This window comes from Neofelis nebulosa, chromosome 5, assembly GCF_028018385.1.
Source record: "Neofelis nebulosa isolate mNeoNeb1 chromosome 5, mNeoNeb1.pri, whole genome shotgun sequence".
Classification (NCBI taxonomy): domain Eukaryota; kingdom Metazoa; phylum Chordata; class Mammalia; order Carnivora; family Felidae; genus Neofelis; species Neofelis nebulosa.
Window position 1 is genome coordinate 155,661,965 of NC_080786.1, and position 122,172 is coordinate 155,784,136.

The 122,172-nt window shown below is 56.2% G+C and overlaps 1 protein-coding gene and 3 long non-coding RNA genes across 4 annotated transcripts; 3 read left to right on the forward strand and 1 right to left on the reverse strand.

The window, feature by feature from the left end:
- Positions 1-15,029: 15,029 nt before the first annotated feature.
- Positions 15,030-16,314, reverse strand: LOC131512892 (uncharacterized). The gene is made up of 2 exons (XR_009262366.1): positions 16,085-16,314; positions 15,030-15,626 (listed from the first exon to the last, which is right to left on the reverse strand). It is a non-coding gene; the product is annotated as an uncharacterized LOC131512892 (long non-coding RNA).
- A 3,719-nt stretch (positions 16,315-20,033) lies between these two features.
- LOC131512894 (uncharacterized) lies at positions 20,034-22,899 on the forward strand. Its single transcript, XR_009262367.1, has 3 exons — positions 20,034-20,201; positions 20,830-20,971; positions 21,643-22,899. It is a non-coding gene; the product is annotated as an uncharacterized LOC131512894 (long non-coding RNA).
- A 66-nt stretch (positions 22,900-22,965) lies between these two features.
- Positions 22,966-90,819, forward strand: UMODL1 (uromodulin like 1). The gene is made up of 23 exons (XM_058732086.1): positions 22,966-25,227; positions 25,304-25,505; positions 25,774-25,942; positions 29,406-29,648; positions 36,639-36,800; positions 37,653-37,774; positions 39,839-40,025; positions 52,344-52,598; positions 54,337-54,449; positions 55,941-56,160; positions 60,134-60,271; positions 60,787-61,359; positions 61,886-62,143; positions 63,780-63,892; positions 66,543-66,756; positions 68,629-68,766; positions 69,845-70,182; positions 76,749-76,894; positions 77,654-77,890; positions 78,070-78,229; positions 80,659-80,743; positions 86,343-86,545; positions 89,951-90,819. The coding sequence occupies exons 3-22, from the start codon at positions 25,867-25,869 to the stop codon at positions 86,522-86,524; spliced, it is 3,960 nt and encodes a 1,319-aa protein (XP_058588069.1). The 5' UTR covers positions 22,966-25,227; positions 25,304-25,505; positions 25,774-25,866; the 3' UTR covers positions 86,525-86,545; positions 89,951-90,819.
- On the forward strand, positions 32,887-33,649 carry LOC131512895 (uncharacterized). The gene is made up of 2 exons (XR_009262368.1): positions 32,887-33,018; positions 33,345-33,649. It is a non-coding gene; the product is annotated as an uncharacterized LOC131512895 (long non-coding RNA).
- Positions 90,820-122,172: the final 31,353 nt, after the last annotated feature.

Sequence of the window (122,172 nt, forward strand, 5' to 3'; positions counted from 1 at the left end):
GCAAGCGCCCTTCAACACGTGAGCGGGAGACACAGTGTGGTCTCTCGTACTGTGGAATATCATTCAGCCGGAAAAGGAACGAACAGCGACACCTGCAGCGACGCAGATGAGCCTTGAAAACATTCTGTTAAGTAAAAGAAGTCGCAAAAGGCCCCCCATACCGTAAGATCCCGGCTAGACGAAACGTCCAGAATGGGCAGACCCACAGGGACAGAAGGTAGATTAGTGGTGGCCCAGGGCTGGGGGGCGGAGGGGGGGGGGGTCATGGGGGAGACAGGGAGACAGGGGAGTGGATGGCGGCGGAAGGCTGTCTCTGGGCGTGACGAAAATGTTCTGGAAACGACCGTGATGAGGGTTGCACAACTCTGCAGATGTGCTGGAAAGGATTGAACTTTACACTTCAAATGAGATCCCAGGCATGGGAATGGCTCAGGTGGATTGCCCAAGGCTGACTTGGGAGCCCTCCTGCTTCCTGGACCTGCCCCCTCTTTGTGCCGCTGTTGTATTTCAGAACACGTCACTCCCTACTGGTTAGATTCTCGTGCTGCCCTGCGGTCCTGGGACAGTCCGTTGTGATGCCCTTTGGCAACAGCTCTCTCTGGCAGAACTGGGTGGAAAACGAGGCCCCGGATGATGGCGGGGGGGGGGGGGGGGGGGAGGGGCAGGTCAAAGTTTGCATGGAGCTACGGCCGGGTCCTTGCAACTGAATAAACCAGCAACAGGAGTGTAGACAGGCACAACATCTCAGCATCGAGGCTACTCAGGAGCGCGGATCCACATGCCAGCGGGTTTATCCCGAACTGACGTGCAGCTTGGCCGATCGCGTCAACTCTTGGCATGAATCTCATTCTTTACGTTTGGAGCCACATGTTCTGGACCTCAGAGCATGCAAACGGGTGTCATGGCTCTAAATGCTGGGAGGTTCTAGCCCCTTCCTCACACGGGATATTACTCCCGTCACCATGATGTCTGGAGAGATGATGGCCCAGTGGGTTGAGATACCCTTCCAGAATGTTTTCTAGGTTGGAAAACAGAGGCTATGTGTTGGCTAAACCACGAGCCATCTGTCAGTTCTATACAGCTCCCGCCTGCTGTCCCCTTCCATGACTTTGGTATCAGGCTTCCCTGTCCTTGGGGCTGTGCTCTGGCTGTGATGACGGAGGCCCCTTGGATTTTCCTGCCAAGCCCGCTCTCAGGTCCCCAGTATTGGAGCTGAGGGACACTCCCCCTGCTTTCTCTGTTCCGCTCTCCCCAAAGAGGCCCACATCCTATTCCCTGGAGCCGGTGAATATGTTCCCTTACATGGCAAAAAGGACTTTGCGTTATGTGATTCAGTTGAGGGTCTCCAGAGGAGAAGACTGTCCTGGATTATCCAGATGGGCCCTAAATGTGATCACGGGGGTCCTTGCAAGGAAAGAGGGAGGGAGGAGGGTGAGGGAAGGAGAAGAGGTGCTGTGCTGCGGGCCTTGAAGATGAAGGGGCCGCGGGCCAAGGACACCAGGTGCCTCTAACTGCCGGAGAAGACAAAGAAACAGGTTGCGCCCCGAGAGCTTCTGGAAGGAATGCGGCCCCACCCACACTCTGATTTTAGACTTCTGACCTCCAGAGCTCTGCGGTACTCGATTGGTGCTGTTTTAATCCACGAAGTTTGTGGTAAGTGTTGTAGAATCAACAGGAAACGGATGCCTGGTTTTACTACTGGCCAAGCAGGACGCGGGCAAGGCTGAACTGAAGGAGAGCCGTAGCAAATCCTAAGTTACCGGTTCTGGTGGACGCCGGCCTCCCCAGGAGGCACCTGCCCCGGTCTGTTTTCCCCGGCTCGTTCTCTGCCCCTGTGTTCCAGCTTATCCAGGAGTCCCCAGTGCTCACCGAGGGGCCGGCCTTGCCAAACCCTGCCCAGTTTGGAGCTTGGGCCCGGTGACCTTGACCTGACCGCGTGAAGCCTGAGCTGGGGGTGGCCTCACCGCTTCCTCTGACGGGATTCCCACACGTGCAGCGACCCGACCCGACCGCGACCCCCAAGCCCTGTCCTGAGACCCTGGGTTTCCCGCACGCCTTCCCAGGGCGCCGTGGCTCCGGCCCCCCGGCGGCCCACCTGGCCCTCTGGACTTCCTCCTCTGTTGCTTTCGGGCTGTGCCGTGACCTGTGGCTCTGGGTCCCTTCCTCCACATGCCTCAGTCTGTTTGGAGTTGGCTCATCAGCTGCATAAGGAGGCCTGCCGTCTCCTCAGCCAAGGCTCCGCTCTGTCATCGGTCCTAAACTGATGTCTGGGCAGAGCCACCCTCCCTGGTCTGTGGGTGACAGGGCAAGAGCCGAACTCCCCGTCCAGCTGCCTGGAAGCCCCTCCAGCCAGCCCCGCAGGCTCCTGTCCCTTCTCGCTCGGAGCCCACACGTCTAAGAGCGTGTCTCACCCCTACCGGTGGCTCTGAGTTCTCAGCTCCCGGGAGCACCCAGGTCCCACGAGAGCTGGACGAGGTCCCCCCAGCTCTGGGGAGGGGGGGGTGGCAGACCGACCTCAAATCCAACGCGTTCTTGTACCTTTCCCCAGATACTGTGTTGCCTACCGCTCGGTACCAGGAGCTGGGGAGTCTGGGTATCTTGGCCTTCAGGGAGTTGGCGGTCTCATGGAGAAGACAGATGATCACCAAATGCGCAATTATACAGATCTCTGATTCTGCCGTGACCGGGGGTCTGATGAAAGAGTCAGGTTGTTTCAATGAGACGCCCAGTGCTGTCAGAGCCAGAGGAAGCGTCTGGGAGCGAGTGGCGTTTAGGCTGAGAGTTGCGAGGGGAGTGGCGGCAAAAGGCTGTGTGTGCGTGACGGTGGATCCCAAGTGTGTTTGAAGGAGTGGCGTTCACTCACGCCTTCGTTTATTCACTTGGGAAATGCTTACAGAACTCCCAGGCATCAGGCCCGCCACGTGCCGCGTGGACACGCTGGCGGTGGTGGCTCGTGTCCAGAGTGGAGGCACGGTATTGTGCGGGCCAGCGTGGCAGCGGGAACAGAGGCCCATCAGAAGAAGATTTGGGAGGCCACATTCCCAGGACTGGAGGCTGATGGAAAGTGCGGGATGAGGGCCTGGGGAGGGTCATGGTGCCCCCTGTTTTGTGGGGCATGAACCACCCGTGGATTGTGGGGTCCTCAAAGGAGAGCAGAGGGCACAGGGAGGAGGCGAGTTGTAGGGGGCAGAGAAATGCGGTTCCTCCTTGGATGGTGCACACCTGTCCGTGCACGTGGCCCCAGAGGTGGGACGAGGGTTTGTGGGGTGCGGCAGGGGGAAGGCGAGCCTTTCTGGAGAACCCTGGTGGGGTCGTCGGGCAGCAGCAAAGTTCTTTAAACCCACACACAAATGCAGGGGACAGAAGCACGCATGCTCCTCCCTTGGCAGCTGTGGGTGCCCAGCCACATCCTGGGGCCCCTCCCCCCGAGGTGCCTGCCTGCCGGTGGTGGTGTGGGGGGTGGGGAACTCATGAACATACCAGCAGGGTCCTGCTTATGTCTGTGTGCTGACAAGGACGTTCTCTGGTCTCAGGTGTGAGCCTGTCCTGCCCATGGGATGGGCTGAGGACGGTGAGTTGGAGTGACCCCCAACCAGTGGGGACCGTGGTCGGTGGAGAAATGCCTCAGGCCCCTCTTGCCTGCTTGGGACAACTCTGCGGTGTGTCCTCTTTGGTCTCTCAGTGGGGCCCGGGAGGACGGACCTGCCATAAAAATCCCTGTCTTCCCTCCTCCCCTGTGCTTCCAGGGATCATGACCCAAATCACCTGTTTGCATGCAGATCCTTGCCTGAGGGTCTGTTGTGAGGAAAGCCAACCTCAGGCATTCGTGAAAGTTCCCCTTGCACACGAGGGTCAGTTATGTCCACTGGGGAAATTGATAAGGGTGTGTTATGTCCATTTCACTGAAAAATTAATAAGGGCATGTGATTTTTTAGAATGGGAAATGTTATCCCGGCAGTAATGCTGTGCGATGCATTTCATTCTGATATAAGGAGCCCAATTTATTCACTGTGGTCGTTGGATGATAACAACGCGTCTGGAGTTAGGTTTTGCGGACACTTAGAAACTTGTTCCTGAATGAATTTGCCCTCTGAAGTTGGTGCAAAGCTCCATATGCCCATCCGACGCTGATGGAGCTTGGGGGGAGGAGGGGGTCAGCCCAGCCCGGATCTGTTTGAGGTGGGGTGACCTTCCCACACGTTCGACCATCGCGTGGAGAGGCCGTCGGCTCGGCTGAGCCTGCACCCAGAGGCAGCTCTCGTCTGGGGCGTGACCCTTCCCTCTGTTACGCCCCCCGCTGGTCCCTCCCGCAGGGTGAGATCTGAAGCGGGTTCCAACACGTAGGGAGCAGCTGCTGTGGGGAAAGCAGGTGCCTCCAAAGGCCCTCTACCCTGGAGCCCGAGGCTGGCAATCCACACGTGTTGGGCCCAAAACATTTTTAATCCGCAGCGGGGGTGAAGTAAGAAGGCAGGTGCTTTTGCCGCGGCCCCGCTCAGAGCCAAGGGCGGGCAGAGCTCTAGTCTTAGCCTTCCTGTTGACACTCCAGGTCGTGATGTAATTGCAGCCCGATGCAGAATCCACCGTAGGTAGCTGGACAGAACATCGTTGATTGCATTTTGCCTGAAGTGGCCATTGACTGGTGGCTGGTCTGGTAGGCAGCACGTGGGCGCCTGCTGGCCGCCCAGCTGCTCACCTTCCCTGGCGACGGGACAGCAGCTCACCCCTTCCCTTGTGGGGTCCCAGGTGGGTGGGAGGGCGGCGGGAGAGTCAGGGGACAGCAGGTCGTACAAGGTGACAGAGAATCCCAGATCATCCGTTTGTCCTTTTGTTAAGGGCTGATGGCCCCACCCCCCAATGAATATTATTTATTAATAAACAATAAAATTATTTCTGTATTTTAAGAGAGTGTGCTGCCGTTGCAGAGCCTGACGTGGGGCTCGAACCACAAGCCATGAGGTCACGACCTGAGCCGAAATCAAGAGTCGGACGCTTAACCGACTGAGCCACCCAAGTGCCTCCGCTGAGGTGCTCTTAACCTGTGTGGTCCCCCGAGTCTGAAGAACAGGGTAGAAACCAGCTTGTGCTGGAGACTGTGTGCTGTGTGGTCTCTGCAGGACACGAGCCATTGAGGGAGCGGCCTCAGAGGTGCTCTGATTTCCTGGCAACCGGCTTGGCTGCCACCAGGGTATCTCGTGACAACGTTATTAGTATTTCCGACAACATTGAGAACGAAAGTAATAACGAGAAGCACTCACGTTTTACAAGGTCTCCTAACATCCGTGGTTCATGTGATGCCGGGAATGACTGGCTGGGTATCTTTGTCCTCAGTTTGCCCACGATGCAGCTGAGGTCCGTGGACGTGAAGGTAGACGAGGAGGCTGGGCTCTGCCTCAAGTCCTGGTTTGGAGCCCACTTTGGCGACAGTGGCTCTTCTCCCTCGCACTGTGCATGCAGGGAACAGTAGGCATGGGAGCTGGCCCGGGGCTCTACCCCCCCCAGTCCTCGGCTGGTCCCCGAGAACCCAGCATCAGGTGGCCGACGTGCAGCCTTGGGGTCCCTCCGCCATTTCATCAAAAGCTCACACAAACCCCCAGCAGGGGACTTGTAGCCCGCCTTGTGCGCCTCATCCCATTTGCCTTCCCAGGCAGCCCGCCTCACCTCAGGGGTCTTCTGGGCATCTTCTTCCAGCCTTGGCTGCCCCCCTGGGTGCCCCTGTGCTGTGGCTTCGACCCCCGGAATAGGTTTCTTTGGGAGCTGGCGTTCCCCAGCATTGGAGGTGTTCATAAGGAAGCTCGATCTCCCAGATTCTGCCATCACACAGATTCTGTGCACCTGCTATGGTCGGAATGTTGGTGTGTCCAACCCCCACCCCCATTCGTATGTTGAAATCTTAATGCCTGATGTGGTGGTGTGGGGCGCGGGGGCCTCTGGGAGATGATTAGGTCACAAGACCAGAGCCCCCAGAGCACCCTTGGGCCCTCTGCCACCTGAGGACCCCTCGAGAAGCGGCCACTATGAGCCAGGAAGCGGGCTCTCCCCAGACACCGAATCTGCCGGCGCCTTGATCTTGGACTCCCGGCCTCCAGAACCGTGAGAAATGCATGTCTGTTGTTTACAGCTCTCTGGTCTGCAGTGTTTTGTTAGAGCAGCTCGAACTAGACCTGTTTATATCTTCGGCCTGGGGCCCCGCTTGGTGGGAGGGACAAAGAAATTGACCTCGAGAGTTGATAAACCGTGGCAAAAAATGGGGCTATTTCCCCCTCTTGAACTTTGAGGGCCTCTTCTTGGTTACAAGGCCTGGGATTTATGCAGATACACACAGGGCCAGCCTCTCTCTGCCCTCGTCTGCCTGAGCCACCTTCCCGGCTCAGCCCCAGCCCTCTTCCTCTGTTCTGCTCTGTTCCCATCTCTGTCTCATCGACGGGGGACCACCGGGGACGCCAGGGGGCTGGGGTCTGAGCCACGGGACCTTCTCCTGTCTACCTCGGGCCATTTCCAGGTTTCACTGGGCCCTCTGAGGTCTTGGTCCTGCCTGTTTTGGGGTGTGTGTGGGTGCAGGGGGACCCTCAGGGGCTGGCCGGGCAGGGGCCGCGGGAGGGCGCTACGGACGGAGTAAAAGAAACGCCCAGGAAGCAGAACTTCCGTCTTAACTCCTCAGGCTTCCAGGCCGCGGGACTGGCCAGCCGGACACACACCCACCACCTGAAGTTCCCGTAGCTTCTCGAGAAGCAGAGGACCCTAAATGATGCATCTGCAGGCACAGGGCGACGTCGTGGAATTTCCCACCTTAGGACTTTTGAGACTATGCAGCCTAAGTATCCGTGCTTTGACCACCCTCCCCTCTCCAACCCCGGTGTCCACCTTGGGAAATTCCTCTTTCCTGCACATCTGCTTCAGAACAGTGAAGTCCCCGTGGTCCCCGAGGCCCGCTGACGGGTGCTGGCATCTGTCGGGAAGCAGCGTGAGCCCCGGGGCCTGGCAGGAGCACAGCCCTGGAGAGGTGGCAGGGCTGGGAACGCAAAGCCAGCTTCGCTGGAGTTGAAAATGGAATCCACATGCAGCCCGCTCTTCTCGGTAGTGGGGACTCGTGGCAGAGAGCAGGGCACAGGTACAATGATCTGTTTTGAATGCAGCCTTTACGCCCAGTGGCGCCACATTCCAGACGGTATCTGACCCGGGCGAGGATGGCCCTGTCTGTCCTCCGGAACATGTCCAAGGGGACACAGAAGACGGAGGCGTGGTGGGGGTGAGGGGGGGCGGGGAGGTTGCCAGTTCAGCTCGTGACATGGAGACAGGACAACGCAAGCCGACTTGTAGGCGGACGCGGACAGTTCCCTGCAACTGTGACTCTTCCTCTCTCTCTGTGTCACCAAGTGCAAAGGAAAAGCCACCGGCCATTTCGGCAGATTCTGGGCAAAGGCCGGGGGTAGGGGTGGGGGTGGGGGGTGGAAATCATCGTCATGAACGTTTGTTTTTCAAACAATAAGGCAGGATTTGGGGATTGGCGGCTGACCATCCCGTGTTTATTTGAAGCGTGGTGGAATCTTGAATGCAGCATTTATTCAAAACCTGTCTTGGCGGAAAAAAAAAAAAATATTTGGTTTACCGGGGGCCGTGCTGGGGGAGGGAGAATTCCAGGAAACCAAAACTGGGTTTCGACATCTCTAGTCCAAACAGTTGGGGAACCACTGGTTTCGGCGTCTGTCGGGGACTGCGTGACCTCACTGTGTTGGATGCGGTGTGACCACACAGCCGGATGCTTTGTTCCTTGGGGGAGGAATCCTTGCTATTTCTTTACCCAGAGGGAAGACAGCCATTGCACATCTTAGAATTTAGAAGGTAGGGAAAGCAATTATCGAGATGTAATACCAGACTTTAGGGAATTTATGGTGGCCGACTGGAATTTATTTGAAGACTCTGAATTCATCAGCATTGTCCTCTCTTTTCTGACCAGAGTGCCCTGTCTTGGAGACAGAGACGCCTCGCTGCCTGGCTCCAAAGCCCCCACGACGAAAGCCAGCCGTGAGGTCACCGGCTGGCTGCTCCCAGGGGCAGATTTATGGCCCACGCGGGGACCGCTTAATTCAGATCTGTCACCCGGCTGCATGAGCACACTCACTGATCTCACGCTGATGTTTTCAGCGCACAGGGTGCTGGGTGAGGTCCAGGGAAATGGAGCCGTGAACGCCGTGGCCAGATAGCGGCCGCTCTAGGCTGGGGGTTCAGGAAAATGACCTCACTTGTTTTCTTTCCTCCACGGTGACATTGGGGGGCATCGGCTGCTCTGGCAACTTGCTTGAGGGCGCCCAACACACCTGTTAGCTACTTCTCGGATGCCCGATGTCCAAAGGGAGGCGGAGGGATTTTGCGGAGGAATTTCCTTTTGCAAGGAATTCAGACTTGCAATTGACCGTCTCCTTGCTCCCAGGCTGACGTCCTTGGTTAGCACTTCCATGGCCTCGCGTCCCCAGAGCAGGCGTGCCGTAAACCCCTCGCTTCTCAAACACTCTGTGCACAGGAGACACCTGGAGAAGCCTTGGAAAAACTGCAACAGTTCCAGGAGTCCGGGCGACCGACGAGCTCCCTGCGATGCCATGGCTGCTGGTCCGGGGACCTCACTCTGAGCTGCCAGGCCCTAAACCCCTTGGACTCCAGGAGACTTCTAGAACTGGCTCCTGATACCGTTTCCTCGTGCTGGGAGACACTTCTCTGTGCTCTGACAGGTCAGCATATAGACATAACCGTCCTGGCCCAGATGATCGTGGCGACGTAGGCAGGCCAGGTCTGAGGACCCAGAGGGGACCCCGTAGGACCAGCCAAGAGGGTCCTTCGCTATGTGTAGGACAGAAATCAAATACGACCTGGGAGGGAATGAGAGCAGACTCCAGAAAGGAAGAGGAGAGAGAGTCTCTGCTTTGTTTGGGGTCTGGGGTTTTTACTGAGGATGTGGCCTGGTGTGTGTCCTCTTAGGCATCCAGGGACTGGTTAGAACAGGGACAGGAGTCCAGGTGTCCTTCATAAGTCACCTATTCCTCGGGGCCAGGGGTCTTGGCATAGAGATGTCTAACGCCCGTGGTCTGGAACGGGCGTATGATGGCTTCATCCAGTCCTCCTCGCCCGCCCTTCCTTACATGTCTCTTGCGTTAGAAGACTCTAAAGGAGTCATTAACTCCTCATCCCTCACGAGGAGGATGTACATGATTTGCCTTCTGAGGCATGTGTGAAATGGGGCTGCAGGTCCCAGAAGGATAGAAGGAGGAAAGATTGTTATGGAGTCCTCAGTTTCCCTATCTCAGTAGAACCCCGGATGGAGGGCAGGGTCCTATTTGGAAGGAGGGAAGGAAAGATCGACTGACCCGTCAGCTAGGAAGGCAGGATAGGGGACTGTGACATCCGGAGGCAGGAAGCCACAGAGGGGAAACTGAGACTCAGAAGGCAGAGTGAGGAGCTCTGTGCACAGAAGGTGGAGAACAGCAGGTTCCACCCAGGAAGGGGAGGAGAGGGGTGCTTGGGGAGCTGCGTGGGGAGGACCAGGCCGAGAAGACCTTGCTTCCTTGGGGACCCCCAGGGGGTCCCAATCTGTCACCACTGTACCCAGGGGCTGGCGGCCCACGGCAGATTCTCAGCCAAGGCGTCTTGAACAGATGCAGGGAAGCCGGAGCAGGAATATGACACGAGCAGACCCGATCAGCGTGTGAAGCTCGGACCAGCTGGGCGGCGAGCGGGTGCCCGTCGTTAGAGGGGGACTCTGTGACTGGTTCTCCTCATGCCGGAGTTCTGCTCCCAAGCAGGGTGATCGTAGGACACCTGGTGGAGAGAAGGCGTGTGGCGATTGGGCTCAGTGTCTGGGTCTCTGGGTGAGCAATCGTGGTAGGGGGCTTGGTGCAGACGCTGGGGGCTATCGGCTGTGGAGCCCAGGGAACGTACCCCAGCTTTGGGGGGTTGGACGGTACTGGGCTTCGAACCAGGCGGCTGGCCCCTCCTGGGTGTGCGAGTCCAGATATGTGGTCGGAGCTGCTGCTGGGATGGCCCGGGGCACCTGTAGCCTCCCCTGGGGCCTTCATAAACTGGGGCACCATCGTGAGGATGGAGAAAGCTTGTATTGTGGGGTCTAATTCCAGCCTTCGGGAAAAGTGCACAGAATGGCACAGAGAAATTCCCGCACCCTTAGAGTGAGTCAACAGTTGTTAGAACTTTGTCCTATTTGCTTGACATCTTTTCTCTCTGGCATAATCTCTCTATACATAATCTCTACGTATATTTTTTCATATATGTTTCATCTTTGTATGTATCTTAGAGATATGGAATAACCTTTGGCTCTTTACATGTCTGTTCATATATATATAGTGTAATCTATATACTATATACAGTATATCTATGCGTATCCAGTATGTCTTTTCTTAGATGTTATATAATCTGTCTCTATATATTTCTCTCTATATTATACATATACAGTATAATCTCTATGCATATATCCATATATATATATATATATATATATATATATAGAGAGAGAGAGAGAGAGAGAGAGAGAGAAAGAGAGAGAATAATATATGTGTTTATCTTTCCACATGCATAATATGACCTCTGTGCTATGGTCTGAATGTTTCTGTCCTCCCCAGACTCCTATGTTGAAACCTGATGTCCCGTGTGATGGCGTCTGGAGGTGGGGCTGTTGGGAGGTGAGTAGGTCAGAAGGGTGAAGCCCCCCTGAGTGGGATTAGTGCCCAAATGAAAGGGATCTCACAGAGCTCTGTCGCCCCCTGTGGGGACACAGTAAGAGGGTGTCCCTGCTGCCTGTGGACCAGGAAGCAGGTTCTCACCAGACGGCCAACCTGCCAGCACCTTAATCTGGTCTCCCAGCCTCCAAAACAGTGGGAGATACATTTGTATTTTTTTTTTTAATGTTTATTTATTTGGAGAGGAAGAGAGAGAATCCCAAGCAGGCTCCGGGCTGTCAGTTCAGAGCCCGAAGTGGGGCCCGAGCCCATGACCATGAGATCGTGATCTGAGCCAAAATCTGGAGTTGGACGCTCAACGGACTGAGCCACCCAGGGACCCCTACATTTCTATTGTTTGAAGCCAGTCTGTGGTACTCTGTTATGTCAGCCTGAATGGACCAAGACACTCTGTCTCTATATATGTATATATCTGTCTCTGTCTCTGTATATCTCTATGTGTGTATATATGTATATATATATATATATATATATATATACATATATACACACACATATGTGTATGTCTCTGTATATCTCTATATATGTATGTATATGTATATATCTGTCCCCGTCTCTGTATATCTCTCTCTCTGTGTGTATATGTATACATATGTCTCTGTCTCTGTATATCTCTCTATATATGTATATGTATATATATGTCTCTGTCTCTGTATATCTCCATATATGTGTGTATATGTATATCTCTGTCTCTGTATATCTCTTTGTGTGTATATGTATATACATATATACATATGTATATATGTCTCTGTATATCTCTATGTGTATATATGTATATGTATGTCTCTATATGTCTCTATATATGTATATTTATGTCTCTGTCTCTGTATATCTCTCTATATGTATGTGTCTGTATATATATATATATATATATATATATATATCTGTATATCTCTCTCTATATGTATATATATGTGTCTCTATCTCTGTGTATCTCTATATATATGTTATATATGTCTCTGTCTGCATATCTCTCTATATGTACGTATATGTACATATGTCTCTGTCTCTGTATATCTCTATGTATGTATATGTATATATATATATATATATGTCTCTATCTCTGTGTATCTCTCTCTATATGTTTATGTTATATATGTCTCTGTATATCTCTCTATATGTATGTATATGTACATATGTCTCTGTCTCTGTATATCACTGTATATGTGTGTATATGTATATGTATGTTTCTGTCTCTATATACATCTTCACATATATATGTAATATGTCTGTCTAGTATCTGTTTTTATTCCCTTACATCACCATCGTATATTCATGAAAACTGGGAGACTTTACTGCAACCTAGTCTCTAATCCTCTGTCCATATTCAAATTTAACGCCCCTTTTTAAAGCTAAATGTGGTTAATATTTAGCATGACTCCCTGACACAGTTGAGTTACCACTTCAACCATCGATGAACTTGCTCAAATAAAAATGGTGGTGGGTCGTCACATGACCAGGAGGACATGAAGGGGCCAGGTTCTCTGTGGCCCTTCCCCCCGTGCATCAGTGCAGCTGGATGTTTGGTCCCTGGTCACTGCCCTCGGGAGTATCCTTCTCGGGACAAATACGGGAGGCTCTTTGCATGTGTCTCCCCCATTGAAAAGATCTGGAAGGTTTGAAAAGCTTGGAAGTAATTACTTGTCCAGAGATTACTTCCTTTGGGGAACAGAAGGACGCTTTTGGGGGGAAGATGTAGCCACTGTAAAAATAAAATACAGTAAAAATAAATGTAAAAATACAGTCCTGCAAGTGAGCAGAACTTTCTTGTAGTTTATAAAAGAATGCCCTTTATGGTTACCGTGTTTTCCAGTCCAGGATCCTTTCCAGGAACGTGGCATTCACTTGTCATGACCGCAATGATATAGAGGGGGCATTCTTTTAACTTTCTTCGGTGGAGCATAAAACTAGAACCAGCCGCTGGCATGAACATCTACAGACTTGGAGTCCCCGGCTCCTTTCCCTCAGTCAGCAAACCAAACCCCAAACCACCTGACCTGGGCCAACGGCACATGGCTGGCTGGGAGCAGGGCTGCGAGGGGCTGTTTCCAGGTCTGCAGTGACCAAGCGCTGCCACCCCTGACCGCAGCCTGCCCGGAGTCTGGTATTCCATAGCGCCCGGTTCTCTGCTCCTGAATCTGGTTTCAGACTCTGCTCGTGTGGTAAAAGGCAGAGTTCTGGCCATGCTCTTTGACTGTGAGTTTAATTATAAAATTTGCCCTAGCTGTGAAGGGAGGAAAGCCTCCCAGCTAAATTAAAGTCAGGTTTCGACTGGGTCAGCCTGTCTACCCACAACTGAATAGTAATTCTTTGTCCAGAGTGATTCTGGTCACCCCAACCTCAGAGCCCTTTGTGGGGCTTCATCTCTGCAGACCAGTGCCCGTGAGCCGATGATGGCCCGGCTACACTCTGGGCCCTGAGCCAGGGCGGGATTTAGACCAGAGCCTCCTGCTTGACCTCAGGCTAAGAGCTCCCGTGTTGTGGTCCTCCGGCTCAGGATCACGCGCAAGATGGAGACGTGTTTTTAGCCTGCCTTTTATCTGAGAAAAAAAAAATTTTTTTTAGGGGCGCCCGGGTGACTCCGTCGGTTGAACATCCGACTTCGGCTCAGGTCATCATCTCACGGTCTGTGAGTTCGAGCCCCGCATCGGGCTCTGTGCTGACGGCTCGGAGCCTGGAGCCAGCTTCGGATTCTGTGTCTCCCTCTCTCTCTCTGCCCCTCCCCCGCTCGCGCTCTGTCTCTCTCTCTCTCTCTCAAAAATAAATAAACATTAAAAAAATTGAAAAAGAAACCCTTTTAAAATGCTTATTACACTTTTTACCTCCCAGTAAAATGCCCCAGGTGCTTTGTAGGTAACCAGGAGACACTAGCAAATTAAGTAAGCCTGGCTTGGGTCACCCACTCGATTTTTCGACGGGCGGCCTTACAGGTGGTCCCACCTTCCTAAGTGTGCTTTGAGAGTGGTAATGAAAACAAACATTCCCGCAAGACAAGAAGGACAAGAAGGCGAAGCTCAGCGTGTGGAAGAAGTCAGCTGAGGTGACCCGGCTGGTGAGGGGACCGGAGCCAGGCTGTTTCGGAGGCCGCCTCGGAGGTCGCCATCCCAGAGGTCACCACCTCGGAGGCCAGCGTGGTAGGACGTGGGGAAAACCTCTAGCTGGCATCCCTAGTTCTAATTTTTGACTTTCTCTCACATAAATCTGTGCTTCTTCCCCGTGACAGACTTTCAGACTCCTGGCATCAGCCACCACGCCTGCTTCCGTCCTCCCTGGGGGAGCCCTTCCCAAACGCGGGCTCCAGGCCTGCCCTGCCCACCCCTCCCGAGCACGTCCACATCCCACCGGCTTTTACCCGTTTGTATCGCTGTCAGCTAATGAGTGGTGGGTCCGCAGGGAGGATCCGAACTCTAGCTGGTGCCAGCCAGAGTGCAGTGGGCATCCAGGGTGGAGGGGGGACCGTGTGGCAGGCAGCAGAAGGTGGCCAGGGCTGCTGGTGTCGGGGGTGGGGGTGGGGGAGCGAGTGGTGAGGGGCAGTGGGGGTTGTGCGTCCGGGCAGGCAGGAGCACGCTGGGGAGTTTGGGATCAGGGGAGAGGACCCCCAAGAAAGGTCGAGTGAAACCCTAGTTCCTGCCTCACAGCCCTGCCTGGGCATCCCGGCACCACCCTGGGTGGCCCACAGGCACAGGTGAAACCACCCAGAATACCACCGGACAGGAAGTCCCATCACTCGGACTTCCTTCCTTCCTTCCTTCCTTCCTTCCTTCCTTCCTTCCTTCCTTCCTTCCTTCCTTCCTTCATGTTTATTTATTTTTGAGAGAGAGAGAGAGGCAGAGAGAAGAGGACAGAGGATCCAAAGCAGGCTCAGTGCTGACAACAGAGAGCTCCATGGGGGGCTCGAACCCATGAACCACGAGATCATGACCTGAGCTGAAGTCACATGCTTAACCGACTGAGCCCCCCAGGTGCGCTCCCGTCACTCGGGAATTTCTGTGTGTGGGGAACCGAGGGTCGAGAGGCCAGATGCAGCCCTGCAAAGGCCTTGCCCCTCCTCGCCTCTCCCTTGTCTCTAGGGTTCCGCGGGGGGGGGGGGGGGGGGGGCGGGGAGGGGCAGGTGGTGGGAGGTCTCCTTCCGGTTCCGCCCGCCGACCTTCTCCGCCAAGCTCCACATGAGGCTATGACAGGTCTGCAGCCTCCAGGCCAGAGCTGGGCCCACTGAGGCCCTTCCTCCCTCCTTCCCTTCCTTCTTCCCCTCCATCCGTGCAAGAGACGGCATTTCCAAGAGGATCAATCGAAGGATCCAAAGGCCATTTTATTGCTACTCTATAAACACTGAGAGAAGGAGGATTTCAAATTATTGTGCATCTCTGGGTCTCAGCTCTGGAAGGAAGGGCGGGAGGCTGTGGCCAAATCCCTCGGTTGCCGGGTGGACCGGCAGGCCCCGTGTGGTGGTGTCGCTGTGGCATGGCGGGGCCTCGCCTGGGATGGCCCTGCCCCCCAGGCCGCACCGCCCTTCTCTGACCGAGGCGTGCAGCGCGAGGCCAGAGGGACAGGCGCCACCTTGCCCCAGCCTCTGCCCCATGGTCAGCGTGCATCCTTCTCAGTTCGGAAACCTTGGGGGCAAATCACCGAAACGATCTGTACTGGTTGTTTCTCACACCCGGAGGCACGATCTTTCCGGAACCAACAGATCTCGGCAGGAGACGGATTCCCAGTGTTGTGGTTGGCCCGCAGGCGTGCACTTAACCAAGTGTCTACGCGAAGACGTCTCCAGACCCAGCGTATGCAGACCCGGGCAAGGATCCCGCCTGAGCCCCGCGCGATCCTTTCCTTTCCATTTGTCGCAGCGTCCTGTGGCTGCTGCAGGAAATCACCATAAGATCTGTCGGCCTGAAACAACAGAAATGTATGGTCTCGTGGTTCCAGAGGCCAGAAGTCTGAAACCCAGGATCGGGCAGGGCTGTCTCTCTCTGAGGTCCTGGGGTGTGTGTGTGTGTGTGTGTGTGTGTGTGTCTCCTGCCCCTGCCCCTTCCTGCTGCTGGTGTCGGGGGCTGGCACTGGTGGTCTTTGGCTCGTAGACACATCTGTTCAATCTCTGTGTGTCGGGGGGGCTGTGGCATTGGATTCAGGGCTCGTCCTGATCCACGAGGGTCTCATTCTGGAGCCTTAACCTTAATCACATCTGCAAAGACCCTCTTTCCAGAAAGTCACATTCTGCGCTTCTGAGCGGACCTGAATTTGGTGGGGGCGGGGGGATACTAGTCAACCCTCTGCATCTGCTATCCTGGGTTATCCCTTCCTTGTCAGGGCAGCCCCGACCTGTGCAAACCCTCTGCCGAGACGCTTACACGAGGCCCACGCTGTGTGTAGCGTTTCTCCGCGACTCATGCCTCAGAGGTGCTGGAAACACAGTGCTATCTTTTTCCTTCTGGGCTGGAAAAATGTCGGCCACGGCCCGCCCCCACCCCGGCCAAGGGAGGCATTCCAAGCCGGTCTTTCCGTTTGGACTTTCTCATCGGTCTATCTTTTATTTATACAAGCCCCAAACCACGGAACGCTGCTTGGTAAACACTCAGTTATTTGCTCTGCCAATGCTGGGCTTGCAACCCCAGGCCCTCCCTCCCCCCCGAAAAGCCTCAGCAAAGTCACGGAGCGCCAGTGGACTTGCTTCGTGCATGTTTGAGGTTTGCCGAGAGACCGTTTCTCCCAACCCCGCTTCCAAAAACCCCGTAGCCTTCGGAAAATAGAAGAGGGCTTGGTCATCAGGAAGGAAGTACCCGGTTTTAAGAACCCGTCACCAAACCTTCAGGGTGACTGTGGCCACCTTACTCTCCTGCCCATTGGAAGGCATCCCCCTGCCTCGGGCCTGAGTCTCCAGTGGAAGGTTCCACACTGTTATGATGTTGTTGCTGTTGGTTTAAATGCCCGCCCGCAGCTTTCCAGCGGATAGTCTTGCTTGCCAGAAAGAACCGCCTTGCGGGGCCGGCCCTGAGTCAGGTTCTCCCCAGGATGGCCCGTCCGCTCGCTTGGAAAACCAGAGCGGCCAGGATGATGAAGTCTGGGGTGCAGACTTCACCCTGTCCTGGGGTGCGGCACTCCGTCTGTCCTCGGTCAGTGATCGTACAGTGGTAGAAAGACACGCAAGGTAGCATGGAGGGAGCGGCCGCCCCTGGAAGAACCTGAGATACCTAACAATATTAGATTTCAGTAGATTTCTAAGACCGGTGCACCTCTGAGCATCAGTCTCTCTCACCTGGGAGTGACTTCCCCTTACTCTTGGATTCCCTCGCCAGGAAGCAGGTGCGGAAAACTGCCGAGAAAGGAACTTTCCACTCTGTGATCTCCCAGGATGAGGCGAGGGCGAAGGGGCCTGAGCCCTAACCACCAGAGCAAAGCATTTTCCTGATGGCCCGCATGCCAGAGCGGTTGTGTTTGTCCTGGGAAGCATAGGCTGTCTGTGTATCTAGCGTAAGTTGCTCCTGGAACATAGGGTAGGGAAGGCCACCTCCCTTTTGGTGACCCCCCCTAATGTGCCTGACGGCTGACCCAAGGCCATTCAGCCGACAAGCGTTTATTGAGTACCTACTGTATGCTAGACAAGGGTCTGGGTACCAGGAAGAGGCAGTCCTGGCCACGATCCCTCCCATGGTGGTCCCCACCGTCTATCAGGGTAGATATCTTTAAAGAATACTCACGCGGGGCGCCTGGGTGGCTCTGTCGGTTAAGCATCCGACTTCGGCTCAGGTCATGATCTCGCGGTTTCAGGGGTTCGAGCTCCGCGTTGGGCTCTGTGCTGACAGCTCAGAGCCTGGAGCCAGCTTTGGATTCTGTGTCTCCCTCTCGCTCTGCCCCTCCCCACTCACACTCTGTCTCTCTTTCTCAAAAATAAATATTTATTAAAAAGTTAAAAAAAAAAAGAACCCCCCCCCCATATAAAGTATAAAGGGGCCAACAACCCTGGGGGAGGAGGGATGGGGCCGGGATGGGGGCAGGAAAGCGCAGACAAACTCAGTATTTGAGCTGGGGCCAGTTGGACCAGTATTTTATTTGTCTCCTCGTTGGCCCACCCCTGACCCGATGGCCCCGCTGTCCTCGCTGTCCTCACAAGCGTTAGCCCCCCAGGCCCGGCCCCATTGTGAATCCTGACCTTGGCCTCCCACCTCAGGCCGGCTTGGACCCCAGACCCGGGGCCTGGCGCTCGGCTCTATGCCTGTTACTGTTCAGGTTGTGACGATCTGCTCGGGGCTCCCCCACCCCCACCCCACGACAGCCCTGGCCGTTTCCCTTCTAGGGGCAGCAGTGTCTGGGCCCAGGGCCAGCCCTGCCACTCCAGGCGGACCTCCCTGAGGCCGGCCACCTGAGCCCCGGCCCTGGTTCCCTGTCTGTGTCGTCCGGGCGCTCACGACTCACCCTGTCCTGGCGGCCGCACTGTCACCGGTTGCCTCCACCCTGACCAGCTGCTGCCCGGCCCCCTGGCCCTGCCCGGGATGAGCGTTCCCTGCCTGTACCCCTCGTGGGGACTGGCCAGCTCCCCTCTGGGTCCAGCACGGCTAGGCCCTTGCTGCCTGCCGGTCTGTCCCCAGGTGACCTGGGGGAAGGGGTCCATTTGGCCCGTGGGTCCCCCCCCCCCCCACAGACAGTGACTGGAGCTGACATTGTACAGCCCTTTCCATGTCCAAGGTCACCTCACGGTCACTCGCGTACTTAGCCTTCTTAAGGAGGGAGGGGGGACGCCGGCCTCGGTGACGCAGCGATGAGGGGTGGCCTGCTGTCTGTTTGCAGACGAGGACGCAGCCCAAGGGCCTCCCAAAGCTGCCAGCACGTGAGTGCAGGGTTAGGGTCGGATCTGGATCGGGAGCTGGGCCCCCCTTGCCATGTACCCCGCTGCCCGGGGCTAAAGCCGCCCGCTGCTGAGCCATGACCTCAGACGCAGAGGCTGGAGGTGCGCGGGATTGTGGCCCTGGTGGGGCGCAGGGGTGGGGGTGGTGGGAGCCCCACCTCCTCTGGCGGGTTCAACCAGAGCCGGCCTTTTTTTCACGACAGCGCTCCAGATAAGGCATTCCAGGGCTTAACAGGCCTCGTTATCTGACCCAAATACCTCCTGAAATTAAAGACTATCTCTTCTGACCCGGCCCTGAGGGACACGGAGGCCCCGTCTCATGCCCCTGAGGGGTCAGCACCTTGCGCACAGGTGCAGGGGGTGATGCCTACTCCAGGAGAGGCGTGGGCCTCCGATGCCACGCTACCCCGGGTGACGGCTGGAAGGACGGGGACTCCGGGAGGCCCCGCCCCCTCTGAGCCTCAGGGACCATCCCCCCCCCCCCGACAGGTTCCTTACAGGAATCGAGGTCCTGGCCCACAGCCTTCGCGGGCCGTGTCCGCTCCCCGCAGGTCTCGGCGTTCATCCGTGGCGACATACCTACCGTGGCAAATGACTGCTTGGGAACCTGTTCAATGTCCACCTTGGGCATCACACTTTCTGCTGGATCACTCCCGCCAGGAAAGCACCACAAACCAGGGCAAATGTGTTCTTTCCCAGCCTGGAGGCCGGAAGCCCCGAACCCAGGTGTCGCAGGGCCGCGATCGCTTCTGTGGGGCTAGGCTCTTCTCACTGCCATCCCCGCCTCTGTTGTCACACGGCCTTTCCCTCTACAAGGACACAGTCCAGTTGGACTTAGGTCCACCCTAAGCCAGCATAACCTCGTCTTAGCTCAGTTGCATCTGCAAAGGCCCCATTTCACAGCTACCCGGGTAGGCTTGACCATTGCTTCCTGGGGGACGTGGCGTAACCCACAACAGACTGGGAGGCTTTCTGGGTCTGGGTCCTGAGCTCCCGGGGTGTCCCAGAAGGGCGTGGGGACGGCTGGGGCGTGAATGCGCGAACAGGTGAGGAGCTGACTCTGCAAACAGGTTGTCGGTGAAAAGACCCACCATCCAGGACATCCAGTGATGCGTGCTGCCGATTTGCCTCTCGTGTCCTCTCCTCTCTTGTAGCTTTGATTGTTCTCAACCGCGAACTCTCTGTATCGACAGCACCCCCCCCCCCCCCCCGCCATTCTCACTTCCTGTTTCCGGCCTCTGGCTGAGCAGTGTCAGAAGCTGAAGCCGGCAGGGCTGGACGTGTCCGAGAGAGAAGGCATGCGTCTGCCCACGTAAGGAACAGTGACCTCGCCCCGGCCCCACACGTGTCCCCAGCAGCTTCCGGTGTCCCCTGGGGCTGCTGGGGAACCAGGCCCCGAGCTGCTCACGGGGACCGGGGAGTGAGATGGACCCAGTGGGCTGGGACCAGGCTGGGGCCTGAATGCCCCGATGCTGGCCCTTCCGGCACTTTCCCCCCAGGCCCTGCTCCCAAGCTGTGCTGAACCCAGGGCCCTCCAGGCAGGATGAAGGCCTCGGGACAAAAACAGCACTCTCTGAAACCACTCACAGTAGATGGTACAAGAACGAGATGTTGGGAGAGATTTTGTAAGTGAAAGTGGCGGGGTTTGCAGAGAAGCCTTGTGGGGCAGGCCCAGTGGCCCGTGACCCCGTGGGGAGCCGCCCAGATGTGGCTGAGATAACAGATTCCTGCCAGAGGAGGGGAAAGGCGCCTTTCTGGTGGGGTGAAGGCGTTACAGACCCAGTAGATCAAAGGGAGGGATTTTTCCTGCTGTGGTCGGCAGGGAAGGAATGCGAGCTGGGCAGTCAACCACACCGGGAAACACCTAGCATGGATCACCTTTGGAGATGTTTCCCGAAGGTTTCCCTGCAGCCCTGCAAAGGGCAGAAACCCCTGAGCCTGGAAGGGGTGGAAACCTGGCCATGTTATTTTAGACTGACGGACACACTTCCTGCAGCGATGATGTGATTACCCACCCACGGATCCCACGCATGCCGTCTCTTCCCGTTCGCCCCCAAAATCTCTGCCGGAACTGGGGGGCCCATGGGGGCGGGGCAGTGGGGGAGGGGGGCGTGATGAAAGACGTGGGCAGGGGCGGTTTCTCCTGGAGGCTCAGAGGGAGGGTCCTTCCTCGCTTCGTCCAGTCTCCAAGCGCTGCCACCAGCCTTGGCTTGCAGACCCCTCCCTTCGACCTCTGCCTCTGTCCGTCCACAGCCTCCCCCTCTGTGCGTCTCCCGTTGGCCCCCCTGCTCTTATGAGGACACCCGGTCATCAGATTTAGGACCCACCCTGGATCCAGGAGGACCTCATCCCAGGACCCTTCTGTTAATCGCGTCTGCAAAGACTCCGCCTCCAAGTAGGTTTACATTCACAGGCACCGGGGGTTAGAACGTGGACATATCTTTTTATGCCCCCTCACCGAGGGCACCCCACTTTTATTTCCTTATTGGCAAACCGTCCAGGGTCTGGACTGGGTCACCGGCTGTCCACCTTGCTGCCCCTTGAAATTCCCCCAGATGCCTTAAAGAAAGGGGTCCTCTCCCTCCCCCAGAGATGCTGGGCCCCTTTCCTGGGTTGGGAGGTGGGGGCTGGAATTTCTTAAAGAGCTTCACAGCAGTCGACACACTCATCTGGTTTTCACGGGGACTCCGCGGTGTTCGTAGCGAAAGTCCCACATCCTGAGAGATGCCTCGGTCCCAGGCAGGCCGGGCACCTGGGTGACACTGTCCTTAGGGCGGGCAGGGGTGAAAGCCACAGACTTGACCCGCCCCCTGGTGGGGGCCCTCTGCTTCTGAGAATCCTCCCCTCCGCCCCCAGGGGTGGCTTTGCCCCAAGTAGGAGGGGCGTGCACACAAGGCCTCTCAGAGCCGTAATTAAAGCCGAAATCTTTCCAGAAGCAGGCTGGTGGGCCGCAGTGTGGACCACAGGCCACAGGACACCTGCTCCCCGGGCCGCCCGCCCTCTATCCGGCATCCCCGAGTTTCTGGGCAGCTCGTTCTTATTCTGCACTCGTCTTCCTTCTTTCAGACCCTTCCTCATGGAACATCTTTAGAGCACAGCCCAGGGCAGTGACCAGCCACAGCCTCACAATCAAGCTGGGCACCGCAGTGAGGTCAATCGTGGCCAAAGCCACAGTTTCCGGATCCCACTCCCCCAGCACTGACCCCAAACCCCCAAGAGCACTCTGGAGGGTCGTCACAAGGGCAGTGAAGGCTGGCACTTCTCACGGAGGGGGTCGCTCTGCTGGGATGCCCTCTGCAGAAGCAGCGCCCTCACCTACCTCCCCTGTGTGTCTCCGTGGCACCTGAGCTCCATGGGGCAGCCTTATTCCCTGGGCCACGGGGATCTTCCCGCCGTAAGGAGAGCATGGCTTCATTCAGGCTTGGACAGAAAGTGTGCATCCTGATCAACAGGACTGGGGTTCTGAGCAGCAGCATCTACGGGATCTGCAACGCTAAACACAAAAGGAAAACGTAAGGCAAGGATAAAAAATGCGTGTGTGTTTGCGTGTAGATGCCCGTGGGACGAGGAAGAACACGGCCACAGCGAAAACAAGGGAGGCCCTGAGAACTCTTCAGAAGGCTTTGGGGGCTGTCACGCGGTGGGTGGTGTCATTTTGTTGTTGGTTCTCCAGAGGGGTGGGTCCCAGGGAGGCCAGCTTCCCTGCCCTGTCCAGAGCGATTTTCTGGCCGAGCCGCCCCCGCCAGAGGGTCCTCGGGTGTTTGCAAGGATGTCGTTGGGGTCCTCAAGCTCTCACCTGAGCCCCCCCCCGCCAAGAAGTTATCTGCGTTTTCAAAAGGCCCCTCCTGGGGACACCACGCCCCCAGGAAACACCATTCTGGGTAACACAGCCTGGGTTGGATCCGAACCTCTGAACCCGACCTTCTTACAGCCTCAGCCTCACTGGGCTCCTCTCCAGCCCTTGACCCTGGAGGTAGCCCCGCCCAGCTCCCCTTAGAGCCGAAGGCGCCTCCCCCCACCCCCAGCGCGGTCCCAGCCAATTGGCAGGGAACAGAGCAGACCCCACGCCGCCCCTGCCCAGAGCCCCCAGTTCCCACAGGGACCTGACCCTGCAGCCGGGACCCCGGGGGGAGGTCCCACGGCAAGCCCCCACGCCTGCAGGACACCCTGCCACCTGTGTGTCCCCCCGCACTATCGTCCCCCCAGCCCGAGGCCGGGTGAGGCAGGGAGGCACGTTCCACCAGATAGATGGTCGTTGTCAAGGCTGCGTGTTGAGCAGGATTCCGGAAAGGGGGCTGTGAGCAATGTCACCCCTCGTGTCACCCCTGCCCTAGACCGCTGTGGCGAGCCCCTCTCCCCGGGGCCGCTCACACCATCCCTTGGGACGAGATTGCCGCGTCCTAGGACAGCGCTGGGGGCACATACGTTTTGGCCCGCAGGGTAACGACAGTGGTGATTTTGTGGTGGGGTCTGTCGTTCACAGGACGAGGGACCTCAGAGCCTGAGATGAGAAGGTGCCGGTGAGGTCCGTTCACCCTCTTCCTGCAGCTGGAGAGGGCAGGCGGGGGGGGGGGGGGGGGGGGGCCAGCTTGGGCGCCGCTCACGTCCTTGGAGACACGTTCCAGGGACAGGAAGCACATCGGCATCCCGTGGGTGTGTGTGCCTGTGTATGAGCGAGCAGGCGTGTGTGTCGGCACGTGTGCATGCACACACAAGCGCGAAAGCGTGCAGGCAGGGGGCACGTCTGCACCCGCTCACGTTAGAGTGTGGGTGTGCAAGCACCTGGGAGTGTGTGCGTGCGCACAGGCAACAGGGTGAGCGTGCAAGCACCTGCACTGTACGTGCACGCGCGAGTGCGAGCGAGTGTGCCTGGGTGTGCGCGCGCGTGAGCTCACGTGAGTGTCAACGTGCCTGTCTACACGCATGGATGCGTGCGCGTGTGCGCGTGTGCGTGTGAACGAGCGTCACAGTGCACTAGCAATCCCCCTGAGATCCCTAGTTCTTGGGCCCCGTGTTGGGCAAGATGCCGGGGTTTCCTCGCAGGGGCCTGGGGGCGGGGGCTCTTTGCCCGATGGACACGTGACCAGACCCTTCTTGAAGTCATGGGCGTGGCGTCCTGGAGAGACTCCCCTCTCCCCGCCACGTTGCGGTGCGTGGTTATTTTGTCCTCAGAGCGTTTACATGGAAAAGAAGAACGTGGAAAAACCCTGCGGCCGTCATGCAGAAAAACATGCGTAAATAGTAGCTGGAAGGAAATACCTCACTGCGGTTGGAGTGAAAAGGCCGCACATGGTTTTCTGTTTGTGCTTGTAACAAAAGGAGGGTGAGGGAGGACCCAGCTCGAAACAGACGGTCACTTTTGAGAGTTTCTTAGAATCACGTGAGTTTTGATACCAAGGGAAAGCACGTTGTGACAACGCTTCGTGGACAATTCCAAATCAGCACGAAGTGCTCAGCCGGAGAGATGTCTTGACCTCGCTCGGCTCTCTTGGGGCCTCCGGCTGGGCGTTCTCCCGGTTGGAACCTTGGCCAGACAGGGAGTGATGTGCGAAGAACTCGGGCTTCAGGACTGAATCTTCCAGTCGCTGGCTGTGTGGCCTCTCTGACCCTCAGTTTCCGTATCTGTGCAATGGGAGCAAGGGATCCACCCCATAGAGTAGCAGTTCTGAACGTGCGAGAAAATAGCACACAGGACCACTTTCCAGTTTTAGAATGTAAAGGTGTGACCGCACCTTCCTATTTTATAGACGCTCTCGTCCGTGACAGCGGTCACGGCTCCCAGAAATAGACGAATATCGCAAAACAGATTCATCTCACATGTTTAAACGTTCAGGCTTTTTCATTTATCGCTGGTGCTGATTAAATCCCGTCTTTTCTCGACTATTGCGTTATAGCTCCAAGATGTACTCTTTTCGTATTGAAACTTTTTTTTTTTTTTTTTTTTAATCCCAGCGGTTTCTGAGTCAATCCCGACTACCGGCTTTCTGCAGAGGGCACTGCCTTCCAAGACGCTCGCGCTGAGCCCCTCCGCTGCCCGATTGTTTCCACCTCCTCGTTGTTGTTGTTGTCCTGGAATCTGTCCTGTAATCACTAACCGCGCAAACGCGGCCGTCCGTCATCCTAGCGGTTAACCTACTGAGGATAGGAGGTGTAGCAACGGTGCTGTGGGAGTTAGGCTGGAAGGTCCCTTTCTGGAAGGCCTGGGTTGTGGTGAGAGCGCCAGGGGAATAACACCTCTGAACCCTCCGGCCAAGACGGATCTTGGTTACCTTCCCTGAGAGTCTTCCCAGCGGAACTAGTGAGGTCTTGACCTGGCGCTAACGGGCTCCAGCTTCGGTGCCAACCAAGCAGCGAAAGACAGCCTGACGGGCGACGAGGATGGCTTCACCCACGAGAAAGTACCTCGTGTGAAACTTACATGCCAAACGCACACACCGGGCGTGGCGGCCACCGAGATAAAACCTACGTCGGCTGAAGCCCCATCACCCGCTCCGTTTTTCACTCCTCTGGCTCTGTCTGCCTCGCGCCCCTGTTCACGGGAGCGAACAGAATTGTGTCCTCGTGGAGATGGCTTTGTGGGGACTGTTCCGACTTTACGCCGTGAGCGGCTGTACCGCCATCTTTGTGGCGAGCCCGCCGGTGTCCATGTTGGTGCGTCTGGGTGCTCGGTGATGAGTTACGTTCCTGCTCTCCCGTGGTGGCCCACTTTGACGCTTTTCCCTTTTAGATGCTGACCGGGAACGGACGTCTCTGAGACTGCCGCTTCGCGGCCCTCAGATCACTGCCCGGGAAGAGGTCTCTGGGTTCCGGCCTATGAACATTTTTATGGCTTTGATCCGTATTGTCCAGCGGTGTGAAGGACGCTTTGCTGAATCTGATGTACCACTTTGATTTGGTGCTGTTTTCTCCTGCCAGTTTGCGACGATACGGTAAGAGAATACCTTGTGCTTGATGGAGGGAGTCAGATCTGGGTCTGAAATGTGTTTTCTGCGTAACAACGAGATGGGACCTAGCGATGCCGCCTGGCGGTTGGGTACTCACCTTTCCCGAAAGATGCAATCTGTCTGCTGCGAGAATGGGCTGTGCCACGCGGGCCCCCCGAGGGACACGGCCGCGCTGGTGGCGGGTGTTAACAAGCAGGCATAAGGGACCGTTCCCCCGGAGCACGCTCTCTGAAGCCATCGCCACCGCCAGCAGGAACAGAAGGGCCCTTTCTCCAGGCCCCAGTGGCCCAGACCCCTTTGTGTAGCCGCCCAGGAGAGGCCTAGAGCCGCACTGCCTCCGACGACCATGCTCGGGACCCTCGGGCTGGCCCTGCTGGCTCTGGTCAGCACGGTGGGCCTGAGCCAGGCCAGCGGCTTTACAGGTAAGGGCTCTGGGCTCAGCATGGGGGATGCTGGAGGAGCAGAGGGGGGGTGGCGGCTCCCGGGGAGGGGGTCTCGTGAGGGGGGGCCCCACAAAGACGCATCTGCTTCGAGAGGTGGTGTCGTTTCCATTTTGCCAAACTTTCTGGTGGCCACAAAAGAGGCAGTGTGTGTGCCCCTGAGTCAGCTGGGCGTCGATGGTGTTTAAACGCAGATTCCAAGTCGGCGGGTCTGGGGTGGGGCCCGGAACTGTGCATTTCTGCTGCGGGTCCGCAGGCCACACTGACGGGTGTGTCCTTAGAGGCTCGGAATCGAAGTCTCCCGAGCCTCGGAGGGTTGGAGTCCCCTACTCGCGGGTAAGGAGAGGGAGACCCAGAGTGGTCAGGCACTCGCCGGAGGCCACCCAGCTGGCAGTGAGCTGAATTGCCACGGGCCCTGGCTCGAACCTTCTTCCCCTGCCAGGCAGGCTCCGGCTTGTGAAGTGGGCTCTTACTGCCAGGTCCCCCCACTTGGGCTCCACCAGCCCGAGTTTCCTCGGTCCACGAGGGTGCAAAGGGGCCAACGGGACAGCAAGGAGCCCAGCGAGGGCACCTGCCCCAAGCGTTTGCCGGGCACACGTTCCTGCTTGAGGCAGGTCAGGTTTTTGAAGCCCGGGATTTTGGAGCCGTGAGATCGCAAACCTCTGAAATCATTTGCTTTTGAAATCTGTCTTACTCAGCTGGGAATTCACACAGGCTCCACAGTCAACTGCGGCTTAGCACTGGTTTAAAGTTTGTTCCGCCACGAGCAGAATTTGGGGTGGTGATTTCTTTCCCTTGACTATCCCTGCGGACTGGGTAACGTGTGAAGGCTGCAGCTCAGTCGCGGTAAGAGCGGGAGGCTCGAGAAGCTGGAAATGACCGGAGGGACTTCACGAGCCCCTCCCTCACGGTGCCTGTGGGGACCCGGGGCGGGGGGCAGAGGCTCAGTGTCACATCAGGGCTGCTCAGCCACCTGCTGTCATGTGCCACATGCTGCTGTTACAGGCGAAGTTCCATTTACTTCCTTCCGGGGGGCACGGATAGTATTTGACCATGGGATGGGGTCACTGGGAGGGCGTGAAACGAGCTCAGAATCACACAACTGGTGTTCGGGGAAGCGGGTGCGAATTCGGATCTTCTGACCCCAGGATGACACTCACTCCGGCGTGATAAGGTTTCCCACCTCTGAGACTAAAACCCGGGACTCCCGACTCCCATGCTGGTGGCTCCTGGAAGGATTTACAGAACAGGGAGGAATTGTTCTAAGGTTTCTCCTCTGGGCTCTGCCAAGGAACCAGGATCCAGAGGACCTGGTGTCCCCTGGGAAAAGCAAAAAACAAAACAAAACAAATAGATCCCAAATGCACTTTCGGGGGAGACGTGTGTATGTGTGTGTGTGTGTGCGCACTTTTGCGTGCAGGAAGGCTCTGCTGATGCTCAGCTGGGACCTTGTCATGACTGGATGGAGACAGCGGCTCTCTAGAGGCTGGGGAAATGTAACCTTCATTAGTGGTTGGCATCTCCTCTTTGGTTTCAGATGCAAAACAAAATCTAGAGCCACCTTGCCAAATTCTTAGTGCGGGAAGCCTCGGGCTCTGTCTTGCTCGGCACCATCACTCGGTGAGTGGCCTCTCCAGTCCCTCATCCAAGTGACATCCAAGCTCTGGGCCATCACCTGGCCTGGGAAGCTGGTTTCTGCTGCCCAACCCCAGGTACGAGGGCCTCCCCATTCCTCTCCAAAGCGCGCTGTAACCGATCCCCTTGGGGACAAGCGGCAGCAGGTGATGTCCTTTCCCAGAGGCCCTGCCACCCGCAGTGTCGACTGGGAGACAGCCCCTTGGCTCACGTGGCTTCGGAGTGGGCTCGCCCTGGGTGCTGGGATTCAGCACCGCGTTCTGCCCGGAGTAAGGCTGCAGGCTCCCTCATCAGCCTGAGCCGGACGGCTGGCTCGGCCCCATTTCTCCCCGGGGGTCACCAGCCCCCGAAGTCTTGCTTTCTGCATGCTCGTGGGATGCTGTGAGGCCAAGGAGGGAGTCTTTTGGGTGCTGTCCTAGTTTTGGTGATGCAGGTTATTTCTGCTGCCATCTCGCAGCTGCTCCCAGAAACCCAGCTTCCCACGGAGGGGTAGACGCTATAATATTGAGCGCCTCCCCTGCGGCTGCACAGTTGCACAAAGCTTAGAGCTCAGAGGTTAAGTAAGTATCTGATTCCTTCCTCCTACACGGAGGGCTCCTGAGGGCAGAGCCCCAGGCTCGCTGCTAAGCGTTAGCTCCCTGGGGTTGCCCCGACACAGCACCACAGTGGAGTCTCAAACAGTAGCGATTTAGTCCCTCCCTGCTCTGGAGGCCAGGAGTCCGAGATCAAGGCGTGCGCAGGGCTGGGTTCTCCGGAGGAATCCGCTCCGTTCTCTTCGCCGCTTCCGGGGGTTTTCTGGAGACCCTGGCACCCTTGCTCGGTCGAGGTAGCGCCTCACGTGGCGCCCTCCCGTTTGCGTGTCTGTCTCTGTGTCCAAATTCCCCCTTTTGTGAGGACACCAGTCATCATGGATTGGGGCCACCCTACTGCAGCATAATCTCCTCTTAACTAAATATATCTGCCAAAACCTATTTCCAGAACTTCAACACATGAATTTCGGAAGGGTGGGTGGGGACACAATTCAGCCCGTAACAATTCCTGCTACCACAGAGGCTCCGTGGGCACACGGGCGCCCCACGACCCAGGCTGGTGAAGGTAGGGGGTGCCTCGGGGTCTTGAGGACCCCACGATCGTGCAGACGGAGGGACAGGGGCCACGGGCGTCTGTGCGCAGCAAGGGGGCTCCAGGCCAGAGACACAGCGGCAGGTGGATGTCGTCCTCCAGGGGGCGCGGTGCTCTCATCGCCCATCTGCGCTAATTTGCCACCTGTGAACTTCTCACGTGTGCTCGAAGCATCGTTTATTTACCCTTCCGCCCCATGCCAACTGTCGCTGCCATCTGGGCCTGGCGAGGGGCAGCCCTTCATGCATATTTACTGGGGGGAACGGGCGTGAGCGCGTTCCACGTGCGGCATACCCGGGGCTCGTGGAGATTCAGGGGCGATTCAGGACGCTCCAGCCCGCTGAACCAGGGGGCGTGGCGCATGAGCCCCAGAAGCCGGAGCCCCCCACTCCATGTCTTCGGCGTGCGGTCCGCCCCTGGGCTGCAGGAAGCATGGATCGGACCCGGTGGCATCTCCGGGCTCTGCAGAGGGGACTGCTGGGCGTGTAGGTCCCCCTTACGCCTCGTTCCTCCCGCTTCACGTGATTGCCTGGTGGGCAGGCCCGGGGGCTCTGCCGGTGCCCGAGGTCCTGATTCCCTCGCTCTTGCAGAAGTGGAGGACTTATCCAGAACCCCTCCTAGCGAGTTGATTCCCGAATTTTCTCTGTTGTCTCCCTCCATCCCTGCCCTCCTCCCCTCCCCCCCGCAGAAAACGGCCTTTCCTTGCTGAGTTTCCAGCTGTGCAACTACACCGTGACCCGAAACGTCCAGAAAGTGGAGGCCGTCCACACGTCGCACGTGACCTACACTCCCTGTGGCGGGTGGATCCCGTGGAGGAGGTGCCCCAAGACGGTGTACAGAACTCAGTACCTGGCCGTGGACGTCCCCCAGCCCAGGAACGTGACCGACTGCTGTCGGGGTTATGAGCAGCTGGGCCTCTACTGCGTCCCGCGTGAGTCCAGGGCGCCGGCGGGTGGGGGGAGGAGGGAGGGGTGGCTCCCTTGTCCTCTCCCCAGGACTCCTGATGACACTCAGGACGGTCGCTGTGCACACCGTTAGCCCTGAACCTACTAGGCCCTTCTGGAACAATGGTCCCCAAGCTGAACCTACTAGGTCCTTCTGGAACAATGGTCCCCAAGCTGAACCTACTAGGTCCTTCTGGAACAATGGTCCCCAAGCTGAACCTACTAGGTCCTTCTGGAACAATGGTCCCCAAGCTGGGGCGTGCATCAGGATTGTCTGGATGGCTCGTCCACCCCACAGATTTTGGAACCCGTGGGTCGGAGTGGAGTACAAGTTCCCAGGTGGTACCGATGCTCCCTGGGGACCCCGCTTTGAGAACTTCTGTTTGGGCGCAGTGGCTCTCAGGCCTGCTGCACATCAAAGGCCCCTGGGCAGCTTTAGAAACGCTGATGGCTGGGTCCAGTCCTCAGAGATTTTTATAGAGTTGGTCTGGGGCATCGCTGGGGCATTGGAATTTTTTTTTTTTTAAAGCTCTCGATCAATTTGAACACGTAGCTGAGTTTGAGAACCAGCACTGCAAATCTCCTCTATATTGACAGCCGATCTTTTCCTTTTAACTTTTTTCAATGTTTATTTATTTTTAAGAGGGAAAGAGAGAGACAGAGTGTGAGTGGGTGAGGGGCAGAGAGAGAGGGAGACATAGAATCGGAAGCAGGCTCCAGGCTTGGAACCATCAGCATGGAGCCTGATGTGGGGCTCGAACCCATGAACTGTGAGATCATGACCTGAGCCGAAGTCGGATGCTTAACCGGCTGAGCCCCCCCCCCCAGGCGTCCCCCGCTTTTTAAAAATTTTTTAATGTTTATTTATTTTTGAGAGAGAGAGAGAGAGCAATCTTTTCTTTTTAAAAGTTGCAGTGGAATGCTTTCTTTAACTGAAATCCTAATCCGAGCCTCCATGTGTGAAAGAGACAGAAAGGTCCCCTCGGCCCCTCTCACCCCCTGGGGCCCCCAAGTCCTCCTCCTTCCTCAGGGCTGTTGGGAAGAAGCTTGGGGCCGTTACCAGGGCGCGCTGTGTGGCTGTGTCCCGCCACTGTCTGAGCCCTCCTGACACGGAGGGAACGTTCCAGAAGACCTCTTCCAGGGGAAAGGATGCAGGTGTGTGTGCATGGGTGGGTGGCGGTGGCTGTTACATTTGAGTCAGTACCAGATCTAAATGAGTTTCTGAGCCTCATAAGGTCTCCCTGGCCCCACCCAGTCAGGGAGGGGAGGTAGGAAGGATGTGGCTCCAGTGAGTTCCGAGGGGCCACCCCAAGGCATGAGGTCTGCCGCCTCCAGCGGGCACCCAGCGGCAGTCTAGGGGGTCTGGGAGGGGCACCCCACGTGACCCACCCCCAGGGCCCATGGCCAGGATGGCAGCGGGCTGGGGCCTGGACGCTGCACCCAGGGGCACCGGCCCCCTCCCCACCCAGGGGCTGTAGGACGTAGTTGGGGCAGCCCTTCCAGAAGGCTGCGTGGGCTTGGCTCCCTGAGTCATGCCGAGCACGCCATTCTCAGGTCGCCCGAAGCAACCCCACGGGCATGGCTGATGCTTGCCCACCATCACCCCGCTGCCACCACCAATAAAAACCAGGTGGGGATGTATGACCCCAGGGCCCCCAGCCTGGTGCCACCTGGCTGTTCCCACTGGCGCCCTAAAGAGTCCCCTGGTGTCCTGCCCAGGTGCTGGATCTGGGGAGTCCCTTCCCGTGCAGACACTGGCCCGTTTTCCGCTTTCACTGTCTTCCGGGGCCACGTGCACGAAGGGAGCCCCGTGGGGAGCACCTCTCTTCCTGGGGGTGGTGGGGGACCCAGTGTGGGTACCTTGGCACGGAGGCTCAGGACCCGGTTAGGTAGCAGGTGGGTGCAGCCCTGCTCTGACCATTTTCACCAGGGAAGGCCACACTCTTCCCACCTGCTCGCTGTTGTAAGATCACTCGACTAGTGAGGTCACCTGTCCGGGGGCCGGAGGAGCCCCCCCCAGCCCCCGTCCTGCTGACTGGTGTTTTCTGTGCGGCTGCTCGCAGAGGGAGGGCTGGCGTCCCCTCCCCGCCACCTGCTGTCCATCTGTCTTGCCTTCGACAAGCCGGCCCCCAGGAAATGCCTCTCGTGGGACATCAACCCCACTTTTGGAGTCTCGGCGCCTTTAACTGGGAACTCACCAGGTGTGGAGAGGGCCAGAACATTCTAGTTAGAGAGTCCCACGGGCAGGGCTCTCTGGGAAGCTGCAGGTAATGGCGGGGCTGTGGCGGGGGACACACGGGGAGCGGGACGAGGAGGCTTCCCTGCCGGGTTGACCAGCAAACCCTGGGGCGGCAGGTGACAGATTACTCCAGACCCCTGAAGCAGAGAAAGGAAACGGCGAGGGGGCCAAGCGCTCTAGGGGTGACGCCCCGAGCAAAGCTCTTCTCCGGTTTTTGCTGAGAATCTTACCAGTACGTTTCAAGGGGTGCAGGGGAAAGGGACGCGCAGTTTCCAAAGCAGGTACAAAGCATACTCCTAAGTGATCCAGGGCAACAGTGCGATCAGGGTAGTGATGTGCAGGCAGCGAGGGGAACGTGACGGGGGCGGTGTATACGTCATAGGAAGGGGGCTGTTTTGCTTTCGATTAAGCATTTACAGGGTGAGAAAACATGTTGCCCCACAGGCTGCTTCCAGCCTTGACCTTTCAAAGGAGACCCGTTTTCCTGGTCTGCTTTGCTGCTTCTCAGCCAGCCAGCCGTCTCCCGGGCTACAAACTTTCCCGCCTTAAATCTTAGCCGGCCAGGCTCTATAGGCCTCCACAGTTCCCCTGAGGACTAGAGGCCCCTCAGAGGTGACTGAGTGCGGTTGGGGTCCCCCTGGGCCTTCGAGGCATCATTCCAGCAGCAGTGTAGAGAGGAGGCCGTCAGGAGCCTGCAAGGAAGGAGAAGGGGAAGGGGGCCTTCCGTGAGTGTGTCCTTTGTGACAGGCCGGCCGGACAGATTCCTGGTCACCAATGGCCAGGAGCATTGCCTTTATGCAGAAGGAGTCACAGACGGGGGAGGCAGGTGACTTGACCGAGGTGGCATGGACTTGGGCTTTGGGCCCCCCACCCCCCCGTTAGATTGGAGGAAGGGGCCGTGGTGGTGGTGGTGGGGGTCAACATGGCAGGTGCAGGTGGGGGGGGGGGCGGACGCTGAGCTCGGGCCTCTTCCCCAGGAAGGCCCCTGTGTGGTGCCAGGGCCTGGTGCCACCCCGCAGCTGGCTGTGCGAGCACCGTGACCTTCTCCACGCTTGCTCGGCTCCTTGGATCAAAGTTGGTCCAGAGGTGCCTGGTGACAGGCTGGTTCTTCAGAACAAGTCTCTCTAAGTGACCCGGGAGCCCCGCTGGTTATTTGCACAGAACAAGGCAGGGCCAGTGCCTGTGTTAGCCGGGGGCAGGGGGGAGGGCAGCCTGGGAACTTGGGGAGGACACGCGGGCAGAAGGTTCTTCCCTCCGAGTGCGGGCTGACTTGTATCTTCGCAAAGGGCTGGGAGTCCTACCCCCAGGCCGTGGCGAAACCTCAGACCTGCCTGCTTCTGTCCCCTCCCACCCAGCACCCAACCATCTAGAAAGGGAAGGCAGGTAGAGTACACGGGCGATGTTCCCTTCAGTCTACACGGCTTTTCCCGTTATTTCTTTTAAGTCCAGCACCGGGGAGGCAACGATAGGTCCCGCGTGATTTTACTTCCATGCAATTGTTAACACAATTACAACAGTGAATACACGAGCCGCGCAGGAAATCTGGAAACAGAAAAGAACAAAGAGAAATTAGCATTAGCCCACTGCCCACAAATGACCACCGTCAATATTCTCTTGGAGTCTTCATTCGGGGCAGACATTCTAGAAAAGCATGGTCACCCTGGCCGAGACTTTTTGTGCTGTGCTCTTACCGCTTAGCAATGTATCTGGAACATCTGTCCTGTCAATAAATATTATGCCGCAGCATGACTTAATGGCCACATGGCATTGCCTCATATGGACGGATGTATCAGCACTTACTAAGCAAGCCCCTGCCACTCCACGTCTCGTTGTTTCCAGCTCTTTATTATAAAGAACGCCGTGATGAGTATCATAAGCTGCAAACAGTGCTGTGGACCGATGCGTGACTCACTCATGATGAATCCTGGGAGCGTCTCCGCCGATGCTCGCCAACTGCAGAGACGGCCCCGGTTCCCGCAGGCTCACGGGAAAGCCCAGGACCCCAGGGGGCCGGGAGCCTCCCCAGGCTGACGACCAGGACCCCTTTGGGGAAGGAGGTCTCCGAGGAAGGAGGCCGGGCGGGACGATTATTCCAGAGCCGATCAGATCCCGAGCCCTGGGGAGAGCTTCAGTGCCGCTGCCCAGACGGAAAGCTCCGGGCTGGCTCGTTGAACTGTAACTAACCCCGGGTTGCCAGGCACTGGACAGTCCTGTTTCATTGTTTGTGTTGAGTTAGTGGAAGGAGAAGCAGATTTTTGACTTTCCCCCAAGTTGGAATTGTTGAGTGTTCTCTTGGGCTCTCAGCAAGCCGTCCAGCTCTGAGGACGGGGGGTGGGGTGGGGGGCAGCGGCAGCCCATTTAAGATGGACTTCAACTTGAAATCACTTCTGTTGAGATCAGGCAGCCATTTTGGGGAGCCGGTTTTTCTTGGTGGCCCCTATTTTCTTTCCATGTAAATAAACCTCTTAGTTTAGGATAGCTGCAGATTTACAGAGAGGGTGGCAAGACAGTAGACAGATCCCGCACAGCCGCCCCAGCTCCCCTGATGGTAGCGTCTTTCGTTACCATGGTGCATTTGTCCCAACGCAGGAACCAACACTGAGCATCGCTGTTAATTCAACGTCACGCTGTTTTTGGATTTTGCTTTTTTAAAAAAAAATTTTTTAATGTTTATTTTTGAGAGAGGGAGAGACAGACAGAGCACAAGCGGGGGAGGGGCAGAGAGAGAGAGGGAGACACAGAGTCTGAAGCAGGTTCCAGACACAGAACCCGACGCGGGGCTCGAACCCACAAACCGTGAGATCGTAACCTGAGCCGAAGTCGGATGCTTAACTGAGCCACCCAGGCACCCCGGATTTTCCTTTATTTAAATTATTTTTATATTTTTTTTACATTATTTTTGAGAGACAGAGAGACAGAGCACAGCAGAAGAGGAACAGAGAGCGAGGGAGACACAGAATCCGAAGCAGGCTCCGGGCTCCGAGCTGTCAGCACAGAGCCGGACGCGGGGCTCGAACTCTCGAGCTGTGAGATCATGACCTGAGCGAAGTCGGATGCCCAACCGACTGAGCCACCCAGGCGCCCCGGATTTTATTTTTTAACCTGATGTCATTTTTCTGTCCCGGGAGCTCATCTTACATTTAATCTCCTGTCTCCTTAGCCTTGAGAGCGTTAGTTTTTACGATGGGACAGAAAACAATGGACTTGAGGTCCTTGAACAGTGGTGCTACAGGGATGCTGTTATTCCCAGCCCAGCGAGGACCTCAGGCTGCGCCACAGGCCCACCCTCCATGCCCCCAAAGCCAGACCCGGTGTGGCAGTGTCTCCAGGACTTTAGACATCAGAACAGCCACCCGGAGCCTGGGAAGTGGCGAGGGAGCCAGGGACAGCGTGGAAAGGAAAAATGGTGTTGAGAGCGAACTTCGAGCCCTTGCTCAGCAGCGTGGGTCCGGCAGCAGGCGGCGGCCTGGCTCCGTGAGAAGAGCAAACACAGACTCTCCTCTGGGCAGTTTTGGCTTTCTCTTCCCCTCCTTGGCTGGCACAGCCGCCCCGGGTGATGGGCTCCCACGCAAGGAGGGGCCGCCACCTCCCTTCTGTCCGTGGAGCATCCTGCGGAGACCGCCGGGGAGTCCCGAGGGCTGTCCCTGGGACTGCAGCCCCTCCGGCTTCCCTTCCACGTGGGACCCCACGCGTCTCCCAGGGGCTAACCTTCCCCTTTGCAGAGCCTGGTTACCCGCTGGCCTTCTCTGCTCTCCCTGGAGCCCAGAGGGCCCAGAGCTGCACTTCCAAAGGCCCGGCGGGGTGCAGGGCCTTAGATGAATCCGGGCAGAGCCGGGGGGGCCTGTGTGACAGCAAGGTGGCTGGAGCCCTCATCCCCGGGGTGGGAGACAGGAAGGCTGTGATCACACGGGCCTCTCCTCGGACACCTGCACCGGGGTTGCACCTTCTTGTGCCCCTCCCTGCCACCCCCAGCCTCCTTGGTCCCCAGCTGCACCTCTGGTGTGTGGCCCCGTGAGCTGTGGCGGGTCCTGCCACAGGAGTGTCCCCAGCACAGCGCCTCCCTTGAGGGCAGCGCCCTGGCTCCACTGGGGTCAGGTTCTCCTCCCTGCTCTTGAGTTTTCTATCATCCTGAGCACCAGCACCTTGACTCCTGGTCAGTCCCCTCGAGCCCACAGATTCTCCAGGAGTTTCACCACGTCTCAGTCTTCAAAGGCCCAACATGTCTCCTCTACTCCTGGGCCGAGTTTCCACAGGTCTATGTGCGTACTGGCCTCCGCCCCCTGGAATCCCAGTGTCCTGAAGGTGGGGACTTGGCCTCCGGCCCACTGCTGGATCCTGGGCACCTAGCCCATGCCCGGCACATAGTAGTTGCTAAGTAAATGTTGAGTGAGTGAGTGAGTGAGTGAGTGAGTGCGTGAGCCACTGGGACACAGAGCAGCAAGGGGGCCTCTAGAGGGGCGGTGCAGCCCCTGCACTTGGCCTAGAAAGGAGACCCCCAGGGTGCCAGTGGACACTGTCCTCCTTCCGGGAAAGATGGTTAGACTATGTTAAAGTCAGAGCGAGCGGCCCTCGGTGGTGGCTCTGCAGGATGTGGTGAGGCGATGCCCAGCCCAGGACATGGCCCTCGAGTGGGTCACGCTGTGTGTCTCCGGGAACCGCAGGTCGAATCCGGTGCCCGGGGTGCCCGGACGCCGTGCCCGCTGCCAACATCACTGATGGCTGATCACTTTCCCTCCAGCCCTGAATCGGTCCAGGGAGTTTGCCTCGAGACCCGGGGTCTGCCCCGCGGTGGGGCCAGAAGCACCCGCCTCGCCGTGCACGCTGGACACAGACTGCCCCGGGCTTCAGAAGTGCTGCGTCTCCCCCCGGGGCCACCACTGTGTGGCTCCCGCTCCCCGAGGTAGGGTCGAAGCTCTGGTCTGGGTGAGGTTGGAGCGGTGTGGGTTTCTAGCAGCCGCAGCTCCGGTTTTACGGGGAGCCCGCAGCCCTGTGCATGGGCCACGTTCTGCTCCCGGGCAGTGTCTTTGTCCAAATCCGGCCGCTGAAGTCTCAGGTGGGGAGAGCTCACAGGCGCCCCGGGGAGGGAGGATATTCCTGCAAGAGCAGTGACCCCGATCTCCCGAGTGTGCCCGAGGCAGCCCAGGGGCTCGGGACGGTACTCGCCGGCAGCTGGGCTGCGTCACAGTGCAGAGGCGTAAGGCTGGTGGCAGGTGGCTCCCACAGCACCCCAGGGACCCAGGACGCTGTCGGAGCATTGGTTTCGCGGGTGTGTGGCCCGGCCCTCAGCACGCACCTGTCGGATCTGGAAAGCTCTGCTCTCCACCGTAGGCTGCCCCCAGGGGAACGGGCTGGTCAAGGCTCAGAACTAGGGAAACATATATAAGTAACGCGTACGTGTCATACGTAACGTATGTCATAGTATCAGTAAAATATGTATTATCTTCGTGTGGTTATGTGGTAACAGGTATACATAGTATAAAATAGTATCAGTGTGTGTGGATTATGCTGTTACACTGCATACATGAGCGTAAATATCACACATACTATATACCGCATACCTAGCGCACGTTGTGTGTAATAATAACCTCCATGGTATACGTAGGATTACGTATATTACAACGTAAGAGAAGTGAGCTCAGCAGGTGGGGAAAGCGTCCCACACTGTCCCTGGCAGCAGATTTCTTTCTCTGGGGCTCCGTTGGCCCCGGCCTGCCCCCAGGCCTGCGGCTCACCGGCGTGTGCCCTCACGCAGCTCCAGAGAGGGACCCGGTGACCTTCTGGTACGATGTGACCGTCCTGGTGAAAATGGCCTTCAAGGAGCTGGAGGAGGTGGACCCCAGGCTGCTGAATCACATGCGGCTTCTGTACTCCATGGTAGGTGGGGGCACAGAGAGCCTGGTCGGGGCTCCTTTCCAGGGCAGGCGGCCCGGGCTGACACAGGTGGAGACACTGGATGGGAACCGAGGGTCGCGGAAGGTCCCGCCGGTGACCCTGGAATGGCTGGCTCAGGACCGAATGTGAATTCTTAAGTTTTGTTTTTAAGTTTTGTTTTTTTTTTTAATGTTCATTTATTTTTGAGAGAGACAAAGGCACAGTGTGAGCGGGGGAGGGGCAGAGAGAGAGGGAGACCCAGAATCCCAAGCAGGCTCCAGGCTCTGAGCTGCCAGCACAGGGCCCGACGCGGGGCTCGAACCCACGAGCCGCGAGATCGTGAGCTGAGCCGAAGTCGGATGCTCAACTGACTGAGTCCCCCAGGCGTTCCCCAGTGTGAATTCTTAACTAAAAAAGAGCGGCTTGCAAGACGTATGCATCGTGTGCAATAAAATGGGCACGGGGCGGTGTTCCGAGGGGGGCCCGTTGAAAGGCACCCCCTCATGGTGCGGGCCGTGGCTGCTACGGAGACGTCCACCTGGGGGCCTAGGCTGCACCCCTCCTGCGACTGGGAGTCACGGGGTCAGTGTCAGAGTTGAGTCCCTCTTCGATGTTGAGACCAGCTGGCGGTGGGGGGGGCCCGAGACAGACGGCACCCACACTCCCCTTGCTCCGGGCCGTCCGGTAAAGCAGCGAGGCAGGTATTCCAAGCCATCGCCTTCACCTGGAAGCCTCCTTGCCTGTCCCAACCGGAAGTGATTTTTGTCTCTTGGTGGCCTGTGGACGGGCTGGGCTGGCCAGTCGGCCGTTCGAAACGTGGCTCAGAAGCCAGACTTCCCGGCGAATCCCGACACGGTACTCGTTGCTGTGTGACCTTGGGCAAGTTACCTGACCTCTCTGTGCCTCAGATGCTTCCATTAAATAGGGATCATTATAATCCTACCTGAGACAGGGGGTTTGAGGTTTAAAAAGCACACGTGAGGAGCTTACGGTGGTGCTGATGACGTAGGTTGTGAGCTGTGGTTTTTGGCATTTGGAGTAATGTTGTCCTGAGTCACCCCTTTTCTCTTATGAGTGGGTGCTGCCCCTCCAGGCATACTGTGACCACCTGCGGGGGGACCTGCCTCCCGCGGGCTCCCGGCTGCGGCCAGCACGGGGCTCCCTGATGCAGGGACTCCCGCGAGGCTTGAGCCGGCACCCTGTTCCACCTCCCACGTCACAAGCTGTGTCCCTGCCCCCGTGAGGGGTGTTTCTGGTCTGCCGGGGACCCGGGCTCTAGCGCCCCCCAAACCGCCTCTTGGGTCAACGCTATCTTGGGGTCTGGAGACACGAGGACGGGGAAAGATGAGTTTGTATGAATTGAGGAAAGAGGTCATGACATCTCAAAAACAAAGCAGAAAGTGAGACCCAGACGTGCACGACAGGAGACCGGGGGTTCCCTCCCTCTGGTTCTGTGCCTGATTCGGGGCACGGGTGGGGCTGGGGGGCCTGGGGCTGATGTTTCCCGTGGGGTGGCTGTGACACAGGTGGGGCCCACACAGCACACGCGTCCCCCTGCTCATTCTGGAGGCCAGGAGGCCGGCACGGAGGTGCGGGCAGGGCTGGCTCCTGCCGAGCACCGTGAGGGAAGGGTCCGTCCCAGGCCCCTCCCTCCCAGGCCTGCAGAGTCCATCTCTGTGTCCAGGACACTGGTCGAACTGGACAAAGGGCCACCCCAATGACCTCGTCATCAGTAATGACATCGGCAATGACCCTATTTCCAGATACGGTCACGTTCCGAGGTTTGGGGGTTAGGACTTCAACACCGGGGTTTTTGAACGGGACACGATTCGAGCCATGACGACCGTGTCATAAAAGTATTTAGGGTCTGGTTTGCAGGACGTCTGCTGGGGTGATGACAGATGTAGAAATGTTGCAAAGGGTCTTTTCTGCAGAGTAGCGTGGTGTGTGTGTGTGTGTGTGTGTGTGTGTGTGTACATTTGGTCTGCACCCCTCCTGGCCTCAGTCTCCCCGTCTGTCCAATGGGGTGCCCGTCCACTGAGTGACGCTCTGACTCTGGCTCCACAGGTCACCAGTGCCTTGCAGCCGCTGCACCCCTCCGTCCACCACCTGCAGTCGGCCAGTGGGGACCCCTCGACCACGGTGTCGCAGCTGCTGCTGGGCCTGCCGTGGCCGGTGCCCGTGGCCAACGTCTCCGCGACGCTAGACAGCATCGTGCAGCGCGTCTATGAAGTGATCGACATCCGGGTGCGAGGTGCTGCCTTTCCTCTCCTTGGTGGCCGTGGGGGGGGGCGGGGCTGCAGGGATGACAGTCCAGCAGGTGGGGGGTGGTCCGACCTGAGTTCAGCTCATCCTGGCCCAAACCGGGTTTAAACTCCGAGCTCCAAAGTGCGGGTTCCAGGAGGGTTTCGCCCTCGCTCTGCCCTTCCCCCCCCCTTCCTCCGTGTCTCCCCCACACCGCCCTGGGTCCTAACACCCCAGTGCCGGTCAGCAAATCCCAGAACAGATGAACCCCAACCTGTTCCGTCAGCTCTCGGCTCCCTCACTGTCCCTCTTGCCTTGGGAGGCCCGTCCAGGACAACTGTGCAAAACCGAACTTGGTGAAGCACACAGAGGTGGCCTTGTGTCTGGAAGAAACTGTCTGTATTTCTTCTTGTGTGTGGGAGGGGTCTGTGTCAGGGGTCGGCAAACATTTTCTGGAAAGGGCCACACAGTAAATGTTTTGGGCTGCGGGCCACGTGGCTTCCGTCTCAATGGATCAGCTCTGCCCTCGTGGCCTGAAAGCAGCCGTGGATGGCATGTGAGCGGAAGGCTGAGCCCCGTGGAATGTTCTTGCCCTCGGGAGGCAGCTGCCCCTGCTGCTCCCCAGCTGCGGGGCGATGGCTGCTCTTGCCATTGCCGCTTCTGTGACACCGAGGGTCACCCTAAGGGGGGAGCGCCAGGGTCTGGAGGCCGCCGAAAACTCCGGCAATCGCATTTTACTCCCTTCGATATCCGCAGATGTTCTTGAAGACTGAGCCGAGCCGTGCCAATAGGAGAAGAGCCTGTGTTGTCCGCTCCGACAGGGCCCTCGGTCACAGACCACGGAAGGCACCTGTAGTGTGCACACAGGGTTTGCGACTCCAGGCCGCGAGATAAGGCACAGAGCAAGGAACTCGGGGCCGTCCCGTAGGGGGTCAGAGAGAGTCCACTAGAGGACAGTGTGGGGAGAGACTAACGAAGGGGGGCTTGGTCTAGGCTGGACATTCTCCGTACATCTCGTCTAGAGGGAGGCGGATGCCAACACCGAGAGAAGCCGTGATTGGTCAAGAGCGAATAGTCACTCATTTGGCCAAGGGAGTGGGGTGGTGTTCCGCAGGTGACTCGGTGGTCCGTGTTTTCCATCTGGCTTGGGTGGAATGTGAAGCAGCCTCGCTCTGTCCCCCTTTGTCCTGGCTGCTCCGGGATTGAGTGGGTATCTTCGTCTGAGCTGCTGTTCCATGAGACTGGCCGACGGGAGAGTGGCAGGTGCCTTCTGAATGCCGGAAGCAGTGGCTCCTGTCTGGTCCAGAAAACTGCTCGTGTACGAAGTTTGTCCTTGGGCAGGAGGCTGGGACCCCATCACTCATGACCCTTCAGACGACACAGCCCCAAAGCACTTCTCTCAGGCAGCAGCAACCACCTGGGCACATCCATCCATTCATCCATCCATCCATCCATCCATCCATTTATCCATCCTCCAACCATCTATCTATCCTCCATCCATCCACCATCCACCATCCATCCATCATCCACCCCATCCACAATCCATCCATCCATCCATTCATCCATCCATCCATCCATCCATCCACCATCTATCCTCCAACCATCCATTTATCCATTCACCCATCCACCAATCCATCCATCCATCCATCCATCCATCCATCCATCCATTCATCTTCCAACCATCCATTCATCCATTCATCCATCCATCCACCATCTATCCTCCAACCATCCATCCATCCACCTATCCTTCCACCATCCATCCACCATCCATCTATTCATCCATCCATCTCTTCATTCAACCATCCATCCATCCATTCATCCATCCATCCATCCATCCATTCATCCATCCTCCAACCATCCATCCATTCATCCATCCATCCATCCATCCATCCACCATCCATCCACAATCCATTCATCTGTCCATTCATCCATCCATGTATCTGCCATCCATCCTCCAACCGTCCATCCATCCATTCATCCATCCCATCCATCCACCATCTATCCACCATCCATCCATCTATTCATCCATCCATCCATCCATCCACCCATTCACCCACCCATCCACCATCCACCATCTATCCATTCATCCATCCATCTATTCATCCATCCATTCCCATGTGCAACACACTCTAATGAGTGTTTGCTATTTGCCAGGTACTCTTCTAATGGACCCTTCAGTGCCCAAGAGCCCTTGATGCCTTGGCTCCCATTTCAGTAGGGAAGACAACACAGGTGTGGACAAATACCAAAGGTGGGGAAGTGGTTCAGCTACTGAGACTAAGGAGAGTGGCAGGTGAGATGAGGCCTGCAGGAGGTGGGGGGGGGGGTCAGTCTCAGGTGCTGTGGCCAGGGAAGGCCCCTGGACAGGGTGACCTTTAGGCAGAGACCAGAGTGCAGTCAGGGGTAAGCTGGCAAGGAGGATGTGTGACTGAATGACAAACCCCAAAGATGTCTGCATCCTGACTCAGGGCCTGTGATCCTGTCCCTTACCCAGCAGAAGAGACTTTGCAGATGGGATTAGCTAAGGGTCTTGAGGTTCGGGGGGCGATCTTGGATTATTTGTAAGGGCAGAGTCGCCACAGGGTCCTTATAGGAGGGGGACAGAGCCAGGGAGAGGAGATGTTCGAGGGAGACTCTCCTGGATTCTCCAGAGAAACACAACCCTGCCCACCCCCGCATCTTAGACTTCTGACCTCGGAACCTAAGAGTGGATTTCTCTTGTAAGCACCACGTTTGTGCTCATTCATTATAGCAGCTCCAGGAAACTCAGACCCAGGGTGAGGCCAGGCCCCAGCAGAGGCGCATGCACGGTGGAGTCCAGGAACATGGAAGTGGTGGGGATGGGGCGCAGTGGAGGGGTTGGGGACAAGGGGGCAGGACCTTGTGCCGGTGTGGTAAGGCCACGCAGATTCTTCAGTCTTTATTCTGGAAACTTGTAGACAGGTATGAGCACAGAGAGGAGTATGATGAAAATGTGCTGTTCCCCTGGGACCCTTTCTGCTCCGTCTCTGTCCCCATCGGCCGCTCACCCCCACCCCATTATCCGGAACCCTCTCCACCATATCACTTCATATGTCACGGCTCCAGGATGTATCTCTAGGAGATGAGAGTAAGAGATGTTTTTTAATTTTTTTAAATGTCTTATTTATTTTTGAGAGAGACAGAGTGCACGCAGGGGAGGAACAGAGAGAGAGGGAGACACAGAATCCGAAGCAGGCTCCGAGCTGTCAGCACAGAGCCCAACACGGGGCTCGAACCCACCAACTGTGAGATCATGACCTGAGCCAAAGTCTGACTTTCAACCGACGGAGCCACCCCGGTGCCCCAAGACTGAGAGATTTTAAAAAACACCCAAATACCATCTCATATCATCCTTTAAAAAACCAAAACAAGGGGCGCCTGGGCGGCTCAGTCAGTTAAGCGTCCGACTCTTGATTTCAACTCAGGACATGATCTAACAGTGTGTGGGTTCAAGCCCCGCATCAGGCTCTGTGCTGATGGTGCAGAGCCTGCTTGGGATTCTCTCTCTCCCTTCCCCTCTCTCTGCCTCTCTCCTGCTTGTGCTCGCTCTCTCTCTCCCTCAAAAATAAACATTAAAAAAACAAAAACAAAACAGGAGTTCCTTAGTATCATCAAACATCCAGTGTGTTGAGATTTCTGATGCCCCATCATCCTCCCCATCATTTCTTAACAGTCTGTTTGAGGTGCAATCTGGGGTTTCCCCTCCACCTCTCTGGGGTCCACCTCTCTGGTCCCTTTGCCCAGCTGAGTTTCCCATAAGCTGGGATCTGCCGAGTGGCATCCGGGAGGAGCTGCCACTACTTGTCCCCTCCTTTGAATTTTCTAAACCACAGCTGGTTCTTCTTTTAATGGTGCCCAGATCCCTGAGCATTTGGTGAGGCCAGTGGATCCCTTCACAAAATGTGCCCAGGTGCATCAAATGCACAGATGACGAGGCAAACTGACCATACGGGGACACAGTTATCAAAATCTTATGACCCCGAATGGTGACACAGCTGTCCGAAGCCACACTGTCCCCTCCCATCCCTTGGGTCCCCTGTCCATTGCTGGGCGTGGCCGCTCCGTCTTCCCACCAGAAGCCTTCACAGGAGGGGCACGCCTGTGGCCTCTCGTCTCAGAGATTCCCGAGGGAATCAGGTGGTTGTCTATTCTGGAACCACCTCCGTAGAAGACACTTCCCTGTCACCTTCCTTTCCCTGTGTCCCCACTTTCCTGCTCCAGCTTCCCAAAGTAGCTGCTTAGGAGTCCTCGTCTCAGGTCCTGCCTCTGGGAGAACCCAAACTGAGTTGGAAGCTCTACACAGCCTCGTGTACTGATTAAATCGTGCAGTTTAACCGTGCTAAACCATCCAGACGATGCTAGAGAAGTGCCAGACTGTCCTGTGGTAGGCGGCTTCTGTGGTTTCTGTGGGTACCAGAGCCTTGACCGAAGGAACGACTACATTTTATTTTATTTTATCTTATTTTATCTTATTTTATTTTATTTTATTTTATTTTATTTTATTTTATCTTATTTTGTCTTATATTATTTTGTTATTTTATTTTATCTTATCTTATCTTTTATTTTATTATTTTATTTTATCTTATTTAAAAAATGTTTACTTATTTTTGAGAGAGAGAGAGAGAGAGAGAGAGAGAGAGCACAAGCAGGGGAAGGGCAGAGAGAGGGAGACACAGAATCTGAAGCAGGCTCCGGGCTCTGAGCTGTCAGCACAGAGCCCGACACAGGGCTCGAACTCACGAACCACGAGATCGTGACCTGAGCCGAAATCAGATGCTTAACCAACTGAGCCACCCAGGTGCCCCGGGAAAGGCTGCATTTTAATTAGACGCTAGCAAAAATAAAGATTCTTTGTCTCATCTACATTCCTGGAGCCCTGATGTCTGCCTATGACCCCCATCCAGGGCACGAACCCCTGATGTAGACGCACCATGGGATTCAGATTCAGGTTTGACCCTGTTTTGGCAAGACTCCTTCATACTCCACAGGTGGTGCCCCTTTCTTCCATGATACGTGAGGTCCCGTTCCTATGGCTTCAGGAGCAAGCAGGACATTGCCGTCTGTCCTTGGAGTCAGACCAGACTCTGGAGGGCGCTCAGCGGCAGACCGGACGATATGACTGCACCTGTGTTCAGGCGTGCTCTGCTGTTGGGCAGAGAATAGACCAGAGGGGTCGTGGCAGACCCCAAACCCGGTCTCTCCTTCCTTAGTGACGGCACTTGGAGTGAGCTTCGTGTGGATGTGTGCCCAGCCGCAAAGACCACTTTTCCCTACCTCCTTTGCAGGTAGGGTGGCCCGTGACTCACCTTAGCCAATGAGATACAGCGGAAGTTTCCAGGGGGGTTGGGAAGACTGCATGAGGGCACCGGCCCTGCTGAGACCAGGGTGGGCCCGGGACTAAGATGGCCAAGGCCGTGTTCACGTGGTGAACATGCGGTGACTTTGAGGATAGACCCTTGGGACGGAGGAGCACAGACAGTGAAGGAGCCTGGGCCTGAGGTGGCTCAGACGTTCTCCACGTGAGGGGAACACCTGCAGGCCCAGCCCCGTTCCGTGGGCTTTCCCACCATGTGCAGCGACTGACCCCACTGTAACTGAGCTGGGCAGGGTGCAAAGCGGGGTACGCGGGAGCAGCGGCTGGCGGGGGACAGTGGGCGCGCTGGGGACACACGTCGGCGGGCGACACCAGGCCTCGCGACCGGGCACGAACTGCAGGCGGGGGCTGGCGGGAGAGGAGGGTGCAGGACGGGCTGTGACGGGCTTGGCACCTTCGCTTTGGACTTGGCCCACCGCACGCGGTCCCGTTCTTCCTCCCAGAACCTGATTTGTTACTTTAACAGCTTGTACCTACAGAGGAAGGGCAAATGCTGGTGTCGGTGCCCCAGCAACTGTTTCTGTCTTCTTGGTCACTCCCGGGTTTTTGGCGCTGTTTAAATCCTGCCGTCAGTGCGGTTTTGTTCCTGGCTTCCCTCACTCACCATCCTGTCACGGAGAGTTTTCCAGGACGCGAACCGGTCTTCACGAGTATGGTTTCCGATGGCTGGGTAACAGAGCGGTCCCCTCGTACGCGGTTTCGCTTTCCACGGTGTCACTTACCCGCGGTCTGAAAGCCGACGAAGTTCCTTCCGATGTCATGTCGGCACGTAGCCTGGATACTTGGGTATCTTGTCACAATGCCCATCAGCGCAGGAAGGGTGAGTTCCGGGCAGTAAGATATTTTGAGAGAGAGAGGCCACGTTCACGTAACTTTCGTTACAGAATATTGTTATGATTCTATTTTGTTGTTACTGTCGCTAATCTCTCCCCGTGCCTGATTTAGAAGTTGAGTTTTATCACAGGGACGTATGCAGGAGAGCACAGAGTATGTGAGAGGGTGCGGTGCCACCCGTGGCTCAGGCATCCGCTGGGGCTCTTGAGATGTCCCCTCCGCGGAGAAGCGGGGACCCCTGTGATCACCTTCCGCAGCAATGACATGAGGTTCTGTGCAATCTTCCTCATGGGGGGGCACTTAGTTTGCTCCCAACATTCTGCTCTGCAGACCAGAACTTCCACTGACTCTGCAAAGTGGTTAAGGAGAGTGTTCTTATCACTGAGCATGAATTGATTGGCAATGTAATTCAATGCCTTTCCCCTTTAAAGGAGCATCACAGTGAGGTCCCTCCCTTTGCTCATAATAATAACACGGCCAAGAGCTGCTTAGCACTTAACTCACCCTGGCTTTGTAATAAGCTCCTTATGGTCTCACCTCGGTTAACCTGTAGAGCGCCCCCAGGAGGCACCTGCCCCTATCACACTTACTTTCAGAAGAGAAAGTCCAGGTAAAGGAAGGTGACCGTTGGCACAAGGTCCCAAAGCTGGTTCTCACGGACAACCCGGTCCCCGTCCGTCACCCGAGGCGACCTTTCCTAGCAGTGTTCTGGCTGGAGGACACCTCTCCGATTTTGAATGATCTGTTCCTGACCCAGAGCCGCCACGGGGCATCCCGCTGGCCGTGTCCCCGTGTGTAGGGTCAGGAGTGGACCAGCACTCTAGGGTGGTGGGATTTTTCTTTGCTGATGCAGAGCCGGACTGGGGTGATAATTGAAGGTTTTTATTTACTGACTCTTCCTGCTCTGCTGTGGGTAAGGGGCAGAGGCTGTGAGCCCCCGCTGGGGAGGGGGCTGGTCCCCAGCACCCCTCAAGGAGCGGGCGGTGTGCATTCCTCTCCCACTGGAATGTTCCATCTCGCGGCAGGTGAAATCCCACGGGGCCGGGAGGCTCGTTTCCTGGTCACTGCCAGTGCATCCCTGTACTTGGCAAACAGTAGGCGCTCAGCAAGTGTTTATTAGCGGTGACTCTTCCTCGGGTCCCCGGGTGGTAAAAAAAAAAATGCACCTGCCAGCCTCACTTCCGGCCACAAAACGCTCCTCTGCTGTGCTTCCTGACTTTGGGGTCTGATTCGACATCAGCACCACCCTCCACGCGCAAATGTGCCCGCTAAGCCTCGCACAGAGCCTCCCGCAGACCATCCTCTGTCTCCTGTACTGTGGCCTCCGGGGGAGAATCCTGTCCTTCGGCGAGCACAGAAGGTTGGAATACAGTCACCGAAAATCCTCTGGCTAGTAACCTGAAAAGACAGCAGACCCCACTCACCGTGAGGGATGCCGTCAGCCAGACTCTGCCAGGCTGTTCGACGCCGTGGGCGACAAGATTCCCTCGAGATCAAGGGCCGCTCGAGAGCGAAACACAAGTGGGAAAAACTCTGCACCGCCCTGGCCTCACTTCTCGCAGGGCAGGAGAGACACAGGCGGCATTTCCAGACCAGGAAGGCGGAGTGAATCCCAACTGCACATCGCTCAGGGAAGCGGCATATGTTTTCCATTTAGACGCTGATATAAATGAGCAGTCTACTGGAATGGTTTGGAAGTACAGACCCGTGGAAAATACAGCACGAATCCCCGATGCTGTTCCTGTGAAATTAGTCATCCAGTGAGTGACGCGATGGGCGGCTGGATTCTTGCACAAGGCAAGAGCCATCAGAAATAACCTCGCGGTGCCTGCTTCTCTTGCGGGAACACGATCTGTTTTGGGGATCAGGTGGAACCGTATTCAGGGTCCCCCTAACTCCCTCCCGCACTGTCTCCTTCCCAGCTGGCGCCTCACAGCTGTTGCACTCCATGAAGAAACGTCTCGCCAACCTGTGGCCTGGCCAGCGCAGGGCTGCTGGCTGGAGAGGCGGCCGGGGCTGGCGAGAAGCAGCCTTTCAGGTTCACGGATGCCAGCGTTCCTCATTGGCGGCCAGGATTCCGATAACCGGGCGCTCAGCATCTTGGCCGGAGTCCTCCGCATTTCCACCTTCACAGGGTGACACCTTTTCAGGTGGCAAGCTGGCAGGCTGGAGGGAAAAGAGGAACAGAGGCGGACCCGGGAGATCACGGGAAAGGGGGCGTTCCCGGTAGCCCCTGATCTGCTTCCCCAGAGATGGGTCAGCGTTGCCCAGAAGAAACGCAGTTCCAGACCCGGGGACGCAGGGAATCTGCTGTGTGACCGAGACAAATGTCAGGTTCCGGATCTGGCTCACGGCTGTAGGATGGTGAAGACGTGAGGGCAACGGTACCCTCGTTTCACGCAGAGCCAAGAATTGGGCATTATGTTCTGGGGCCACGTTTTCAGAGGAGCGTTGGAAAGCTCTAGGGCGATGGGAAGGTGTCCTGCTAGTGAGGGACAAGAACCCAAGTTGTTGGGAAGACAGAGGGAGGGGGTAGAAGGACCGTTTCCATTTGAAACGGCTCCGGGTCTGTCCTAGGGAGGTGCGATCAGCCTTCGACTGTGAGATGTGCAGCAAAGCATGTAGGAAGCTTCCCATAAGCAGCACTGTCCAGCCGGCAGTGGCCTGGAAAGCGGTTTAAGAAGAGGCCACCTCCTGGATGGCTGTGGCAAAGAGCCACAGACGAGGTGCCTAAAACCACAGCCACTGACCCTCTCACGCACCTGGCGGACCTGGAGGACGGGAGTCTGGTGACGGCATTTGGGGTCAGCCCTGGTGATCCAGGATAATCTCATCTCGAGATCCTCAACTTGCTCCCACCTGCAAAGACCCTTTTCCCAAAGAAGGTGGCATTTCTAGGCTCTGGTGATTAGGACCTGCTGTCCTGGGAGGTCACTATGCAGTATAGCACCCAGGTGGGATAGACAGCAAGTGACTTTGTCGTTACTTGTTGGACAGTGTTGCCGTTGACTGCCTCCTTGACCTTTCCGGGCCTCAGTTGTGTCCTCTGTAGCATGGGATCCTAGTAGAGCCATCATGTAACGTTGTTGGAAGGACTAAACGGGAAAACCTGCCTGGTGCCCACGGCACTCGGCAAACGTTGGCTGTACCCGCATCACTGACAGCTCGCACGGCGGCATGACCGGTGTCATGGGAGAGGGAGCTCAGAGCTCCCTGTGAGTCCCCACGGTCCAAGTCCCTGGAATGGGGCCACGCTGGCTCGGTCATTTGGGCATGCGTGTCTGGCACGCCAGTGGGCTTTAATTCAGCGTCGTTTCCATCAGTGTCGGTGGTGATGCTGAGCGTGCAGTGATGTTGGATGAACGTCAAATCACGCGAAGTTACCGCGGTAGTTGGTCAAAAATGGTTCAGTGTGGACAAGTGCGAATAGCTCCGGGTGTTCGATGGGAGAAAGAGCCACGTGAGTGCTTGGTGGTGGCGTTCCTTACCCTCGGGGGAGGGGGGGGCTCCTCAGGCCCCCAGACTCTCTCAGCGGCGGGAATGTTGGGCCCACGGCAGCACGGAAGCTTTCACAGCATTCAAAACGGCCGGGTCGGCAGCTTCTTGGCCCAGGGACCTAGGGACCGACTGCATCTTAACTGAAGAGTGACTGAATCTCCGGCCAGCCCGGTACCTTCTAGACTCTTCCCGTGCCCCATTCATCGGGTCATTTCACAGATGTAGCGACAGCCTTTTTCATTTTTTAAAAATTTTATTAAAACTTTTTTTTTTTAATGTTTGTTTATTTTAGAGAGAGACAAAGAGCCCAAGCAGGGGAGGGGCAGGGAGAGGGAGACACAGAATCCGAAGCAGGCTCCAGGCTCTGAGCTGTCAGCACAGTCGTGTGGCCTGCCTACGTGGAAACATTGTGCTTTGAGCGGATTTGGGGAGAAGGCTTGGTAGCCCTTCCTTGCTTTTCCCACGACCCCTTTGTTGCTGAGGGGCAGACTGACCGCCACGTGGTTGTTGGAAGGTTGGGGGCGTCTTTTTGATTTCAGGGTTCCAGTGGCAGGGAGGTGGGGGTGGGTGAGACCCACAGTCTCAGGCCCCAAGACCTGGCCGCCCCTCGGCCAAGTCACGTCTTCCTTTTCTTGCCACAAAAGACGGCATCGGGAAGGATGTGAAACTGCGTCCCTGTCCGTTTGCGTGAGAAACGCACAGAAAAATACTGGACCATTCAGTAAAAAAGACAGGTGCGTCTTCTTCGAAGTACGCTCCGCCTCCCATCCTAGCAGAGTCACCAGGAACAGTGAGGAGTGAGATGGGCACCGATCGTGGGCGACAATGACGGCGGAGGAAGGGCTGGGCTCACCTGGCATGAGCGTCCAGTGGTTTATATCCACCTGCTTGGGGGCCCCGTGGGGGCTCAGTGGGGAAGCACACTCACACAGGGCTCTGTGATTTCAGGACACGGCAAGGCTGGGCGAAGGACAAGAGTGGGGCACGAAACTTGATTCTGAGCCTCCTGGCAGCCGAGGCAAAACAGGCTGGATTGTACCAGCGTTTATTTTTGACTGAGAGGAGGCATACGCATTTGTCCAGGAAGGCAGGACTTTGTCATGCTATCGGAAAGCATGTGTCCTATGAATCCTTATGTGAGGGGCTTGGGGGAACGTCAGACACTTTTTAATTATTTTTTCTTTACTTTGGATTTTCAAAGATTTTTTTAAAAGCCTTCATGGCTTGTTTTCTATAGAACTCAAATTCTGATGTAAAAATTATGGTGACTAGACCAAGGGCCGTCTACTTTTTACAGAATTCCTATTTCCCAAAGAGAGACTGACTTCTGTTTGAGTATTCAAACAGGTCTTGGTTGTTATGTTAGAGTACTGCTCCCTGAAGCGGGGATTTCGACAGGGACACGCGAGGAGCCCCGGCCTGACTCGTGACTCTGGCTTCCCTCCGAGCCAAAGCTTCCGAGTGATGAGCGATCCCGGCGGAGGTCCTTGGGCAGATGACCACAAGCGAGTGAATCAGAACACTAGGGCCCTGTGACTCGGGGTCGAGATCACATTTACAAACATAGCACAGAAATGGCACACCCCATGTGTGCTCATCTGCTCAGGCAGCCCGAACAGAGCACCACAGCCTGGGCGGCTTAAACGACAGAAACCCATTCGCTCCCAGTCCAGGAGACTGAAGTCCCCGATCCAGGCGTGGGCAGGGCTGGCCTCTCCTGAGGCCTCTCTCCTGGGTGTGCAGACGCCGTCCCCTCCCGTGTCCTCACCTGGTGGTCCCTCTGTGTGTGTCTGTCCTGATCTCTTCCCATAGGGACACCGGTCAGATTGGAGTAGGGCCACCCTCGCGGCCTCACTTTAAATCACCTCTTTAAAGACCCGGTCTCCAAACACAGTCACATTCGGAGGTGCTGGGGGTTAGGGCTCCAAGGGATGAATTTGGGGAGGACACAGTTCATCCCCTGACGCACCATCGTGGCCACAATGCAAACACTTGGGTTGCATTTGTGTTGGTTCTTGTGAATAACGCTGCAATGAACACGGGGGGGCGGGTGCCGGTGTCTCCCGGAAAGTGTGGTTTCTTTGCTCTGAATACACGCCCAGAAGCGTGGGGTAGATCTATTTTTAACTTTTTGAGGCACCCGCATCCCGTCCCCGCCCACCACACCCCCACCAGCGGCGCACGTCCGCATCGGCGAGCGCGTTCTCTCTCGTCCTTCTGATAACTGGCCACGCTGACAGCGTGAGCTCGTGTCTGCGTGTGGTTTTGATTTGCATTTCCTGATGGTCAGTGACGCTGAGCATCTTGTCACGTGTCTGTTGGCCGTGCGGACGTCTTCTTCGGAGATCCTCTGCCCACATTTTAACTGGACTCTGGGGGGCGTTTTTGCTGCCGAGTTGTAGACGTCCTCGCTATGCCTTGGATGTTGGCCCCTTCTCGGACACGTGACTTGCGAACATTTCCTCCCGTCCTGCGGGCTGATGGTTCCCCTTGCTGTGCAGAAGGGTTTTATCTTGGCCTGACGGAGTCCCACTGCTGGCTTTTCGCCTTTTCGTTGCTTCTCTGGTGTCGCCTCATCTTCCTCATTCTCTTCTTCCACAGACTGCCCTCCCATCCGGGACTACATGACCCTCAACGTCACCAGCAGCAGCTTTCGGGTGTCTTGGCATTTACATTCTCCCTGGCCCCGCACTTTCCACGTGCGGGTGTACAAGGGGGAAGAGCTCCTCCGGAGCGCCAGGACCGCGGGGAGGAGCCTGGAGGTGGCGGGGCTGGAGGCCGGAGAGCTCTACGGGGTGCGGACCGGCTACCAGGGGTGCGGGGCCAACGTCACCGCCACACTGGCCGTCAGAACCGGTAAGGGCACGTGTGCGCGCTCCGCCTGCTACCTGTGGTCTCCCCTCGCGCCCCTACGTCACATCTCGTCCGGGGGGCTCGCTCTCCCACCTGCAGTGAGGAGGGTCCACGGGGAGCCCCGCGTTCAGGTTGGAAGGACTGAGAAAGCAGAGAGCGGGGCGGAAAGTGTAACACAGCAGAAAGGGTAGAGATTCGCACGCGCTGAGAGACTTCCGCGCACCGAGTTCTCGGGGCTGAGTCTGTGACTCCCCCAAACCGCAGCTCACATCACCTGAAAGCCTCATGGTGCTGCCTCGCTTCCCCCGCGACGCACTCGAAAAGCTACCGTGGTGCCCGCTACGTGGGTGCCGTGAAGGGGTTTTCTTGCACCTAAACCAACATGTTATAGGTACGAGCTGGGGATTCAGTTCCAACAGGGCAGCTGGTGTGGCCCAGGGGGTGGGGAGGGGCTCTGCAGGTGGCTGACTTCACCCCACCTCGTGAGTTGATGCCCCCTGGCCCGGCCAGGCGGCCCCTGGGTGGGGCAGGCCCCGGTCACGTTGGTGGCGGGAGCCGTGTCCTAGGCGGCCGCTGGCTGCGGACGTGGGTGCCGGGGATGGTAAAGCTCCCTGACACGGACACAGCAGCACGCAAGACGCAGCGGGGGCCTGTCCCGTGCGGGGCTTAGCGCCAGTGACGGTGGTGGTGGGCGAACGAGGGACGGAATGAGCAGGCCTCTGATGACATCGGCCTCTACCCTTTAAAGGCTCTATTGAGTTAGTTCGGCCGCATCAGGAGCCCCTGGGAGGTGGTGGGCATTCTCGCGGAGAATGCAGACTCCCCGGGCGCAGGTGGGCACTGACCTTCCAGGAGGCGGTGCGCCGTGGGCAGGGTCGAGGCTGACGTCACAGGGACACCTGTTTCCTCTGAAGATGGGCGAAGGTCCAGAGTGGCACGGCGCACAACGCAGGTGACATTTCTGGGGCCCTCGTGGTGTGTGCACGCAGCGGTGGTAAACGGCCCCTGCGACCCGAGCTCACTAGCTGGGGAGGGGAGAGGCTGCTAGGTGAGCGGACACGCGGCGACACAGCGGGCTTGGCCGCCAACCTCGGTTTTACGCTCAGGAAAGGAAGAGCTGGGTGTCACCCAGTCCCACCTTACTCCCCCAGCTTTTCTTGTGTCCGAAGGACAGGTGCCTCCCTCGCAGGTGACCGCCCCTGCTGCTTGGCCTGGGGCAGAGTGTGCTTTTACGTGGGAATTTCGGGGCACAAACCCGGAAGGCCCCGGGCGGATGGGGCGCATTGGTCACGTTAGTGCTGGGGCCCCGGGTGGGTCCGGCGTGAGGACCTGGCTGGCTGGCTGTGTGCGTGTGATCGGGCTGGGAAAGTGGCAGCCATGGGGGGTGATGGATGACCACAGGGGCCTTCAGACCCTATGTGTGCCGGCTGAGAGCCGGTTCCCGCGCAAGGGCATGCCTCTGCCCCTGTCCCACCCGTCCCTGCCCTGGTGTAGAAGTGTGTGTGTGTGTGTGTGTGTGTGTGTGTGTGTGTGTGTGTGTGTGTCAGGCGGCTCCTGCCCTCCAGCACAGAAGTAAACCACCCTTACATCACGTCCCCCAACGCGGCTCCCCGATCCAGCAGCTTCTCTCTATCCTCCAACAAATGTCCCCTCAAAAGAAGAGGCTTCCTGGGAAGCGGTGCCAGCAAAGCACATGACTTTTGATGGCCAGCGTCCGCTACCCTGTCCCCCGCTGTTGCAGATGCCCGGGTATTCCAAGTCACCGTCAGGGTCCTCAACCGCAACGTGACGGGGGCCCTTCTCAACCGCAGCAGCACCGAGTTCCGGGACTTTTCTCGACAACTGCTCCACGAGGTAAAGCCAAAGTGCCACCACGGTGGCCCATGGTGGGCGGAGGGGGCGTCTGGGCGAGCCTCCCGTGTGCACCCGCCCCCACGCCGAGCCCCTTCTCTGCGACGGCGCCACAAGGGCGCGTCCCCCCAGCCCAGATCCCACGGTGATTACCCACATGCTCCCCGCATGTGGGGCACTCAATCTAGATTTGGGGCCAAAGCATCTTGGAAGACCGTGCTTTGATTCAGACGGGCTCTGTCACGTGATGGTGCAGCCGGGCTTTCTGTGGAACCTTCCATCCGGGGGACCTGGGCATCTGCCTCCCACTCCGGGGCGCCTTTGCTCGAAAGGCCTATAGCGGGGGTGCCCGTAGCCATCCCTCTCTGTGGCTAACCGGAGCCATCAGCCCGCGGCCGGGGAGAGCCAGGCCAGCGGGGACCCGACTGGGGAGCGAAGCAACTTGCTGAACCGTCCAGAACCATGGATGGGCTGAGATTTTCCCTTTCCTGCAGACCGATGACTTAGCCCGTTTCTGTCGGGAGGCGCCGGTCGAAGACGCGGGATTCACAGCGCGGCAGGCAGCGTGAGCCTCAGGCTGCTGCCAGTTCCCTCTGGCCCACGAGTCCCACGGGGGTGACACGGAGGGGCCAGGGTTGGGGGGGGGACACACACACAGCGGTCTGCATCTCAGCTGGGCAGCCCCGAGCTTAGGGAAACGGGATCTTGCAAGGGGCCGAAATCCGCCTAAACGTTGCTCCGAGGAGAGAGACACAGTCTTTACGGGATCAGACGTGAACAAGTCTGCCCTTTGCTCTGGAGGGACCGCTGTCTCCTCCTACGCTGTTCACCCTACAGACGTCTTGGAAAGAGACCCTGCAGCTGAAGGGCAGTTAGCAGTTTTTGCTTGCAGGACGTGTAGACGTGGGACGGACGGAAGGAGGGTCCACATTCTCCTGCCTGGAAAGCCTCTCGTGTGTGCGGGCACGGTGTGGGGGGTGGGGCGCGGGGCAAGGCTGGTGTCTCCCTTGCTCGGCACGCTGGCCTCGGCACCTGGTTGCCTGTGTGTCTCCTGGTGGATGCAGCCAGCGAGGGGGGCAGCCCCAAATAGCCATGGGATCGTCCCTCCGGGGTCCCTCCTGTCAGTCAGTCTGTCCGTCCACTCCCAGGGTCTGTGTGTCACACACCAGTTTTCGGGTGTGCACACAGAGCGGATGGGGCGTCTCATGTTCCAGATGGGGGCCCCGATTACAGTGGTTTTCGCGGACTCGCACAAGGCCGACGGGGCCCGGCCCGGCCCGGCCGTCCCTGGGGAGGCCCAGCTGGGGCGCAGGGTGCTGGGGTGCCTCGGCTTGCCCCAAGGGGCTGGTTTGTGGGCACCTCCTCTTGGTCGTGAAGGGGATGCGTGGATTCTGTTCACCATCCGTCGGTCACCCGGGCCCCGATGAACGGTTTTCTAAGACGCTAACAGAGGCCTCTGCTCTATGTGAGTGCCTGTCGCCTCTTCTCGGCCAGGTTGAAAACTCCTTCCCGCCAGCCGTCTCCGACCTGCACAGGAGAGGGAAGCTGAGGACACAGATGGTCTCTCTCCAGGCTGGAAGCGTGGTGGCGACGCTCAGGTTGACCGTGCAGGACCCCGAGTTCCCAGTGGGGGTCTCCACGCTGGCCCCCATGCTCCCGCCTCTGCTGGCCAGCACCGTGTTCCAGATTGATCCGCGGGGGACGCTCGTGCAAGGTCAGTTCTCCTCCACGCCCGAGCCTGCCGCCGGGCACCCCAAAGCCCTGGCCCTCTAAAAGGTGGATCGAGCACGTGAAATGTGAATCCTCATTCTGAGTCTCTCCGTGGGATCGGGGAGCCTACCCGCGTCTCACATCTCCTTATTCCGGGTGGGACGGGGACCCCAGAGCCCCTGCAGCTCACTGCCACAGATGGCCAGAACACAGGGTGGGTCTGGGCTGGAGGACCCTCGAGGGCAAGGGCACCGGGGGCTGACTGTGTGTCAGGCCCCAGCACCACTGCGGCCGGGCCACCTGCTAACGTAGGCGTCTATATCTATTTCATTGGCCCAAACGTAATGTAATGTCACTTCATGTTGCCTTGAGGCAGGAAGTCACAGATCAGGGCAGGGGAGAGACCTGGAGACAGAGGGGCGGGGTGGGGGGGAGGCAGGGAGGAGAGACAGAGGCAGAAATAGAGGTACAGATGAGAGAGGCAGACTGAGACACAGAGATACAGAAGCAGAGACATAGGCAGAGAGACAGACAGAGACAGAGACATAGAGACAGAGACATGAAGAGAGAGACAGAGAGACAGACGAAATAGAGACAGAGGGACAGAGATATACAGAGACAGAGACATAGATAGAGACAGAGACATGAAGAGAGACACCGAAGAGGGACAGAGATATACAAAGACAGAGACATAGAGAGGGACATGAAGAGAGACACAGAGACAGAGATATACAGAGACAGAGACTTAGATAGAGACAGAGACATGAAGAGAGACACAGAGAGACAGAGACACAGAGACAGACAGAGACAGAGAGGCGGAGAGAGCCAGCCGACATGTAAGGAAGGTCTGGCCGTTTGAGCCCAGGGACGAGGCTCCCTGCAGGGAGAGCGGCTCTAGGCTCAATGTCCGGGAGCCTGTCAGGGGCTCCGTCCGCGGAACGGGCGTCCGAGAGCCAGCTCTGTCCTCTGCTCTGAGCTCGGTGGCATTCTGGCTTGCTGTTCCAACCGCCCTCCCACCCAAGGATGCAGGGAAGGCCGTGGGACTGTCACATCTGAACTCACACCTGGGAAGCATCCGCCTGCTCAGCCTGGGGTGGGCTCGTCACGCCCCCCTCAGGGACAGAGATGGCAGGTGTCCTCTGCACCCGGCGGGCCTCACCTGGGCTCCGGGGGCTCAGTGCAGGGAGGCACAGGGTGCCCTGCGGGTGGGTCCTCAGGGTGCACCCTGGGGACCCGTCTGAGACCAGAGCGGAGCCGTCTGCAGGCGGCCCAGCCAGCCCTCGTGGGCTACTTGCCAGCTCTGTCCCTGTGCCCCAGGCGTCAGGCTCTGCCAGCTCTCTGCCAGTGTGCTGAACGGTGGCCCCCAAAGACAGGTCCCCCGAGAACTTCAGACCTTGTCTGGGAGGAGGGTCTTTGCAGATCAAGTAAGGCTCTGCCATCATCCTGGATCGGGGAGGCCCTAAATCAGAAGGCACAGAAGAAGAGAGAACCAGAGACACAGGGGGAAGGCCACGCGGAGGCAGAGGCTAGAGCCAAGGAGCCCGCGGAGCCGCAGGAGCTGGAAGAACCAGGGAGGACCCTCCCCCAGAGCCCCGAGGGGCTGAGGCCCTGCCCCCCTTGATTCTGGACTTCGGCCTGGCCTCTCGCAGTGACAGGGAATGAACTTTGTGGCCTCCGGCTAGCTGGAGCACCTCACAGAAGTGTTGTAGAGGAGGAAGAGGCACCCCCACTGCTAATATTCTAGGGTTCTCAGCAGGTCGTGTTACGTGTCCCGCCCTGCAGCCTTCCTGCCCGACAGCGGCTGTTTGCTTAACCCTGGACCCTGAGCGGTGCCTGTGGGGGGTCCCCCTTCCGCCCAGCCACGAGGAGGCCTCTGCTGTTTATCTGGGGGGGGGGGGCTCCCGGCCCCGTGGAGGCTCCTCCGACCCAGTGACCGCTGGCTTCTGTCAGGAGAGCCTGCGGGCAGCCCCCACTCCTAGAGGCGGCCCCGTGGCCGGGGGACCGGGAAGGGTATTCACTCTCACTGCACGGGACACCAGCAAGCTGGCCCCAGCACAGCGAGCTCCCGTCCCCTCTGCTCACACAGAGACACTTTTCTCGGTGCCCTCGGAGCGTTCCTGCGCGACTCGGGGGCTCTTGCCCGCCGTGAGTCAATGCGTCCCAACCACGCGGTGAGGGGAGGTGGGGGAAGGGCTAGCAGGGTCAGGGCGCAGCCCCCTCAGGAGAGATGGGACCGGCGGGACCTGGCAGCCTGTTCTTGGGTCTCTCCGACCCACTGCTGAGGGGCCAGCTCAAGCGGGAGTCCCAGCTCGGCACAGGGGCTGTCCCCTCCTCTGGGGACACCCTCTGCCCAGCTGCAAGGCCGGCCCCTGCCCCCCCCCCCCCCCCCCGCCCTCCCGCTCAGCCGGCTGGTCCGGAAGGTGCAGACACCACCGGCAGCTCTCCCTGTGGACCTGCCTCCTCCCTCTGAACTGCACAGCTGCCCGGCCTGGGGCTTTGCTATGGGACCAAATGAAGCTGCCCCGGCCCTGCTCCGGGCTCGCTTATGAGCTGCGCGCTGGGGAGGCCAGGTGACTCACCACGACTGAAAAGAGCCACCGGGTGCTCAGTGGTTGGAACCCGGGTCTCAACCGGGACCTCTGCTCTCCGCCGGGCCCTGCCGCCTGACCAGCCTGGGCTCCACCCCAGGCCTCCAGCTCCCCGTGAAACTCCGGGAGCTGCCTGCAGGCTGGGGGGGGGGGCGGGGTCGGGCGAGCTCCAGGAAGACCCGCGGGCCTGGCCACCGGGGCCCTGTCTGCCGAGGAGCCCCAGCCAGGGTGGAGGGGAAGCTGTCGCATCAGCTTGACGAGCCCCCGGGTCTAGCCCGGATCGGGTGCTTCCGCTTTCGGCTCTAGAGAATCCCATGCAGAAGGACCTCGTGACCGGCCTTGACACGCACCCGCCTTACCGCCCGGGTCACCCCTGGCAGGTACCCCGGCACCTTCCTCCTCAAGAGACAACTCTGCTCAGGGCCACCTGCTCCCCTGAGGCCGGGAGGGACAGGCAGTGATCTGAGGGCTGGGTTCTGGGGCGTGGGAAACCTGTGCCCCTCCGTCCCCCGACCCCCCCCCCCCCCGCCCCCAGCCTGGAATACAGCTTGAGATGTTTATTGCTTGAGGTTTACCATGAGTATCACATACGGCGCTTTATCCTCAGTCACATGTCAAATGCATGAGGCGAGCAGGTGTTTCCTTAGAGCAAGAATGAGTGGGGGTAGCAGCCCTGGGGGTGGGGGAGGGACGGCCGGAAGAGGAGGTCGGAGAGGACGGGGAGGGAAGGGAATGTGGTCCCCACGAACCTTGTTTCACAGTCTGGCCGATGCTGGTCCTGGAAAGTGCCGGGCTGTGTTGGGCGTGGTGGGCGGGCAAGCACTGGGGGACCCCGGGCGGGGGGGGGGGGGGGGGGGACTGACACACTTACCTAGCACTCTTCCTTGCTCAGCTCAGAAGCTGAGGTGACATGGTGTCTTTGGGATTCTCAGAGTGGTTTCCCAGACTGGGGAGGAGCGTGCCAAGGCCGTGTCACCGAAAGTTCAGGTCACACTTAGCCGGACTCCTGGCTCGCTCGGTTCTCTTTGTTAAAGTACTAAAACATGAGACGATGTTGGCACATCAGAGAGAAGGGAAGGCGCCCTGCGTTTTGGGGTCTGGCGACAAAGAATGCACGAGAGAGGAATATAGCCACACCGGTGGGTGCCAACTCAGCCCCGCCAGCCGTGGAGGTCGGAGCAAGCAGATGCCAAGCCTGCGGTCTTGGTTCGGGGACAGGCTTCTGGGGAGGGATCTGTGGACCGCCTGCCTCTGGGGCCGCTGGATGCCCAGGGCACTTCCCCTCCCCCGGTTGGCTGCAGACGTGGTTGAGCAGATCCCTGTTCTGTTTCCTAAGTGCCCGAGGGCCACTTCTCACGGGCTCTGTCCTGTTCCTCTCCCGCCCGGCAGATTGGGACGAGTGTGCAGACAGCCGGGGGCACGACTGCTCACCCGCTGCCCAGTGCATCAACGTCGAGGGCTCCTACACCTGTCGGTGCCGGACGGCCAGGGACGCCAACCCCTCCCGCGCGGGCCGGGCCTGTGAGGGTGCGCCCCACCCCCTCCCCCAGGATTTCTGGGCCACACCCTCGCCCCCGGGGACCTGATATCCCACGTCCTTTCTAACGTCCGCTGGCCTCTGTCCCGCATTCTTTCCTTAGTCATGTCCCGTCCAGCGGGCTGATGTCCGTGACCAGCACCAAGCCCCACCCTGAGCACAGATCCAGAGAAATTGCCCCCCTTTCCCAAAGGCCCCCTGGGTGCGGGAACCAAGCCCTGCACTTAGGCCCTGGCTGTGCAGCCACCAGGTGGAGCCCCTCTCCTGGTGTCTCAGGGCCTCATTTATCAGATGGAGAGGCCCTGCCTCACCCTCTGAAAGCACGCGGGAGGCCGTGGACACGGGCCCCCCTAAATACTCATAATGCCGTAATCCCCAACGAGACTGCCTGTGTCCCCACTTGGGGCCCGCCTGGGAGGCTCTCGCTTGTGGGTGGCATCTGGCGGGTTTTGTTTAGGTGTTTTAGGACCAGGTGTCTCCTCTCAGAGTGGATGTGTCTCGGCAGGTGACGTGGTGAGCCCCACGGGAGGGGTGCTGGCTCCAGCAACAGGTGTTACGGCCCCAGCTGTCAGCACAGAGACAACAGCCCTTGGCCCAGAGACGTCTGCCTTGTGGCCCAGCCCTGGGCACCCAGGGGGCACCCCTGCAGCAAATCAGGCCCAGACCCCGGGGCCCCCACCCAGGAGAGGGGGCAGCGGCCCGGTCGGGAAGGACAAGAACAGCACGAGGCAAGGCCTGGAGGAGGGGGCACCCAGCAGGACCCCAGGCCTGGTGACAGGCCGGTGGCCAGCCAGCACGGCTCCTGGGACAACCCGCAGCTCCCCTTCTGGGCCCACGAATGGCTCGCTGAGCACCCCTGGGTGGTTATCAAGAGACTCGAGCACGGAGCGGCCCCTCTGGCCCAGTCCTACCGAGGGCCCCACAGACCACATCGTCTGGCACGCCAGCCTCCCCACTGGGGACACAGCACCAGCAGCTCTGGACCCCACAAGGCCACAGAACTTGGTCCCCCGACCCTCCGGCTCCCCGGACCTTCCCTCGGCCCCCACCCCTGAGTCTCTGAAGCTTCCGGCCTGTGGTGAGTGCCTGGGATCGTATGTCCTGGGGACACGTGGCCTGAGGCCTGAACACACTGGGAAAGAGTTGAGCTCCAGTTGGCAAAGCCTCATGCAGACGTTGAGCCAAAGTCCTGTGAGAAATACCCAGGTAGATTGCTCGTGGTAGGCGGGGCTGGGCCAAGTGGGGTACCGTGCAGCCCGGTCCCCGGTGGCAACTTCTGGGCTTGTTAGGACAGCAACCTTTCTCCAGAGTTCTCTCCTCCCTGTTCCCAAGCCTCCCTGTCTCACCCAAGGCTGGAGCAGGAAGTCGAGCCCTGAGGCGGGGGGGGGGGGGGGGGGTAGGGACCCTGTACCACGTGCTCTGCCTGCAAGAGGGGACTTTGTAGGACTTCCCTGGGCTGGCATCCCCCCCCACCCCCCCAGGAGGCCCTCTTGTGTCCCCAGGCCGTGTGCTTGATTTTAGTGTTTGGTGAGGCTTCTCCTGTCCTGTCTCCTTGGAACATCGGATTGATTTTAATCTTCTCCGTGTTTCCATCCACTTCCCAGTTCCCGTCCCCATCGAGAGGGTCACGGTGTCCAACGTGAGCAGCACCAGCTTTCACGTGGCGTGGGCGGCAGATCTCACCCCGCACCCCACCTTCCAGCTCACCCTGACCTCCCCGCGGAGCCCCGCGGTGCACCTGGAGACCCGAGACGCAACCCTGACGCTGTCGGGCCTGGAGCCTGGCGTCCTGCACCTGGTGGAGATAGCGACCAAAGCTTGCGGGAACGGAAGTGCCAGGGCCCGCCTGAAAGTCAGGACAGGTGGGTGATGGGTTTCAGAAACGCCTGTCCCCACTTGTTCTCAAAGGGAGGGGAAAAGTACGAGAATGGCTTTTAGTGGGTTGGGGTCCGACAGAGCTGGATGCGTTGGGGAGCGGCTGGGTCTCTGCCCTCTTATCAGCCTGGCTCAGCTCGCACGGGGCTGGCTGTCAAAAGTCAGCGGGGAGGCGGCGTCCTCGCGGGTCCGCGGCAGGAAAATGCACGCGGCGCTTCTGGACTGAGCGTTGTGCGCTCGCTCTGATGTCCCCGCTCTCAGAGGGCCTGCACTCGGCTTCCGGGGAGGACAGGTGGACGGTGGGACGTCAGACCGTCGGACAGCTCGTCTGTCGGCCCTGGTGCTCGTGACAGTTACGTGTTCAGATAAATCTTGTGTTTCCTCCTTCCTACCGGATGTTTTCCCGGAAGTCTAACTTGCCCGAACAGCCGAGGGCCGGCCTGACATTGCAGATGGGTCCCCAGATCTTGGGCAGCTGTCCAAGAGCAGATGGCCGTGTGCCCCGAGGTGGGGTGCACAGCCCTTGGGGGTGTCAGAGCTTCTGTCTGCATACTTTGAAGTACCGATTAACCAAGGACCAGGGGGTGAGAGGGGAGACGGTGTGTGGGGATGCCCTCAGGCAGGCTCGTGGCGAGCTGGGGAAGGGGTGGTCGGTGCCTCTGAGAGCCAGTGCGGGGCTTTCCGCGTCAACATGGCCTCTGCAGGTCTCACCCGCTGGCAGGAGAGGCCACCTGTGGGCGTGTGACCCATGCTGGGGCCGGGTCCACATCCCTTCTCACCCGTATGCTCATCCGTCCCGCTTCCCGGGCTTTTCCACCAGGCTGCATTCTCCATCTGTCGTGTCTGGACCGGTGGCCCTCGGGCACAGAGACGGGAGTGATCCCCAGGGCGTGGTTTTGGGGGTCATCCAGCAGTATGTCCTGGGATGGCTTTGGGGTTTGTGGGGGCAGAGGAACCTTGGCCTTTCCCTCCACTGCCCGGAAGGCTAGGCACGGAGCAAGAACCCCACAGACATCTGGTGGAGGACTGAACGAGGTGGCTGCTGGTCCAGGCAATATTCTTGGACCACATTCTCGTCCCACAGCCTCCAGAGGCCCCGCGTGGAGGGAACAGACTCACATGGAACAGACCAGTGCAAAAGCAGGGGCTGCCCTTAACGTGCAGAGAAACCGTGCTCTAGGGGAGGAAGGAGAGGGTCAGGACCTCTGGCCCTCTGTCCTGAGTTGTGGGCGCTGAGCAGAGGCGGGGCGAGGCCACCCTCTGTCCTGGCTTCTCCGGGATGCCCAGTTGTGCACCTGTGGCCCCGGAATGAATAGGGACTTCTTGCACTCTCAAAGTAGTGCCTACCATTGAATGACCTGGACACCTGTACACAGAGAGAGAGGAGAGTGGCAGGGGCTGGCCTGGTTCTGCAGCCTCCGGAAGCTTCTCTCTCTGTGCCCAGGCTGTGTGCCGGCACCCTCTGGGGTGGGCTGGGCTGTGTCTGTGCACGCAGGGCACTGATATTCTTTCGGCCGACATGACAGTGCCATTATCAGGACGTGTCACCTAATACATCACCTAACGCGTTTACCGTTACCTACTGCGTTACCGCTCCAGATGTGTTTATTCTCTGTCCCGCAGCGGCCCAGAAGCTCAGAGGGAAAGTCAGAATAGCCAACGTCAGGTACGAGGAGCCCTTCTGGAACGCAAGCAGCAGGGAGTATCAGGACTTCCTAGAGCTGTTCTTCAGGGTGGTAAGTTGGCGAAGCCAGTCTCTGTTTCCTTTTGGGATGTGCGGGAAGGAGGGGGGCAGAATCTCAGTCCCAGTCGAGCAGGACTTGTGCTTGTAGGGGCCTGGGACCCTCATTTCTGAAGGAAGCTGGGCGTCTGGCTCCAGCGTGGTGCCTGGCGTCCCGGGGTCTATCATTAGATGCTGAGTAGCTGCCTCCGCTGCCTCCTTGCTTCAGAAAGAGAGAGACAGAGAGAGAAAGAGAGAAAGCAAGCACACGAGCATAGGGAAGGGGCAGAGAGAGAGAATCCCAAGCGGGGCGCGATCCCGCGACCCCTGGATCATGACCCTAGCCGAAATCAAGAGTCGGACACCAAGTGAGCCACTCAGGCGCCCCACAAAGAAAATTTTAAAAAATTGAGATCTATTTCACAGATCCTAAAATGCACACTTTAAAAGTGCTTACCGTGGGAGCAAGTGACCTACGGTGTAGGGTGTAGATTCGGAAGTGATATTCCCTTGGGGCGCCTGGGTGGCTCAGTCGGTTAAGTGTCTGACTTCGGCTCACGTCGTGATCTCATGGTCTGTGGGTTCGAGCCCCGCGTCGGGCTCTGTGCTGCCAGCTCGGAGCATGGAGCCCGCTTCGGATTCTGTGTCTCCCTCTCTCTCTGCTCCTCCCCTGCTCGTGCTCTGTCTCTCAAAAATAAATAAATGTTAAAAATTAAAAAAAAAAAAGTGCCTAGTGCAATGGTTTAGATTTTATTTGTGAAATTGTACCACCGTCACCGCTGTCTAATTCCGGAACGTTTCCATCACCCCCAAAAGACGCCCCTCTCCCATTCTCGGTGACTCTCCACACCCCCCGCCCCTGCAACCACTAATGTGCTCTCCGTCCCTGTGGGTTTGCCTGCCGTGGGCATCTCACGTGCGCGGAATCATGCGATACGTGACCTTTTGTGCCTGGCTCATCTCCCTGAGCACGTCTTCAGGGTTCGGCAGTGGCTCACCGCTCTTTATGGCCGGATAACGCTCCACCGAACGCAGAGGCCACGTTTCGGTCTCTGATGCACACTGGGTTGGGTTCACTCTCTGGCTGAAGTGACTCCTGCTCTGCTATTATGTTTCCTGATCTTTCTGAGGCTTCCCCTGTCGTCCCACTGACATCCCTAGAGACGGCGTATCGTTACAATTCAGTCTGGGTGGCCGTCTCCGTGTTCTCTCTGCTGGCGCTTAGATGCCCCTTTGAGGAGAAGAGAACGCGCTTGTCATGGTCTCACCGTCTTGCTTACACCTCGTCCCTTTCAGCTTTTCCTGACTCTGGGGTTTAAGCAGAGCAGCGCCACCTCCAGGCCGAGCGTGCTAACGTGCTAGCTCGCTGGCTCGCTAACTGATCCTGCTCTCCCCTCAGGGCATCGCTGGCCTGGAAAATGGGTCTCCCGCCTCCGGGAAGTGTCCCACTGGGACTCCTTGGGACCTGGGGTTCTGCCTTATTTATCCTGGGGTCCCCAGCTCTCGGCCCAGTGCGTGGACTCGAGAGTTGTTGATGGCTCCATTCACCCTCTTCTGTAGGTTCTGTGATTGTGACACACGACACTAAGCCACAGCCCCGACCACCAGTCCTCAGGGCTCTGGTGGTCCCTTGAGGCAGCCCCATTTCCACTCACGTGTCTGGAGTAACCTTTCCTCTTCAAACCATTCCTCGCCTATTTCTGGGGACCGTTGTTGATTTGTCTAGAATTTCAGGATAGCCAGTAATGGTGCGACTTATCACGTACGTAGGACTTTCGGACCAACTTTGGGAGGTTGTGGGTTAACACGACGCCTCGTTCCTTGTCACTTCTTAGCAAGGGGGCCTGGAGCTTTGCTTTGAGACTGGTCAGAAATGCAACCCAAAGTGACTTTAAGCCAAGCTTGTGACTGATCCCTCTCTGGACATCCCAGACAGAAAGAGAGAGAAAGAGAGGGAGAGAGAGAGAGAGAGTCAGTCATTGCAGTGGTTATGATGGTGGCCAAGTGACAGCAGGGTGACAGCACGTTTGTTCACGTTGGCTGTCCCCCCGCTGGGAAGTGAACCCACGAGCCTGTGCCTTGGGCCACCACACCCGGCAGGCTCTGGATAAGGTCAAACCCTGGAAGTGCACTTTTCCAGAAGGCTGGCGTTCTATGGACTGTCTACAGCCGTCATGAGGCGGTGTGCATCTCTGGGTGTTTGGACTGTGAGGGGCTAGGACAGAACGCCACAGCCTGAGGCATCGTGGCAGCATCAGCAGTAAAAGGATTGTTCTAGAAAACACAGTGAGCGAGACGCCCCCCCGCCCTCCCACGACCACTTGTCCGGCCTGCGCCTTCCATGGCTCTGAGCTGAGGAGAGCAGGTTCTAAATGCTGTCGTGAGCCCCCCATGAGTGGCGTGCCCCCCGGGATGGGGCTTGTGTGTCTCGTCCACACTGGCCAGCAGACGTGCTCTGGGGGAGCGGGGCACTTCTTGGGGCTCAGGACCCACAGGCACTGGTGCTGGACCTGGGACACAGCTCGCTTCACCAGACCGGGCCCAGAACTGACCTTTGGCTTGGACCAGTCTGCTGCCGGCCAGAATCCCAGGAGGTGCCCCCCCCCGGGGACAGGCACCCCCTTCCTCCCGGCGCGTGGCCCCTTACCTGTGCGGTTTCTCTAAAGGTGCGGGATTCCTTGCCGGCCGCCATGCTTCGGCATGTGGACGCCGGTGGGGTCCAGATGGAGGTGACCCGCGTCGCCAACGGCAGCGTCGTGGTGGAGTTTAACCTGCTGATCATCGCAGACGTGGATGTCCTCGAGGTGTCTGCCGCGTTCCTCGTCGCCCTCCGGAACGCCTCTCTGCTGGAGGTGGTCGGCGAGGACACCTTCATACAAGGTAGGCGGAGGCCGGGCCCCCCGGTCACTCACCGTGTTCCGGAAGCGAGGTGGGGAGAGCCCAGCACGTGGGTCTCTTCGGGGTCCCCCTGCAGGAGATGCCCAGTGTGGAACACACAGGCCCCTCGTCTGTCTTATGGCTAGTGTGCTATTTCTGGAGGTTTAAGGGCTCAAAACATCCTCGGGTGAAGCCGTGCGTGCAGCTGTCCGGAGACGCTGCTCCCTTACTGGGCTGCGTCCCCCCCTGGGCCTCCTGGGCCACCCACATCACTGGGCCGGGGGCAGACGCGTCCCTCTCTGCAGCCACACTTCCTCCCAAGAACAGTTTCCAAGGAGATCCTGGTAAAAATAAATGCAAAGGAAAGCAGGGAGAAAAGGCAATTTAGATTCTCTTCTCTAAATCGTATTAGTGGGCTTGAGCTATCGTAACCAAACGCGGCGATGGAGAACCTTAAACGCAGAAGTGTATGTTCTCACAGTTCTGGAGGCTGGATGTCCGGGGTAGATTTCCGGGGGGAGGGGGGCTCTCCCTGACATGGGGACAGCCACCTTCTGCCTCCGCCCTCCCGTGGCCTTTCCCTTACACCTGCAGAGGGGGTGCCTGGTGCCTCTTCTTACAGAAACATCAGTCCCATTGGATTGGCCTCCGTAATGGCCTCACTTGGCCTCAGTTACCTCCTAAACACCCCACCTGCAAATACGGTCACATTAGGGGTTGGGGCTCCCGTGTACGCATTTCGGGGACGCAGTTCCGTTCGTGGCGCACAGCGTACTTGAAAATAAACAACAAAAACTTACATGTACAAAAACAACCAGAGATAATATGAATATTTTTCTGGTTTTGGGAATAAGAAGGGTTTTCTAAGTTTCAAAACAGAAGGCAAACCAAGCCCCCCAGGGGGAAAGGCCGACAGGGGCGACTCCATAAAAATGTGAATGTTTTAGGGGCGCCCGGGTGGCTCAGTTGGCTAAGCGTCCGACTTCGGCTCAGGTCACGATCTCGCGGTCCGTGAGTTCGAGCCCCGCGTCGGGCCCTGCACGGACAGCTCGGAGCCTGGAGCCTGCTTCGGATTCTCTCTCTCCCTCTCTCTCCGCCCCTCTCCTGCCTGCTCGCGCGCTCTCGAAATAAATAAGTAAACTTAAAAAAAGAAAAGGAAAAGATTGGAAGTGGTCGACAGCCCCGTAACAGGGGAGATATTAAGTGTCTTATGGCACACCCAGGCCATGGACTTTGATGCGGTTATTAAAAGCGAGGCGTGTTGAGACAGAAGACATTCCTGAAATAAGGGTTGGGGAAGGAAGCGGGACTCCCACGTAGATGTAAAGCACGGCCCGAGCTGCGTCGCAGTCTGTGTTTTAAAGGGCCCAAGGACATAGGTCACCGTGAGAACTCTGTTGTATGTGGGAGGTGGCCTTAGGTGCGGATTGTACCCATTTTCTGCAGTAAACCCGTGTCGCTGTGAACAAACTGAGTGACGGAGCCTAGAGACCGGAGCGAGCCAGTGGGCTGAGTGCCTTCCCCGGGGACGGCTCGCTGTGGGCGCGCCTGGGCCCGAGACGAGGGGCCGGGGGCCTGTGGTCTTGTCTCTGCGGCCCCTCTCGGCCCCGGGACCAGGACCCCTCCTTCTGGAGCAGCCCCAGCAGACGTCCTGACACCAGCTCGTGTCCCCATCCTGGCTGAGAAGTGGGTGCCACCCTGTCCCCCGAGCCCCCCAGAACCGTCCACCTACGGTGTCATTCAGTGATTTTCAGCTCTGCTGGCCGAGACGCACGTCCCCCCACAAGGCGTGTGTAACAGCGGGCACAGAAGCGCCCCTCCCCCGTGGCCCTCGAGCCCTGTGACAGCGTCTGTCTTGCTTCTGATGTCACGCAGATTACGACGAATGTGACAGCCAGGAGCACGACTGTGAGCCGGGCGCGTCCTGCCACAACACCCTGGGCTCCTACACCTGCAGCTGCACGGGAGGAGCCCCCCGCTTCCCTGTGGAATTTTCGGGAAGATCCTGTGACGGTGAGAGTCTCACAATCCCTTCTCCTGAGATACCGTCGGGTAATCTGTTCTTTGAAGGACTTTCGTCGGCAAAGCGTTTCTTTTCCAAACGAGGTCGGCAGGTTTTTCCATCCTGGACGAGTTTTCTAACGTGTGCGTCTGTGTGCACACGCGTGTATGTGCACACGTATGTGTCCCTTCACATTCTCCATGCGTCTCCAGCCTCGCATCTCCCAAGTGCCCGTGATGGGAAAATACGTTCATTACAGTGAGGCCCGCCACGTTCTCTCGGGTTCTAAACGACGACCACACAGAGCACGCAGCCCGTGTGGTAAGCAGCACGGGAGAAGTGCCTCTCCTGGGGCCCTCCTCCCACCCGCTACTTTTCCCGTTAAATGGGGCCTCAGGAGATTCAGCGCTGACGCTGAGGTGACCCCTGCCAGCCAGGGATCCGTGGTCAAGGGGTGCAAGACAGACGTTTATGCGAGTAAACACTTGTCACCGGAGACAGGATGTGCTCTGCTGGAGGTAGAAGCAAGGGGCTCACGGGGACTGAGTTCCTGTAGCCCCACGAGTGCGGTCAGGGAGGGCTTCCCGGAAGAGGTGTCTTAGAGCCAGTCTGAAAGGACAGCAGCACTGCACCGGGCAGCGAGGGCTGCAGTGGGGCGGGGTTAGGGTTAGGGTTAGCTGCAGCGCGGGCCCCTGCAGGGAGGTGGTGGGAGAGGGCGGGACACCGGCTGCCAAGAGGCGGGTGAGGCCGGTCGAGAAGGCATGAACGCCACGAGCCGGGGTTTGGGCTGCATGTTGGAGATCAGGGACCTCGGTGAGGGGGCAGAGCAGTGGGTGAGCCCCACCTCGGGATAAGAGAAGGCAGGTGCCAGGGTGGCGGGCCCGGGAGGGAGCCCCCGGACAACCCTGAATATCTTCACAAACATCCAGCACGCAACAGGGGCCTGTGTGGGGCTGCGGCCGGGACGCGTGGTCCACGTGTCCGCTGCTGTCCCTGTCTGTCCCTCCGTGCGGGCCTCATGGGCCAGGGGTCGGGTGGCTGTCCCTGAACACAGAGCCACCCTTGGTTCCACCTCCTTGTGCCTTGCAGGTGACTCTCCCGGAAGCACAACCCAGGCTCCCGGCCCCCCTCTGGCCGCTGGCCCCGAGCAGGCCCCCACCCCGGCGGGAACCGCGGCTGCCATGGCACCAGGTGCCGGCCCGGGTCCCCGGGGCCTGCCCCCGCGACTGAACCTGACCGAGGCGGTCAGGGTGCTCTGCGACATTGAGAAGGTGGCCATCGCCGTCCAGAGGCGCTTTCTGCAGCAGGAATCCATCCCCGAGTCCTCCCTGTACCTGGGACACCCATCCTGTAACGTGAGCGACCACAACAGCACGCACGTGCTCCTGGTGGCCGGGTGGAGCGAGTGCGGGACCGTCGTGCAAAGTGTAAGGGCTGGGCGGCCAGGGTGGGGCGGGGGGCTGGGTGTGGGGGCCGGGACAGAGAGCGTTAGCACCATATGGGGGAGGGACCAGGGAAGGCTGTGCACCCCAAGGTCTCTGACTCTAAGCGGGGGGACCCAACAAAGGGGGACAGGGCAAGTCTTCACCAGGGACCAGACTGTGCCCTGGAATCAGGAGGGAGTTTTGGGCTCTCGCCCTGTGAGATTCTGGTGCAAAGGGCCTGGGGTGGGTTTCAGGGTTTGAAGGATGCTCCCAGTGATGCTGAAGCATAGCAGATGGAGAGCCGGTGGGAGACGGAAAAGGCAGGAAAGCTACGTGTGTTAATGTGAGTGTCCAGGTGTGCCAGTGTGTGAGAACACGTGTGTGTGGGTAGGTGTGTGTGATTGTGAATGTGTGTATGTGCGTGTGTGCGTGAGTGTGCGCGTGAGTGTGCACACCGGGCAGGTGGCCCGGTGTGATCAGAACGACCCGGCCAGAGGGACTGTGGTCCTACCGGGATTCGTCTTTACCGCAGTCTTTTACGGCCACGGGGTCGTCCCTCTACCGGCACAAAGAGGCTCCCGGTCAGGGGGTGGGGCCGCCCAGCTGGAGGCCACTCTGGGCCCATGTGAGCCTCTCTGGTCTGCTGCACCCCCCCAGTTTAACCGATGGGACTGGGAGGTTCGGCAAGGTCAATGGGGGGAGTCAAGGTCAAGGTTGCCCTGCCTCCGGGGACCAGCCCTACATCATCCGTGATTCTGCCTTTCCAGGGGCCTTCAGGGGTACAAGGAAGGCAGAGGCCCTCAGATGCTTCTGGCTGGAGCCTGGGCCTTGCTCCCCAGTGGGGACACCTGGGCCCCGGGCACTTGTAGGAGCTGAGCTTGTTCATGGTGCCGAGGGCCACAGGCCCGGGGAGGCGATACCAGCAGGCAATATCCTGCTGGGCAGGAGGCACAGATGTGGAGAGTGGGTCCGGGGGCTGTCCCCGGGGAGGGAGGCAGGGGCTCCAGAGGCTAGTGAGGGACACGGCGGGAGACTTCTCGGGGGAGAGTCTGGGCCAGAGGAGAGATGGGGCACGGGTGGAGACGGCGGTGAGGTGTGGGCCTGCCCGGGGCCAGGCGCTGGGGCTGCGGGCTCAGCGTAGATGTGTTAGGTGGCCGGGAAGCTGTGGGGGTCAGTGAGCACTTAGACCTGTGGGGGCCGGGCAGCTGCAGGGTCATCGTGGACACTTGGTGGACCAGGTGCTGGGGCTGCGGGGTCAGTGTGGACCCGTGGGGGCCGGGCAGCTGTGGGGTCAGCGTGCACGTGGATGTGTGGGAGCCCAGGCAGAGCAGCGCCCCTGCACACTAAGCCTGCTTGTGCGTCCACCCTCCCTGGGGGTCCTCAGACCCCCTCTGGGTTGAAGGAGCAACCAGGACATTCCGGGGACCGCAGAGCCTTTGTCGGCCCCCCTCCAGCCCTCCAGCCAGCACAGCCTAAACATAACCGTGGGGCTTTACTTCTCGGGGATCCCCGACGGTCGCGTGGAGGTACCCGACACGGAGACGGGGTAGCAGCTCCTTGGCGCCTGAGCCCCAGAGTCTGTGGGCACAGGCTGGAGGGTGGGCAGGGGCACAGCCGCCCTCAGGGTCTCGGGCCCAAGTTGGAGCACCGCAGGCTTGCAGAACAGGAGGGAACTATGCTGAAAGTAACGTGGTCAGCGCAGCCAGGCAGGCTGTTGGGGCGGAGTCTCCTGCCGATGGGCGGGGCCCCGGGGGCGGGGCTGCGCGGACTCTCCGCCTGCCCTGTTCTGAGCCGGCCAGGCACCTGCTACAGCCGGTCCACTCAGTAGGGCTCGGCCCGTTCAGAGCAGAGGGGATTCATCTCTGATAATCATCCCAGCCCTGGAAGCCACAAAAGTTCTTGATGTTTCTTGACGTTTGTCGACAACTAAAATTTCCTCGAGGACTTACTTACACGAGTACAATGGAGTATGTACAGTTAGCCGTCTGCCTCCTGGTTTTGGTTAAGCAGTTTAAGAATTCAAGCCTCTGTTTAAACAATTTTTTTAATGTTTATTTTGAGAGGGAGAGAGAGAGAGACAGAGAGACAGAGACAGAGCACGAGCAAGGGAGGGACAGAGAGAGAGGGAGACACAGAATCCCAAGCAGGCTCCAGGCTCTGAGCTGTCAGCACAGAGCCCGATGCAGGGCCCGAACTCGTGAACCGTGAGATCATGACCTGAGCCGAAGTTGTATGCTTAACTGAGCCCCTCGGGCACCCCAGGAAGTTTAAACTTTATTGAGCTCCTGGGTTTTTGGAAGAAGTTCAATTTAAGGCCTCCCTGCTAAGTTTGATGCACTGTATACAGATCATACAGAGAGGGCCCTGAAGAGACATGAATTGATCTACACCCCAGAAGATTCGGCAGCGTCCAGAATCATCTTCATAAACACTTCTAAAGTTCTTGTAGAGACAGCAGGGGGCTGTCCAGGTTGTCTGTGGCTCTTTTCAAAGCGATTTTGTTAAGTTTATTTATTTTATGTATTTATTTTTTTTTTAATGTTTCTTTTTGAGAGAGAGAGAGACAGAGTATGAGCAGGCAAGGGGTAGGGAGAGAGGGAGACACAGGATCTGAAGCAGGCTCCAGGCTCTGAGCTGTCAGCACAGAGCCTGATGCAGGGCTTGAACTCACGGACCTTGAGATCATGAGCTGAGCTGAAGTCAAATGCTTCACTGACTCAGCACTCAGGCGCCCCTATTTATTTATTTTGAGACACAGAGAGAGTGTAGGGGAGGGACACAGAGGGAGAGAATCCCAAGCAGGCTCCACACTATCAGTGCAGGGCTCAAACCCTGGAACTGTGAGATCATGACTTGACTGAGCCACCCAGGTGCCCCACAAAGTAATTTCCAAAGGCACTTTATGTATGCCATTGGGAGCAGACACTCCGGACTGGGCGCCTGGAGCACAGTCCTTCAGAGACTTGATGTTGCGTCCGTTACGACACTTCACGTACTGAAAGAGTTTCTGCTTCTTAGCTGGAAAAAGCCACAGGGCCCACAGGCATCATGTAGATAAATTCTCCACAATACAGAGATAGAGATACGAGCATACCCAGAGACGGGTATTAACGAAAAGTGTTTCAATGCTTCCATTTTGGATACTTCAGCGAAGAACTGAGGCACGTTTGTTCTCAGAAGCAGAAGCAGGGGCGCCTGGGGGGCGCAGTCGGTTGAGCGTCCGACTTCAGCCAGGTCACGATCTCGCGGTCCGTGGGTTCGAGCCCCGCGTCGGGCTCTGGGCTGACGGCTCGGAGCCCGGAGCCTGTTTCCGATTCTGTGTCTCCCTCTCTCTCTGTCCCTCCCCCGTTCGTGCTCTGTCTCTCTCTGTCTCAAAAATAAATAAACATTAAAAATTAATTAATTAGGGGCGCCTGGGTGGCGCAGTCGGTTAAGCGTCCGACTTCAGCCAGGTCACGATCTCGCGGTCCGTGAGTTCGAGCCCCGCGTCAGGCTCTGGGCTGACGGCTCGGAGCCTGGAGCCTGTTTCCGATTCTGTGTCTCCCTCTCTCTCTGCCCCTCCCCCGTTCATGCTCTGTCTCTCTCTGTCTCAAAAATAAATAAACATTAAAAATTAATTAATTAGGGGCGCCTGGGTGGCGCAGTCGGTTAAGCGTCCGACTTCAGCCAGGTCACGATCTCGCGGTCCGTGGGTTCGAGCCCCGCGTCGGGCTCTGGGCTGACGGCTCGGAGCCCGGAGCCTGTTTCCGATTCTGTGTCTCCCTCTCTCTCTGCCCCTCCCCCGTTCATGCTCTGTCTCTCTCTGTCTCAAAAATAAATAAACATTAAAAATTAATTAATTAGGGGCGCCTGGGTGGCACAGTCGGTTAAGCGTCCGACTTCAGCCAGGTCACGATCTCGCGGTCCGTGGGTTCGAGCCCCGCGTCGGACTCTGGGCTGATGGCTCGGAGCCTGGAGCCTGTTTCCGATTCTGTGTCTCCCTCTCTCTCTGCCCCTCCCCCGTTCATGCTCTGTCTCTCTCTGTCTCAAAAATAAATAAACATTAAAAATTAATTAATTAGGGGCGCCTGGGTGGCGCAGTCGGTGAAGCGTCCGACTTCAGCCAGGTCACGATCTCGCGGTCCGTGGGTTCGAGCCCCGCGTCGGGCTCTGGGCTGACGGCTCGGAGCCCGGAGCCTGTTTCCGATTCTGTGTCTCCCTCTCTCTCTGCCCCTCCCCCGTTCATGCTCTGTCTCTCTCTGTCTCAAAAATAAATAAACATTAAAAATTAATTAATTAGGGGCGCCTGGGTGGCACAGTCGGTTAAGCGTCCGACTTCAGCCAGGTCACGATCTCGCGGTCCGTGGGTTCGAGCCCCGCGTCAGGCTCTGGGCTGATGGCTCGGAGCCTGGAGCCTGTTTCCGATTCTGTGTCTCCCTCCCTCTCTGCCCCTCCCCCGTTCATGCTCTGTCTCTCTCTGTCTCAAAAATAAATAAACATTAAAAATTAATTAATTAGGGGCGCCTGGGTGGCGCAGTCGGTTAAGCGTCCGACTTCAGCCAGGTCACGATCTCGCGGTCCGTGAGTTCGAGCCCCGCGTCAGGCTCTGGGCTGATGGCTCGGAGCCTGGAGCCTGTTTCCGATTCTGTGTCTCCCTCCCTCTCTGCCCCTCCCCCGTTCATGCTCTGTCTCTCTCTGTCTCAAAAATAAATAAACATTAAAAATTAATTAATTAGGGGCGCCTGGGTGGCGCAGTCGGTTAAGCGTCCGACTTCAGCTCCGGTCACGATCTCGCGGTCCGTGGGTTCGAGCCCCGCGTCGGGCTCTGGGCTGATGGCTCGGAGCCTGGAGCCTGCTTCCGATTCTGTGTCTCCCTCTCTCTCTGCCCCTCCCCCGTTCATGCTCTGTCTCTCTCTGTCTCAAAAATAAATAAACGTTAAAAAAAAAAGAGAAGCAGTGGCATCACAAGTCTCTACTAAGGAAGGTGAGCTCCAAGAATCAGGGTGGTTTTCAAAAACTCTAATTTCACCATTTATATAAAAACCCAGAGAGACCAGTCATTTCCAGTAGGTTCCAACATAAGCTAACGACCCTTTGCTGCAGTCAGCTTACCGGTGTCTGCCCTGCTGTGTTTCATACGTGAAATTACACATGCTGTAGTTTCTTATAAAGCAGCAGGTAAGAAGTCGATGTAGGGGCTGGAGAAGCAAAAGAACATTCAACACGTCTTCCCTGCGGTGACTTTCAGCCCAGGACCATCTGAAAACAGCCACTTCCCCGCTTGGCCACTGGATTCCGTGTCTCCGTCGGATTCATGGGTGCCATTAGTGCTGCTGGGCTCTGAATTTCTATTTTCGCCCCACGCTGCCCTGGAAGCCTTACTGTGGCCCGATGCCCTGTTGTGCGGCTCACAGGGGCTCTGCCCGCTGCCCTCGCTGGGTGGATGTGTGCTCCCGTGGACGCTCATCAGCACGTCCTCATCAGCATAAATTTAAGCCCCACCCCTTGCTCCCCCCACGTGGATGGTCCGGCTTGTCTGTTTCACACAGATGCCCTTGTCTCTTGGCTACTTCTAAACGGCTAAGGCCGGTGACTTTAGCGGAAGCCAGACGGCACCCGCCCCTCCGCATCAACCACGAACAACCCGCAGCTGTCCTTGGCTGGCGCCGGGCCCTGTGCTGGTGACGACGTAGGAGGTGTCCGTGCGGGGCTGCCGATCTTGGAGAGCCCACCACTGTGCCGATCAAACTCCAAGCCATGAGCCAGCAAAGCGCTGGGGACAAATGTAACTTGGGGCGTCCTGCCAAAGGAAGACTTGGTTCGGCTTTAGTACAACGATGGTGGTTTTCCCAGAAAGATCTGCCCGACTCAGATGCTCCGGCTCTGTTTTGGGCGCTGGAGAAATCCTGGAACTCTCGTGCGCCAGGGAAGGTGCATCTCCGTGCACTGGCGCGCTGCCGTCTGGAGGGTCTGTCCTGCCAAACTTCAAAAGACAAGCCACTAGTCTTCACGCTTTGTCCTCGGGCTTCCCTTCCCCCGGCACGAACCCGGTCAGCGTTTTCCCTGGGGGCTCAGGTGGAGAGCGTGCTCACACTCCCGGAGTCCCCGACACGATGACGTTCACTCTCTGGAGCTGGTCCTCTGGCCCCTGGGCTCCCGGTCGTCCCCCCACCCCCACCCCCGCATGATGGCCCCCGGAGAGGATGCTGGTGGTCTCGTGCAGACTTTAACCAATTGATTTTAGCTCCATTTCTTCAGGGAGCACATCGTGCCCTGATTTTCAGAAACGTGCTTGGTGGTTATTTGGGGGAGGAATCCGATCTATTATTTGGGGTATCGGCTGACCGGGCTTGTCTCTGGTTCTCTTCCAATGAGGAACATGGGCATAGGACGCAGGCTAAACCAGGGGTCGGGACGTCACGCTCTCTTTGGCATTCGATGTTAGGAAGAGATTGTCGGGTTTTCTTGTTTTGGGGACAAGCGTTAGAGAAGAACCAGCCCTCCCCCAGCACTCCCGAGCCACCAGTCTGCAGTCGTGTTGGGGGGCCTGCTGGGGTCCAGGAGCGCACTGACACCCTGTTTGTGTTCAGAACGTGACGAATACGGTGGTGAGGACCACCCTGAGGAACGACCTGTCCCCTGAGGGCATCATCCACCATCTGAAGATCCTGAGCCCCATCCACTGTGCCTTCCAGAACGACCTCCTGACATCGTCAGGCTACACCCCAGAATGGGGGTGAGTGGAGACGTCTCTCCCCACCCCTCTCCAGCTCACTGTCCGCTCTAGCGCCTTTACTTTGGGTTTCTTTAGGATTTTTTTTTAAATGTTTATTTATTTTTGAGAGACAGAGACAGAGTGTGAGCAGAGAAGGGTCAGAGAGAGAGAGGGAGACACAGCATTCAAAGCAGGCTCCAGGCTCTGAGCTGTCAGCACAGAGCCCAACACGGGACTCGAACTCATGGGCTGTGAGGTCATGACCTGAGCCGAAGCCGGACACCCAAACGACTGGGCCATCCAGGTGCCCCAACTTTGGGTTCCTTTAGGATTTTAGTCACTTGGGGATCCTTTTGTGAGACTGAATGTAGAAACGGACAGTGGCCAGGACTTGGTGCGTAACCCCCAGGTCCCCTAATACTTGTCCTCGCTTCCAACTTAAGACCAGCCAGAGAAAGCCGGATACGCACCCTCGCCAATCCCATAGGACACTCCGGTCCTGGTGAGCCCACCCACGGCTTCCCCGTGACGCGCCTGGGGCGCCTGGGGCCTCCCTTTCCCTCTCTGAGGATGCCCCTCCCCTGTCTGTCCTTGAGTCTGCTCCAAACTCAAGTTGGGGGGCGACACACGGCTCCAGCCAGCTCAGGACCGGTAGCCTTGCCTGCTCTCATCTGGGCGGTCTTCCTTTATTTGCATACTTCTTTGGAGTTGCTTTTTGGGGAGCAGTGGGAAGCGGTGGGGTCACAGGAGCGCACCTCCTGAAACCACCCGCTCTTGCAGGGTCTATACCATCATCGAGGACCTCCATGGTGCTGGCAGTTTTGTCACCGAGATGCGGTTGCTTATTGGGGACTCCCCTATACCTCGAAATTATAGCGTGTCTGCCAGTGATGATGTCAAGGTCGAGGTGGGGCTCTATAAACAGAAGAGCAACCTCAAGGTGGTCCTGACCGAGTGCTGGGCGACACCATCCAGCAACGCCAGGGACCCGGTCATGTTCGGTTTCATCAACAACAGGCAGGTGTCGGGTGTGGGCTGCCTCCCAGACACGCACGGATATGGGGGCCGCGTCCCTGGGGGACCGGAGGGTGGCGGCAGACACGGTGTGCGCAGCCAGAGGTACTGCTGGGAAGCTCATCTGGGACGGGGATGGGAGGCCGGCTCCTCACTAATGAGCCACGTTCCTTCCTTCCCAGCTGCCCCGTCCCCAACACACACACGAACGTGATCAAGAACGGGGACTCCAGCAAGGCCCAGTTTAAGCTGAAAATCTTCTCCTTCATCAACAACTCCATTGTCTACCTGCACTGCAGGCTTCGTATTTGCATGGACTCCCCTGGAAGCATGTGCAAAATAGTAGGTGTTTTACTTCTCTAACCTTGTGTCTGACTTGTGTCCCTGATCACCCTGAGGAGGGCCACTCTGTTATCTGAAGCCCAGGCTTTAGGCGGCTCTGGGGCCCGACCTCTGGGAGCAGACTCTGCACAAGGTGTGAAATGAGGCATGGATGGCAGGCAGCCCGTGGGCAGAGGACTCTGCAGCTAGCTGGCTAAGCTACATCCTTCCAGATGTCATACCACATGTTGGCCATCCCACCCCATTCCCATTCCTATCCCATTTCCATTCCTATCCCATCATCCCATCCCATCCCCATCCCATCCCGCCCCATCCCATCCCTATTCCATCCCACCCCATCCCATCCCATCCCATCCCTATTCCATCCCATCCCATCCCTATTCCATCCCATCCCATCCCATCCCTATTCCATCCCATCCCATCCCTATTCCATCCCATCCCATCCCATCCCTATTCCATCCCATCCCATCCCATCCCTATTCCATCCCATCCCATCCCCATCCCATCCCGTCCCATCCCATCCCTATTCCATCCCACCCCATCCCATCCCATCCCATCCCTATTCCATCCCATCCCATCCCTATTCCATCCCATCCCATCCCATCCTTATTCCATCCCATCCCATCCCATCCCTATTCCATCCCATCCCATCCCATCCCATCCCATCCCTATTCCATCCCATCCCATCCCATCCCTATTCCATCCCATCCCATCCCATCCCATCCCATCCCATCCCATCCCTATTCCATCCCATCCCATCCCATCCCATCCCTATTCCATCCCATCCCTATTCCATGCCATCCCATCCCATCCCTATTCCATCCCATCCCTATTCCATGCCATCCCATCCCATCCCTATTCCATCCCATCCCATCCCATCCCTATTCCATCCCATCCCATCCCATCCCTATTCCATCCCATCCCATCCCATCCATTCCTGGCCATGATGCAGTGGTGCTTCTCCTCCAGGTGCTTTAATGCATATTCAGGTGTGAAAACTTTGCTTTAATTCAGTATTATTTTTAGTAACATTGAGGGAACACTACTGAATCCCAGCCACTGTGATATTTAATAAGAGGGGTTTTTTTTTATTTTCATGTGCACGAATTTGGGATAATGAATAATTTTACATTCCCATTTCCGTAGACCTTTGAATGTGAAATATGCTTTGCAGTCCTGAGTTTTGAGAGCCCTTGTTCACAACACAGACAAGGATGTGAGCTCACTGTCACATGCGGTCTGCTCCCAGGACAGTAGAGAGGACTCTGCTGGCCTTGGGTTCAGGGGCTGTGTGTTTGCCTCATCTCTGGGCGATGGGCTTGTTTCTGTGCTGCTCACAGAACCCCTACAGTCCCCCTCCCCGCCCCCAGGTCACCAGCCTCCGAGGATCCACGGGACATGCATAGGAGAAGAAACCCAAGGAACATCAATTTTGTTGATGTCACTTTTTCACACACAGTAGATCTTCCAGAAAAAAGGGTTGAAAGGGACACAGACCCCTGGATGACTGCCAGCTAGGGGTGTGCATGACCCTGCACCAGGCTCCAAGAGCCTCTCAGACATACTAAGAGTATTAATAGCCACAACCACCTCTGTAAGGAGGAGCCGGTTCTCAGATTCTTGATAATATGGCTTCATGCCTTCCTTTCCCAGCTTTCCTAGGAGAGGCATTGACTGCTTTTCTGTGGCCGCAGCTGTAGCTGAGACATCAGGAGTGCATTCTTTCACAGTCTGGAGGTGGGGAGCCCAAGATCAGCCTTGGGGCAGGGCTGGCTCCCCCTCAGGCCACGAGGGAGAGTCATTCCAGGCTCTCCCCTTGGGGTGCAGACCCGGCTTCTCCCTGTGTGTTCATATCTTCCCTCTGTGCATGTCTGTGTCTGTGTCCAACGTCCCCTTTTCCCAAGGACACAGTCATGTTGGACTAGGTACCCACCCTAATGACCTCACCTTCTCCTCATCTGCAAAGACCCTATTTCCAAATAAGGTCACAGGCACAGGTACCGGGGGCTAGGGGGTCAACATCTTTTAGAGGGGCAGAATGCAGCCCATAGCAGGTGTATTCTAAGAAGGTTCCACCGTGTCCCTGAACCTTCGTGCAAGGCAGAGGCATTGAAAGGAGCAGGCGGCTGCAGCTGCCCATGGCCATGGAGAACGCCAACATGACTCAGCGCCGACAGAGGGCCTGAGGGGCCGAGGGGCCAGGGCTTGGAGGCGCAGTGGGCTGCTCTCTTGAACCTCGATTCCTCCTGTGATCCAGGCGGTCCAGGCCCCCAGGTCCCTCCCGTGTCTGAGCTCACCCACCCTCCGCTTGCTGTCTCCAGCCAGATAGAATGTACGGATCAGGGTACCACCCCGACGGTCAGGACTTGTCTCCGAACTCAGTAGTTCTGCTCGACTAACTCGAAGTTTCTTTTCTTTCAAAACAACAGAATTGCAATGACGTCAAGTCCCCGAGAAGCAGCGAGGCATCCACCATACACCAGACATCCTGGGGACCCCTCGTCCGGTCTGAAGGTTAGTTGGTGACTTGGTTTAGACAGTCCTGAGTCCCATCTCACCAGTGTGGGAGCCACAACTCCGCCCCCCCGGGAGCCAGAGCACCTGGGATGTTTGGCAGCAGACTCGGGATCAGGGGACGTAACAGCTGCTGGCCGCTGAGAGCGACTTCCCCGGGTTGCATTGAGTCCATCACCTGCAGAGTGTGGCTGGGAGGGAGGGGCCATTGTCATGCCCACATTGCAGAAGAAAAGGCTGGGGCTTCAGGATGTCAGCACACCCTTAGATAAAGCAGTATTTCGAGCCATGTGTTTATGTTGGATAAACACACCGAATGGGTTGTTGGGCCACAGGAACTCAGGTGATGCCTAAGATGTTTATTCTGGGCTTGGCTAACTCGGAAGATGCAAAAATAAAAAAAATGATATCGCTTTCTCTCTTGGTATAAAACTTCCACAAGCCAATTACATTCCATGTCATTTCAAAGGCTGCCATCATTTTTCCAGGAAGACATTTTATTTCCTTTGAGATTGATTTCATTGTTTTTTCAAAAAAAAGAAAATTGGGGGAAATGGCATGCTTTGGGTACGAAGACAGAAATGGCTAGCTGTCCCCTAATATCTGTTCGCCCCTTCATCATAATAGAACCCCACCCCCACCCCCCAACCCACCCCGTTTTTAGCTGGCTGCCGGGAATGAAAACCGTAATTCCCAGTCAACCTGGCTGTTGAGTGTGACCCTATGAGTAAGTTCTGGCCAATGAAATGCAAATGGAGGTCAAGTGCCAGCTCCCCAGGGGCTCAGGCCATTGTTTTCCCCTTTCTTCATCATCCCCCTTCTCAGACCCCAGGGGAGGGCCATGGGGACAGGAGCTGGAAGGAGCCCCATTTTCAAGGACACCTTACAACAAGGCAGCCAGGTCAGGCCAGACCTCCAACCTCCAAGTTTTGTGCCAGAAAGACATAAACTTCCATGTTCTTTGTCACTGCTATTTGGCTTTTTCTCCCGTTTGCAGCTAAATGTAATCCTAGTCGATTTTCCTTTTTTGTTGCTTTTTTCCCTACTTGGATGGCCCTCCTTGCCTCTCCATATTTTCCTGCACAAGAACTTCTGGGCTTTGGATGCGGGATGTGAGCCGGGGTCCGAATGCTGATCAGGGCTTAGGAAGAAAGATGAGGGAGTAAGAGAAGGGCCAGCGATTCTCAACTGTTGGTTCTCATCCAAGTATTTGTGAAATTTAAAAGACCCCAGGTTTGGGGGCACGTCCTAGGCCTACTAACTCGGAGTTTCTGGAGCTGGGCTCCAGGCTCTGGTGTCTGCACTGGTCATCAGGCAGCTGAAGGGCCCATCCTGGGACCACATGCTTCTCCTACCCCCTCCTCATTTCTTTTTTTTTTTTTTTTTCAATTTTTTTTTTAACGTTTATTTATTTTTGAGACAGAGAGAGACAGAGCATGAATGGGGGAGGGTCAGAGAGAGAGGGAGACACAGAATCGGAAGCAGGCTCCAGGCTCTGAGCTGTCAGCACAGGGCCCGACGCGGGGCTCGAACTCACGGACCGTGAGATCATGACCTGAGCCGAAGTCGGACGCTTAACCGACCAAGCCACCCAGGCGCCCCCCCCTCCTCATTTCTTAACCTGCTGAGGAGAACTGGTTGACCAGGAGCCCTAATATGAAAGACAATATGTGTGAATTGCATTCTCGTTTATAGAAATGGGATTCCTATTTATTCACAGATATTATAGATAATGTCAAAACTACTGGAGTGGAAAAAGCACTGGGCTTGGAGTCAGGAGACCTGAGTTTAAATATGGACTCTCATGCTTCTAGTTGTGTGGTCTTGGGAAAATTCCTGAGTCTTCTGGATCCTATCCATCCAACCATTATTCCTCCATCCATCCACCCGCCTACCCACCCATCCACCCACCTACCATCCATCCATCTATCCACCCATCCATCCTTCCATCCATCCATCCAGCCATCCATCCTTCCATCCATCCATCCACCCACCATCCATCCATCCACCCATCCATCCTTCCATCCATCCATCCATCCATCCACTTACCATCCATCCACCCATCATCCATCCACCCACCCACCATCCATCCATCCATCCATCCATCCATCCATCCACTTACCATCCATCCACCCACCATCCATCCATCCACCCATCATCCATCCATCCATCCATCCATCCACCCACTTATTCATTATTCCATCTATGTGGCAGGCATATATCCCTACTATGTGTCCAGCACTCTCCTTTTTTTCTGCAGCATGGGCATACTCCATTGTGCCTCATTTCCCTCATCTATAAAATGAGAACAGTACTAATTTCTACTTCATATAGTGCCTTGTCCATAGAAATTACCGGATAAGTGCTAGTTGTTATCATTTGTAGCCAGTAGAGCACCAACTGACAACCATTGCACAGAACACCAAATATAATGAGGGTATAAATTGTCAGGCTCAAAAACAAGGATCATTCCTTTGGTGCATCGTTCTTTCTCATTGTCTTATTAGCTCTTGTGTGCTCCATAATTGTGCCATATAAATGTACAGAAAAGTCATTTAGAAACATGGAATCTCCCAGTTAGTGGAAACTTTGCATTTTAATTGTGTATATGAACAGAAATACTGTTGGGGACTGCAGGGGTGGGATAGACTGGCAGACAAATCTCTTCAGGATTGTCCCCCTCCCACCCTGTGCCCACACTCTGTCCCCTGACTGTGCACCCACGCTCTGCCCCCCGCACCCCCCCCCCCCGTGTTAGTTTTCTGGGGCTGGGGCCACAGGACACTAAGTGCCACAGACTGAGCACCTCATGGTTCTGGAGACCAGAAGTTCAAGATCAAGGTGTCAACAGGTCTGGGTCCTGCTAGGGCAGTGAGGGAGAATCTATCTCCGGCTCTCCCAGCTTCTGGCATTTGCTGCTGTGGCTCTCCTTGGCTGGCAGGATCTCGTTACTGGAGCTCTGCCTCTGTCCTCACGTGGGGTTCCCCTGGTGCCTCTGTGTCCTCACATGGCCGTCCTACAAGGACATGGGTCCTATTGGGTCAGAGCCTCTCCTGCTTCAGCACCGGTTAGGAGTCCCTCACTGATTACATTTGCAAGGACCATCACGTTCTGTGGTAGTGGGGGTCAGGACCTCAGTATATCTTCCTGGAGGACGCACGTAGCACTGCGCATTGGTGAGATTGAGGAGGAATCCGTGGGCATCGTTCTGGAATGCGTGCTGCCAAGACATCTTATGTTAGCATCGCAATATTCTAATTTCCTTCCGGGAACCCTTCCGTAGCCATTTGCTTCGCGAGATCACTCATTAGTCCTCCCTCGCTAGAGTTGCTTTGTACAAAGAGGGAGAGAAAGTTGACGTGATGTCTGTCGGATGCACAAGTGTCCCGGAAGGAAGGGTCCAGAAGCATCATTGAGGCTGCCCGGAAGTGAGGAGCTGGGGGTTCCCTACCTGTGCTTAGAGGCTCTCCATCACTTTCCCACAGCAGGGGCTGTGTCCCCGTCACCGAAGCATTGATCACTCAGTGTCTTTGCAAAACGACTGTTTGTGTGGGTTACCCCAAGTGACCGTGGCAACTGTCCTGCCCGCGGTGCAGGCTTCTCAAGCCATCCTGGTGAAGGGCCAGTGCTTTATTAAGAGATTGACAGGTGGTCCGACTGTGGGCCCTGCATGCAACTCCCGCCACGTGACCGGTCTCTCCTGGGCAGGTAGACACCCCCTCCCATGGGGAGGGTCATGTCTTGCTCTCCATTTTGTGTAGACTGGTAACCACTGCAGGGCCACAGCAACCGGTGGACCTAGCTGGCCTGTGGACCCTACCTAGAGCAGCTCTGGGCCGGTGGGTCAGGTGGGAGCGTTCGGCTGCAGGTGACGGAAACCCGGGGAAACAGGCAGCGAGCAAACAGGTTCATTTGTCTCCAGAGGCTGCATCCGGGCTCCGCCCTGGGCTCCACTGTGAGCGGGGTCTACCTCTCTCCCGCTGCAACATCCTCAGTGTGGTCCCCCTGCTCGGGCTAGCACCGCGGCCCCGCACGGAGGACGGGAGGAGGCCAGGTGCCCCTTATAGCACCCGCAGAGGCCGGGTCTAGGGGCCAGCCCTGCAGCTGTCGGGGAACTGGCCGTCCGGTGTCTGGGCGCCTTGGGAGGTTACGCGGCTCCAGCACGTGCCCCCAGGATCCTCGTCCAGCGCGCCCCTCCCTCTGGAGGATATGACTGCCTCTGTCCCAGGCAGCCAGGAGGGGTCCCCAGTGCCACTGTCGGACCACCTTGCATACCTGTGCTATGCCCTGGAGACCCAGAGTGACATCTACCTCGGCAACCACGCCAGAGACAGGCTCTCGGGTGTCCCTTGTCACCCAGGTGGACACCCCCGATGCAGGGGGACTGGACGGAGGTGAACGTGGTGCAGGGGTGGCTTTGGCTCCTGCTGCAGGTGCCCTGTCGTGGGTCCCACTCACTCTCACTGTGCTCCATGCACCCCGACTTCCTCACGGGGGTGAGCAGTTCTCTCCCCTGGGGGTGGGGACGGCTGGTGGCCCCGCACCGATTGGGAGTCCCTCCCCGTCCCCTTCCTTCAGAGCCGGGCACCAGTCTGCTTTCTGCCTCTGGTTTTGGCCCTCCTGGATAGTTCTATAGACAGGGTCATACTGCGTGCCGTCCCTTGTGACTCTCCCCTTTCGCTAGGCATGATGTTTTGAGGTTCCTTCATGTTGAAGCACCCGTTGGGACTTTGCTCCTTTCTATGGCCAGACAATATTCCATTGTGTGGATGGACCACATTTGTTTATCCATTCATCCTTTTTTTTTAATGTTTATTTATTTTTGAGAGAGAGAGAGAGAGAGACACAGAGTGTGAGTGGGGGAGGGGCAGAGAGAGAGGGAGACACAGAATCGGAAGCAGGCTCCAGGCTCCGAGCCGTCAGCCCAGAGCCCGACACGGGGCTCGAACCCACGGACCACGAGATCATGACCTGAGCCGAAGTCCCACGCTCAACCGGCTGAGCCGCCCAGGCGCCCATATCCACTCATCCTTTGATGAACGCTTGGCTTGTTTCCGCCCTTGGGTTGTTGTGAATAATGCTGCTATGAACATGGGTGCCTGAGTATTCGAGTCCCCACTTCCAACTTTTTTGGGTCCGTGCTTTCCTGTGTTTTTACTGGCCCTCGGGGTCCAGGGAAGGCCCGCGCCCCTCTCCAGCGCCCAGCCGGGTCTCCACGCGCAGCCGAGCTCTCAGCCTCCCCGCACCGTGGGCCCTGTCGCTCCCCGGGGGGCTAGGAGTGATCCAGAACGCCGGGCGGGCTGAGCTGTCCTGGCTGATGCCCGCGCTCTCAGGCTTGGGACACCTGCTTTGTCCCCTTCAGAAACCCACACGTACACGGGCCCGTGCGGAGCCTCACAGCACGGTGCTCCGGGTCAGTCAGATCCAGATAACAAGGTCACCGAGCGGCAGACTCCGTGGCGAGCTCGCTCCATCGCCAGTCCGTCCTAAGCCCTCTGGTCCACCCTGACCGTGAGGTCGCAGGGCTGGGGCCACAGGTGATGCACGTCCCTCCCGGTCTGGGCGGACCTCACAGCTGTATCCGTCTCGTTCTCTGCAGGTGAGCGTCCAGGCGCGGAGCCGGGCCTGGGAGCCGGTTACCTGGTCCTCATCGTGGTGGCCATCTTCGCCGTGGTGGCCGGGGCGGCTGCCCTTGTCCTCGTGCACTACCAGAGAATCACTGGCAAATACAGCTTCAGAGCCGGGCCGGACGACTTCGGCTACCAGGTGTTCTCTGGGTAGGCGGTCCCGGCGGGCCCGCAGGTGGGTGAACAGCCACACGCCTCCGATGCGCGCGTCCTACCCTCACCACTGGCGGAGACGACACGGCGTGTGCTGGGGGCTTTGGAGAACGGCGGGTGGCCGGTGGCACGTTCCGTGCCCCTTAGCGGAAAGCCCCCGAAGCTGCAGGAGGGGAAGCGGGCCATCGGTTGTCCAGGTCAGGTTCTGTCCATTTGCACAAGGGCAGGCCTCGCGGAGCCCCCGGGGGGTGCGGCGAGACGAGAGCCGGCCCCGGTGCCCCTCCGAGGCCAGCCCTGTGCCCCCCGCTCCCGGGCGGCCCCAGGTGAGGCCCCGAGCCCCTGGTGCCTTGGTTTCTTCGTTTTTCCTCCTTTGTAGCAGGGCCGGGTGATGGCTGTACCGCACGCACAGAGGGCAGGAAGCTGGTGAGGACAGGCAGACCCCTGGCGGCCTCTGGCCCCTTGAGTGCTGAGTGAATCCGCGACTCCTCTCTGTCCCGTGTCCCCACAGCCTTGCCCTCGCCACGAACTGTGCCTCGTGTCCCGGATGATGTGATGGGCACACGCCTCTGCCTTGCCGTGTCCTCCCTGTGATTTTAAGTACCTGCACCCCCGAGCGTGAAGTGGCTCTTTTGTGCCATGACGGTCACGGGTGCCTGGACCTCCTTCTGGGCCCGAATACAGCTCATCACAGACGGGTGACGCCCGTTCCGGTGGAGCGCCGTTTTCTTAGCGCACGCCTGTAGCGGGGATCGCCCAGGCCTGTGATTTCTGTAAAGGCTTTGAGATTTAGAGAGAAAAAATCACAGGCCACGTTTGGCAGCTGTCGTTTGCTGCCTCCAAACACTGTCGGACTCCATGTGGTTACAGACAGGACGGTGGCCTGAGATCGGCTCTGGGCCCTGGGGCTGCCCCAAGGCATTCTGGGTACCACCCTTCACCAGCACCCCTTAGCCACACCCCCTACCTGTACTCCTCCCCTGCTCCCCTCCCCTGCTCCCCTCCCCTGCATCCTTCCCCTACGCCCCTCCCCTGCGCCCAGTCCCCTGCGTGTCTCTGGCCCCTCTGGCCTGCCAGGGAGCTCCCTCCCCTGACAGGAGTTAAGGACTCGGGAGGTGGCCCCGAACCAGGATTTCAGGTTGTCACTTCACCTCTCCCAGCAGGGGACATTCACTCCTGTCTCGCTCTCTCCCTCACAAACCCCATCACGTGAGAAGAGCCCACTCCGTAGGAATTTCCAGTGGGAAAATGGCAGATTCCCCGGTGGGACTGACTTGCCCAGGGCCACACCGAGTCCCCCGGTGCTGGGGGACGTCCCACAGGGAATCTCAGCTCCCCCTGACCCCCGGCCTCGGTCCTGCCTCGGCACTGGCCTCCCTGCCGGGCACAGTGTGTGATGCCTGGCTTGGGACCGCTGCACCAACACGTCCTCATCGTCCCCCCGCTGGCTGGCCAGGGGATGCTTTTCTGCCCTTTCAGTGCTCGGGGCCCTGATCCTTCCGACAGCAGACAGCTTCCCCCCAGACTCAGTGGGGTTTTCTGTCCGCACACTCCCCAGACTTGAGCTGCGTTCTCCCCACGCCCTTAGCAACCCCATAGCTCATCAGGGTTTCTTTCTCTCCCCTCTCAAGCAGGCTCTTGGGGAAGGACCCTGTGTCTTACCGACATTAGCAAATACCCAGGAGTGCTGAGCGTGTGGGTGCGTGAGAACCCTTCCTAAACACTGTAAACAAGTTAACTCCCTCAGGTTCCCAACAACCGCGTGAAGCTGTGTTATTACCACTTACACAGCCGGGGACCTGGGGCAGGCAGGTGAAGGAATCTCCTGGGAATGTAACTAGGAAGGGACAGAGCTGGGATTCGGGTCTGGGGTCCATTCTTTTAGCCGCGGAGCTCCAGTGACTTAGACTAGCGTGCACGTGACTGGCAGGTGTTTAGAATGAGGCCCCTTGGCTTTTCCTTTCGTTGGAGACCTGGAGAAGTTGTATTTTAGCAATTATCTAAGAAATCCACAATTCTCTCCGTGGGGCTCCACGGTGCCCAGCAGTGGAGGGAGCAGTGTTGTGGTCCGAAGGAAGAACCCTCCTGGGGCCCTGAAGCCCCTGGGGACGCAGGTGCTGCCCCCACTGGTCAGGGCTCTCTGCCACCCCGAGGGCCCCAGCATGTGGGTGACTGGCAGTGGTTCAGGTTCAACGACACTGGATTATAACTAAGACTCCTTAGCACGGCGCCTTCTAGTCTCTCTCTGGTTTGGGGCCCACGCAGTTTGAGTCATGGAGACCCTTCTGCTTACTGACCCATTGCGTCCTGTCCCCCATCAGGGGACACTGTCGTGTAGACATGCCCCTGTCTCCTCAGGCTCTTCCCCAGCCAAGGCCGCCTTCCCCACATTCAGCTCTTTATTCTCTTGAGATAAGACTTTGAACCAACCCAGCAAAGTGTGGTTGATAGGAGCTCCATCCTTGAAATGAGGAAATCGGGCCCAGAGAGCTCAAGTGAACCCTCTGAGTCACACAGCGGAGGCCAGATTAGCACACGTCCCCCACGGGGCGACGTCCCTTTCCGCGTGACTTCGTCTTCGTGAGAGGAGCTCCAGGAGCTGGTTTTGCAGGGACACTGCAGGGATCACGCCTCTGCTTTGCCGCGCCCCCTTTGCTCCAGGACCTGATAGCAGATGTGTACATTATCTAAGTTCTTGGAACCACTGCAGTTCAGATGGGCAGAGTAAGACCGGGGCCAGCACACGAGGCCAGTCACCTCCCTGGATAGAGTTCCAAGGGAACTTCAGCGAATCTTACTGAATACTTACCACGTGAATCCCAACGAGGATGCCAACGTTTGTCCTGCTCAGTTTCTGAGGACATCTGGTATGTGGGGGCAAGGTGACTCTGGATGTCCTCCCCACGTAAAATGAAAAAACACCGGAGGGAAAATTGGCCTCTCATCCTTTCTTATTCTCCCGTGGCTTCTGTTTCCCAAGTGAAGGACATCTCTGACTGGGTCTCGAGTTCCTGCAAAAATGTGCTCTTTGAAAAACATCAAACAAACCGTCCCCACCAGGCTGGCGCTCGGCGCGGCCCTCGGCACCGGGAGCCCCGAGTCTCAGTGTGTCCTCCGCAGACAGGACAATGGCACAAAGGCCCCGAGGGTGTGGTCGTCCGGCTCAGGTGTCCGGGCCACTATGTGCTGACATTCACCAGAGCCCCATTCACCGGAGACCAGTCCAGCCGCCATGGTCCCCGTTCCTCTGTGCCTTCTGGGAGCCGCTGCCCTTTTATTCGGGCACAATCTCTCACCATCCAGTGAGCGTAGAAGTCCTGTCCTCGGGGTGATGGTCACCCTACACTACCCAGGCTCGGGGGGGTATTCCTGCATGAACCTCTCCTTTCCGGCGTGCGCACTGACCCTGGTCACCTCCTTCTCCATGCAGGTGGCTGTGAATCAACCTCGGTTCTTAATCCATGAAGCATCGATGGAAACCTGCTCTGTCCCACATCCAGAGCTTGGATGAGTCCCGGGGGTGCTGAAAACACAGCCTCTGACTGACCCAGGAGACCCGTCGTCTGTGTAGGTCCCAGATAAGCAATGCCCACCAGGCGGATGTAAGAGCTTTTGGAGTAGGAGGTGGGGTGAGGGGTATGCCCCAGGCATGGGGATCTTCAAACGAGCTTGGATCCAGCCTTGCCATCACCCAGATCACCTCCACAGCCCCCAGAGCCCCCAGACTCTTTACCCTCCTAACTGGCTCAAGTGGTCCTTTCTGGTTTTGCTCACCACTGACATCTGTCACCTGCCACCCATCCCCCCATCCACTCAGCCATGTAGCTACCCGTCCATTCAGCCATCCATTCATCCAATGCTCTGTCATATATATATTTCACATTTTCAAAGATATTTGACAGTGCACTTGGAGTTCTTTTAACAATAGGTCAGTCATAAATGCACCGCTAATGTCATTTTTAGTGGACATATATGCTCTTTAACGTCTGCCTTTCCAGGACATTGTTTTTATTGACACAACAAGGACTCAAAAGACACTCCATTAATATGAAAATCTTTATAAGTAGAAATAACATTATATACATACACATACTCACTATTTTATATTTTTTCCAAGTATTTTCACAGCCATTTAAAAATATAATTTTACCCCAGGAGAGGTACTATTTATCCATTGCACAATGGGAAAGCAGAGAAGAAATGGGTGAGTCATTTTCATATGGCCACAAAATGAATTAATAAGGAACTGGGTGTAGAATCTAAATTTTTATCTTAGAATGTTCTCCATTACACCATACTGACGGATCGTGCTTTTTTACTTTATGTGAAACAAATTGAATTGTATTCGCTAGCTAACACCTGAAAGCATCGCGTTTTTCCTCGATGAACTTAGAATTACAATGTGGTCATGGTCTTTAATTCATGAGATTATTTTGTTGAATGTAACTAATTGGAGATTAATTTTGCTGAGTGTAACTAACAGCGATTCATATCTGGAGAATGCGAGTGTTTTGATTTAGTGGATATTCTCAAGAGTCGGTAAAGCATTACAATATGTGGCTAAACTGATTTTGCACAAGTAGAATAAATCGCATGTGACATTGAACTGTGACCGTGCCGTTTGCTCTGTTTGGTTCAGTCGCCTCCCAGGCTTACCCGGCATCACTGAGTCCACGGTGCTGTGCTGGGCACTCTGGGGACACCAGGAACGTGTCTGAACCCATTTGTTGTGATATTGACTCGGTACCTGTCACTCGCCTGCCTTGAAAAGAGGCAATAAACGTTTCAGTCAATCCAGGTTTCAAGACCCGTGACTGGGTGGCTCACAAGCCTCCCACATGACTATGTTCACTTTACAGCCAAGGAAATGGAGACATCACGTGACCCTCCTGCAGTCAGCTAGGAAGTGGGGTCCTGGCGTTAGACCCAAGCCTGTCTGGTTGAAAGGTCGCTGCTCCTGCTCTGCTCCTGCCGCAGGCTGCGGTAGGACCTGAGCATGACCGCGAACGTTCTCCCTTTGTCCATCTGATTGTTGCAACAACCCTACGAGTTACGAGTCCCCAGTCCCGTTTTACGGACAAACTGAGGCTAAAATTTTAAACCACCGCTCCAAGCAGCTCACAGTGGAAACCCAGATCTTCTCCCTCCTAGTTCAGGCTCTTTCTGCTGCCCCGGAGAAGACTTAGTTGGTTCACTGGTGAGGCATGGGAGCCTTCGAGGACCAATGAACTGAGTCCCTCTGAGCCGTGGAGAGAGCACCCAGGAGCTCGGCAAGGTGGGGGGCTTCGATTGGCTCAGGCTCTGGGTCCCTAGAAGTTCTCACATCGAGACACCACCTGCAGCCCCACGTCCTTCCCAGCCGGGGATCCAGGCTGTGATGCCCTCTCTGCGCTCAAGGGTCGGGCGAGGTGAGAACCACCTGTATTTCCTGTGCACCCTCTACCCGACCTGCAATGCCTCATACCGGCCACTAGAAGGCGCTGCAGACCAGGGCGGGAGGTCCCTTTGTGTCTCCTGCAACCAGAGCCCTAGTTCTCATTCTGTTCTTGCTGGATTTGAGACTTTTGCCTGCAAACAAAGGGGAAACTGAAATCGTTCTGCAGGGCTTCGGGGTCCTAGGACACGATTCTGCTGGGGTGGGGCCGGGGGGTCCCGGAAACAGCTTGGGAAACGGCGCCGGTCTTTCAGGATGGACGCGGCCGCCTGGAGAACGGTTATTTCCATGCGCTGGCCCTGCGCCTGTGTGGCCCCGGCCCGAGGGGACCCTGCTTTCCACCAGGACCGGCTGAGGGAGGGGACGCCTCCTCTCCTCTCTCTCTCTCTCTCTCTGTGTCTGGGAGGGAAAAGACAGCCACAGCAGGAAACAGTCTGTGCAATAGAGCCCCCAGGGAACGAGCCAGTGGACCAGGCTTCCCTGGAGACTCCCGGGTGGGGACCCGCGGGGACCGCGGTGGCCGCTTCCCGCAGGTTCCCGGGACTCCAGCAAAGCCAGAGAAATGGCCGAGTGGGGGAGGAAAGCCTTTGTGCCACAGAGTAGAAGTGCTTCCGGCCTGAACGTAGCCTGGACATCTTTCCAAGTCCAAGTGCTGGGGAGGTTATGGTCAGGCAGGGCTGGGGGCCTGTGGAGCATGGAGAACCGGGGTGCCCCAGGCTGGCCCCACAACTCAGGATGTCAGGTGTCTGTTGGGTGGGGAAGGGTCGTTCCCAACTCCAGGGGCTGCAGATTCTTACTCTGTGAGACCCCGGACACCAGAGTGATTCTGATGGAAAGAAATAGAAGGTAGGGACTTAGCGGGGAGCTCTTCAATGCAAGGACTACCTAGAGTTTGCACCCCACAGGGTAGCGCGTAATCGTGGGAGTCAGGGTGCTGTTGAGGTTACCGGCGCTGCCTCTCCCGCACGGGGCATGCCATCTAGCATTGGTCGGGGAGCTTTGGGCTCCGAGTAGGGAAACGTCAACTCCAACAGGCTTTCACGATAAAGACGATTCCTGGCCTCTTGCAAATGGCAAGTCCAAGGCAGGGTGGGCTTCAGGTGAGGCTTGCTCCCGCAGCTCTCAAGGACCCAGGTTTGGTTCATCTTTTTTGCTTTCCTTCCGTGGTTTCAGCTTCAGCCAACAGGTCCCTCTTAGTCCCCCGGTAGCTGTGAGGGGTGATCAGGATCAGGCACTCCTTCATTCACGTATGGCCAAAAGATGACCGTGTCTCCCCTAACTATTGATGAAAGGAGCTGGGATTACTTCCGGGTTGAAGTATCCTGGGTCCTGTCCCCACCTTGAGCCAGTCACTCTGGCTAGGAGGGTGTCCCATTCTGCCTGCTGAGCCCCGGGCACAGGCCACTTCCATCAAGGGGGTGGCCTCCTGCTGGTCAGTTTCAGCCAGCCAGACACTCCCAGTGCTCACGGGAGAGACACGGGGTCCACGTCGTGATTCTCACCACCAGGGCCTGGCCCCCAGGGCATCAGTCACCCCGAGGGCTGAGGGTGGACACACACGGCGTGACACACACATGGACACACGCTACCTTGGGAGGCCCGTGTCAGCACCCTGAAACCGTAGGAAGAGAACAGAGACCCTGAGACATTAGGGACCTGCCCCCGGTCAAGCAGTCGGTGCAGGAGCTGGGCCAGATTTCCCAGCACGTGGACTGCGGAGCATGAGTCCCACGGGTGTCACCGGGTGCTCCGAAGTTGGGGGGGGGGCCTTATGTTCCAGCAAATGTGAGAACGCCTGGCTACAACTCCGGTGGTTTGTGACAGGGCCTCTTAGCTTGCTCGAGTACGTGGTGGCCCCACAGGCATCCCAGGTCTGGCCACGCCGTGCCCTTGACCTTCACACTCCTTCTCGAACCCCCTAGGGGAGCAGCGGAGAATACTAAAGACACGACACGGGGTGGGGGAGCACCGTGCCTGGCCCCCGAGGTGGGCTTGAGTAAACACTAGCCCCATGCCCGCCCTTGCTCCAGAACTTTCCTCCTTAAGGTGGACCTGGGCTCACCACCTGCCATGACCAAAGGGGCTGGGACCGTGGGGCAGAACCTTGAAACAACAATCCCCTCGGTCTCCCTTCGCGGGCCGTGTCAGAGGCCCCGAGACTTTGCCTTCCCGGGACCCTTCGTCACCTGGCTGGAGAGGAGGGCGGCCACGGAGCCCTGGTGGCTGGGGGGAGGGGGCACCTCAACGCTCACACGGTGCAGGAAGCTGTGTCGCCGTCGTGGCCTGTGTGGCCTCCAACCCCCGTGGGCTGGCCGGCCCGCTCTCCGTCTGGGGAAGATCAGCTCACCCGACGCCCATGAGCACGGGGGTCTTAGAGCCGTCAGCTCTTTGCTCGAGGCAGTCCTCCCTCACACTCCTCCCCCACTTGACCAAGGAGGGCCACGCCGATGTCCTCTGCCGGGTCCCCTACCTGCAGCCTGAGCTTCAGCTAACATAATCCGGCCCCTTCAGGGCCCTGGCTGCTCGGGACAGGAAGGCACACCCCCCGCACCCTTTCTCCCCCCCCAGGCCAGCTGGTGTGATTCCTCACCCTCTCGGGGGGCAGACGGGCCCTGCACCCGGCAGGAGCCTTCTCACCAGCCTGTCCGTTCACAGAGGCTGCTGGCCACTTACATTCCCTCCTCGGGGAAGTGTCCCCCCTCCCACGTCCTGGGGCGACCCAGCTCTCGGGGGCCACAGAGAGCTCCCCACCTCCCACCTCACCCCCAGATGGAGACGATGCCATGGGCGGCAGAGACCTCTCCTCCGGAAGCCTCCCTTACCTGCAGCCAGGTGGGCTCCCCGGGGGGAGGGGCGGGAACAACGTGGGGGTCGGCGGGAGGAGGTGCCTCGGGATCAAGTGTACTGTCCCCGGGCTTGCCCACCGTCCCGCTGCGGCTTCCTGGCCCTCGGCTCCCAGGACTTCCTGGCTGCGCCCACCTGGTGCTGACCAGGGCCCATCAGGGGGCTACTCTGCACAGGGAAAGGGGGGTCGGGGAGACGGAGACCCAGTCTGGCATGCCCCTCCCCCATCCCGGCCCTGCTGGGGGAAGGCTGACAGGCAAATCCCTCTCTCCCATAAAGGGCAGGCGTCATCTTAATCCTGTTCCAATGGAGCCACGGGTCAGGGACATTTTGGGGGGAAGGAGGATGTGGCCCAGAGAGACCGGAGCACGAGGCTCACCCGAAAGCCAGAGCTGGACTCCAGGGATGGGTGGGGGGCTTGGCCCAGGGCCGCCTGCCCCGGAGCGGGGAAGCTTCCCTCGGTCGTTTTGGCCGCCTCGTATTTTACTCATCCCTCAAGTGTTTATAAATCCTCTCTTTAGAGTAGCAGAAGTTGCCATCAGCTCCGCAAAATAAACATGTTGGTAACCATGGTGATTTGGGTATTTCCGTACTAGGCAGAAAGAAACTACCTCGGTTTAATACGTTTATCCAAGAGTTTGGTTCAAAGCAGAATTGATGCGATTGAAAAACTTTAGCCTCTGGGGACCAGTATTTCTTTTCTCTTTCTCTCTTCTTCCTTCCTTTCTTCCTTTTTTCTTTCTTTTTCTTTTTCTTCCTTTCTTTCTTTCTTCCCTTTTTCTTTCTTTCTTTCTTCCCTTCTTCTTTCTTTCTTCCTTCCTTTCTTCCTTTTTCTCTTTCTTCCTCTTTCTTTCTTTCTTCCTCTTTCTTTCTTCCTTCCCTCTTTCTTTCTTTCTTCCTTCCTTTCTTCCTTTTTCTTTCTTTCTTCCTCTTTCTTTCTTTCTTTCTTCCTCTTTCTTCCTTCCTTCCCTCTTTCTTTCTTCCTTCCTTTCTTCCTTTTTCTTTCTTTCTTCCTCTTTCTTTCTTTCTTCCTCTTTCTTTCTTCCTTTTTTCTTTCTTTCTTCCTCTTTCTTTCTTTCTTTCTTTCTTTCTTTCTTTCTTTCTTTCTTTCTTTCCTTTCTTCTTTCTTCTCCAGTTAGCTATCATACAGTGCAGTCTTGGCTTCAGGAGAGAACCCAGTGATCCATCACTTACATAGAACACCCAGTGCTCATCCCAACAGGTGTCCTCCTAATGCCCATCCCCCATTTAGCCCATCCCCCACCCACCTGCCCTCCAGCAGCCCTCAGTTTATTCTCTGTATTTAAGAGTGTCTTACAGTTTGCCTCCCTCTCTGTTTTTATCTTATTTTTCCTTCCCTTCCCCTATGGTCATATGTTAAGTTTCTCAAACCCCACCTGTGAGTGAAGTCATATATTTGTCTTTCTCTGACTCATTTCGCTTAGCATGATACCCTCCAGTTCCATCCACATTGTTGCAAATGTCAAGTTTCATTCTTTTTCATCGCTGCGTAGCTCACCTTTGTATATAAACCACATCTTCTTTACCCTTTCACCAGTCAATGCACATTTGGGCTCTTTCCATAATTTGGCTATTGAGGATGCTATAGACTTTGGGGTGCAGTTTATAGCACCGCGGGGACCAGCATTTCTCACCTTCCTGTGTGCGTCTGCCCTCATTTCACAGCCTGCGGAGCCCCAACAAGCTGTAGCTGCCGGTGCCCCGGCCCGGCTCCCGAGGCCACCCCCGGCGCCCCAGGCCTGCAGGCTCTTCCACTGGGCTGACGTCCCGCGTATGGCGCTCTGGGCCCCCTTCCCCAGGGCCCGGCCCCGCCCGGTGTGCGGGTTCTTTCTCACGAAGCTGGTGCCCGGAAGCCCAAGTATTGCAAAGGTCACAGGCGAACTCTAGTCTTATCCCTGTGGATTTTGTGACTAAAGGAAAGAGAGAGGAGCGGGAGAGAGAGAGAGAGAGAGAGAGAGAGGAACAACAGAACCCCAAGGAACTAAAAGAAAGATAAAACCGAATCACCGACCACACACATCCCGAGTTTGGAGCTGTGTCTACAGGCATCTGTGAAAGTGAGGAATAGACCCCGCCCGTGTCGCATCGTCGTGGGTTCGGGGAAGGCCTCCGAGGAGCAGTTCCAAGCACAGAGCCATGTCTGTGTTAAGATGCAAGGTTGAGTCCTTGGCCCTGTAACGGGACATGGGTGAGGAGTGCGGAGATGCCTTGGGAGTGAGCCTCCCATCCCCTCCTCCCCCCCCCATGTCTGTGTTAAGATGCAAGGTTGAGTCCTTGGCCCTGTAACGGGACATGGGTGAGGAGTGCGGAGATGCCTTGGGAGTGAGCCTCCCATCCCCTCCTCCCCCGCCCCATGTCTGTGTTAAGATGCAAGGTTGAGTCCTTGGCCCTGTAACGGGACATGGGTGAGGAGTGCGGAGATGCCTTGGGAGTGAGCCTCCCATGCCCTCCTCCCCCCCCCCCCCCCCCCCGCCGCCCGGTCGGGATCCGGTCCCTGCGCGGGCACACCGTTGGTAGCATTAGGAGTGTTTTGTGACAACCACGTTAGAATATTTAAAAAATTCACAGAAGACCGTAAGGCTCCCTTCCTGTGGCTTTTCTCTCCTCGTCCAGCAGAGTCCAGAAGGTTCTGTGGTCTCAAAAGGGAGGGGCGAGGCTGGGTGCCCAGAGGCTGGACACACCGGGGCTGAGCCTGACAGGGCCAGCCTGTTGGGTGCTCCTATGGGTCAGTGACCCTCGCAGGTCACCGGGGGCTGGGATCGAGGCAGGCGTGCGGGAGAAGGGCCTGGAGAAGAGTCCCAGACGCTGGTGCACCCTTCCACTGTGAAGTGTGGCCACAGGCTCCGTGGGGACTGTGACCTTGGACCTCAGTGCCCAGCAGGGAGCTTGGCTTTCCTGGAGGCCCCTGGCAGGTGGGCAGCGGGCAGAAGACTTTGCTGGGTCTGGGGTCTGGGTCTGGAGTCTGGGGGAGGCACACAGGTTGCACCTGAGTCGGGGCGCCGTGGGGCCAGCCTTCTGGCCTGGGAAACGGCTGGAATGTGCCGGGACGCCATCGGAGCTCCCTGAGCACGAGTGACGGGAGAAGGGTTTTCCCCAGGCTTCCCGAAGCACCAGCATCTGGGGGGTGGGGGAGGGGTCTGCATCGCGGGTTCCCAGGCCCCCCCTGCAGAGGTTCTGATTCAATAAACCAGGGGTAGCCTCATCTTTCGCGCATGTTTCTTCAAGGTTCAGCCTACCCGCCCCGCTTAACCGACGGCCCCGCTGCTCCCTGCCCATCTGACCCAGAACCCTCGAGCCCCTGGACTTTCTCCCTGGGCAGCCCACGAGCACGCAGGACCCTCAGAGAAATGGCAGTTTCGGGTCTCCCCTGCCGCCTGTGACCACCTGCTCCATGGCTGACCGTCTGTATCGTCTGCAGGACTGAAGTAGTGAGCAGCCTCAAGCGGCCCTGTGATTCTGGACACTGTGGACACTGTATGGGGCCCCGTGAGCACACCTCAAACCCCGTCCTCAGGGTCATACAGCCCAGCCCGCGGGCGGCACTGCCGGGTCCTCAGCCGCCAGGGTCTGACTTCCCGGGAAGCCCACACTAGAGCTTTGCCCTCTGTGGGCCTGCCCCTGCCCCCGGCCCCGGTCCCCAGCCCCTCACACCGGGGTCTTGAGCTTTTCTGCTCGCCCCAGGGGCCCCATCTGGGGTGCTGATAGAGGGACGGGGAGAGGCAGCAGCTGGCACCACCGGGCCAGGGCGGTGGGAGGATGGCGGGGGGCCTGGCACCCCAAAGGCACCCCGCCCCCCTCCTTGTGCCCTTGCTCTACTCCCCGGGCAGTGAGTCAACTGGACGTGGAGGCCAAAATCCTTGAGGCTGGAAGGGCTCGGGGACCACTGACTGGTGGGATGAGACAGTGAAAGACAAAGTCTGCGGGGACCTGGGGTGTCGGGGAGCCTCTACAGCAGGTGTCCCCTCCTTCTCTCAGCAGGTGCTTTGGTAAAACTGCGGCCTGCGTCCATGTCCCAGCCCCGCCTCCCTGCACCTGTTCTCAGGTGAGACACAGCTGGAGCAGCTGGGCAGCTGGAAACCTGAGCTGGAAACCCTCCGGAGGTGGGGGTGGGGTGGTGGGGGGAGGGGGAGGGCCCTCCTCCCCCCAGCCCAGCTGTGCCCGAGGAAAGAGGCATTTTCTGCTCTGCTGATCTGTCTGAAGGACACAGCGCCCAAAGATGGCTTTCTCCCAAGTCATTAAAGGACAAAGGCAAACAAAAACACCAGTGGCCTTGCTGGCCCGGGGCCACGCCGCGGTCAGGAATTAGGCATTTTCTGCAGCTGCAACTATTGGGAAACAATGCACAGCGGTCGTTGTCCCCAGGACGTGGGCTAGTTCCCAACCACCGCTGTTTCTGGGGGAAAGAGCACCCAGTCTTCCCAGGGAAGCTGGTTTCGTAAGGGCTCAACCCTCCCCGCGCCCCGTTTTCACAGCGGTCCAAGGGGACCCGCACAGAGCGTCACATTCATAATCCTGATTAATCCTCATAAAGGCCTGACGTGATCAATCCCGCTGCCCTCCTGCCTCTTTTAATGAGGCTCGGTGACCCCCACGGTTGCTCCCGGGAGCCGGGGGCCGGGGGAGAGAAACACGGCAGGTGTAACGGGCTTCCACAAGCTTGGTGGCTTAAAACCACATGAATTTGTTACCTTGCGCTTCTGGAGGCTAGAAGCCTGGCACAAGTCTCGCCGGGCTGAATCGGGGTGTGGGCAGGGCAGGCTCCTCTGGGAGGTTCGTGGGGGAGGTGGCCAGCTTCCAGAGGCCACCCCGTTTCCTGGCTCAGAGCCTGTCCTCTACCTCCACGGCAGGTCGTCAGGGCCAGGCTCTGGGCTCACATCGCTCTGGGCTGCCCCTTGCCTCCTTTGCCACACTGAAGGATCCTGGGGACTCCTTTGGACCTTTGGGTAACCCAGAATAATCTCCCTATTTTTTTAAACAAATTTTTAAAAATGTTCATTTATTTTTGAGAGAGAGAGAGAGACAGAGGGAGCACTCATAGGGGAGGGGCAGAGAGAGAGGGAGACACAGAATCCGAAGCAGGCTCCGGGCTCTGAGCCGTCAGCACAGAGCCCGACGCGGGGCTCGAACTCACGGACCGCGAGATCGTGACCTGAAGGGAAGTCAGACGCTCAAGCAACTGAGCCACCCAGGCGCCCCTGGAATAATCTCCCTATTTTAAGGCCGGCTGATTAACATCTTCAGTTCTGTTACCTTAATCCCTTTTGCCCAGTAAGAAATAGCTTCACAGGGTCTGGGGTTGGGACCCAGGAGCAGCACATTCATATCTGTGTCCTCCATGCAGCCTTTTACACACCACTCGGACTGGCCATTCCTTCCTCTGAGGTCCGTCTGTCCCTACAGGGTGTGCTGGTGCCACCTTGTACTGGCTTTGGGAGCCCAGCATTAGCCGGTATTAATAAGCCACATAAATGCGCAGTTAAATAAATTATGTATTAGGGGCACCTGGGGGCTCAGTCGGTTGAGCATGACCTCCGACTTGGGCTCAGGTCATGATCTCACGGTTCGTGGGTTCGAGCCCCACGTCGGGCTCTGTGCTGACAGCTCGGGGTCTGGAGCCCGCTTCGGAGTCTGTGTCTCCCTTTCTCTCTGCCCCTCCCCTGCTCGTGCTCTGTCTCATAAATAAACATTTCAAAAATGAATCATGTATTAAAACACAGATAACGAATGCTCAAAATTCATCACTTTCCGTTATTTTATTACGTGTTACCGTCGCCTGTGTTCTGTGGTTATTTGTGTCTACTGGCCCAGAATGGTGGAAATGCTGGCACTTTGCCGACCGCACATCTCGCCCCGGCCCTGCGTTCCGTGCTATCGTGGTGATGGCTTGTGATTGTCCACAACTGGGCAGTGAGCGCCGTGGACACGAAGAAACGCTGTGCATGACAGTGCGGGCGGCACTGACATTTTTTGCTGATTATTTAGACTTGAGAAACGTGATGGAGAACGTGTTAATGCAGATGAACTGAACAGCGTGCCTCGTCTGTAACGGCTGCATTGTGAAAAGCACAAAAAGTCGTCCAATCGAAATCGAACCGAAACCAATACCAGAGTTAGGCGCCGTCATCGAGAGCGTTCTGCACAAAGCCGTTGGCTCTGTGGAATTTGCAACAAAAAGTGCTATTTTGTTATTATTGGCAAACGGCACAATGTGCTCCCTTTACGCCAATGGAATGGAGAGGAAACGGACGTACGCGGCTGTGGGCTGTGGGCTCACCCTCTTAACCGCTCAGTCTTTCCAGACGCTTCTCTGCTCGGACACATGCTGTTTGCTCAGTGTGGCGTAACCCACCCCACCCCACCCGTCCAACGTCCGGCTGACCCCGCTGTTCCCATGGGCACAGCCCGGGAGCCGTCTTGCCCAGGAGACTGCCTTGGCCCTGGGGGGTTCAGTGGCCCTTCTGTGCTCTCATCACCCGCAAGTCCCCTATCTCAGCTCACACCACACCCCACAGAATCAGACTCACTTCTCCGTTTTTATCCCCGGGCCTGGCTGTGCACAGAGTCTGACAAGCCCTACGTGGCAGGTGCTCAACGAAACCCACCCCAGGACTGTTCCTGACTCGGGGAGGCCTCCCGGTCTCTCCCGGGACAGAAGGAAACAGGAGAGGGAGGACCCGGACGGATGCAGACGTAATTCTGAAGGCAGCGGAGGGGGCTTCTGGGCACATGGTGGGGTGGGGGGGGGTGTCTGGAGGGAGGACCCCAGCCACCCCCTCGAACGCCTGCCACCCCTGACAAATTGTGGATTATGCGGATCCACGGGGACAGGAGCCCAGGACTCCAGGCAGATTAGCCGCCTCCCCAAGGGGGGATCCTGGGAACCGAGATCCTCCCCAGGTGCCCTAGGAAGATAAACAAAGGAAAGTGAGGCAGTTAGTAGGGACAGAGCTCCCAGGGGAGCCCCTGGCACAATCGGCCCAGATGTGGGGGCCGTCCACACGGCCCCCTTCCTCCGCCCGCATCCGGGCTCAGTGGCGAACGTCGGGAGGCCCTCACAGGAGGCGATGCGGGCCTCACGGACGGCTCGCTGCTTTGCACGGCTAGGACGACGGGGCAGGGGCGCAGGGGAGACCAGACGGGACCCAGGAGAGACGCCAGGTCAGGTGGTTGCAACGGTGGCCGCGACGGTGGGACCCTGCCTTGCCAGACGCCGGGCCAGGCCCTTCCGCTACGAACAAGGCGGCATCACCCCGTTTTGCGGACGGGAGATGGAGGTTTGCACCTGGTGAACGTCAGGGCCAGGACAGCTTCTTAGACCCGAGCCCCGAGACCACCACAAAACGCCTGCCAGCTGTGGCCTTAAAATACTTGGTGCCAGGGCACCTGGGCAGCTCAGTCGGTTAAACATCCGACCTGGGCTCAGGTCATGACCTTGAAGTTCATGGGTTTGAGCCCCCCCCCCCCCCCCCCCCGCCCCACAGGATCTCTGCTATCAGCACAGAGCCCGCTTTGGATCCTCGGCCCCCCTCTCTCTGCTCCTCCCGCACCCTCTCTTTTCTCTAAAACAAATAAACATTAAAAAACTCTTTAAAGAAAGTACCCGGTGCCGTCTGCAAATTCCTCACCTGGCCTGAGGTTGCCGAACCCCCCCAGGGGCACCTGTCCGGCCCTCTGGCCTCACCCGCTAGGGGCTCCTCGCCTGTTCTGGCCCAACCCCGGCTGTAAATGGCGCTTCGAGCGGATACACCAGTAAAATGCCCTGCAAGTCTTCCCGTCTAAAACACAACGGTGGCCTACGGGTGCCTGTTGGCTCAGTTGGTTGACTGTCTTGGCTCCTTGTTTAAAAATTTTATTTATTTTGAGGCGGGGGGACAAGAGACAGGGGGAGAGACAGAATCCCAAGCAGGCTCCAGGAGGTCCGCACCGAGCCTGACGTGGGGCTCGATCCCACAAACTGTGAGATCATGATCTGAGCCAAGATAAAGAGTCGGACGCTTAACTGAGCCACCCAGGCATCCCTGAGCATCTGACTCTTGATTTTGGCTCAGGTCATGATCTCATGGTCTTGAGATCATACATACAGGGTTGTTGTTGTTGTTGTTTTTTTCTTTTTAAAATTTTTTAAAAATTTTAAAATTTTTAAATTTTAAATTTAAATAATTTAATTTAAAATTTAAATTATTTAGAGAGAGAGAGAGAGAGAGAGGGAGGGAGGGAGATGGGCAGAGAGAGAGAGACAGAGAGAGAGAGAGAGAATCCCAAGCAGGCTCCACGCTGTCGGTGCAGAGCTTGATGCAGGGCCTGAACTCATGAACCATGAAATCATGACCTGAGCCCAAATCAGGAGTTGGACCCTTAACCATCTGAGCCACCAGGCACCCCATACATACAGGCTTGGAAGGCGAGCATAAGAAAAGGTTTGGGGTAGGGTCCTCCATATATCAAGGCACAAGACATGTCCTCAGACTCTCTGGATCCCTGCAGGCATAGCCCACACACCTGGCATCTGACGATTAAACTTTTGCCACGCGTGCATGTTCTAGAACGACTGGATCAGTAGAGCCAAGCAAGCCTACAAAGAGAAAAGATGTTAATTGCAAGCAATTCTATTTTCTAAACTATTTGTGCGATTTGATTCATGTCTGATTCTTTCCAGCAGGCGGCAAATTCTGAGGACAGAAGTGACCTTCATGTTGTACATGCTTTTATCTTAGAGTGGTTGTCCCTCAAATATTTCTTCAATTAACAGCTCAGGTCCTCGCAGTAATCCTTGCCCTTAAGTAGCTTAGCATAATAAATGAGCAAATGAGCCTGCTTAAGATTCTCTGTCACCTCCCCCCCCCCCCCCACCTCTAGTGCCCGCACTTTCTCTCTCTCTCAAAAACAAAAACAAAAGCCAGTGGTCTAAGTCAGCACTCCCCTCTCCCTCGAGGAAGAAGAAGGAGGACAGTAGCATAAAGTCTCTGTGATGAGGCGAGGCCACCCGCGAGACCTCCGCCAGAAGACGGGAGGGAGGGATTGGAAAGCAGAGGCGTAGGAGGGATGGAGAGAGGATCCCGGCCAAGGGAGGGTCTCTCGAATGGACGGGACAGGTGAGGCTGGTGCGCGGGCACGGGGAGCTCCCCAAGTCCGCGTTGGTTCTGGGAAGCAGAGCACGTGGGGCGGGAGGAAGAATTACCCGGAAGCGTTGTGTGGACGCGGCACCTTATCACAAAAAGAGAAAGTGGAATCTACAGAAATCCGAGCGAGGGAACTATGGTCAAGGGCACGTCAGGTCATGTACGTCAACGGGATGAACTTAACAACGAAAAGCCCCATTCTCTGCCCCATCTAGGAGGCACTGCTCGTCCCGGAGACAGAGAAAGGCTGAAAATCCGAAGGAGGAGCCAAGGCACAGGTGGTTGATGTTGGCCGAGGCAGAGATTAGGTGCAGACGCGCGGAGGAGCGGGACCAAGACGGGCTCCTTAGAATAAAGAATGCAGTTCGTAACAACTCAGCCCAGCTGTGGATGCTTACATACCAAATATGCTCCAGCACGGACAGTGCAAAATCTATCGGAGAGGGGGTGATGTGTACACAGGGTCACGGTACTAACAGGAGGCTTTTACATATGTTTTTTAAACGTTTATTTATTTAGTTTTGAGAGAGAGAGAGAGAGAGTGTGAGCTGGGGAGGGGAAGAGAGAGGGGGAGACACAGAATCCAAGGCAGGCTCCAGGCTCCGAGCCGTCAGCCCAGAGCCCGACGCGGGGCTCGAACCCACAAACCGCGAGATGGTGACCTGAGCCGAAGTTGGACGCTTAACCGACTGAGCCACCCGGGCGCCCCAGGTGCTGGCCTTTCTACCGAAGAATAGGACTCCGTTGTTAGGTGAATGCCACGGTTTGTTATTCTCCCGATGACAGTCTCCCAAGCTGATTCCAGTGTTTGGTTGGTGTGGATTAAGCCGCTGTTTCTGGTACAATCCTTCTGATGCTTTTTACGTCCCTTGGGTAAGCACCGACGAGTGGAAGCCTGGCCCAGGAGGCGGGTGTATGTTCAGTTTTATAAGACCCTGCCAGGCATTTCTCCAAAATGGTTGCACCGCTGTCCCGTGCCCCGCCCCCCCCCCCCCCCCCCCCCCCCCGCCGCCAACCAGTGGATGAGACTCGAGCTGGACCACGTCTTTCCCAACATTTGGTGCTGCCATTCTTTTTAATTTTAGCCACTCTGGTGGGTGTGGAATAATATCTTCTGACTTATTTAGCTTTTCCTGATTACTAATGATGTTGAACATTTTTGGGGGTGCTGTTTAGACATTTATCTGTCCTCCTTTGTCAAGTAACATAATAGATGGGTGTCTATCAGGTAAGTATTTGTGTATCAACATTTATTTGCTCACAGATAAACATTATAAGACTAAAGATTCTATTTTTTTATGTTTATTTATCTTTTGAGAGAGAGAGAGAGAGAGAGAGCATGAGTGGGGGAGGAGCAGAGAGAGAGGGAAACAGAGACTCTGAAGCAGGCTCCAGGCTCCGACCTGCCAGCACAGAGCCGGATGTGGGGCTTGAGCTCATGTGAGATCATGACCTGAGCAGAAGTCAGGCGCTTAACCCACTGAGCCACCCAGCTGTCCCTAAAGATTCTATTTTCTGACGCTGGGACAGTCAGTTAAAGGTGTCATTCATTCATTTTCCAAAAAAGTGTGGCTGTGTCCCCGTCCCCTTCATTGCCTGCTGAAGCTTTATAATCAGCTGGTCAATTTCTACAAAAAGAGGCTGCCAGGATTTGGGGGACGAATTTATACAGGGTCAGAATTACTTCTTCCTAAAATGTTTAGTAGAATTCTCCAGTGAAGCCACCTGGGTTTAGAGTTTTCTTTGAGGAATGTTCTTAAGTACAAATTCAATGGCTTTAGTAGATACAGGGATAGTCAGGTTGTTATTTGTTCTTGAGTGAGTTTTGGGACAATTTGCATGTTTTAAGATACTTGTTGATTTCAAGTAACTTGTCAAATGTATTGGCGTAAGTTGCTTGTAATATTCCTTGGTTATTTAAAAATTTTTATAGTATCCACAGTCATGTCCTCTTTATAATCTCTAGTATTGATGTAGGCCTTGACTTTTTTTAATTTCTGATTTTTCTGGCTAGAGGTTTATCAGGCACGTCGATCTCTTCAAAGAACTTAGTTTCACTTTCACTGAATTTTCTGTTCTTTTTCTATGTTCCATTTCACTGATTTCCACCTATTATTTCCTTCCTTCTTAATTTGGACTTGATTCACTGCCGTCTTTTTCGTTTCTGAACCTGTGAAATGAGATCATTGCTTTGAGGCCTTTATTCTTTTCTTACCTGAGTATCGCAAGCTATAAATACCCTTTTAAGCACTATTGTATGGCACCTCACCAATTTTCAAATGTTGTGATTTCATTTTCATTCAGTTCGCAATATTTTCTCATTTCTTTTGTGATTTCTTCCTTGGCTTATGGGTTATCTAAAAGTGTGTTATTTAATTTCCAAATATCTGGGAGATTTCCCACCTACTTCGCTGTCAACTGATTTCTAGTTTACTTCTTTTATGCTCTGAGAACAGACATTACATAATTTGAGCCAGTTGACATTTATTAGACTTGGTTTGTGGCCTGGCACCTGGTCTCCCTTGGCCAATGTCCCCGTGCCGTTGGCAAGAGTGGGTCCTGCAGTTGTTGGTGGAGGGTCCACAACTGCAAATCAGGCCCGCTGGCTGATGCTGTGTTCCTGAGCAAAGGCGATACTGTTACTAATTTTGTCTGCTTGTCCCGCCAATTACTGAGAGAGGAACACGGAAATCTCCAACCAAAGTTGTTGATTTGTCTGTTCCTCCTTTTAGGTCTGTTAGCTTTTCCTTCAGGCGCTTTCGAAGCTCTGTAATCGGGCGTGTACACATTTAGGACTGTCCTAGATCTTCTCCCATTCCTGTCCCTTTCATCAACCTGTGTCACTATATTTAGAACAGGTTCTTTGCAGAAAACATACATTGATGTTCTGCTCTTTGGTCCCCCTTGATCATCTCTGCCCTTTAATTGGAGTGCTTAGCCCATCTGTGTTCGAGATGATTTGGAGTATAGTCGGGTTTATACTGTTACATTGTTTCTTTTTCCATTTTTTCATCCCACGTTTTAATCAGCTGGGCATCGGGTATTTTTATTGTTGTGGTGATTATAACATACAGAACACGCATCTGAAACTGAGTAATTTTTTTTTAACGTTTATTTATTTTTGAGACAGAGAGAGACAGAGCATGAATGGGGGAGGGCCAGAGAGAGAGGGAGACACAGAATCTGAAACAGGCTCCAGGCTCCGAGCGGTCAGCACAGAGCCCGATGCGGGGCTTGAACTCACGAACCGCTAGATCATGACCTGAGCCGAAGTCGGACGCTTAACCGACTGAGCCACCCAGGCTCCCCTGAAACTGAGTACTTTTTAGCGCTTGGTGTCATCTCCGCAGCGGACATCACCACTTTGAACACGTACTAGCTGTTGTGCATTGCTTTGTTCCTCAGCCGCTCCTTTGTTTTTCATGTGATGCTCTGTTGGATCTCTAAGGTGCCACTGTCCACCGTCAGTAACACCCAGCACTGGGGCACTTCACCTGAAGAGCTTGAGACCTCGCAACTGTTAAGTGGGGACTTCCATTTGCCCATTCCTTCCTCTGGGGGATTGTTTTCACACATTCCTCTTTTGCACACCGTAGGAATCCCGTAATACGTGCTGATCGCTTTTTAAAGCGGGTCTTTTAAAACCACAGTGTGATGGGGTGGGGGTGAAATTTCAAATAACAACATCATTAACATGAAATGCCGAAAAGACACAGCAGGCGATTGCTTCTTCCTCTTGCGTGCAGAGCGGACTGTCTGTACTGCGCTTGCAGCATTTTTGAGCTGTTGTTATTTATTTGTCTTTCCCCCACATTAGACAATAAAGTCCTTGAGAGCCAAAACAGAGTCTATTCATCTTACAGGCTTAGCCTAGTGCCTGGGGCTTCCAACAAACGTTGGACGACTCACTGATTTCCTCACTGGCTTACTCAGCGAAGGATGCCCAGATGGCTGGAATAGAAATACACAGGTGGAATCCCTCCAGCAGGCGGAAGACATATACAGCAGCTCTTAATCACTTTTATATATATTTTGGCCACCTTTGTCCCCGCTGTCACCGTCAGCCTCCCGGCCACAACCTGGCAGGCGAGAAGAGGAACACAGGGACCTCAAAGAGATAAGAGCTGAAAAGGTCACCGATCAGGACTCAGGGTGGAATCCGACGTTGGCCACCTTCCAGGAGCTGCCAGGCGTGGCCCCGCTGGGTACGTCATTGTGTCTGGAGGCCTCAGATGTGCTTGTGTTGTGAACAAATGTGACCCTGGGTGGGGTCTGGGAATGGAGTGGGCCACCGGATCGTGCTCTGGCTCGCCTGGAAAGGGGCCCAGGCATCCAATGCAAAGGGTTCTCTGCAGCTGCACGAGGGCATTGACCGCTGAATAATACAGATGATATTAATCACCTGAGGTGTGGACATTTCGTGCCTACGGCTTCGAAGTTATATACTGACTCTTTGCTAGAATGGTTGAGTGGTTCAGGAAGAGTTAAAGCCAACTCACAATGGGCAACAGTGAGTCCTGAAAATGTGGATGTGGAAATATTTCTCTTCCAGCATTTTGAATTCAGAACAATCAGAGCATTATGGATTTTACTCTGCTTTGCTGATCTTTCTCTCATTTTCTAATCCTTGAAATGTTGAGAGGATTATAAAAATGTTCACAATGTGCTTTAAAGAAAATTCTACGTTAATAAATAGCAAACCAAAAATACTATTTTCTCCTTCTAGCTAGTTTTAACCTGCTGTTATAGGGGAGAACTTATGTCAAAGAGGGATCTTTAATACATACATAATTTTTTTAAAAAAGAAAAACTAAAGAATTTTCTTTCAAATGTAAAATTCAGCTTTAAGTGCAACAATCTTCTTGTTTCATATTTTATTTACTTAGCAGTACGTACTGAGCATTTATTGATGGGGTGAGGAAAGTACCGTGTGCCCACTCCTCGGTGGGGCTGTTCCCCACAAACGACCTCCGATTCTCTCCAGATTTATCTTTGTCTCTCTGATGCATTTGTGGATTAGCCATTGGGCTCCCTGTTCACTGCATCTCAGAACTGGAAAGGCCTTTAAGGATAACGGACTGAAGTGGATTTCACACCTTTTTTTAAAAAAATTTTAGGGGCGCCTGGGTGGCGCAGTCGGTTAAGCGTCCGACTTCAGCCAGGTCACGATCTCGCGGTCCGTGAGTTCGAGCCCCGCATCAGGCTCTGGGCCGATGGCTCGGAGCCTGGAGCCTGTTTCCGATTCTGTGTCTCCCTCTCTCTCTGCCCCTCCCCCGTTCATGCTCTGTCTCTCTCTGTCCCAAAAATAAATAAAAAATGTTGAAAAAAAAAAAATTTTAAAAAATTTTAATGTTTTTTTTTTTTAATTTATTTTTGAGACAGAGAGAGACAGAGCATGAGCAAGGGAGGGGCAGAGGGACAGGGAGACACAGAATCTGAAGCAGGCTCCAGGCTCTGAGCTGTCAGCACGGAGCCTGACGCGGGGCTCGAACCCACAAACCGTGAGATCATGACCTGAGCCGAAATCAGTCGCTTAACTGACTGAGCCACCCAGGCGCCCCCCCCCTTTTTTAAATTTTTTTTTGCCAAGGAGCCCCACTGCCCAGTGATTCAGATAGAGCTGGGACTGACTGCCTGGCTGCGGGAGGGGTGGGGGGTGGCAGACTGGCCGCTCTGCCCCCTCCCCACCAGCCCTCCCGCCCCACCTGAGACTTGGGCCGTGGACAGTTGGAAACCACCCTCCTAGTTCAGTCTGTCCACTTACACACAGGGAAGTTGCCGTCCAGGGAGGCTCGGTGACTTGTCCAAGGCCCCACAACCCCTGTGTCAGAACCGTCCTGGATTACGGGGTCTAGTGACTCCTGGGCGGGTGTCGCCAGGTTCTCAGAGCGTTGTCCCTCTGTGGTGGCCAGGGGAGTGGGTGAGGAGACGAGGGGCTGCTCTGGGAGGTGGCTGGCACCTCTGGGCGCCCGATGGCTGCAGCAGGGGTGCCTGGCTGAGTCAGTGGCTGGACCTCTGGCATCCAGGCGGCCTTGGAAGCAGGGGCCTCTCTGAGCCTGAAGGCTAGTCCGGGATCTCACGAAAAGCCCATTTTGGGTCGATTTGGGCCCTGGCCGGTGTAGAGAGCTGCTTATGTGTGGTTGGCAGGGGTACGGGGACCTCTAACCTAGACACTGGATGGAGAGGTCAGCGAATCCCCAAGGGGAATCGAGGTAGGGCTTTTTCCTCAGGAAGCATTCTGTGTGGCCCATGGGGGAGCTCCAGAAGAACTTTCCAGAATGTCATCTAAGGCCCCAAGGGCTCCACACACACTCCCAGTGGCACCACACAAGACCGTGCCCATATCTGCTTTGTATTTAAAATGGCCGTCTACGGCTGGAGCTCAGAATTTTCTGGAGCTAGCCAGCCTGGTTCAACTATTCAAAAACTGCTCCAAGAAAGTGAGCCAGATGTTTCAGAAGTTCCACTAACTTTCTGAAATGATAAGGTGCCCTTTGGTAAATTACTACTCTCTAGTACATAACGACATTCTAGCAACTGGGAAAATTGATTTCATCTCATAACACTCTGTGAAAGGTCTGTGTGTGTGTGTGTGTGTGTGTGTGAGAGAGAGAGAGAGAGAGAGAGAGAGAGAGAGAGAGGAGGAGGGGAGAGGGAGGGGAGGGAGAGGGAGGGAGGGAGAGAAAGAGAGAAGGAGGGGAGAGGGAGGGGAGGGAGAGAGAGGGAGGGAAGGAGGAAGAGAGAGGGAAGGGGAGGGAAGGGGAGGGAGAGGGAGTTTGGGGGAAATACTATATAAACACAAAGGTTTATCAGTACGGCTAAAATGTAGATCATTTCTCAGTGGCCTCAACTAACAGGCAGTTCTATTTCTATTCTGGGCAATTATTAGCTGTAATTTCCTTAAAATGCCACTTTAAAAACCATTATCATAAAACGCTGGATTAGCCAGGAGTCTTTCCGAGCTGCAACCACCCCAAACCAGCCTGATCAGGGCAGGGCGCTTACTGGTTCACACGGGTGAGGGGGGTCCAGGCGCACAACAAGGGCTCCTGATGGCACTCGGATAAGACACCTCTCCGGGATGCTCTGCAGCCCTAGCTGCCGGAGCCTTGGCTCAGGATCAGGGCAGCCGGACGGCGTTCCCACCAGCTCCAGGAGCAGAGGCCAGGAAGGACTCTGATTGGTTCACCCCAAGTCACATGAGCACGTCCGAACCAATCCCTGAGGCTGGGAAGTAGGGGGCTCTGATTGGTCAGAGCGAGATCACATGGTCGACAAGATGTCCGTCCTTTCTGGGTCAAGTGGAAACGCAGGGGTTGGTCCGCTCTAGAAAGACGGGAAGGGTCCTGGCCACACAAACCCCACCAGAATTGGACCCTGTTTTTCAGACCCCAGTTTGTCCCTTAAATTAGCTTTAATCTTGATAGGCCCACAGACAACACCTGTTCTATCCCCCGCGTGTTCGTGGAGGGAGGCTGGGTGTCAGTACACACGTGTGCAGCCACACATCGTGGTTCGTTTTAAAACCTTGCTGCCTGCTGTGCCTGTTGCTAGGGCTTTAATTGTAGCTGGCTTCCTGGGTTCGTTTTCTCACATAGAGCCCGTTGGTTCTGGCAACGCGTTTCCACCTCGACTTCAAGAACTCAGAGATTTAGCAACATCCTGAGCTGAGAGCTTTTAGCGCAGGAACGTCTTTGCAATTTGTGCTTTTCCACCTGCTGTCCTTGGCCGCTTGAATTCCCAGGTGCACAGACCTTCAACCTGCCAGGAAGGCCTCCCCTGGGGAAGGAGGATATCCCTGCTCTCTCCGGCAATGTTCTTAAAAATGTCAGTATGTTTTCCTGATGGCCTTTCTAGCGTTTGCTTGCACACCTTCACCCTGGGCCGTCCGCATGCTGCGCGGACCTTGTGATCAGCTCACGTCCCCTCACAGCTTCCGGGCTCCGCGTGCCTTCTCTTAGCTGCCATGTAGATATTTTGATCTGTTGGATTATCGTGAGAAATGACCTCGAATTGCAGGCTTGAAGTTGGCTTTACAAAGCAGTGAAGAAATGCTGTAGATCCTCAAGGCGGGAGCCCCCGTCCTTGGTCAATTGGCAATAGGCCTCAAGGACTTCTTCCCTGCACATGATGGGCCTGTAACTAATCCTGGTAAATTTAATTCCAATACACGCCTGACACATCTCTACCTCTTTCTAGAAGCCATCCAGCTGCCCCATTGCACGGGAAATACGTTCCTCTTTGGGCTTCTACAAATCACTGATGCTTAATCAAATGCTGGTTAAAGATTTGTTATGTTTTGGATGCATGTGGGCGTGTGTGGGGGTGTGTGTGTGGGGGGGGTGTGTTCATTTGCATTCAGGCATTCACAGAATTTAATTTGTGAGCTTGAGTTGGGGACTGAGTGTCCCACAGCTCCGGACTCCTCCCAGGGTCTACCTTGTGTGATGATTCACATCATAGCAGATGTTCAGTAAATGAACTATTTCAATGTCTACAAAGTGTCTTCTTCTGTGTCCTCCCCAGCTTTTCACACCTGCCCTAACAGATCATTGCTCCTCATCCCCCACCCATCAGGCTGCTCCTTACACACCCTCGGCCCCCAGAGCCACACGGTTGCGGTGGGTAGGGGTGGGGGGTGGTGGAACTGCTTTCGCACATCTTTCTGGAACCCCAAAGTGGCCCCTCCTTTAAGGTTCAACATCTGAAAGCACAAAATCCAGTGCCGAGGTATCAGCGCATCTCCTGGAAGTTCTCAGTTTACTGGCGTCTCCCCCGCCCCGCCCCCGGGTGCTCTGCTCCCCCAAAGGTGAGAAAGATCACCAGGTAGCTGGGAAGGCACGCCCGGGTCTCCCTAAGAATTCACAGTGAAACAGGAGAAATGCCAGGTGATGTCCTTCGTCTGTAAAATCAGAAGCTCAGCGTGACGACCCACGTGTCCCTTGCAGCTGAAAAGCCCGACTTGGGAGCACAGTAGGAGTGTGCAGGACTGGGGAGGAACGATTCCTAAAAGCAGTCCTTTCCACGCTGCCATTCACCCCAAGTCCAATTCAACTTTTTAGAAACATGGATGTCCTCCGGCAAAATACCCTTCGTTTCCTTGTACAAAACAGGCCATTTTTCAGCGGTTAAAATGTTCCTGGAAACATTTTCACATGATTGCACTGGATGCTTCGGTGTTAGCATTAAAGCTAAAAATACACCCACTGTTTTTTTTTTTCCCCCCTACTTGCAATTTTGACATCCTTTATATCGACACATTCAAAGAGCTGACATTTGACGGTTTAGATCTTCTATTGGGATTAAATACTTTGGAAGTTTTTCTTTCTTTCTTTTTTTTTTTTTTTGTAATCATGAGACAATCATTTGAGTGAGAAAAAAATCTTGATTTATTAAAATGTTCAAACGCCCTTAAGAGATGAATCACCACCGTACATGATGGTTCTCCTCATTTGAGAGGCGAATGCCCGGTGGACAGAGCCGGGTGCCACCACGCACTGGCCACGTAGCCAGGACTGCGTGCCTCCTTTCCTTCAGCTTTGAAAAGAATCAGGTTGTAAAGAACACGAAATTTCCAATTCACCAAATGCCGCCCCGTTGCCCTCCAAGGTAGTTGGACCATTTTTTGCGCCCCATGGAAGGTCCGAGAAGTCTTGCCTCTCCACGTGCTTGGGGACGCTCGTCATTGACAGACTTCAGGTATCCGCCAGTCCGAGGAGCATGAGGTGGGGTGTCATAGTTTCATTCCAGCTCCACGCTCACCAACCAATGTGAGCATCTTATTGGATGCTTGGGTTTCTTCCATGAATTTCCTGTTCGCCTACTCTGCCCATGTTATGTTCTGTAAAAATTTTCTTTTAATGTTTCTTTATTTTTGAGAGAGACGGAGACAGAGTGCGAGCAGGGAAGGAGCAGAGAGAGAGAGAGAGAGAGACACAGGATCCGAAGCAGGTTCCAGGCTCCGAGCTGCCAGCACAGAGCCTGACGCGGGGCTCAAACCCACAAACTGCGAGATCATGACCTGAGCCCAAGTCGGATGCTTAACTGACTGAGCCACCCAGGCGCCCCCTACTCTGCCCATTTCAAATGATAGAGGTTTTTTTTTTTTTTTCTGTTAATTTGTAGGATTTCTTTATATAGTCTAGATAGTAAGTCCTTGGGGCTGAGTTGCACATACACGTCTTCTCTGGCCAATCTCCTTATCAAATTTATACCAGCATCTCACAACAAATTGTTTAGCCCTCTCTCTTTCTCTCTTTGAAAGAATTTGTGTAAGATGTAAGATGAAAGTGAGCTATTTCATGAAGATTTGATAAAGTGCACCTGAAAATCAGTCTGGGACGCCTAGGGGAGGCGGGAGAATTTGGCTACCGAGTTCTTTGATGCAAGGGTTAAGGGTTTATTTCAGCTTTTCTCTTCTTGATTCAATTTTGGTGATTTTTACCTTTCTAAAGATGATGCATTTCATTGCTGTTTTCAGATTCCTTGGATAAAGTTATTCATAGTATCTCTTAAATGTATCCCTTTAGTTTTTGCTGTAATTAAATCCCACTTTTCATTCTTATTAGTCATAATTTCTCTCTCCCTCTCTCCCTCCCCCCTCCCGCCCCCTCTCTTCTAGAGCTTTCAGGCTAGGGAGTTTGCCTATATTCTGAGTTTTTACAGAGAACTCACTTTTAAGTTTTGCTGATTTTTGTTGTTGCTTCCGGGGATGATATTTAGCTGTTACCAAATCACGTGTTCTCGCCAGCCCTCCATTCGGGGAGCCGAGGCCTCCTAATTTCTACCATAATTTCCTGACTCCAGAGTCACTTAGCAGAGTGTTTGCACTTTCTAAGCATGCTTTTGAAGTGTTTGTGTTGTTGATTTGTAATTTAATTGCAATGCAGATAGGGCAACTGAGGCCCAGCGGACTCCACAGTTTGTCCAGGGCGCACAGGAGAGAGGCGGCCAGGTCCCGGGCCTGCTGGTTTGAGTCCAGGGCCTGTGCTCCAGGCCTCCCCACCAGGACTTCCCCACCTCCAGAATGTTCTTATTTCCACGAAACTATCAAAACATCTTTCTTAATGGTCTCGGCACACTGAGAATGTGAAGGTCTTTCCACGCCTTAAATTAATCCTGAAGACATAAGGAACAGAGAGTAGGACAGACTTGTCGGGACACAAGCAGCCCCTACGAGGACATGCCCCTCACCCCCCTCTGGGGCACCACAGCCGGGTGGCTGCCCCCACGGCGGCGACACTTGCACACCTCACTCTGGTTCCTCCGCCCCATGTGGACGACCCTCATTCTGCTCAAACCCGACTCTTCCCTCTGAAGACGAAAAACAGGTTTTTAAAGCAGGGTCGAGGGTACAAAGTGGTTTGTTGCAGCATTTTCTCTGCTGTTATGCTCAGGAGTTTTTCTATGGAAAAGTAGAGGGAGAGAGAAGGAGAAATAACCGGAAAATATTAGCAAAAGAATACATATCGGTATCAGACAAAGTAACATTTAAAGCAAAGCGTGAGCAGGAAACCAAGAGTGTCAGCATCCACACTAAAGCTCCACTCACAGGGCACGGCAACCCTGATGGGCTGCAGCTCGAGGGCCCCCGTCCGAAGAGCCCATCTTCACTTTTTTTAAAAATGTATATTTTATTTTTGGGAGAGAGAGAGAGACAGAAAGAGAGAGAGAAGTAGGGAGCATGTGAGCAGGAGAAGGGCAGAGAGAGAGGTGGGGACAGAGGATCCCAAGCAGGCTCCATGTTGATAGGATGACAGGACAGGAGCCTGACACGGGGCTTGAACTCGCAAACAGTGAGATCCCTAACCCTAACCCTAACCCTAACCCTAACCCTAACCCTGAGCTGAAGTCGGATGCTCAACCAACGGAGCCACCCAGGCGCCCCACCCCCTCCCCATCCTGACTCCTGCCGGCTTCCCCTGGGGGCGTCCGTCCCAGGCCTCTCCACCCTGCCTTGTCTTCCAGAGTTCCAGAAACACCTTCATACACTGAGATGCAGATATCTCACCCTATGAGAGAACACAGGGACTTCTCAGGCACACGCAGGACATCTACAGAATGGGGCGCAAGCCCGGTCTCAAAAAAACTTCACGTTTAGTTTCGTTAACATCACATTCTTTGTCCACACTTGGGTGAGTAATTAACCACGAAGGTAATTTGGGGGGAGGAGACATATGAAGGGGAATTAATATATCCACCCCTAACTCCTGGGCCAAAAAAAGAAACTATGTTGAAGTTAGAAAATATTTTATTCTTTTTTTAAGTGTTTATTTTTGAGAGAGACGAGAGACAGAGCATGAGCAGGGGAGGGGCAGACAGAGAGGGAGACGCAGAATCCGAAGCAGGTTGCGGGCTCTGAGCTGTCAGCACAGAGCCCGACGCGGGACCTGAACTCACGAACCGAGCCGCCCATGCACCGGTAGAAAATATTTTAAACAGCCATGTTAAACCTACGTCTTAATTCTTAGGGATATAGAAACAGTGTTCCTCAAAGAGATGTTCAAAACCCTAAAAGCTTCTCCTCGAAAAGAGAAGAGGCTAAAATAATAATGAACTAGATTCCCGAATGTAAGAAGTCCGAAGAAGAATGAGCAAATAAGGCCCAAAGAAAACGGAAGGAGGTGATACACGCCAAACAGACCTCAATAAATTAGAGAACAAATTGCACCGGATGTCTCGTACGCAGCTCAGATCCATGGGCTTCTGCCTGGTGATGGCCGTGGCCTCGGCAAACGGGTGCCTGCAGGTTCTGCTCCCCTCCTGCCGGTGGCTCTCACCTCAAGCTTCCCCGGGCCCAGCCCCACGTCTCCCATGCCCTGCCCCCACTTCTCTGATGCCTTGGAAGGAGGTTGTCAGCCGGACCCTACTCGCTGCTTAGCCCTGGAGCTGATACACCAGCAGGAGGCAGGAACCCCAAACCTTCATTCCCTGGACAGAGAAGTCTAGAACGTTCTACACCCTCCCCAACAGGTCCCAGCTGGGTCAAGCCCCAGTTGCTCACAACAGTGGCCAGCAACAAGCAGAAAATGCGTTCTTTCAAGGGCACGTGGCAGTATGTTAATGAATCATAGGGAAGAGCGCTTTTTTTTTTTTTAAGTTTCAACAAATTTTCAAAACTGCCATTATCCAGAGCACATTCTCATAAAGTGGGGATAGTATAGGGCGACCAACTCATGCTGCTTTTAGCACTGAAAGTCCCACGTCCCAGGGACCCCTCTTACTGCCGTCCCCAGTGCTGGGAAAACCAGGACACGCGGTCCCCGGAAATAGTACCTCCCCCTCTAGGGTGTCCTAAGGAGTAAAGGATACAAAGTATGTAAACAGCAGAGCGAGGTGCCTGGCATGTGGAAGGTGCTTGGTAAAAGGTACTTACTATTTTCATAATGATGGAAACAGTTACAGACGTCTACTTGGGAGAAAATGTGACATATTAAAATTTGGTGTGCAAAACAGATTAGGGATTATAAACAAGCCAGTTTAAGTGGCTGATCAGAGGTCCATATTTATACTTAATTCTGCAGCCCAGTGATGGCCGAAGGGATGGCAGGGTGCCAGGGCACGCCCTCCTGTCCAGGCAGGGCCAGCACCCCAAGGTCTGTCACATGCCAGCGGCCGCTCAATGGGGAAGCAACGGGAATAAATGTCCTGGTGAGTCCAGGAGGGCCACCTGCCCAGCCATCTGCAGTCTGAGGCGGCAGACTATAGAGGGTGCAGGGGCCTGACCGGTGTCCCCTTGTCCTCTCTGGGCAGAGAAGGCCCGTGGGAGCGTTAGCAATGATAAGGCCAAAAAGAGCCACCAGCGCATTTCCCATGATGAAATGTCACAGCTGAGGCTGTGAGAGCCAGGAAGCCGTGGAGGAGCAGGGCAGCCAGCTGTTACAGAGATGGTTCTGGAACGTAAGCAAATCTGCAGCCAGGGGCTTTTGCCTCCACCAAAGAAGGGAAGTCAAATACAGACCATCAAGAGGGTCCTAGGCTGGGAATTTATTCATTTAAAATCTATCATCGTATATCCATCCATCCATCCACCATCCATCCATGCACTCATCTATCCGTGCATCCACCCTCCATCCATCCATCCTTCTGTCCATCCATCCATCCATCTATTCATCCATCCATCATCCATCCATCCACTATCCATCCATCTATCCATCTATCCATCCACCCATCTATCCACCATCCATCCACTCATCTATCCATGCATCCACCCTCCATCCATCCATCCATCCTTCTGTCCATCCATCCATCCATCTATTCATCCATCTGTCCATCTATCCATCTATCCATCCATCTATCCACCATCTATCCATCCACCACCCATCCATCCATCTTTCATGCAATCACTCAAAAGAACATCCTAAATGTGGTTGCTTCATGTGAGTTGAGCGCACTATGTTAATCACAAGACATCCTTTTTATTTAAAAAGCATGAAAGGTTTGCAGTGGATTTCAGGGGAGACCTGACCTCTTCAGGGGTGGGGGAACAAGCCAGCTCGTTCCACCTGAAGCTGCAGGGCCGGCATGAGCTCTGCTGGACAACTGGACTGCAGGTCACGTGAATGCCTTTAGGTCCACAGTCCCCTGTCTTGGTTCTGAGCTGGGCTGTGCGAAGCGAACTCCTCCAGTGGGGTGTCAGCAGTGTGGAGGTTTCTGCTATGAAAAAACACCCTCCCTCACTCAGGATTCACGGTGTGCTTCCCATGAGTCCTGGAGCATCTGGTTGTACCTCGGGAGCTGCTCGGGAAAAGTACCCACTGAAACACACAGTTTGAAGGGGTCGTTGCAGAGGAAAAACATTTTTACATGACGATAATAGAATGTTAGCATTTTGGAGAGAAAGCGTCTTCAAATAACGTTGTAAATCGATCAACAAAATACTATTTTACTGCCCCCAATACATGCATGTATAATTATGATGACTCATAAAGTATGGTAAGATAAAGTTACAGTAAAAAGTCAGGTGCAGGACACAGCGGGCACAAGTATATTATGTAGCTGTACTTTTCTGGACACTATGGTAAGAAATGTGAACTTTTCAGTAGTAGCGATATCAGCTGTCCAGGCAACATTCGATTTTAGGTATAGCAAAGCCTTTCCCCCAGCACGTGATCACGTTCTTTTTCCCCACACTGTACAGACATCATCTGGCATACAACATTCTCAGATTCATGTGCCCAACTGTAGAAGCCTTGATAAGTAATGCTTCTGTGATCGACTTCCGAAAATTATCCGAGTGTCTTGTGTATAAAAGCACACCTTTCCTTGGGGAATTCTAAAAATATGGTGGGTACTGACTTTCCCCGTGAGGGCATAGCCAGGATTGGCAAACACGCAGGGACTGTCCCTGCCCCTTCCCTCGGCAGACATCACTAATCGATCAGGGCTCTGGGTTCTGCTGAGCCCAGACTCAGCTTGACGGGGATTGAGGCAATGAGAGCCATAGTGATGGATCCAACTTAGCCTTCGAGATGAACCCTCCCTGCCCTCCTCTGGGTTAGATCCTTTGTCCTGACCAGGACCTCTGGTTGTGTGCATCTTATCTGCCTTAGCTTGTGACAGAGATCACAAACCAGCATGGGACTCAAGGCTCCACTTCCAGAAACTACTGATAATTTTATGTATGAAACGCTGCCTCAGCCTGGGACTCTGCTCTTTCCCTCAATTCCTGGCTTTGCTTCTGTGGCCCTGGCATCGCCACCTCTGGGCCATGGTGGTCCACGCACCAGCTCCCATCCGGACGCAGGTGGGAGCCCCAGGGCCCACGTCACTGAAGATTGGTCTCTCGCAGGAGGGGAGACGGAGCCCATACCCCACGTCCGGGAGGTCGAAGACTGAATTGGGGATATTTTCCGACAAACGTAGGGTGGTAGAACTTTCTATACCGAGTTCCGCAATGTGGTCGGGTGGAGAATTGCAGTAATGCAGTTTATCTACAAGCGAAACAAGAATGGGCTTTCATGCCTGGCCTGGGAACCTAACCCCTGTGTCTATGGGAAAGTGCTTTCTAAATTCTAAACAATAAGCCAGGGAGACCGCTGGCCCGCCCAGCGCAGGGACTGCCAGCGCTCCGGATCCTGCGTGTCCCCCAGTGGAATGGGGCCAGGCGAGGTGGAGGGGCAAGGCTGGTAGTCCTTGGGGTGTGGGGCCGGTGAGGGGCCAAGCGAAGTGGGAAAAGTCCTTTCTGTACAATGTTCTACCGACATTTTGTGAAGGCATTCTAGAGTCAAAGCCTTTTTTTTTTTTTTTCAATTTTTAATGGTTTTTAATTCATTTTTGAGAGACAGAGGAAGAAAGAGGAACAAAGAGACAGAACAGAAGCAGGGGAGGGCAGAGAGAGAGGGGGACACAGAATCCAAAGCAGGCTCCGGCTCCGAGCTGTCAGCCCAGAGCCCGATGCAGAGCTCGAACTCACAAACTGTGAGATCATGACCTGAACGGAAGTCGGACACCCAACTGAAGAGTCAAAATTTTAAGTTGGGATTTCTAGGATTCAGAAAGCAAAGCCTTCAGAAGCTAACGTCCTGACAACAGGGGCGCATGTTCCGTGCTGGGTGGGCGTGGCCTCAAGGGTAGGCTCTCGAGATGGGGGGGCCAGAACGGAGCCTCGCTCTGTCCCCACATCAGTGCCACTGCCCTGCTGGAAGTTTCTTAGATGCTCAGCCGTCAAGGTTGGTTCTCACGGGTTCTAGACATCACAGGACGGTTTGGGGGCCCTGTCCACAAGCTGTTCCACACTCCACACCAGCTTGTGCCACCCACCCCCTCGGCTTAGCCCGGACCCCACTGTCATTGCCCGGAGACCTGACCACGACAAACACCCATCCCTGTGAACGCTGACCGTGGGGAGAGCTGCAGTACATCAGACCACAGCCATTCACCCTGTCTTCAAAGTCCTCTGACCCTGGGGAGGCACCTGCTGGGTTTGCTTTTGTCTCTCCTCTTGGCTCCAGGGTCACACGAACAGCCTTTCCCATGGCCACTGGGACTGTCCCCACTGTGAGAGCAGGTTTGAGGTTTTTTGCCAGCATCCTTGTGACTTATATCAAATTGCGTATGTATGTTTTTCAATCCCAACCGCGTGAGATATTCCTACGTGCTTTTCCAGTGTCCTTGTTCTGAAAAAATTCAACAGAGAGAGGTGGCTGTGAGAATCTGCTGCTGTCGGGGCGCCTGGGGGGCTCGGTGGGTTGGGTGGCCAGCTTTGGCCCAGGTCATGATCCCGTACTTCGTGGGCTCAAGCGCGTCGGGCTCTGTGCTGACGGCTCGGAGCCTGGAGCCTGCTTCCGATTCCGTGTCTCCCTCTCTTTCCACCCCTCCCCTGCTTGCACTCTGTCTGTCAAAAATAAATAAACATTAAAAATTTGTTTAAAGCATCTGCTGCCGTTAATTGGGAGCATCCTAGGATCCCTCTTCCTTTGTTGGGGACAAAAGGGTCCGCCCCCAACTTCCTACTTTTTTGTTTGTTTGTTTTGTTTTGAGGCCTGTTCTTATCAAGCCCATTTAACCTTGGGCATATCAAGGAAACATTCCAGGACATTTTTTGGAGAATAAATAAAGCAGTTGACTTGAGTTCACCTTTTACTTCTCATCTCTTACCCTGCAGTTCATCAGGGAAACCCCACCCTCATCTCTGTGTCCTCGAGAGCCTCAGTCTGTATGCTACAGTCTTGCCCCATAGTGACCTCAGACCGCAGGACCCTGTGTGACAGGCACAGAGGGCCCGGGCAGCTGGACAGACTCAGGCCAGCAGGTCAAGTTAGGAAACAGGTTCAGCCATTTCCTGCTGGGGTGCAACGCTCCCAGCGATGTGGGTAGAGTGGGTCCTGGTCTGCCTCCAGTGGCCCAGCAGTGGCTCCAAGGCATGGTCCTGGACCTCTTTCCCGGCTCCCCCACTGCGGCTGATTCACCGTCTGGGGTGAAGGGAGTTGGTGAAGTTTTTAAAGAGCCCCTCTCCCAGAAGATTCTACAGAGAAACCTCATTTTGGGCCATCTTACTCAAACTGTGGTTTGTAAATGGGTCAATCGGCGATCCTCAATACAGATGGGCAAATTCAAGAAGAGAGAATGGTGAAAATGATTTTTTTAAAATTTATTTTGAGAGACACAGATAGCTCGATTGGGGGAAGGGCAGAGAGAGACAGAGACAGACAGAGAGAATCCCAAGCAGGCTCTGTGCTGCCAGCTATGGAGCCCGACGTGGGGCTTGATCTCACAAACAGCAATACCATGACC

Bases quoted from the DNA above. Each gene is read 5' to 3' on its own strand.
- UMODL1 (XM_058732086.1), top strand. From the start codon at position 25,867: ATGCTCGGGACCCTCGGGCTGGCCCTGCTGGCTCTGGTCAGCACGGTG. The intron at 61,360-61,885 runs GTGAGTGCCTGG...TCCACTTCCCAG, and splicing joins TCTGAAGCTTCCGGCCTGTG to TTCCCGTCCCCATCGAGAGG. The intron at 66,757-68,628 runs GTAGGCGGAGGC...GATGTCACGCAG, and splicing joins CGAGGACACCTTCATACAAG to ATTACGACGAATGTGACAGC.